Below are 144,179 nucleotides of genomic sequence, written 5' to 3'. Positions count from 1 at the left end.
ACCAAAAAGGTCCCTATACAAGCATGAAATACACATAAGTCATACAAGATAATAAGAGTAGGGAATAATAGACACGTACCAGCCACAACATCTGGTGCGGCCCGAGCCTCCTCAGTAGTCAGCTGAAATGCACGGCTCTTCACCGTCGGGGCATCCGCCTTAACAGGGCGTCCATCTTTGATCCTCAGTGTGGCAGGCGCAGGCACCGCCACTGCTCCTCCCCCTCCCTGCAACTTCGGACAATCGGCCCGCTTGTGACCGGTCTGGTTGCATTGAAAACATATCAATCCCTTCGTGGGGCAGTCCCTGCTCACGTGGCACGACTGACCACAAGTATAACACACTGTGCCATGTCCCCTACATGGTCCTCCATGTGACCTCCCACACTTGGCGCAGCGGCCCCGGCCCTGCTGGCCCCGACTAGATGAATCCGAGGTCTTAGGCTTTTTAGCCTGACCTACTTCTGTCTGGGCCTGCTCAGGCTTCCGCTTCGTGTGGAAGTCCAACTCCATCTCCCGCTCACGGGCCTTCTCCACCATCTCATTCAGGGTTTTGCACCCCGTAAAGCTCACAAACTCCCGGATATCATCCCTCAGCATGATATCGGGTCCGCCTCATCTCCTCATCGGTAGCATATTGTGGGATCAACAAAGCTCGTTCCCAAAACTTGGCGGTGATCTCCGCCACAGTCTCGGTGGTCTGCTGCAAGTCATGAAACTCCCTCACTAGCCGTTGCACCTCAATAGGTGGTGCAAACTCTGAATCAAATCGCCGAACAAACTCGGCCCATGACATCTCAGCCACCCCGGCTGGACCCACCTGGCTAGTTACCTCGCCCCACCAATCTCGGGCTCTGTCTCTCAGCATACAAGAAGCAAATCCAACCTTTGCCGTATCCGGGAAAGAACTCGTGCGTTGGGCGTTCTCGATGTCCGCCACCCAGCATCGGATGACAATGGGATCCCTGGCCCCAAAGAACTTCGGCGCCCCACATGCCTTGAACTCCCGGAACGAGGGAGTTCGGGCCCCAATCTAACCCGCCGCAATCTCAGCCCTGAATGATCTGAGCCTCTCCTCCATGATCTCCATAATTCCCTCCTTGACCATCCCAAAAATGATTGGGGTAGCGTCAAGGATGCCCCTCGTAACCTCGGCTACAATGAGATCGCGCAGCCTCTCATCAATGACCTCAGTAGTGTCGCTTGATCCTGCCCCAGATCCAGATCCCGATCCTGATCCTCCCGCTCTGAATTGTGTCATCACCATGCTGAACTGAAATATCATAAACCACAAAGATCAGGATTTCCATATAAGGGATCTTCCCACACTGGTCCTTCTTGAAGTCGTTAGATCTAACATTGGTTCAGGTGCAGGTCCTGTGCTTCCAGTAGTACGGGCCCAATACTACCTTCCACACCTACCTATACCTTTTCCCACTGCTCTACCTGATAACTCCAATTCGTCCCACAACCAACCCATATCCCATAATTATCTCGTACATCAATCTCAAGCTGTCCTAAGATTTACTCTACTCATATCAATCAAACCAATCATAGCAGGTTGCCTTTATGCATGCAAATTGTACACAGAAAAGGATCAAATAGACTTTCGAATAAAAGATTCTACCCTAGGACCACAACCAAACAAGGAACAGGAAATAAGTCCAAATCAATCATTCTGAGGCTATAAGCTCCAAACCGTATACAATTTTAAAAGCATACACATAGCAAGTTCCCATATAATCAACAAGGCTCAAATATCAGTATAACATGGCTAACATATTGGGGAACTACTTACTTGGCTCGACTGATCACGCGTGTTGCACTCTCATCTTTTATTTCCTTTAAAAAAAACCATTTTTATGTTACTTTTGAAAACAATTTTACCATTTCCTTAGTTTGAGCCCTGACACACTCGAGAGTGTGCCCGAATCCCTCAAACCAAGGCTCTGTTACCAACTTGTAACGACCCAAATTTAACAAAGAAAATTTTTTCATTTTTAATTAGTCAAACACATTTGCATAAACCATGAAATCCCAACATAATTGTTTTCAAATCCACATTCATTACAATCTTCTTAAAAGAAAACATCAGAGTGTCCCCAAAACATATCGGTGAAAGAGAGATAGAGTGCAAGCCGTACGATCTCACCTTGCCCTTGCCCTTGGGCTCAGAAGTACCCGAAACAAATCCACAAACGGTAAGCTTGAAAGCTTAGTGAGTTCCCCAGAGCATACCCACACCAATGCACATAACATATCATACTAGCTAAACAGCTATACAAAACACATAAGCCATGCATACCAACATATATAAGGAAGCCCTGGAAACCCTCCAGGGTCTTACTTCGGGTGCCATGGGAACCCTCGCATGGTCTTAGCCCAATGCCTCGGGAACCCCCGAGGTCTTTGACCTAGGATGCCAAGGAAACCCTCCAAGGTCTTACACCTAAGTGCCTCGGGAACCCCCCGAGGTCTTTGACCTAGGATGCCGTAGAAACCCTCCATGGTCTTATACCTAAGTGCCTCGGGAACCCCCCCGAGGTCTTCCATGCACGATACACAGAAACAACTAGCATATATTAAACAATCCAAATAGCATATACGTAACAATTAATGGGTCGGCCTTGGTGCCTTCGACCCATTGGTATGGTGAGAAGACTCACCTCTGACTGCTGAATACAAAAGCTGCTCTCTTAACAGTCTGTAACCTCCCGTGCTGAATAATAATATTAATCAATGTTAGGACCTTAGATTAGTCAAAGGAAACCCAAACTCCAACCCTTCCATGAGGCCCAATTATCCTTCCCTTGCTAATGGGCCCAAAATCCAAGTCTAAAATCATTAATGGGCCTCTTGGCCCAATAAGGCCCAACCAATATATCCATGGCCCATAACAAATGAAATGGCCCATAATTCACAGAATGCAACCAAGTCTAATAACCAAATGAGGCTCAAAGGCCCAAAACAGATTTGGGCCCAACTGTGATGCGTACGCTCGGCGTACCATCCTGGTACGCGCAGCGTACTGGGGTCTTGGGACTACGTGCACCGTACACTGGGTTACGCCCATCGTACTACCAGTTTAAGCACTTTCTCCATTAAGTTCTTAATACTCGATTCCTTTACGTCCAAAAGCCAGATCTAGGTTTGTTAAGACGTCCTAAGGCATAAAGTTGGCAACTTTATGCCTTTGCATGCCTCATATACACCCAACACCTCCATTAAGACCTTTCCAAGGTCTTTAACCCATACATGAGGCCAAAACTCCCACCAAGACTCCATTTTTATGATACTAAAGGACCAAGGGACCTCAGATCTGTCGTTCCCATCTCCTGGAGTTTCTTAACTCACAAATAGAGGTCCAAAATCACCCAAAGGGACCAAACTACAAAATCCTAGCTAGATCTAGAGATTTAAGTGGAAAGGTGCAAGCTTTTTACCTCCAGAAGCTTTGCAAGATGACCAAAATGCGGATTCTTGAAGCACCAACTCGTCCCAAGCTTGCTTGACCACTTCTTCTTCTTGAAATGAACACTAAAAAGGACCATAATGCACTCTTAAGGCTCAAAAAGCACTCACAAAGGCTATTAGGGCTTCCAGGAACGTTTGAAGGTGAAGAGAGCTGATGAGGGTGAGACTCAAGTGGGTTAAAGGCGTTTAAATAGGTCACAAGTCCGAAATTTAGGGTTTTCACCCTCGGCACGTACGCCCAACGTACCTCTGGTATGCCCAGCGTACGTCCAGCTCCTCCGCGACCAACCATGTAGAGTATGCTAAGCATACTCTTAAGTACGTCCAGCATAATCAAGGGACTATATTTATGAAATTGTAAATTCTTTGAGGATTCCGAGTCAAATCTGGTTTAGGGTGTTACAAAAAACGGGGTCGTTGACCGCGTACGTTAGGCGTAAACACCTAGGTACGCACGACGTAACCCCATACTTCCTTTTTTCCTCATTAAGTGCTTAATACAATGTCTTAACACGTCCAAATGTATATCCAAGGTCAAAATGTCTTTAGGAGTCATAAAGTTTCCAACTTTATGACCTTGCATGCTCAATAAGTTCTTAATCCATAAAAATCCAACATCTTAATGCCTTAAGACTCTCCATATCATGCATGGGACAAAACCCACCATCGGGAATCCATTTTTATGACTAAAGACCCCTCATAGGGTCTGAAAGGACAACTTCATGGTCAAGAACATGCCATGCTCAAGATCTAACACTTTGGGACCAAAAAGCATCATTAAAACACCCATTTATAGATCTATATGATGGAGGGATAAAGTTGCAAGCTTTATACCTTATAAAGGTTGCAAATGATGTAGAAACCCCAGATCCAAAGTGCTTCACTCTTCCAAGATGAGCTTGACCTCCTTCATTCTTCTTCTAAGCACAAAACACACACTCTTAGGCTTGGAAATAGCTTCTCAAGGTGAATTAAGGTTGCAAAACGTATCAAGAGGGACGGAGGCTGGTGAGGTGAGGGTAAATGAGGTCATAAGGGTGTTTAAATATGAGCTAAACCCTAAAAATTAGGGTTTCCAAGTCTGGCAAGTACGCCCAACGTACTAGGGCGCGCCCTAGTACGCTCAACGTACACGCATACGCATGGCGTACACCCCAAGCTTATTTACAAAAATGCCATTAGGGCTTATTTACACACTTCCTTGAACTTTAGGGACCAAAGAACAACACAAATAAATTATAGGGTTAAAATTAAAAGTACCTTATCATCAGGATGTTACACCATAATATGGTACATCTAATATTTAAGGAAATAAGATCATTCCTAATTTAGATTCTAACTTCTTAGCCTACTTCCGATATGGTTCATGTATTAATATTTAGAGAAACCGGTAGGAAAGGATGTTGATATTAAGTGTTGCATATTGTTGTTGGTAAAAAAACTAAGTTATAATTTAAAATTAAAAGTTTTTTTTTCATGGTAAGTATGTTGATATAATTTGTAAAAAAAATCACATGACTATTGATTGATAAAAAGAAACGTATGTTGATATTGCATTTTGTAGAGGTTGTTGAGAATCGAGTCCAAGTTAATAGGTTAATCATCTAATATGAAAAGTTATACATTGTTGTAATGTTTGACTTAGTTTAGACTGAACGATGTAATATGTTAAGCCAAAAAAACCTTATGTAATGTTTTATGAGATTTCAAAAATAGAAACATAATTTTGTTAGTCACAAAAAGCAATCTTTGAAAGGTTGTATTTACTGTACATAAACATATACAAATTAGAATAATTATAGTTTAACCATTTCTGGATTAAATTGTTTATAAAATCCATCCCCTTAATAATGAATAAAAGATAAATTAAAAGAGACATTTAAAGCACCAAAAAATTACAACAAGTTACTATTAAAAATGGTATAACAAGGTACTTTAAAAGTACATTCCTAAAAATGGTATAATATTAAGTAATTATATTTAACAATAAGGTTAGAAACAGTAACCAAGTTGAGATAATCAAACAAACAGAAATAGTAGCAGCAACTGATTTGATCTATTTTTAAATTAAATTACCGATTTACCCTTCTGATGAACATTATCCATACTAAATTAATGATTTATCCTTCGGATAAAAAATGAAAGTGTAACACCCCGACTCCCGGGTATAAATTTTAAATTTTTTATATTCATTATTAGAGTCCTACTCGACGAGTTGGCTGCCCCAACTCGTCGTGTAGAGACTGGTCAGGCCGTGTGGTTTATGGAATCTACTCGACGAGTTGGAGGACCCCAACTCGACGAGTAGAGGCTGTGCATGAAAACCCTAATTTTTAGGGTTTGCACCCTATTTAAAGGACCTTAAGCCCTTCCTTCCAGCCTCCTTGCCACCTATTCATGTCCAGAAGCAAACCCTAATCGATCTAACCCTATTTTGAGTGTGTGCGAGGATAAAAGTGTGTATTTGGTGCAATTCTTAAAGAGGTTTGAAGAGTTAGAAGCTTGGAACGAGAAGGGGCTTGTAGATCCATCATCTACATCGTTTTGGAATTCATTTGAAGGTAAAAAGTCATTACCTTGATCATTCTCTTACTAGATCTATTTATCCAAGAGTTTCGGGCCATTTCTAGATTATCCTTGAAGCATTTCTGATTTTGAGCACGATTTGAAGTTGTAACTTCAGATCTGAACTCCTCTAGGCCCTCATTGACATAAAGCCTCAAGCTTTATGAAGCTTTGGCCCTTCTCCTTGCCCTAAACCTATTCCTAAGGCTAGTTTTGAGTGTTTTAGCTTCTTGAAGCCTTGCATGCATGTAAAGTTAGCAACTTTACGTGGTAACTACACCCAAGAAGTTTAGATCTACAGTTTGGATCCTTGGTTTCGCTTAAAAACGTTTGAATAAGAAAATGACTGAAGTAACTCGACGAGTTGCATAGTCAACTCGACGAGTTGGATGAGGGTTTCCCGCTTTCTGGATTCTGCATGAACTCGGCAAGTTAGCGAGAATAAGTTGGTTAGGGTTTTCCCGATATTTTTGATGCTGCATGGACTCGACGAGTTACTTGGTAACTCGGCGAGTTGACTGGAGTTTTCGCGACATTCTGAGTTCTGAAGGAACTCGACGAGTCTGTAAGCTGCACTCGACGAGTTGGGTCAACATGGACTGTTTGTTGGATTTGGTGTCTAAGCCCATAACTGTAATTGGGATGTACTTGACCCGATTGTAGCATGGTCCTTTTTGGGTTGCCTTCACCAGTGCAATTTGATAGGATGGATTTTTGAGAATAAGGATATTTATGATTTATTAATATATTACAAGTATAATATATTAATATTATTTAATTAGTATTGATCAAGAATTAATTTGGAATTAATTTTGTGATCAAAAGAGACTAATTAAATAAATGGGGATTGATTATGTAAATCAATGATTCTTGTAATATGGACTAATGATCCATGACTATATAGTTGGGCTAAACCAATAAGATAATCCATGGATAGTCCATGGAGGTTAAAACCCATGGAGCATGAGAATGTGAAAGGTCATGGAGCATTAGGGTTTACAAAGTGTAACCCTAACATTTGCCACATTATAAATAGAACCCCCATGAACCAAAACCGGTTGACACACTCCTTGGAGTCAAGTATCTTATTCTCTTAGATCCTCCTCTTGCATTTTGGTGTTTGTGAGCCAATAGAGGCATCACACTTGAGGTGCTCAAGCTTTCAAAGGTCAAGAAGTCTACCCTACTCAAGAGGTAAGCATCCAACCAAAGTTTTATATTATATAGCTTCAATTGTATGCTAGCTAGGGAGAATGCTTTGGAAAAACAAAATGCATGTATAATTAGAGAAAACATAGATCAAAAGTATTTAGGGTTGCATGTGCACCATAGGAGTGTTATAGTGCTCAAAACCCAACACTGTTGACCTTGACCGTTGACTTTGACTTTGACCAAGGGTTGACCAGTTTGACTTTTGAGGGTATTTTGGTAATTTGGGAGTTTATGGAAGTGGATCATGGGTGGTTGTAGGTGTTGGTGTTTGGAGTTGTGTTTCAGGAGTTTGATATCTCAGTTCCGATCGACATTGTGAGGTGAGTTGTCCTCACTATACTAACAGGGTCGAAGGCACCAATGCCGACCCTTCTTTTTGGATTGTTATCCTGGTTATTGCCTGATCATATTCTTAGTGACCTGTTAGGTCGGTATCCTGGTATATAGGACGATGCTATGTTTAGTGACTTGTTAGGTCGGTATCCTGGTTTATAGGATGATGTTATGATTAGTGATTTGTTAGATCGGTCTGACTGTTTGTATATGCTAGCTTTGTTATCTATGTGTTGATTGTATGTTTGGGGGGTGGGTTGAGGCGGACATGCTTTGTGATGTAGGCCAACATACCCAGGGCGGCTCGGATAGACTGCAGGCCCAATGGGCATATCAGTCAGGCCGAAGGCCCGGAGAACGGTCCAGAAAGGCTGAAGCCCCGGGAGGGCGGACCAGACATGCTGAAGGTTCTGAGAGTGGGCCAGACAGACTGAGGGTCCGGTGAGGGCGGTCCAGTCGTACTGTAGACTCTATATGGATGTTGTTTGTTATGATATGGTTAAGGTTTGTATGGCGTTGGTGTTTTGGGGGAACTCACTAAGATTCAGGCTTATAATTTTGGATTTTGTTTCATGTACTTCGGATGATCGCGGGAACGCTTAAATGAACCCTTAAACGAACCTTTAAACAGTGCTAGAAGTTAACAGAAACGAGTTTAACATTGATTAAATTGACTAGATGTACAAGGTAGATGTTTCGGGTTGTCACATCATCCCCCCGTTAGAGGGAATGTCGTCTCGAAATTCAAACATAGAATACAAATTATGGGTTCAGGAAAAAAAAGATGAGGATATTTATGTTTCATAGAATCCTCGCGCTTCCAAGTGAATTTAGGTCCTCGATTGGTATCCCAGTGAACCTTCACTATCCGGATATGACGTTTGTTTCGTGCGCTAGACTTCCTGATCCATGATTTCAAATGATTCTTCCATGAAGTGTAGGCTCTCGTCTAGCTTCCCATCGTCGAGGGGAATCACAAGTGTCTCATTGGACGGACACTTCTTTAGGTTCGACACATGGAAGACGGGATGAAGGTTGCTAAGTTCTCGAGGTAAACCTTCTAACCCGGTCAGAGTTAATGGATACAGGTACTTCATGAAAACGGATTACTTCTCGAAGGTATACTCAGGTGAGTCTCTCCATTTTGTATTCGGACTCTCGCTGGATGTTTCAGTGGATTTCTGCTGATGTATCCGCTGTTCCGATTCATACTCTTCGCATGAATACTCTCGGGTTTCGAAGAGAGACGATTTCTGAAGTTAGCATCCAGTTTTTCGCAACAAGTGACGAGAGTTTTGCGATCTAGCGATTTAAGACAAAATGGTCTTCGTGGGTACAAGTGGTTTCGGTATGACGTAGACTCAGTCGTACTAAGCAGGATGACGTCGTAGAATTGTGCATTGAGTTAGTCCGGAAGGATCATTTTGTTAGCACATTGGTGCCCCTGGGTGAATGTTTCTGGTGTTTTCTGTTTTTGATTCGAAATTGGCGGGTACTACTAATATGAGGGTTCTGATACTTTGAAATTATGAACTTTTTATGAAATGGTTCTTACTAGATCTCTCTATAATCGCTTGGTGTATACAAGTCATGTATAACTACAACTGACTCTAACGTATACACTAAGCCATCATAATTTACCCATTAGGGCTTAAATTTTATAGGAATGTCGTGATTTAATGTGGACGAGAAAGTAATCATAATTATAATCGATTATTGAGGTTTCGAAAGCGTAACAAAATATAGCAGAGTTCTTTGATGCTTCGCCATTCTCTCAGGTCAGACTCCTCCTGCTTCCCCGTCGTTCTTCTCTGTTGGGCAGTCTCTTTTGAAATGTCCTACCCCACCACAAAGGTGACATGTTGGACTAGTCCCCACTTTGGTAGTCGTAGTGATGAACTCGACTGGGGTCCTACAGCTGCGGGCGGTGTGTCACTTCTTGTTGCATCTAAAGCAATGCAACACTCGACAGGCTCCATAATGATGGTAGCTGCATTTGCTGCAGTGCGGGAGGTTTCCCGAGCAGGGTGTGGTTGGTGTTGGAACAGCAGGACTGACTGGGGTATTGACTGCCCCAGTTCGCCGCCTTTCAGTAGGTTCTTGGGTTGAACAACTCCCTCTCTCATTCTCGAACTTTCGTTTCAGGATGTTAGGTTTGAAATCAAGTGTGTCCTTTCTAGTGGGCACTTGTTGTCGAAATTGGTTATCACTGAGATCCGGGTTGCCATTAACACTTCCACCCACATTTGCGTTGTTAGTGTTAAGGATAGTTAGGGCGGCTGCTACGGCTGCTGTGACAGTAGCTTGGAACGTAGCTGAATCCATCTGAAGGATTGGTGTCTTACTGGTGGGTTGGTTACGTTTCTTTGGAGGCATGATCTGCTACATGTCAAGAAAGAAGCTTGTGAGCAACAATGGTTGCCTCTGGATGTATCCTAAATGTTTATATATATGCATTAAAATTTCCCGTTTTACTATTTGGTTCTCATTGATTCGACCCACATCCCCATGATGTGGTCCTAGCAAGAATAGAAGTAACTTTCTAGAATAGTTAAAGACCGAGTGTCATCCGAACTAAGTTACCTTCTATTGGTGGATATCAATTTCCAATTTTTGAAAAGATTTGAACACAATAAAGTTCGCATACAATAAGCTTACGAACTCTTTGCTGCTCAGCTCATTGAGCTGGCTGGATAACTCTTACATTTTCGCTGGCGCTAGACGATATGGAGACTTGGCTATAAGGGTAGCTCCGGGAATCAAGTCGATACGGGACTCAACTTGGCATTCGTGAGGAATTCTGGGAATGTCTTCGGGGAAAACATCGGGAAAGTTGCAGACTTCGGAGATGCTCTCGAGGTCCTTAACTACTTGAATTTCATTAACAACGTGAGCCAGGGATGCATGGCATTCCTTCCGCAGATACTTCTGGGCTTTGACCCATGAAGTGATACGGAAGTTCGAACTAAGTTAATCAGTGTAAACAATGGGGGCTTCATCAGAGAGAAGATTGAGACGAATAGCTTTCCCGAAGCAAAAGATTTCAGCACGATTTGGAGCTTGACTATCCCATGTCGATAACGACATCGAAGCTTTTTACGGAGACTGATATGAGATCGATGGGAAAAAGGAATGATCGTCTAGGGTAAGAGTACATCCTATGATACTTGCTTTAAAGACGAAACAGTGGTACGACTTTGATAAAGTTGCTTAGTTTGCATGCTACCGGTCTAAGGTATACTTTTGACAAAGATAATCTTTAACTGAAATAGGATTGTTGTCACTATTATTGGTATTGAGATTACACAGAGTTCGGAAAATTTAACCTAGGAGTAGGTCTACAACATACCAACAGAGGAACAATTTGACAACATAAAGAACTAGTGAATCAGTACTTGCAAGACAGGAATGCTTACAGGGAAAAGAGTTACTTAGAGCATAGGTATGAAAACTATTCTTTAAACCAAAGGAAGGATGAGTAGAATATTTCCTACTGGCAACGGGCACTCCTCGGACGGATCCTTAAGTTAGCCAGCTGGCGCTCCATGTCAAGCAGGCAGCTCTCGTATACTGGCTGGCGTGCTTGGAGCTCGATGACCTCAGCTCGAGTGGTAGCTAGCTCTCGCTGCAGAGCTTCATTGTCTCTCATAGTTCTCCCATGAGCAACTTCGAGATTGCGAATGCGGTTTGTGTTGGCATCCGAGTCTGCCTCAAGCTCCACAGTTCGCTGAATGGTCGCCACGTTTAGTTCAACGTTGCGGGCCACTCGGCGGACTATGATTGGAAGGGCTCTGTCTGCGGAGCCTCCCTCGTTCACATTGTAGAAGCGGCGATCCCCATCGTACGGGCGGGGTTGGCCTTATTCGTGACTCCACCTATCCAGGCTTCCGACCCACATAGGCTTTGGGCCTTCGAACTCAAGTCGAGGGTTAGGATTTGGTATCAGGGATACTTGAGGTAGGTTCTCGACTTCAGGTTCTGAGTCGGCCTCTTCGGGGAATTGTTCTGCGAAGTCATCGTCCAAGGGAATTTCATGATTTTCTTCTGGCTCTGCCTCGAGCCATCCATCATTTCCTTGGTTGGGAAAGTACGGGTCGCCAGGGAGATGGAATCCGACCATGCTATCTACGCGAGATAGTGGTAAAGGGATAGTTAATAGGCATCGAATCTAATAATACTTCCAATGTATTATAGTTACATGATTGATTCTTGAAGAATGGATTTTTGGGTAAGTTTCCGGTTCGGTCGTTATAGCACCTTAAAATACTCCTATAGTATTCTAACCCTTATGTTTGGTTCTAGAACTCTTCTGGTATCTAAGTAAGTTTTAGGCTTGTTGCAACGCCACAGTCACTCCCAAGCACATGTTGGTCATGTCTCGAATGAATATAGTTGATCATGCTATATTGACCCTAGACATGATTACATAACTGCCCGGGTTTAACCGCGATGTCCAACATCCAAATACTTTTGTTTTGTTCTACTTATGACACTGATTCAGGTACTTAGGTATACTTGTATACTTTTTATAAAAATACTTATATTTTTGAAAGTATACGTTTAGTTTAGAGCACTTAGGCCCCTTAGTGTTTATAGTTGTATACCATGTATGGTTCGATATACTTAGTTCACTATAAACAAGAGCTCTGATACCAATCTGTCACACCCCAAAACCGGGACGGCGGAAACGTTCTGGGGCGGAGGACGTCATGTGTAGTATCACAACAATTGTATCATAGCAATCATAGTAAACACAACAAAACATTGAATACATATATGAAAAAGGTTTACATTGACTTAATACATAGTTTTGTTCATATCAAAAGTAAAATAGAAGGACGTGACTCTAACGCTCCGACTTCTCCAAACTCCTGGAAGTACCCGTCTACTAATTCCCTGAGAATACAAGCAGTTTTGAAAGAGTATCAGCATAAAGCTGGTGAGTTCATAAGCATTTAGTTTTTGGAGAAAGACGTTCTTTTGATTCTTTTGAAAAGTGTTCCGCAAGAAAATCCCATATTTTCTTATGAAAAGCATAGTTGAAACCCATTCCTTCCATGACTTCCCGATTCATACTAGATACGTACAATCCAAGGAGTCATGGAATGAACATGAATATCCGTTAGTTGATTAATAAACCATCAGTTTATAAAATACCGTGTTATCCTGGGAAAATCCTATATTTTCCCTAAAAGTGGGTTGTTGGTTATCCGTTCTAAACTGAAGAGTACAAGTATCTTCCATACTTATATTGTTAAAGCATAGTTTCTTTTGAAAAACCCTGGTTACTCCCAGTGAGGTATATTAGTCTTATTATGTAGCACCCGGTTCCTGGTACGTACTTTCATTCAAGTAATTATAACATTTTGGCGTGGGACTCGGCGAGTTAAAGGTCCAAATCGTCGAGTAGAATCGACTTTGGACATGGGAGTTTAGTGACCTACTCGACGAGTCGGCAAACCGACTCGACGAGTAGGAGCTGTTCGGACAAAACCCTAATCTAAGGGATTGCACCCTATTTAAGCATCTCATTCAGCCTCCCTTCGTCCCTATTGCTCTCAGAGCTCTCCATATCAAACCCTAATCACCTGTGTAAAGATCTAAGGTCGTTGTGGTGGTTTTTGGTGATTTTGGAACATAAGAAGGAAGAGAAAGGCTTGAGGAATCAAGAGGAGGCCAGAGGAGTTCAATTTTGTGCACCCTCTGCAGTTCTTTAGAGGTATAAAGTTGATACCTAGCTCGTTCATGTTTTAGATCCATTTTTGGGTGATTTAGGGCTTATAGGAGCCATTCTTGGTGACCAATCATGAGTGCAAGCATGATTGGGGGATAAGACTTCAGATCCAAGGTCTTTAAGGGGTTACAAGGCAGAAAGGGACTGATTTTGGAGCCTTGGAGAGCCCCATGCATCTTAAGAGTCTCATTTAGGGCCATTTGAGCTCATAGTCCCATGCATGCACGTAAAGTTTGTAACTTTACGTGCTAGATCGATCTTAGAAGCCTAGATCTATATTTTTGTCAAGTGTTGTACAACAGAAATCAAGAAATGAGACTTGGTCATTCTCGACTCGGCGAGTCGTTTTTGGGACTCGGCGAGTCGTTCTTGGGACTCGGCGAGTCCATGGCTTGACTTCCCATTTCTGTTATGGTTCGAAGGAACCCAGTGAGTGTTAGAGTGGTCTTAGAGGGGTCCGGGGGAGTGACCCAACGCATTGGACTTAGCCATAGACCTGGAAATCATAGGACTCGACGGGTGTATGAACAGACTCGGCGAGTCCAAGGCAATCTCCCAACTTTCGAAGATAAACTCGACGAGTTGTTCATACAACTCGGTGAGTCAAGGGCAGGACTTGTTCATAGGATGGAGATGAACTCGACGAGTTGTTCATACAACTCGGCGAGTCGGATGAAGGTTCATTCGGGGTTGTTTTAGAAGGAGAACTCGTCGAGTCGTTGCCAAACTCGACGAGTAGAGGCGTGAAGAAAGGCAGATGAAAGGATAGGGACTCGACGAGTTGGCGGCCCAACTCGGCGAGTCGGGTCAACTGGAAGTTGACTTTGACTTTGACTTTGACTTGGTCAGGAGTAAAATAGTCATTTTTTCCAAAGAGTAGTTATCAGTGTCTGATTAAGTGTTTTATGGACTTATAGCCGGAGGATCACCGGAGCAGCAGTCAGACATCTTCCGATCAACATTTCAGCAGTCAGCCTTACGAGGTGAGTTACCTTCCAGTAGGGGTGGGTCTAAGGCCACAATGCCGACCCACCAACAGGGATATTTAGTAGATAATTGTCTTTGTGATAATTATCTTGGTTTGGTTATGTGACTTGGTCATGAGATATGCTTGCGTAATATGAACGTTGTGTTAGTGGTAGTGACATGGAATAGTCATTCCCTGGCATAGGTCGTTAGGACCAATGGGTAGGTCAGTACCCCGATATGTCTGAGTGTATGTTTATATCTTGCTATTGTATGCTAGTGGTAGGGGGTGAAATAGTCCCCAGTTACCGGTTGAAAGATACCGATGGTAGTTACCGGTTGAAAGATACCGATGACAGTTACCGGTTGAAACATACTGATGGCGGATACCGGTTGAAAGATACCGATGATAGTTACCGGTTGAAAGATACCGATGGTAGTTACCGGTTGAAAGATATCGACGATATTATATGGTATGCGGTATGATGGGGGGAACTCACTAAGCTTTGTGCTTACAGTTTTTGGTTGTGGTTTCAGGTACCTCTTCGTCGAAGGGGAATGAGTCGGCGGTGTAGCAGAGCATCACACACATTATTTCCGCACGGAGTTTTCTGGGTTTGTACTCTGATTTTTATTACTTTCGATGTTATGGTTTTCAGAGACGCTGCTATGGTTTTTATAAAGTGATATGACATTGGCAATGTTTGGTAAACTATTTTATGAATTACTTATTTAAAAATGAAATTTTTGGCCTCGAAATTTAGGATGTTACAAGTTGGTATCAGAGCCCTGGTTTGAGGGATTCGGACACACTCTCGGGGGTGTCTGGACTCAGACCGAGGGACTAAAAGAATTTTTTTTAAGGAAAACAGTTTCTAAAATTTTAAGTTAAGAAATTTTGAGAACAGACAAGGTGTGTGATGCGTGCGACCGACCGAGCTCAAGTAAGTTTTCCCCAAGATACCCATACTTGTTATGTTATGTCTATGATTCTTGATTCTGAGAACTACATGATAGATTAGGGCTAGGGATCTAGAAGGATGCCTTGTATGCCTGATATATGATTCTGAGAACTGCATACTAGAGTAAGGCTAAGGATCTAGAGGATGCCTTGAATGCCTGTTGTATGAGCTGTATGCTAGGACTGTTTAGTCAGCAGTAGGATATCCTGATTAGGTTATGCCTGATGTGGTTACTCGATGCACGAATGTTGCTTGCTTTGTACTTAAGGGGTCCTGGCTAACTTTAACTAACTAATGAGCGGATATGTAATAGTATTCGCAAGCTAGTTAGGGAAGGGAAGTAGGGACTCTTAGTGCACCTGATGGCGGAGAGTAGGACGGGGAGTGCCCTAGGAAATCCTAGGACGAGATTAGTAGGAAAGGGTATTGGTAAAGGGACTTGGTGAAGTTGAAGCAATCCTTGAGGAAAGTACGGATAGATGTAGAAGGTAGTATGGGCCCGTACTACTGAAAGCAGAGGATCTATACTTAAGTCAAGGAGGGCCGAGATGGAACCAAGAAACTTGGAGAGTGCGTGAGACCTCTCGGGGGTATGTATGATCTTGACGTTTATGTGTTTATTTTTAGTATGGCGATTACACGACATGGAGCAGGATCTAGGTCAGGATCAGGGTCAGGCTCGGGCGCGGGATCCGAGCAGGTTGATGACGGGTTACGCGAGTTCATCGCGTCTGAGATCACTAGAGATATCCTTGAGTCGACCCCTATCATCTTCGGGTCGATCAAGGAGGGGATTATTGAGTTGATGGAGGATCGCCTCCAAGCATTCAGGAGGGATGCGGCGTCCAGTCAGTCGGGTACGTGCACGCTGTCCTTCAAGGACTTTAGAGGGAGTGGCGCGCCGGACTTTCATGGGGTGAAGGACCCCATTGCTGCCAGGAGATGGATCGCAGACATCGAGTAACGCAGTTGACGAGCTTCTGCCTGGAAGGGTCGAAGGTCCGTTTTGCTGCAGGTTGTTTGAGGGATCGAGCCAGAGATTGGTGGGAGTTGGTTGGTGATTCGTTGGAAGCCTCAGCCGTCGAGGCTATGACTTGGTCAGATTTCGTGACCAGATTCAGGGCTGAGCTTGCACCAGCTGTGGAGCTTCAGCAGCTGGCCAGATAGTTTTTGGATATGAGACAGACTACGGAGACTGTGGCGGATATCACCGCCAAGTTCCGAGAGAGAGCATTGTTGGTACCCCAGTATGCGGGGGATGAGGAGATGTGGAAGACCCGCTATCATGATATGTTGAGGGCTGATATCCGGGAGCATGTCAGCTATTCAGCCTGCCCGGCCCTGGAGTCCATGATTGCCAGGGCACGGGAGAGGGAGACTGATCTAGAGCACCTCAGGAAGAGGAAGTCAGAGACTGCGCAGGTTGCAGGGGTTTCGGGGAAGAAACTCAAGGGATTCGACGCGAGGTCGAAGGGCCAATAGGGGCGGGACCGCTGTGGAAAGTGTGGTCGGTCACATGAGGGAGTTTGCCGCACTGGGTCGGGTTCCGGCTGTTATAAGTGCGGCAAGACTGGGCATTTTGGCAGGGATTGTACTGCCCCTGCTCCTGCGGTTCAGACATCAGACCTGATTTGCTTTCATTGCAATCAGAGGGGCCATAAAAAGGCCAACTGCCCCAGATTGACGACAGCAGCAGCGGCGCCGGCAGTGGCGCCGACTCCGGCGACTACACGGGTTGCAAATGGCCGGAAGGTCAAGGCAGAGGCTCCGGTGGTGCGGAGCCGAGCATTTCAGTTGACAGCCGAGGAGGCACGCGCTGCACCCGATGTGGTGACGGGTATGATTTTTTGTTCTCTTAGCCCTTTTATGTTATGTTGCTGTGATTTTGATATGATATATGTATGCTCTGTTTAGGATCGTTCCATGTGAACGGTATCCCAGTTCAGGTGTTGTTTGATTCGGGTGCTACCCGATCGTTTGTCTCTCTTGCGCTTAGCAAGAAGTTTCTGAGTCCTCGGGCATGTTGGATTGCCCTCTAGAGGTCGAGATCGCGGACGACCGGTCAGTACGAGCATCAGAGGTCTTCAGGGACTGTGTTTTGAGATTGTTCGAGGAGCGTTACCTGGTAGACTTGGTTCCTATACCTTTGCGGGGGAACAAGGTTATTATCGGTATGGATTGGCTAATCCCCAAGGGGGCAGTGATCGACTGCGTGTAGCAGTTGGTGAGGATCAGGACCCCAAGTGGGGGAGAGCTGGTGATTCAGGGCGAGAGGCCACAGTGAGGACCAGCCTTATGTTCAGCAGCTAGAGCTAGGCGCTACCTTCAGCAGGTGATATGGGCTTATTTAGTCATAAAAATCATGCATGATCTTAATACTTTATGTTAATTTTATCTCAAATAATGAACCAAAGGTGCTTAATTAGCTTAAATATTTCATTTTCAGCAACAAAGACATGCTCGAAAGGAAAAGGGAGCGGATTTAGCAATTGGAAGCTTGGATCTTGGATTTTGAAAAAGAAGGATGTTGCTGGACAGCTTGACCCCTCGTCAGTGTTTTGGCCATATCTCATGAACTGTAACTCCGATTGATGAAATTCAAAATGTTCTGAAAACTAGACACAATTTCGGACGACTTTCATGTTTTGAGAAAATGTTGATTCCAAATGGACTCGACAAGTAGGCCATCAACTCGACGAGTTGGTCAGAAGTTTCGCAATTCTTGACTTTGCCTTGCCGTACACGGGATTTTAAGTGATGGACTCGTCGAGTAGGTCACTGGACTCGCCGAGTAGCCCCTGTTTTCAGAATATGTATATATATATATATATATATATATATATATATATATATATATATATATATATATATATATATATATATATATATATATATATATATATATATATATAGAAACACTTCTCATTCGAACCCTAATGAATGGGGGAACCCTTGGGGGTTAATTTGCGACTGGAGGTGCAGCTAGAAGCCCTGGAACTCGTGGAACAACCCTAGCTTTCAATTTTGAGAAGATAAAAGGCAATTTAGGTTTACTCTTTACTTAATATTTTGTTTGAACTATGTGTAAACTATTAGATTTCGATTTTGATAAACTTTCTGCTGTAATCATAAGCTAAAACTCATATCTTCTGTTTATGGTAGATGAATTTATGACTATGTGTTGATTTTTGTGGTTGGATTAATTGAAATTGGTGAGTTTGTTTTGTTAAGCTTGTTAAAGATCCTCATGTGTTAACAACAACTATTTTCTGTTAATTAGCTAAGTAATTAAGCTGCATGAACATCTCTTAACTGCTTATCTCATGTGATTTATGTGAACACATTGTTATGTGCCTAGGAATAATGAATGTGAAACTAGGGTTAACTAGAAAATAGGTAAATTAATGTGTGAGCCTTGTGTGACGAACCATCAACAAGAGGTTAATTGAATTAGTAATTTGATTAGCTAATTACAAGTCTTACTTAACCCGAATCAATAGTCTAGGAAACTCATTAGTTTAACCAATTGGCCAATGTTTGAATTAAATTGTTTTCTAAGGATTAGTAATAGCGAACGTGAACCTAATCACACTAATCGGTAGCCAATAACGAATAATCCATTGCACTTACCATAAAATCATCCATAGGAGTAAATGAGTCGAACCTAAAAAGAAGTCTTCTCCATTATTGAATTTAGTGATTGTTTATTTGCTTTCTCTGTTAGTTGCTTAGTTTGAGTTTTATTTCATTGTTAAGTTTCTAGTCTTGCAAAACTACAGAACCCCCCCCCCCCCTTTCTATTACTTGTTTTATTTAGATAATATTAGCATTTATTTTAATTGTTTACCGTTCCCTGTGTTCGATACCCTACTTGCTTGAACTATATTACTAATCGATAGGTACACTGCCTTTCGTGTGTTTATTTTGTGTTTAAGTTAGTAGGATTAAAACTAGTTGGTTTTACACACATCAGCAGGGTTGCGCAGGATTTGTCGCCTATGTTATGGATACCTGGGAGGCGGGTAAGGCGACGGTGGGCGATGTGCCAGTGGTGCGAGAGTTTGCGGACGTATTCCCCGAGGAGTTGCCTGGGATACCTCCGGAGAGGCAGGTAGAGTTAGGATCGACCTAGTCCCTGGTGCGGCACCGATAGCCAAGGCACCGTATCGGTTGGCTCCTCCTGAGATTCAGGAGTTGTCTACACAGCTGCAGGAGCTGTTAGACAAGGGATTCATTAGACCGAGCAGTTCACCCTGGGGTGTCACAACTAGGAATTTTGATGCTTTGTAACAACAACAATGATAACAATTGTAAACCAACAATGTGAAAGCATGCATGATGCTTATTCAATAACAACAAAACTTCCATCAAACACTTTATACAAGCACTGCAAATAGTCAACAAAGAATTGGAAGCCCTAGAAATCCCGGTTTAAGTCCATTTTGGACTAGGATTTCCTTATTGGGCCTAATGGACCAATAAGCTTCCAATTTAACTATCTTGAACATAGAACTCTCAAATGGGCCCTAATTGGACCCATATACATGAAACTTAATATTTTGGGCCTTATAAGCCTAAAATGAACTAGGTTAACTTTAATGGGCCTTATTGGGCCACAACAAATTTATATAGCCTTAATAAATCATAAAAATCATCCCTTGATTTATTTTGGGCCAAAAATCATCTAATTGAATCATAATATGGGCTTAAGTATACAAGGCCCAATTTTCTTCCTTCCTTTCTCCTCTTCTCGGCCCAACTACTCAAAATGGAAAAGAGTTGACTTCCACTTGCCACATCACATTTACCCATTGGAAACCCATGCAAAATCTCATGTTTTCATGCATGTCAACTCAAATGTCTCTCTCTTCTCTTCTCTCTTTTTCTCTCGGCCGAAGACACACACCCACATACACATTTCATCCAACTTTTTGAAACAAACTCTCTAAAGAATATCCTCACTCTTCTTCATCAAATTTTCGAGATTTAGGAGCTTTTCAAGGAGATTATTCCACAAAAATCATCATCTAAGGTAAGTTCATGCTTGGATCCATGATCTAGATTCTTTGTTATATCAAAAATCTCTTCCTAATCTATTCAAACTCATGATCACCATCTTAGAAACCTCTAAGTTCGAGATCTTCCAAGAAGGCTTGCTAGGATCGAAACTTTTTCACTTCTTCCTTCTAAATCAAAAACAACAAGCAAAGGTGAGCTTCATACCCCTCTATTTTCGGTTTTCATAAGTTTTATGGGGGAGAATACAAGTAAAATGTGTAGATCTATGTGTATGTGTATGCTATGTATGATTTTATGCATCTATGTGTGATTTTATGTGTTTTTGTGTTGAATATGTAAACAAAAAGGGAAGAAATCTCGAGATCTATGTCCTAAGAAGGAAAACAAACATGATCTAAGTTATATTACACTAAACAAGTCAAGAATATTAACTTACAAGATTGTGATAAACATATTTCAACATAAAACCCATTTTTGGGCTTAAATTGTCAAAAATACAAAAGTTGGGTTAAAAATTGCCAAATCACAGTTTCTTAAAGGTCAAAAGAGTCAAAACAGTTACAATAATTGTTTTTATGAACATTATAACCTCCAAAGGACTTAAAATGTAAATATTAGCTTAATGGGCTAAATTTTGGGCTTTTCGGCCCAACAAGCCCAAAGTTGCGAAAATATGACATTTAAAGGAGCTGAAATGGTAAATTCTTCAAAACAGGGGATAACAAGTGTAACAAAACTATTTCAAGGGTTAAAAATGCTTTTCTTTTCCAAAAAGGATAAAAAATGCAAAGTTTTTAGATTTTGGGCTAAAATTGTAAAAATTGCAAAAATTTGGGTTTTAACCGAAAAATACTATTCTGGAAGGGCTGAAACTGCCAAAGAATAAGTCTTGAGTTAAAAATATCATTTAAACAAGTCTATGATGCAAAAGTGTCAAGAAAATGTTTTAAGGGCCTAAAATGACTTTTCTTTTATATAAAGGACTAAAATTGTTATTTATAAAAAGAAAGGAGCTGAAAAGGTCAAACCACTATTTTAAACCACTTATTTTAATTATAGAATATTGAGACAAAAATACTAATCTACGGCTTACAAAATCAAAAGACAAATACACGTATAACTCCAAATACCGTTATAAACAAATTGCTCAGTCTCGAGTCGATACAAAAATAACAAATCGTTCAATCGAACCCTCCAGTAGTTACGCGATACCTAAGACAAGTAAACATTCGACACTTGGGCTTGAAAGTTTCAAATCATGCTTGTTGGATCTTGAAAATCCATTAACATGATCTTTGGGGCCCAAGGGAAAACGATTATATGTTATTGGGCCTCCTATGACCCAATTCCGTATAAAGGGACCTTCAATGGCTTTTATGTGCTATTGGGCCCTAGTGATCCATTAGTATTGCTAGTAAGGTCAAATTAATCAAATGCAAGATGGGCCAACGTGTTCTTCGCATCCCCGACAGCCTAAAGTGACTCACGAAAGTGGTAGGACTTCATACTCCTCTTCTCTCGGTTGCTAAGGCTTGTGAGTAATCAAAGTAAACAGACTCGGGTCGTTAATCAATAGTAATCAAGGTCGTTTGGATTAAGTGAGTAATAACAGACGGCACCTCTAAGGGTCGTTTGTAGTTGGTAGTTATAACCAGTCATTATCAGGCATAGTTATAACGACTCACTAGAATTGATAATCTCCGACACCACCCGAGTAATCAAGGAAGAGTAATCAAAAATCATTCGTTGTGGCGGTATAGAAATTAGTAATCAAGTATATCTTTCGTCATCGGAAAACATCGGGTTTTTCGGGGAATTCAACAACACTCGCTCGTAATCTAAATAATTGTAATACAAAACTCCCTTTTTATACACGTTATGAAATCATTCATGCATCAACTTATGGATCTTCACACTTTGATAAACTATTGTCTTTTCAGAAAATATCGGATTTTCTGGGTTTTACAAACTACACAAATCATTATTATCACAACATTGCTTATGAACTCACCAACATTTCATATGTTGACGTTTTCCAAAATAACTTGTATTCTTAGGTAACAGGTAAGCGGAAGGGTAATATCAAGTAATGTTAGGACGTTATGTTTTTGAAAACTCTCAAACAATTTATGTTATGAGTGTGTAATATTTAAAACAATGTACTAGATGTAAACAATATCAGTTGTAATGTATTGATGCATGGTGATGTTTATGTTATGATTCATGTATATTCATTGTGATGGTATTCAATTTAAGTCACGCGAGCCCCCGGACGTTTCCGCCGTCTGGTTTCGGGGGTGTGACATGGGGAGCCCCGATTCTGTTCGTGAAAAAGAAGGACGGGTCGCATCGGATGTGTATAGACTATAGGGAGCTGAATAAAGTAACGGTGAAGAACCGTTACCCACTCTCGAGGATTGATGACCTCTTTGACCAGCTACAGGGAGCGTCTTGGTTCTCCAAGATTGATCTGCGTTCAGGATATCATCAGATGAGGGTCGTTATGGTCACTATGAGTTCGTGGTGATGCCCTTCGGGCTCACCAATGCTCCTGCCGCGTTCATGGACCTCATGAACCGCGTGTGCAGACCGATGTTGGATCGGTCTGTGATAGTTTTCATCGATGACATCTTGGTTTATTCCAAAACGCGAGAGCAGCATGAGGAGCACTTGCGAGAGGTGTTGGATACGTTGAGGAGGGAGAGCTTGTATGCCAAGTTCTCCAAGTGCGAGTTCTGGTTGCGCGAGGTGCAGTTTCTTGGGCACCTTGTCAACCAGGACGAGATTTCGGTTGATCCGGCCAAAGTGGAGGCCGTGATGAGATGGGAGGTTCCGAGGTCTCCATCCGAGATTCGGAGCTTCCTGGGACTGGCAGGCTACTATCGGAGGTTCATTCAGGACTTCTCCAAGATAGTCGTGCCCTTGACCCGGTTGACGAGGAAAGTCGTGGTCTTTCGCTGGGGGGCTGAGCAGCAGGCTGCGTTTGAGACGTTGAGACAGAGATTGTGCGAGGCGCCAATATTAGCCCTGCCAGAGGGCATGGAGGACTTTGTAGTATACTGTGATGCGTCCATCTCAGGCTTGGGCGCGGTATTAATGCAGAGGGGGCATGTTATAGCTTACGCTTCGAGGCAGCTGAAGCCTCACGAGGCGAATTACCCGACGCATGATTTGGAGCTGGGGGCTGTTGTTTTCGCCCTCAAGATTTGGCGCCATTACCTCTATGGGGTTCGTTGTACCATTTACACGGACCACAAGAGCCTGAGGTATCTCATGGACCAGCCAAATCTGAATATGAGGCAGCGTCGGTGGCTTGATGTGGTAAAGGATTATGATTGCAAAATCCTCTACCACCCGGGGAAGGCCAATGTCGTGGCCGATGCGCTTAGCCGCAAGGCAGTGTCGATCAGGGATATCTGTCTGAGGATGACAGTTGTGACTCCGTTATTGGAGCAGATTCGGGAGGCCCAGCAGGAGGCCATGAAGGAGGAACATCGGAAGAGTGAGAGAATTATGGGTCAGGTTTCCTCCTTCGACTCTGATATCCGGGGATTGTTGACTCTGCACCGTAGGGTGTGGGTCCTGTATCATGGGGGTGTGTGCCGGGTACTGATGGCAGAGGCGCATAAATCCAGGTTCTCCATCCATCCCGGGGCGACGAAGATGTACATGGATCTTCGTCTCGATTATTGGTGGCCCTGTATGAAGAGGGACATAGCATGGTTTGTGGAAAGGTGCCTGACCTGCAGGAAGGTCAAGGCTGAGCACCAGAGACCTCACGGCAAGGTCCAGTCGTTGGATATCCCGCTGTGGAAGTGGGAGGATATTACTATGGACTTCATTACGAAGCTTCCTAGGACCGCGCGAGGGGTGGATTCGATCTGGGTCATCGTTGATCGATTAACCAAGAGCGCCCATTTTATTCCAATCCAGGAGAGTATTTCGGCCGAAAAGTTGGCCGACATCTACATTCGGGAAGTAGTGGCGCGACACGAGGTGCCAGTTTCGGTGATTTCAGACAGGGACGTGCGATTCACTTCCAGGTATTGGAAGAAGTTTCATGACGAGCTGGGTACTCGACTGCATTTTAGTACCGCCTTCCACCCGTAGATGGATGGTCAGAGCGAGCGGGCCATCCAGACTCTGGAGGATATGCTGCGGGCGTGTGTTTTAGACTTCGTAGGTAGTTGGGATACTTACCTCCCGTTGGCGGAGTTCTCCTATAACAATAGCTATCATGCGAGTATCGATTGTCCTCCTTTCGAGATGTTGTATGGGAAGAAGTGCAGGACCCCGATATGTTGGGGAGAGGTTGGGCAAAGAGTCATGGGGAGTACCGAAGTGGTACTCAAGACTACAAAGAAGATCCAACAGGTTAGGAGCAGGCTTCAGACTGCTCAGAGTCGGCAGAAAAGCTATGCCGACAAGCGACGGTCAGACCTGGAGTTCCAGGCCGGGGATATGGTCCTCCTGAAGGTGTCGCCATGGAAGGGCGTCATCCGATTCAGGAAGCGGGGCAAGCTGGGCCCCAGGTATATTGGACCCTTCAGGGTTATAGCCCGGGTGGGCAAGGTGGCGTATAGGTTGGATCTGCCAGCGGAACTTAGTCAGATCCATAACACTTTTCATGTCTCCCAGCTGCGGAAGTGCTTGGTGGACGACTCGGAAATGGTACCTCTGGAGGATATTCAGGTGGATGACAGCCTGAACTACATTGAGCGGCCTGTGGCGATCCTCGACCGGAAGTCGAAGGATCTGAGGAACAAGAGGGTCGAGCTGGTGAAGGTGCAATGGCAGCACCGAAAGGGCTCGGAATGTACGTGGGAGCCGGAGGACGAGATGATGGAGCATTACCCAGAGCTTTTTCAGGATCGAGCAGCAGACTTCGAGGACGAAGTCTAAAATAAGTGGGGGAGATTTGTAGCACCCGGTTCCTGGTACGTACTTTCATTCAAGTAATTATAATATTTTGGCCTGGGACTCGGTGAGTTGAAGGTCCAACTCGTCGAGTAGAATTGACTTTGGACACGGGAGTTTAATGACCTACTCGATGAGTCGGCAAACCGACTCAATGAGTAGGCGTTGTTCGGACAAAACCTTAATCTAAGGGCTTGCACCCTATTTAAGCATCTCATTCAGCCTCCCTTCGTCCCTATTGCTCTCAGAACTCTCCATATCAAACCCTAATCGTTTGTGTAAAGATCTAAGGCCTTTGTGGTGGTTTTTGGTGATTTTGGAACATAAGAAGGAAGAGAAAGGCTTGAGGAATCAAGAGGAGGCCAGAAGAGTTCAAGTTTGTGCACCCTCTGCAGTTCTTTAGAGGTATAAAGCTGATACCTTGCTCTTTCATGTTTTAGATCCCTTTTTGGGGTGATTTAGGGCTTTTAGGAGCCATTCTTGGTGACCAATCATCAGTGCAAGCGTGATTGGGGGCTAAGACTTCAGATCCAGGGTCTTTAAGGGGTTACAAGGCAGAAAGGGACTGATTTTTGGAGCCTTGGAGAGCCCCATGCATCTTAAGAGTCTCATTTAGGGCCATTTGAGCTCATAGTCCCATACATGCACGTAAAGTTTGTAACTTTACGTGCTAGATCGATCTTAGAAGCCTAGATCTATCTTTTGGTCAAGTGTTGTACAACAGAAATCGAGAAATGAGACTTGGTCATTCTCGACTCGGCGAGTCGTTCTTGGGACTCGGCGAGTCCATGGCTTGACTTCCCTTTTCTGTTATGGTTCGAAGGAACCCAGTGAATGTTAGAGTGGTCTTAGAGGGGTCCGGGGGAGTGACCCAACGCATTGGACTTAGCCATAGACCTGGAAATCATAGGACTCGACGAATGTGTGAACAGACTCGGCGAGTCCAAGGCAATCTCCCAACTTTCGAAGATGAACTCGACGAGTTGTTCATACAACTCGGTGAGTCAAGGGCAGGACTTGTTCATGGGATGGAGATGAACTCCACGAGTTGTTCATACAACTCGGCGAGTCGGATGAAGGTTCATTTGGGGTTGTTTTAGAAGGAGAACTCGTCGAGTCGTTGCCAAACTTGACGAGTAGAGGCGTGAAGAAGGACAGATGAAAGGATAGGGACTCGACGAGTTGGCGGACCAACTCGGCGAGTCGGGTCAACTGGAAGTTGACTTTGACTTTGACTTGGTCAGGAGTAAAATAGTCATTTTTCCCAAAGAGTAGTTATCAGTGTCTGATTAAGTGTTTTATGGACTTATAGACGGAGGATCACCGGAGCAGCAGTCAGACATTTGCCGATCAGCTTTTCAGCAGTCAGCCTTACGAGGTGAGTTACCTTCCAGTAGGGGTGGGTCTAAGGCCACAATGCCGACCCACCAACAGGGATATTTAGTAGATAATTGTCTTTGTGATAATTATCTTGGTTTGGTTATGTGACTTGGTCATGATATATGCTTGCGTAATATGAACGTTGTGTTAGTGGTAGTGACATGGAATAGTCATTCCCTGGCATAGGTCGTTAGGACCAATGGGTAGGTCAGTACCCCGATATCTCTGAGTGTATGTTTATATCTTGCTATTGTATGCTAGTGGTAGGGGGTGAAATAGTCCCCAGTTACCGGTTGAAAGATACCGATGGAAGTTACCCGTTGAAAGATACCGATGACAGTTACCGGTTGAAACATACTGATGGCGGATACCGGTTGAAAGATACTGATGATAGTTACCGGTTGAAAGATACCGATGGTAGTTACCGGTTGAAAGATACCGACGATATTATATGGTATGTGGTATGATGGGGGGAACTCACTAAGCTTTGTGCTTACAGTTTTTGGTTGTGGTTTCAGGTACCTCTTCGTCGAAGGGGAATGATTCGGCGGTGTAGCAGAGCATCACACACATGATTTCCGCACGGAGTTTTCTGGGTTTGTACTCTGATTTTTATTACTTTCGATGTTATGGTTTTCAGACACGCTGCTATGGTTTTTATAAAGTGATATGACATTGGCAATGTTTGGTAAACTATTTTATGAATTACTTATTTAAAAATGAAATTTTTGGCCTCGAAATTTAGGATGTTACATATTACATAAAAAAAACTAATTAAAACGTGGTGATCTAAATCCTGAAGGTATTGTTAATACCCTCCCGTAATCACTTGGTTTTTAACTCTGAAGTTAGTTCGTTTGATCTATTATTACGCAAGTAAATCGTTGTTATCTACGTTGTGAGTGATATGACCGTACTTAAACTTGATATGGCGCGAATCGGGCACCGGTATCTTTTATGACTTTGTCACCCGTAGACCTGCCGGTCCTACTGTAGCTAGCAGCAAGGTGCGGGATAGTCAGTCCTGTATAGATCTATACACAACAGTCACACTCTCCCTCGAGGAGATTCTGATCACAAGTGCTAGTCCTTCACTCAGTTAAGTTTGTGAGTGTTACCAAGGACATGTCTCCAACTAGACTAACAAATTTACAAGTAATAATGCTGAAAATGATGGGTTTTGAGCATTCTAACACTCCTATGGTGTACATGCAACCCTATAAACCTTGAATCTATGTTTTCTCTAATATACATGCAAATTTGTTTTTCAAGGTTTACTTCCTAACTAGCATGGCATGGGGAATATGTAATATAAAAACTAGTAGAAGTACATACCTTTCTTGTTGCTTGGATTCCTTGAAGACTTTGTGAGCCTAGCACCCCAAATGTTGTGCCTCAAATGCTTCACATAACACCATAAGACTTGGAATAACTTGAGAGAATGTCACTAACACTCAAAATCGGTTATGCCCTCTTAGAATCAACTAGTGACCGATTTTGCTAGCTATAGGGTTCCTTTTATAATGTTGTCACAATTAGGGTTTACACATGAATGCCCTTAATTGTCATGACTCTTGATTTCTAATGATCCGTGGGTTTGTAACTCCCATATCCATGGAGCTCCAAATCACAATAAACCATGGATGATGAATCCACCATAAAAGATTAGATGATTGTCATAATCAACCCTATGTATTTAATTAGTCTCATTTTGATCACCAAATTAATTCTAAATTAATACTTGATCAATACTAATTAAATAATACTATTATTAATATATTAGAACTTATAATATATTAATAATCACAAGTGTCCTTTCTCTCATTTAGTCTATCCAAGTATTGCAATGCCATGCAACCCAAATGGATCATGCCAGGTCGGGTCAAGTACATACCAAATAAAGTTATGGACTTAGACACTATATCCAACAGTCTCCCACTTGGATAAGTCTAATAACTATATTTGCAGATATGACTTCAGGATCGGACTAGCAATCGTAGCTCTTTCAAAGTCTCTCGGAACTGAGATAATAATGATACGCCATTTAAGATAAGTGATCATATAATCCTCTGCTCTCAAGATATCAGCCGGACAAACACATGGAACATGGTCTTACTTATTGTCCAGCATTTGTTTCTCGATCTCTGATTTGTTTCGACATAGAACTAAATTGAACACATCAATTAGGTTCTGACCGGGCCCGGTACATAAGTCAAAACCAAATCATCGAGGGGCCCAGATATCGCTTCTATTTCTAGAAGGAACAGATAAACTTCGACTCATATGCTTGTACTGACCACTTGTTAAATTATGCACAAAAGCACGTTTTATAACATCGAATTACCAATGCGTTTTCGTACAATCAATGGATAACCAACTCATAGTCAACAACTCATATCTCTAGGTTTAAAGATTTATATGATATTACCGTCTCACGATCACTCGAGATAAATTCCATGAAGTGATGCAAGTGAGCGTGGGTTGAATCCAATACTCAGAACTTATGAGCACTCATGAATGTTGCAGCAACTATTGCTATGTCTAATACCCTTTAGACATATCATACAAACCAAATTCATGACAGTCTTGATTCATATCTACTTCCGACATATGACCGACTGTGGAGAGTTCGAATAAAATAATTATTCTGGAAGTCAAAACATGCAAAATTGAAACCATAGTAGACGATTAACATAAGATAGTAACACTTTACTCATAAATAAATAACAACTTTTATTTAATCATCAAAATGTCAATTACATTTTACAAGTTTCATAAATCTAATTATTGAAACTAATATCATCCTTCAGCCCGATGCGCCTCGCATGTTGTAAATGCTTAACCCTACTCAGTCCCTTCGTGAGGGGATCTGATGGGTTCTCATCTGATGATACCCTCTTAGCCACGAGGAGTCCTTCTTCTATTCGATGTCTGATGAAATGGTATTTTCTGTCAATGTGCCTAGATCTCCCGTGATCTCTTGGTTCCTTAGCCAAAGCAACCGCACTTTCGCTGTCACAGAAAATCTCCATTGGCTCCTTTATAGCTGGTACAACACCAAGGTCTCCAATGAAGTTCTTTAACCATATCGCCTCCTTTGCTGCTTCACTCGCTGCTATGTACTCTGATTCACAAGTAGAATCAGCTACTGTCTCCTGCATGGAACTTTTCCAAGTAATTGCCCCTCCATTTAGGATAAAGACCCAGCCTGACTGAGAGCGGAAATTATCCCTATCAGTCTGAAAGCTAGCATCGCTATATCCTTCCACTCTCAAGTCATCACTGCCTCCGAGGGTAAGTACCCAGTCCTTAGTCCTCCGCAGATACTTGAGAATGTTCTTTACCGCAGTCCAGTGAGCCTTGCCAGGGTTCCCTTGATATCTACTGACCATGCTCAAAGCAAAGGCCACATCAGGGCGAGTACAAGTCCTAACATACGTAATAGAGCCCACAGCGGAAGCATATGGTATATGACTCATCTCGGCTATCTCAGCCTCTGTACTCGGACTCTGAGTCTTACTCAGCTTGGCATTACTCTGGATGGGTAATTCCCCTTTCTTGGATTCTTGCATGCTGAACCTCTTCAGCACCTTATCCAAGTAAGTACTTTGACTAAGTCCAATTAGTCTCTTACTCCTATCTCTTAATATCCTTATCCCTAGGATATAGGCAGCTTCTCCAAGGTCCTTCATAGCGAAACACTTCCCAAGCCAGGACTTCACTTCCTGCAAGGTTGGGACGTCATTTCCTATGAGTAGTATGTCATCCACATAAAACACCAAAAAACTGACTATACTCCCACTAGCCCTAACATATACACAGGACTCATCTTCGCTCCTCGAGAAACCAAACTCTTTGACTTTCTCGTCGAAGCAAAGATTCCATCTACGAGATGCTTGTTTCAATCCATAAATGGATTTCTCAAGCTTACACACTCTATTAGGGTACTTAGCATCGACAAAACCCTCTGGCTGAGCCATGTAAACATCCTCAGCCAACTTTCCATTAAGGAAAGCGGTTTTGACATCCATTTGCCATATTTCATAATCATGAAATGCAGCTATGGCCAGTAAGACCCTAATAGACTTAATTTTCGCTACTGGTGAGAAGGTCTCATCATAGTCAACTCCAGGAGTTTGAGTAAAGCCCTTCGCAACCAGTCGCGCTTTGTAAATGTGTACCTTCCCATCCATGTCGGTCTTCTTCTTAAAGATCCATTTGCACCCAACTGTCTTACGACCTGGTACATTGTCAACCAAGTTCCACACTTGATTGTCATACATGGACTGAATCTCGCTGTCCATAGCCTCCTTCCATTTAGCAGACTCGGGGCCTGCCATGGCTTCCCTGTAATTATTAGGTTCATCCAAATCTATTAGTGTACTATCACTAATAAATGTATCACCTTCAGTGGTGATGTGATAACCATAATAAAAATCAGGTGTGTTCCTCACCCTAGTGGAACGCCTCGGAGGTACAGAATCATCTATCGGATCAACAGGAGTTTCCTCCTCAGGTTGGTTGATAGTATTTGAGGTTCCTTCACCGCTTGACTCTTGAAGCTCTTCAAGGTCAATTTGCCTCCCACTGTCCCCTTGGCTTATAAATTCTCTCTCACGAAAGACTCCTCTTCTTGCTACAAAGACCACATTATCACTGGGTCTGTAGAAGAGGTAACCAAAGGATCTCTGTGGGTAGCCGATGAAAATACACTTCTCACTTCGAGGTTCAAGCTTATCATGAGTCTCACGCCTCACGAAAGCTTCACAACCCCAAATCTTAATGTGGTATAAATTGGGAACTTTCCCAGTCCACATCTCGTGAGGTGTTTTGGCAACCTTTTTAGTAGGGACTAGATTAAGGATATGGGCGGCAGTCTCTAAGGCATACCCCCAGAAAGAGATTGGTAACGAAACTCGACTCATCATGGAACGAACCATAGCCAACAAGGTTCGATTGCGCCTCTCAGCTACACCATTCAACTATGGTGTTCTGGGAGGTGTCAATTGTGAGACAATCCCACATTCCTTAAGATAGTCAAGGAACTCAATGCTAAGATACTCTCCTCCCCGATCGGATCGGAGCATCTTGATGTTCCTGCCCAATTGATTCTCAACTTCCTGCTTAAACTCTTTGAACTTTTCAAAGGTTTCTGACTTATGCTTGATTTAGTAGATATATCCATATCTGCTATAATCATCTGTAAAAGTCACATAATAGTGATTAGCATCTCTTGTAGCAACTCTGAAGGGCCCACACACATCTGTGTGTACCAGGTCCAACAAACCTTCACCCCTATCACAAGTACCTGTGAAGGGTGACTTCGTCATTTTTCCAAGTAAACAAGACTCGCAACTATCATCCGACTTTAGGTCAAATGATTCCTAGACTCCAGCCTTTTGGAGTTGGCCTATGCGCTTCTTGTTGACAAGTCCAAGACGACAATGCCACAAGGATGCTTTATCCAAGCTATTCGAAGAATCAATATACAACACATTATTTCCTAGATTGTCTACAACATTCACAGCTTCATATACACCATCACAAGGTAATGCTTTAAAGTAAAATACATCATTGTAGTAAACATTAATAGCACCATTATTATTATCAAATAAAAATGTAAACCCTTGTTTGTACAAGCCATGAAAGGAAATAATATTTCTCGCCATTTCTGGCGAGTAACAACATTTATTCAAATCTAACATTAACCCATTATTTAGCAATAAAGAATAAACTCCTATCTTGGTGACAGGTGATGCTTTCCTATTGCCCATGACTAAGTTTATCTTCCCGTGCTCCACTTGCTCACTTCTTCTTAGGCCTTGCAAATCAGTATAAATGTGAATACCACAACCTGTATCAAGCACCCAAGAATTAGCATTAGATGAGTTATTAGACAATATTGTATAAATACCTGCATGGGTGGGTTTAACTTTCCCATCCTTTACATCTTGCAAGTATTTGGGGCAGCTTCGCTTCCAGTGCCCTTTTTCTTGACAATAGAAACATTGTGCTTCCCTTGGGTTTGAGGAAGGAGTGATGGGACCTTTCTTTGTCCCACTAGAAGAGGAACCATCAAGGGGCTTACCCTTGGTACCCTTCGAAGGGGTTTTCCTCTTCTTACCCTTTCCCTGCCCAATCGCAAGAACAGGGGCTGTTGAAGGAGTAGAAGTAGAAGTAACAACCGCTTTACTCTTAAGGCCATTTTCAGTTGTCCTTAAAAGTCCTTGAAGTTTACTCAGTGTGACTTCCTCCTTGTTCATATGATAAGTTATACGAAACTGATCATAACTTGGAGGTAAGGAATGGAGAATGATGTCAATCGCCATTTCTTCAGGAAAGTCCACATTGAGCTTCAATAACCGGTCAACGAACCTTTGTATTTTATGCATGTGACCGGTGATGGGTTCACCATCTTTCATTCTGGTTGTTATCATGGAGGAGATGATTTCATACCTTTCCTGACGCGCGCTCTGATGATACCTTTCCATCAGATCCTGGTGCATCTCATAGGGGTAGAAATCTTCATAGGATTTTTGAAGTTCAGGAGTCATGGTGGCCATCATGATGCATGCTACTTTAGTAGCATCCTTTTCATGTGCAACAAACTCCGCAAACTCTTCAGGAGTAGCAGTGGCTTCATTCACAACCTTAAGCTCCCTATCGAGAACATACTCCTTGTCCTCATAGCGGGTAATCATCCTGATGTTTCTGATCCACTCATTGAAGTTGGATCCATCAAAAGTGACTTTCCCACACAAGTTCATAAGGGAAAAGGAGCCTGTTGGGTTTGAGCCAGAAGCATTGTTGGAAGACATCTGAAAGAAAAGAAAGACAAGTTTCATTAGATTAAGAGTCCTTAATAAGTCACCCAAATGAAATATTAAGGCTAGGATCCAACAAACTATTTATAGTTGGAAGAGGGATGCCGTAATCCAAGCTATAAAATATTTGAAGGTAGGTAAATGACGATTTACCAATTTCCACCATAAGAACGAAATATTTTATTATTAGGTTTTATTGGATTTGAAACTCCTAGATCTTTTGAGATACATTGAACTTTTCAATGGCATGTTTAAATCTCGATTGTGCCCTCTCAAGTTTGTGACTGCGATGCTGAGGATCACAAACAAGGTGTGAATAACCATACAAATTGACTTGGTACCCTTCACTATATTACCTAATCGATGTGCCGGTTAACCACACACGCTCCACCGATCTATAATAAAGTCAAGTTACCCTTTGCCACACTTACTAGTCCTTGTTAGTGTGCCGGTTAACCACACACGCTCCACTAACGACTTGGTAAGGTACAAAGTGTAATTTTATGGGCTAGCACCTATTTCACATTTTCCTAAAGTAACTAAGATTGGGAATTAATAATGTATAGTTACTTTATAATTCATTATACTTTTAATGAGAGTTAAAGTCTTATCCTACCCGTTCGGCTAACGACCCTCCACCAGTCAAGGAAGCGGTGGGTGAGAGTAGACACCTATTAAGCTGCCATTTTATAGGCAACAACCTTATACCCCCCCTTATAGACCGGCTTCGTGAATGAGGCCTACTTGCGGTAAGAATGACTTATTCTTATACATATCTATATAAATAAGATTATAATAATAGTATAAGTGTTGATTTTTAAACTTTTTTAAAAATCTAAGGTTTAATTTGGAATTAAAGTATTAAAGTGTAAGACTTTACAAATTCCAAAACTTGAGGGCAAGTTTTGAAACTATTTCAAGACTCTTCAAATTTGTAACTTATGAGTTTTAATGGTTCATAAAGTTGAAGACTCTTCATTTTATGAAACCTACTATTCTTTAATGACAACTTTTAAAGAAGTGACTTTTGGTTATCCATAACTTGAGGACAAGTTATGAACACCATCATAAGCATTAAGATCATGAATTAATCTAGCATGTAAGTTACACACAATTCCTATGATCTTCTAAAACTCATAAGAACAAATATTCATATCAAGCAATTTCAAGAAATCACATATAAAACTTGAAAATTGATAATAGTCATTTGAAATGGGTTAACATAATCATTACCACTTTTAAAAACAGATTTTACAAGTCCAAAACAGTTTGGGATAATGATTCTAGCCCATTTCCAGCAACAAAACTCGGAAAACTGCCCAGCACGCACCTACTCGTCGAGTGCATGATCCTACTCGACGAGTAGGATGAATTTTTTCTTGGACTCGTCGAGTTTTCCCCTTGCACTCGGCGAGTCCAGTCGAACAGTGAACAGTTTTTCGATTTTTTCAAGCAGTATGCATCAAATATACAGAAAACAATCCTATGCTCTGATACCACTGATGGGTTTTGAGCATTCTAACACTCCTATGGTGTACATGCAACCCTATAAACCTTGAATCTATGTTTTCTCTAATATACATGCAAATTTGTTTTTCAAGGTTTACTTCCTAACAAGCATGGCATGGGGAATATGTAATATAAAAACTAGTATAAGTACATACCTTTCTTGTTGCTTGGATTCCTTGAAGACTTTGTGAGCCTAGCACCCCAAATGTTGTGCCTCAAATGCTTCACACAACACCACAAGACTTGGAATAACTTGAGAGAATGTCACTAACACTCAAAATCGGTTATGCCCTCTTAGAATCAACTAGTGACCGATTTTGCTAGCTATAGGGTTCCTTTTATAGTGTTGTCACAATTAGGGTTTACACATGAATGCCCTTAATCGTCATGACTCTTGATTTCTAATGATCCATGGGTTTGTAACTCCCATATCCATGGAGCTCCAAATCACAATAAACCATGGATCATGAATCCACCATAAAAGATTAGATGATTGTCATAATCAACCCTATGTATTTAATTAGTCTCATTTTGATCACCAAATTAATTCTAAATTAATACTTGATCAATACTAATTAAATAATACTATTATTAATATATTAGAACTTATAATATATTAATAATCACAAGTGTCATTTCTCTCATTTAGTCTATCCAAGTATTGCAATGCCATGCAACCCAAATGGACCATGCCAGGTCGGGTCAAGTACATACCAAATAAAGTTATGGACTTAGACACTATATCCAACAGAAAACCCTTTTTGTAATTAACATGAATCTTTTATAAAATGATATCTTTTACTTCATGATTCATAAATTCGTTATCCTTAGTTTTGAAAACTACTTTTGCAAGTTGGTTTCTTAACCCATTTAGTAAAACTGATTTCCATATTCGAAGTATATTTAAAATATATTTATCTTAGACAGAATAATATATTTTGAGCACAAGATTGCTTGTGCTATTGCTTGTATTCCCCCTGAAAACATGAAAATCTCGGAAAAGCGTAGGGGTATGAACTCACCTCGAGTGGATGGCTTGAATGAAAGGTCGGTATGAGATGCTGAGTATCTAATGAAACCTCGAACACAACTAGATCCTATTCAACATGTAATAACACATATAGGAGTCAAATGAAGGTATTTCACTACTAGATATGATACGAAACCACTCTAGGGACTTGGAACCACTTGCACTAAGTGTTGGAACCTTATGGTATGGAGTGAGGGAGGTGTATGGCCACCCAATGTGTGTGTGCGGCCATGGGTGTGCGGCCCATGAGGTGTGCGGCCGTACACTCATGATGGTAGGTGTCTTTGAGGTGTTTTCAAGGTTCACACTAGCATCCATGAAGTGTTCTAGGTCCATGCTTAGTTGTGGTGCAAGTTTGAGGTCAATAAGGGCCATGGAAGTGGGTTTGCGGTCCTAGGGTGTGTGTGCGGCCGTACACCCTTCATGTTTATGCCCAAAAGGTCGACTTTAAGATGCAATAAGGCTAGGGTGATGTCCAACTTGAAGATGGGGGTCAAACTCTCACTTTAGAGGGTCTTTTAGGAGTGTGCGGCCATCTTATGGGGGTGTGCGGCCGCACTCTCTTCTAAACATGAAGAACATGACGAATATTGCAGTCTCAAGGCTTAGATAGAGTGGTCTTTCAAGGATATCAAGTTAGAGGATGAATTACTCACGTTCTTGAAGCTTTGGAGGGTTCACGGTTGAAGAACTTGAGAGAGAAGAAGTAGTGTGCGGCCAAGGAGTGAAAGGAATGAAAGGAAAGGGGTCTACCCTTTATATAGGGGTGTGTGGGTGTGGTACTGAGGGGTGTGTACGGTCGTACACCCATGTGTGTGGCCGCACACTCCTCCAAAAGGGGTGTATGGCCTGATTCTGTCACTATACGACTTGCTGACTCATTCCTAATCTCGACCTTGGTTGTACTCAAGCTTAGAACGCTTAAATGAACCCTTAAACAGTGCTAGAAGTTAACAGAAACGAGTTTAACATTGATTAAATTGACTAGATGTACAAGGTAGATGTTTCGGGTTGTCACACCTTCAAAAGGTAAATTCGAATCTTTCTTCTTTATTCTATCCCAAATAAAGTTACCTTTCTGCCCCTAAACCTTAAACTCATACTTAACATTAAAAAAATCATCCAACAATATCAATATCCTTTAGTTATGATTTGAATTTAAAGTTATATATTTTGTAATTCAACCATCATATTAGGATATTAATTTATATTCAAACACTAAAAAAATATTTCTTTATTCATATTATACCCTTATCCTCCATTTTTCATTCGGTATTACCATATATTTATCTTAACAAATTATTTGAGTTCTATATCAAGATTGCAATCCCTGTAATTCAGTCAACAATTTAAGATATTACATATAATCAAAAATAGTAACCAAGTTGAGATATCAAACAAACAGAAATAGTAGCAACTCACAATTTGATCCATGTTTAAATTAAATTACTGATTTAGCCGTCTGATGAACATTGTACATACTAAATTAATGATTTACCCTTCAGATAAAAAATGGAAGTATCATGTTAAACGAATACACAAAAGAATGATTACCATGAACACGAAAATGGGTAGGGGTGTATTTGTCATTCCATCAAAGTACTTTGTTATAATGTGTTTTAACCGGTTTCCATCAAAGTACATTATTATTTTTTCCAGATTAAAGGTACGTAATATATTTTCCTATTTATTTGAAGTTTTAGAAAAGTAGTTAACTGATTTCATGTAATTTGTGACAAAGAAAATCGAAATATATGAATACATATATTTGATACAGGAACAAAAAAATAATCGAAAAAAATATAAAAAGCAAAAGAAGGTACTGACCATCTAGTATACAACATCGAAGGTTTGAAGTAAAGAATGATGATGGTAGTTATAAGCAATAATAATGATGTTGTAGGAGAATGTTTGAAAAAAGACAACGATTGAAAATAAGGCCTGTTTGATATGCATCTGACCGAGTCAGGTCAGACATTTTTGTCTAACTCGGTCAGACGAAAGGTGTTTGATAAACAAAATCTTGGCATCTGACTCGGAAAGCAAGGTCTGACCGAGAAAGAAGTTGGGAGACGGCTAACTGAGAAAGAAAGCAAGGCTTTCCAATAGTACCATTGGCTTGGATAAAAATTCGCAGCTAAGGAAGGTTACGAGAATAGAACTTGGGTCTCCATTGTAGAAGCAATGGTGTTTACCAGCAAGTTGAAGGGCTTTTTGTGTTCAATCAAACAACATGATTTCTTACTCAGTCAAAATTTCTTACTCAGTCAAAATTTCTTACTTAGACAGACATTTCTCAATCAGCACTTTCTCAGTCGGCAACTATCAAACGGGGCCTAAGTGTGAGCCGTAGATTCAATGATGAATCGTATATGTATGTGATAATTTGAATCTGATTTTTTGGTATTAATGGTTTCCTAATAAAAATAGATTTTATATTAATGGTTTACTAATATAAACGAATTTATATTAATGATTGATATTTAATGTCTTAATTAAAATGATTTTTAGTAATATGGTTTTAAAATTGACCGTATTAAAACATTTATAACCGGAAATTCAATATTTAAAATATGGGAAACTTTTATTGAAATTAAATACATTCAATTTCAACGGATGTAAGTTAATTTTGTTTGACAATTGGAAAACTTTTATTGGAATTAAATACATTCCATCTGGGGACGATGATGTTAGCAATTTGATCTAAGGGTGGAAAACACAAGATCGAAATACAACTATGACCCAAATTGTTTAAGATAATGTCATAAGGGTTCTGTTTTAATATATATTAAAACCTTTATAACCGGAAATTAAAGATTTAAAATATGGGAAGTTTTTATTGAAGTTAAATACATTTAATTTTAACGGATGTAAGTTAATTTTGTCTGATAATTGGAAAGTTTTTATTGGAATTAAATACATTTCATTTGAGGAAGATGATGTCAGCAATTTGATTTAAGAGTGAAAAACATAAGATTGAAATACAACAAAAGCCCATATTGTTTAACATGATGTCACATTTCATTTGGGGAAGATGATGTCAGCAATTTAATCTAAGAGTGAAAAACATAAGATTGAAATACAACAAGAGCCCATATTGTTTAACGCGATGTCACAAAGTTTCTGTTTTAATATATACTATTAGATATTAGAGATTAGAGATAGAGATTAGAGATTAGAGATATGAATGCGTAATATAACTATGGCTAGAAGAGTAGTAGATAACGATAATATTTTGTTAAACGAAAATAAAAATTAATTATTTTTTAATAACATTGGTTTACTGTGAGGTTGATAAAACCCTAATATAAATGAATAGACAGGACGCAAAGTCCACATAGTCAAATTCCTGCAGAAACTGTTGTTCTCTATATCGCCATGGCCGATGATTCAAACGAGAACAAAACCACTATACGGATTCTATGTCGCAAACTTCTGCTGATCACAAAATCCGAATCAGGAATACAATGGCTGATTGGTTCCCCGTTTCTTCCTACGTTCACCATCGTCTCAACCTTCAGATGCATCAACACCCTTACTTCCGATCCCCTATCCCCGGATTTTTCCAAAGAATCAGGTAAAACCCTAGCTTCACCGCCAATTTGATAAATTCCAACTCTATACACGGAAATATCATTGATAGATATAATGGAACGTCAATTACTATCATAAGAATCACACACTTCTCCCTCATATCCGTAATTCAAATTGATTTTTGTTGGAATATTCGTGTGTAGATGATATGCGGGCATTGTTACCAAGGGGATTCGAGGTAATCGGATCTCTGATTGTTAGTACCAGCAACCCAAATGTGGAAGGGTCTGCCCGGGATGCTATAGATGCCTCAGGTAAAATGAGGAAGGCCCTTTCACAGTTGGAGAATCGTAGTTTAGTTGGAGCTGTAGTGGATCCAAGCTCTGGAGACATTCGGTTTTTTGTATCGAACTCTGTAGTTGAACCGGTAACTTCCATTGTGTTTGAAGATCATCCGGAGAAGTATGTTTGGGAGAGAGGTTGTATACTGCACTGTGAACTTCCAATCAAGTTGCCAGTGTATTATTCTGTAAAGGATCCAAAAGGTACGCCATTTTCTTATGCATGTTTGTTTTTAGAAAAGCAACATGAAATATTCTCAAATTTTCATTCAGATGCAGAAAACATGCTAAAGCGTGCAACTGAGGCTGTTGCAGCCAAATTTAGAGACCCTAAAACTACATACGTGCTAGAAACAGTCGATGAATCCATGACTGAAGCATTACAGCCTATAATTATTCAGAACAGGGATTATGATCTTGAGGATACCTCTCAAAAATCTAATACAAAGTCTTTATTGTGCTCACACTTTTGTTTTGAAGATAGGAAACACAAATCTCCTTCAGTGGAGGTAATTTCATATCAAATACAGTTATTTGCTTTCACATATTTTTTCAATTTAATTTCTTGATTTTCATCTTTGTGATAGTTTCTTTACTTAGAATGCAGATAAAATCCAAGTAAGCTTGTTTCTTGCTACATCAGGACCCTCTGTAAAACCTCCTGCCCCTTGTGCTGAATATATTCCAGGTATTGATTGGATTTTTTTATTATTTTTTATATCAGCCATCAGGACAGAATACAGAGTTTATTATCTTTGCTTCATTAGTAAAGTGTTAAGTTTCTTTTGGGAGTTGTAGGTGAAGCCAAGCTTCTGGTTGTTGAGTATAAAGTAAAAGTTATCTGTTATGCAACAAAGGATCTTCTTCTGATGGATGCAATTTCAAAATTAATTATTCCTGGGTTAGTTGACCAGTTACATACTATGAAGAACATGACCTTACCCAATCTATTATCTCAGCACCCAAAGGTTAAAAAATGACCTTTAAAATATTATTTTTTTTCATTTTTTAAAACTTTTCCTGCTTTCTTACTTATTGCAAACTTGATTGCTTTATATAGCTACATCCACATCACTTCATTCCTCCAGGATTCCTGCATCCAATAACTGCCATTTATGATTCACTTTATGGCGAAACAGAAATGAAGCAAGGTAGAGAAAATATTTGCTTGATGATTAATGATTTAAAAGGTTTTTGTTTTTTTTAATACATAAAATGGAGGTGGGTTTGTTTGTATAAACTTGACATATGGCCTTTTTCTCTTCAGTTGAAATCAGAAAATGTCTTCATATGAGGCTGGGATTACCTTTAGATCGTCCTCTTTTGAGAATTGCAAGTGCCATTGACTTGTTGACTGCAAAAGAAGGTGCAAGTGGCAACATCTTGCGGAAAGGTATACATATATATATATATATATATATATATATATATATATATATATATATCCTATGTGATAATATTCTTTTTTAAGTCAAAAAGAAACACTTAATGTGGAAAGCCTCATGTCCTTATTAAGTTTGTTAGGTTAAAAAGAAACAACATCTGGACCTTGCTAACATATTGTTGCTAAATCAGGAACTCCTCTGCTTAAGGATGTGCACATTGGGATCCCAAGTAGTGGAGGTAAGTAGTTTCACAAACCCTTATGGATGTGGGGTTTTGAAAGTTAGGGGTAATTAGGTAATTTTACATATAATGCTATGTTGCAGTTCATGGTGGAGTTGTATCTCTGGTTCAAGGCTCTTATGAGTACTATCATTACCTTCAAGATGGCTTTGATGACTCGGTGAATTACTTCTTTTAAACCAACCATTCAGATTTGGAGAATAATTTACAAGCTTTTGTCAGAAAAGCAAAAAAAAAAAAAAAGAATCTCTTTTTCTAATCATTTTTTTTTTAAATTAGTATACCAGGGGTGGGGTTGTGCTTATCGCTCTTTACAGACCATAGTTTCATGGTTTAAAATCCAACAATACACAGCTATTCATGTTCCTTCACACCGGTATGTATTACTTGTATCTTTTTAACCAAAGCTGAAATAATCATATTCTATTTAAGTTATTAATATAAGAAAAGCTTTGTTTTCAGTGAAATACAAGAGTCACTTGTGGAAATTGGAGATAAAGACGCTTCATTTATCGGGTCACGTGACTGGATTGGTGCCATTGAACTAAGCTTTGTTTTGGACAAATTACTCGGTGTAAGTTATAACTGATTTAGCCACTCTGCTATTTTCGGTAGTGATTAAATTATTATATTTTTAACAGGTAAGCTGCAAGGTCATAAATGTCAGATCTGGAGACGAATTACCCGAAAAATGTAGAGAACTAGCTATGCATTTTGAGACCCAAGGAACACCCATCATGATAGGTGAGTCAAGAAATACTAGCAACATACTTTGTGTATTATAACATTTCATTTGTTTCTTTGTGAAAATTACAACATGGCATTCGTATGTGCCAGGTGGCGGGGTTCTTGCGTATACCCTTTTGGGAGTGGATTATAATGAAGCAAGTGGAGATTGTGCATTTTTGATACTTGATCCTCATTACACGGGAAGTGATGATATAAAGAAAATAGTGAATGGTGGCTGGTGTGGATGGAAGAAAGCGGTTGACAGCAAGGGCAAACATTTCTTCTTGCACAATAAGTTCTACAATCTCTTGCTACCACAAAGGCCAAACATGGTATGAATTATTATTGATTAGGCCATATTCCAAAAATACCCCTCTTTTTTCTTTGCTTTGTTTCTCCAGAAAAGGCTTGTTTTAGTCATTTCCTGTTAGAAAGTGTATGTTGTTTTCAGCCCGTGGGTTATATTTGTATGGGTGTTGTTGTTTGAGTAAGAAAGACGAAAATGCCCCTCCTGAAATGAAGAATTATGAATATGTTGCATTTTTGTTTTTGTTTAATATGTATGACCCCTGTTGCAAAATGAAAAGGTTTTGATGGAAATAAAAAGAAAAAAGAGAATAAGACCAACATGGAGTTATAAAGTGGATATGCATAAGATAAAGATCAGCATCAGATGGTGTGTCTCTATCGCTTCGTAATTGATATGACTAATAAATTAAAAACCGCCTTCTAAAATCAAGGACAGGGGACGCTGAAAGTGATATAAAGATCTCTAGTCTATGCACTTTTTGTTTTGTGAGTTTCTTTCTCTTTAATTAATGTATTTATATCATATTCCTCATATAGCCCTGTTATTAAATACTTTAAAAAATGATCCTCCATTTGCTTTTTAAACCATCCAGCTTTTAGTTGTATTCAAAAAGGAAACAAATTGTTTTTGTATTTTAAATTATACCATTAGTCCCTCTTTATACTTAAATCGGTTTTTAACCTAACCTTGCTTCCATTGCGGCGACAAACTTTTAGAAGTCTTCCAACCTATTGTCACATCAATTTCATATCAGTTTTTTTCTTTTATATTTATTTCATCTTTCTAAACTTACAACACATGAAAATAATATTTTTTCCAATCTATTCAACCCGTTCAATTAAAAATATATTAAACAATATAGGGTATAAGTTCTTAAGCCTGTGGAGAGAGAGAGAGAGATGAAATTAGGTTCTTCAACCCGTTGAAGAGAGGGAATCAATGGTACCGGAGGGGCATTCATCATGCAAGTACCCCGGTACCTCCAACTCAAAAACAAAAAAAGTGCATTACTCCGTGCATCCTAAGAGTTCTCACAATGTGTAGCTTAATGGAGGAGTTAAATGATATAAAATATCTAGTTATTATTCGGTATATTAAGCTCAACTATAATAAGATGACACCATGGATTCTAAAGTGATTTTCAAGGGTTTGACAAACTAGTGTTTTGTTTTCCAACTGCATGACAATTCTTATATCGTTTATATGAATATAAAGAGCAACCTAACAAAATGGTGCAATATTCACCAACGGTATTTTCATATTTGTATATTCTCAGAGTAAATTACAAATTTTGTCTCTGTAGTTATGTAGGGTTTTTTTTTTTCATTTCATTTGTATATTTATTTGTCTCTAAAACTTTTAATTGTTACAATCATCATCATCATTCATCGCTAAGACCTTAGAAAAAAAACAAATTTACCCTTATTTCTTTATTATTATTATTATTATTGGTTTTTACATGGATACACCCACTTATAGTCATCTCCCCTTTTACCTTCTTGTTGCTCCATCCTTCCTACCGTTTCTTTGGTTTCTTCTTTATGTTGCTTCATTGTAATCTTAAATTTTTCCACATACGTCTTGATTTCTTTCTTATGTTGTGTTATTGCGTGCTTGAGTCCTCCGAGCATTATTTCTTCTTGTCGTGAGAGCATTGATTCCATCATGGTTTTGAAAACATCAAGTGCACATTCTCATCTTTTCTGTCATATTCATCATAACTACTAGCGTGTCGTTTGTAAATTGTTCCTCTGCCTAGACCTTACTACCTCATGTATTCACTACGATTATAAAACCAATGTTAATACATTCTAAATTTGTCATAAGCTAAGATTTTAGTATTAAAAGTATGCAACTAAGAATTGTTAAATCTACAAGCTTTATCCGAGATGGTTTGATTCATATCTTGTAACCGAACAAGCTCGAGTACCAGTACTAAGTCATTCGATCTAAAAGGTGTACAAATTCTTGTGATTTAAAGGCTTACTTAATAACTTATTTTCTAATACATCTCTTCGGCTTGTGATTTACCAATGTAGTGGCATTCTCTCTGTCATTCTCTCTATGTTTACTTTTCCTACTGATACGTTGTAACATCCACCTTAAGGCCTAGTACTTTTAGCCGAATTTTAGTAGAAAAATAAAATTTGGTAAAATGATAAATAAATAAAATAGTTAAATATAAATAAAATAATGGAGATAATAAATAATGTTAGTATGTTAGTTAAAAAGTTTATTTAATTAATGAAAATTGATTAAAATGGAAAGGTTGGAAAAAGGGATAAAAATGTCAACTTGATAAAAGATGAGTTTGACCAAACTAAGTACATAGGATTTAAATGTCATAAAAGTGGTGGGAAGGACCATATGTGAAATATAATGAGAATCTAGTTGATTAAATCCTTGTTAGGGTAATAATTGTTAAAACTAGAAAAGTTGAAGGGAGTAATGCAGAAATATGAAGAGAGAATAACTAGTTAGTCATTTATCTTCTTCCACAAACCATTTCAAACATGGAGAGAATGGGGAAAGAGAGATCAATGGTGTTTTTAGTGTTTAAGACCAAATATAAAGGAATTTTGAAGAAGAATCGAATTGGTGAAGCTAGAAGGTTGTTATGAAGCCATTAGAGAAGCATGAGTTCACTTCACCTTCCCCATCATCACTCTAGGGTTGGAGATTTATTCAAGTCCTGGAATGTTGGAGGATTTAAGGTGTTATGAATCATAAATAGATATCTAGTGAATATTCAAGCAATTCCCCATCAAAATATAACTTGTGAAGGTAGTTATCTTCCTCAATATATCCATCTCGTAACCTACAGTTTGATGTGTTGAACTAAATACAAAGTTTTTGGATTAAAATGAGTTTTTATCTTGGTTTCTAACAGGTTTTCTTTATTAGATCATTTTAATAGCTTCAAATTGATGGGTTTTCTAGATTACAAAACAATATATTCACACAACGAAATCATAAAACTATTTTATGGGCACATGCAACCTAGAGATCTATGACTTTTCTCATTATAGCAACATACTATGAAAACTTTGATCTAATTTGGGTATAATAAAAAATTAAAAGATTAGAACACATACCTTTGCAATAATCGGATATTACAACCCTTTTGATCTTCAAGTCTTCATTGGAAAGCAAACACCAATATTGTGGATGCCTCTAATGGTTCACACCCAATACCCTATGAACCCTAGGAACGATTTGGAGAGAGGACAGATGAGGATTTTCGGATTTCTATTTTGGAATAGTTAGATCCGAAAATTATAAGAGTTAGGGTTCTTATTTATAATTGGCATATCTCTAGGATAGACCCTAATTAGAATAACAAAATATCCAGATTCTATCTATTCAAGTCATTATCCTTATCAGCTATCAAGAGGCTTCCAAAACCCTTCTGGAACCTCTCCAAAACTATCCAAGCTAGGAAGGTTTTCGAATTGCCTTCCTTGCTCAACTATTGAATAATTTCAATTCAACCCATGTACCTTTAATTAATTCTAATTAATCGAAATTAATTTCTAATTAATTATGATTAATTCTTGTACCGTCCCAAAAATACTAATTTTTTTTTTTTTGATTTTTTAAGCCACCAATACATACATCAATTGTTCCAAAATTAATCATGATAAAGTGTATCTAAAACATCAGAATGAAATAGTAATAAAAAATACGAAAAATCATCGGGGGATGTTGTGTGTTAGATGTTGTTTTATGCATCTTATAGGGTAGTTTTCATTAGCATTTAGGATCATATTTTGTACATTTGCATGTCATTTGTTTAAATAATGTTCAGCTCAAGTAATTCGTTAGAATTCCCGTACTGCTCATATTTTTATGTCAATTTCAGATAGTTTAAGTGGAGCAGTGATTTGGGAGCAGCTGGACGCATGTTTGGAGCTTAAAATGGAGCTTGGGACTTATGAAGAATTATGAGGAATGCTTGAAAGATGATTTGGTCAAGAAACATTCGATTGAATTGATGACAAGAAGATAGAATCGGCAATCTAAAGTTAAAGGATGTTGCTGGCAGCTTTGACCCTCTGTCAGTATTTTGATCATATCTCGAGAACTGTAACTCCGATTGACGTGATTCAAAATGATATGAAAAGTAGACGAAATTTCGGATGTCTTAGGCATAACCTGCGATCGCAGGTTGCCTTCATACGATCGTGTGGGTCCCTTTTACGATCGCAGGTTAGGTCGCAAGTTGTCTTCGAGGTTCTTTTGTGCCAAAAATTCATCCGGAAGTGAAAAATGAAAACGTGCGATCGCAGGTTGTGTACATGCGATCGCAGGTTGGCCAAAAAGTGCCAAAATGGTATCCTGCTTCATTAAAAAGGCCCGAGACACGTTTTCTTCAGAACTTGCGATCGCAGGTATGCCCTTTGCGATCGCAGGTACGTCGTTTTGACAGCTAGACGTATAAATACAGCATGATAACCTTCCAGTAACCGAAGTTGGCGATTCCAGAGGTACCAGGCGACGAAAATACGATTTTGAAGGCGTTTCTTCTCTGATTTCAACAATTTCTGAAGATCTGAAGACTGTGGATCATCTCCTTCAAGTAGATTAGTAAGATTAGTTGTTTTATGTCTCTTTTCATCTGTTTTTATCAGATTTTAGCCATGTCTGGCTAAAACCTTAGTTTTCAGTTTTGCAAAGAGAAGTACTTTTCATGTGATTGATCATTAGATCTAGTTTTTGATTTGTGTTTCTATCTAGATTCTTCAGTTTTGAGCTTAATAAATGTTTGATTTTGATTCTTGTTAGTCTGATCACCTAGCTAGGGTTTTATCATTCCAGTTAATCAGTTATAGAATACGTAATTGTTCTTGTCAACTGGTAAAAGTAACAAGTATCATATTGGTTCTGTTTTGGGATTTAACTCTGGTATAAACTGAAAAATCATATATTTACGCTTCCGAGCTTGTGAGAAGTATTAGGTATTGCTGGGAATTTTACAAAGAACTTAATGCAATTTTTCTGATTTAATTAAGAGCTTGTTTAATTGAACAGTAAAAAGTTAGGGTTAATTGAAGAGCTTGTTTTGGTTAACTAAATAAGGTAAAAGAGAAATTACTAGAGCTTGTTAGTTTTTCTCAGTACCAGCTTAGATAGAACGCATCTTAAATAATCAGATCTGAATCAGTTACATGATTAGGAAAGTCGCAGCAGAACTGAAACCGTTTTTATTATTGATTTTTGTTTAATTTAATATCACTACATTTTTAGTTTTTAGTTTAATCAAAAACCCCCCTTTTATAATTTATGTTTTGACTAGATGTGCCTGATGCAAAAAGGCATTGACCATTAGGCTGTATCCCTGAGGATTCGACCCTACTTCCCTGTGCTATATTTTTAGTGCATTCCAAGCAGTGATAAATTTATTTATTTAATACGTGCGCGACAGCGTGTTAACAAATTGGCGCCGTTGTCGGGGACACGGTACTGCTAATTGTTTTGTGCCAAAATCTTTACGTACAGGTAATCTAGTTTTCGGGCATGGTCGAGCCAACGACCTTAAAAAAGGGCGGCTTTCCGGGAGGCAACCCGATGAGTAGTTTTTAGTTTTTATACTTTCAATAAAGAGATGATCGCAGTTCCAAGCAAGCTTGGGGAAATCAGAGGATCTTCAAAGTCGCTGGAATTCAGATTTTTTGCCACATTGTCGTCAAAATCAGATTTCTACCAACTTATCAGGTACATTCATTTCTAGTTGCAACCCTTCTTGCCCTTATATTATTTATTGAGCTGTTCATTCCTCTCTAAGCATTGAGGACAATGCATCATTTTAAGCTTGGGGAGGGGGTTAGTGTAAATATTTGCATTTTTGTTTAAAATTTTAATTTTTCAGTTTTTTTAGTTAAATTTTTCAAAATTTCTTTTTGCAATTTATTTTCTGCATTGCATTTGCATATAAAAAATTCAAAAAAGGTCTAAAAAATATTTTATTTTTCTGCATTCATAAATAAGAGAACAAAAAACCCAAAAATATTTTAATTTCTAGTTATTTTTTTTATTTTCTGCATAACAAAAAAAATTGAAAATTTTTACATGAGATGAGGATATCTTTTTACATTCGATAGCTCTCTTAAGATGAAATGTGATAGTTACCAAAAATAACAGTCTCATTACAATCAATTTTAAGAATTATCTTTTCAAGTGCTTTAAATGTTTTCAATATGAACCAACATAAGAGTCGGATAATTTTTACAATGAAAGTGTGGGATGGAAAAACGAACAGTGTTTTGAAAATAATTTCCTTGAATGCCTTAAAAAGAACCTAGATTGGATAACCTTTATCATTCCTTGAAGTACTGAACCCTATAGTTTCTACGCCTTTTGAGGTTAGGAGGGAACTCTCGTTATACCCATAATAGTTATCATTTTTGAAGTATTGAAGATATGGAGGGCCTCAAAGTAAAATTCGCGCCCAGTCAATATATATATGTTAGAAATGGTACATCAAGTAACTTGAAGAAATTTGCAATTCAAAGCCAAATCCATGTCAAGTTCAAGTCAAAATCAAGAAGCAAGCAAGTTAAATCTAAATAGTTGATCAAGACAAAGAAGATGTGTGGTATAATGAGATTGATTCCTCGATAGTGGAATCATAGGGGTAAGCTTGGATTTTCTGTCCATAATGGAGCTTACAGCGTTTACTGGACGAGTTCGGAAAAAAAGGAGGGGTTAGTCAAGTTAAGTTTTTATAAACGAATTTTCGTGAAACTATTTTTAAAATACACTGTTTTCACAAATTTAATTCGGCGTAAAAATTATTTGCTCAAGCTTGGTTTAACTTATTAAATATAATTATGAATCGTTAATATAAGATATTAAGACTGTTGTCTAGGTAGTGATTTCATTGGAGCTTCCTCGTTGTGAAATCTGATCATGTGAAAAAAAGAGTGAAGTGTTTTGATAAAGTTTAAATTTTTAATTTCCTTAATCTTGTTTTAGTTTTTATTCTAAGTTCCTTTTTATGTCATCTACATATGTCCATTTGTTTATAATGTTTTATCTTCTTCTTACTTGAGGACAAGTAAGGTTTAAGCTTGGGGAGATTTGTTAGATGTCGTTTTATGCATATTATAGGGTAGTTTTCATTAGCATTTAGGATCATATTGTGTACATTTGCATGTCATTTGTTTAAATAATGTTCAGCTCAAGTAATTCGTTAGAATTCCCGTACTGCTCATATTTTTATGTCAATTTCAGATAGTTTAAGTGGAGTAGTGATTTGGGAGCAGCTGGACGCATGTTTGGAGCTTAAAATGGAGCTTGGGACTTATGAAGAATTATGAGGAATGCTTGAAAGATGATTTGGTCAAGAAACATTCGATTGAATTGATGACAAGAAGATAGAATCGGCAATCTAAAGTTAAAGGATGTTGCTGGCAGCTTTGACCCCCTGTCAGTATTTTAACCATATCTCGAGAACCGTAACTCCGATTGACGCGATTCAAAATGATATGAAAAGTAGACGAAATTTCGGACGTCTTAGCCATAATTTGCGATCGCAGGTTGCCTTCATGCGATCGCGTGGGTCCCTTTTGCGATCGCAGGTTAGGTCGCAAGTTGTCTTCGAGGTTCTTTTGTGCCAAAAATTCATCCGGAAGTGAAAAATGAAAACGTGCGATCGCAGGTTGTGTACATGCGATCGCAGGTTGGCCAAAAAGTGCCAAAATGGTATCCTGCTTCATTAAAAAGGCCCGAGACACGTTTTCTTCAGAACCTGCGATCGCAGGTATGCCCTTTGCGATCGCAGGTATGTCGTTTGACAGCTAGACGTATAAATACAACATGATAACCTTCCAGTAACCGAAGTTGGCGATTCCAGAGGTACCAGGCGACGAAAATACGATTTTGAAGGCGTTTCTTCTCTGATTTCAACAATTTCTGAAGATCTGAAGACTGTGGATCATCTCCTTCAAGTAGATTAGTAAGATTAGTTGTTTTATGTCTCTTTTCATCTGTTTTTATCAGATTTTAGCCATGTCTGGCTAAAACCTTAGTTTTCAGTTTTGCAAAGAGAAGTACTTTTCATGTGATTGATCATTAGATCTAGTTTTTGATTTGTGTTTCTATCTAGATTCTTCAGTTTTGAGCTTAATGAATGTTTGATTTTGATTCTTGTTAGTCTGATCACCTAGCTAGGGTTTTATCATTCCAGTTAATCAGTTATAGAATACGTAATTGTTCTTGTCAACTGGTAAAAGTAACAAGTATCATATTGGTTCTGTTTTAGAATTTAACTCTGGTATAAACTGAAAAATCATATATTTACGCTTTCGAGCTTGTGAGAAGTATTAGGTATTGCTGGGAATTTACAAAGAACTTAATGCAATTTTTCTGATTTAATTAAGAGCTTGTTTAATTGAACAGTAAAAAGTTAGGGTTAATTGAAGAGCTTGTTTTGGTTAACTAAATAAGGTAAAAGAGAAATTACTAGAGCTTGTTAGTTTTTCTCAGTACCAGCTTAGATAGAACGCATCTTAAATAATCAGATCTGAATCAGTTACATGATTAGGAAAGTCGCAGCAGAACTGAAACCGTTTTTATTATTGATTTTTGTTTAATTTAATATCACTACATTTTTAGTTTTTAGTTTAATCAAAAACCCCCCCTTTTAAAATTTCTGTTTTGACTAGATGTACCTGATGCAAAAAGGCATTGACCATTAGGTTGTGTCCCTGAGGATTTCAACCCTGCTTCCCTGTGCTATATTTTTAGTGCATTCCAAGCAGTGATAAATTTATCTGTTTAATACGTGCGCGAGAGCGTGTTAACATTGTGCAATCAAACCGGACCCTTCCCTTTGGAACTGGAACTAACTGAAAATGTTTAAACCATAAAACCGTAACCACAAAGCTTAATAAGTTTCCCAAAATACCACATACCATACATATCAGTGCCCCCTCCCAATATCGGGCCCCGCCCCTCATACAAGTGGGCCTCGTCCAGCATACAAACGGGCCCATCCCCAACATACGAACGAGTTGAACACAATTATAAAATGGGCCCAACCCAACATACAAATGTAAGAGCCATAAAGACAACTAGCATCCTACTTAGTATAGTGAGAAAACTCACATCAATCTACAGACAAACAAATCATACACTTGAGCTGCTAATATTAGAACTCCTCACACTAAACATATATACAATAAAACCCTAATATATAATTAAGGTAATAATCCACATTCAAAGGGTTTTGGTTCATAGCTAACCCTCATTAGGAAAAAAGTCCTTTTTCCGGTTTTGCCCTTCCAATACAAAGACCCACTCTAATTGACCAAAAGTCCACTTGTCAAAAAGTCAACCTCCTGACGCTACGTCCAGCGTAATACCCTGCTCTACGCTCAACATAGAGCTTCAAATAGGAAACGGGGAAAAACCAGGTTACGTTAAACATATAGAAGATTACGTTCAATGTAACTTCGCTGATCCACCAACTTCCTATTAAGTTCTTAATACACAAATACCAACCATCCAATCCTCATATCTGAATCTAATGAACATCCTAAGGGGTAAAGTCTCTAACTTTACTCCTTTACATGGTTAAAAAGAGCACAAGGCCAAATCCTAAGTCCATAATATACTCTAATGCTCAAGAACTCATGCATGGATAGATGAAAGTGACCAAGCTCTCATTTTTATGACTCTACAAGCTCAAAAACATCTGGAAATGGCATTCTAATGGTCTGGAGTAACCTATACTCTCAAAGACCAAGGTTATGGGACAAAAGCATATAAATCCATAACCAAACTAGATCTAGCAGGAAAGAATACCAAGATGAGTACTTTATACCTTCTGAAGGTGGATTATGAGGCGCAAAGTCTGGATCAACAAAGCTTGAAACTCCCAAATGCTTCTCCTAAGAACTCCTCCTTCACATATGCACATAAGAACACACTAAGCCCTCAAATCTCCCACAAGGTGGCTAGGGTTTTGATATGTCTGAAAAAAGGGGTGGAGGCTGAGCATGTACATGCCCTCAAGGAGTTAGAGCCTTTAAATAGGGCTCACAACCCCAAAATTAGGGTTTTGGTGTTGCGCTCCTATGCTCAACGTAACTTACTCTACACTCAATGTAGGGAATTATATCCCCACATGCGATCAATCACCTACACCCAACGTAGGGTACTATCCTACGCTCAATGTAGGACACCAACATGCAAAAATGACAAATTTGGACTTTAAAGAATTATACCAGAGGATATAGGTGTTACAACTCTAAATTATTTTTTAACTATGTCTAATTAATTTATTAATCAAATAATAACTTCGCAAATCATTTTCTCACTCTCTTAAAGTTGTTCCTGACTAATTCTAGTTATTGATGGCAACCCAAAAATGACTTTGCTTTTATGCCATAAGGTTATATCAATTCAGTTGTGACCTTAGACACGTTAATCCAACAGTCTCTCACTTGGATAAGTCATCAACTACAACTGTAAATATAGACCTTGAATCACCAGCAAAATGTGCTCTCCAAAGCCACTGCCAACATCTGAATTAAATTAGATGATGGCTCAAAGATAAGTGATCAACCATTCCTTCGCTCTATAAGATATCGTATTGACACGAGACATGTATACAAATCAATCTCATAGTCTAAGATTTTGTTTCCCGATTTCCAATTTATGATGACCTTATTATACTACGAATTGAACACATCAATTAGCCTAGTGCAACGCTCTGTTTCGAATCGTTTCCCATTTCGGGGTGGTGATCAAGGATTTAGGTATTAGCAGAGTTTGGACCTTTGAAGGATCGAGATCTGGACTCATTTGGAGGTGGATGATGTAATTTGGATGATCTGAGTGTTCAGTTTGTGTTTTGGAGCCAAAGGGTATTTTGGTAATATGTCAGCTCGGGCTTCTATGGAAATTGGATGTTTGTTCGGGAAATTGTAAGGCAGGTATGAGTTGATTAAAGTGTAGAGCTTCTTGTTACCTTTTCTTGGATATAAGGATCATCGAAATCGGATTTATAACGAATAAGTTATGGCCTTCAGAGTGCTTTAGGGTTTAAGAGGAAACCCTAGTACGCGGGGCGTACTGGTGCGAAGGGTAGTACGCGATGCGTAATGTGGTATACACTTAGTGTACTGCAAAGGAAGGATCAGGAGTGTGAGGCCTCATACGTTGGGCGTACGAGGAGTACGTGGGGCATAATGAGGAGTACGCGGGGCGTACGAGGTGTAAGTGAAAACCCTAATTTAAGATGTTGTACCCTATATAAGCACTTTAAGTCTTTAGGGTTGGCCTCTTTACGAGCCTCCAAGCCCCCCAAACCCTATAAATCGTCGCTTAGCCTCCATGGTGGGGTCTTTGAGCTCATTGTGTGCATCTTGATGTGTTTTGTTTCATACTCAAGAAGATGGAGTTTGGTTCAAGGTTGTAGATCAAGGAAGAGCTTGTGGATCCTAATTCTCTACTTCATTTCCAGCTTGTTTGAGGTAAAAATCTATAACCTTGCTCATTAGAAGCTTAGATCTAGTCTATATGGATTTTGGACCCTTTTTGGCCCCATGAATGAGATCTAGTGGTTAGGCACCACTCCATGAGCTATGAGTTGCCACTCTTGGTGTTTCTGAGGTTCAAAGTTCATAAAATTGGCACCTTCAAGGTTTAGAATCAACCATGCATGATATTGTGTCCATTTAATGAAAGTCAAGTGCTATATCTTAAAGTTGGGTCCTTTTGGGGCATGCAAAGTCACCAAGTCAGTGACTTTATGGTTATAGACGTTTATTAAGAAGTAGATCTATGGTTTGGACTTTTGGTCTTAAGTATTAAGTGCTTAAGGAAGACTTTGGCTTATTGGGTGAGTACGTTGGACGTACAAGTCTGTACGCACGACATACAAGCCATTTAGCGTGTACGCTTAGCGTACAGCTAAGTACGCCCCACGTACTCAGCAGGATTAGATTTCAAGGTTTGGGCCATGAATTGGGCCTTGGATGGCTAATTTGGAAAATTGGGCCATGAATTGGGCCTTGGATGGCTAATTTAGTATTTGGGCCTTTTGGATTACTAGGTTTGTGCTTAAGTCTTGGTCCAAATGTAACACCCGGTCTCAGGTACGCATTTAAATTCAAGCCAAACTTCATATTTTACCCTTGGACTCGGCGAGTTGGAGGCTCGACTCGTCGAGTAGGATCGACTCCGGGTTGGGGGAATAAGTGACCTACTCGACGAGTCGGAAGACCGATTCGGTGAGTAGGAGCTGTCCAAGTAAAACCCTAAATTGGAGGGTTTGCACCCTATTTAAACAACTTATGAGGCTTCCACCCCAGCCTCCATCACCCCCAAGTTCTGTCCTCGAAACCCTAATCAGTTGTGAGCATCTTTGTGTAACACCCATAAAATTCAATCCAAATTTAAACTTTTAAAAACATTTCAAATCTATTAACCATTACAAAACTTGTTTTCAAAATGTATCATATCAGAGTATCCCAGAAACAAAGTCATAAAAAGTGAGGAGCTGTATGATCACGCCTTTGCCTTGCCACGATCCCCTGATGTACCTGAAACAATAAACTGAAACTGTAAGCCCGAAAGCTTAGTGAGTTCCCCCAAAATACCCGTACCCGCAACAATACACATATAATTATAAACAACATACTATGGGTCCAATCAACCATCGGGTTGGAATACCCCAGGCCCTCAACCAACAGGTTGGAATGCCAACACACTATGGGTCCAATCAACCATCAGGTTGGAATACCCCAGGCCCTCAACCAACAGGTTGGAATGACAATACACTATGGTTCCAATCAACCATCAAGTTGGAATACCCCAGACCCACAACCAACAGGTTGGAATGCCCACATACTATGAGTCCAATCATCCTCTGGATGGAATACTCACAGCCCACAACTAATAGGTTGGAATGCCCAGGTCTATTGGCTTTCGCACAAAGCAGATAAGCCTCAACCGCCAAACAAACATGTGCACATATAACAGATAATCACATAACAGTCTATAGACAACAAACTGATTTACCGGATCATACCACATAACATATAATATTATATCCAACCCTCTAGGATATCTAACTAACGGGTCATACCACATATCACATATTATCATCCTACCCTCTAGGATATCGATCTAACAGATCATACTAGCATAACATAACCAATAACAATTCAAAGGGCCGGCCTTGGTGCCTTAGACCCTTGAGTATAGTGAGGATAACTCAACTGGCACTGCTGAAGTCCTCGCAGATACAACTCCAGCTGCTGGTTGATAGATTCCTGAACTATCAACATCAAACAATACCCAATTAATAATTGGGTTCCAAGCCCAAGGTCCAACTCACACACCAAAGGCCCAAAAGTCAAGTAATGGGCCAAAGCCCAACATGTGGCCCAATTTTCCAAATTGGGCCCAGACCTCTACATGGTCTTTCCTTAAGGCCCGTTCAATTATTCTAGTCCAACTATTGGTATTCCCATGGTCCTATATCACGTAATTATAAAGGCCCAGTTATGGCCCATCTATGGCCTAATTTTCCAAATTGGGCCCAAGTCCTCACATGGGCCTTATCCTAAAACCCATTAGGTAAGTTTTTTAAAAGAGTTCTACTTATTATAACTATATAAAAACGTATCTCATTTAGCTCCTTCATGCCTATTATAATAGAACTACTTATTTCTATTTTGGTGGCTTCAGCTATAACCCCAACTCTCTTTATTGGTCTGAGGAAGACTTATTAGAAATTCATTGAATGAACAATTTTCAGAGAAGTGGTGATCTCATCTTGCTTGTTGGGAGAGAGGAAGCTTCCGGACCACCTTTTCCAGCCAGATAGCGAGCGATCACTCAGCAATGAACACTAACTGAAAGCGGCCGGGAATGAGTACGTGCCCGGAGAACCAGGCTTGCTTAGCTTACAAAGCTAGCTTACTAACGCGAATCCTTTTTTATTGATTGCACGAGCTAGCCAGCAAGCCAGCAAAGCCCCCGACGCTTAATCGCTTCATTTAGGCACCTACTGACACTAAAGCAAGTCAAACTTCTCTCTATATTCAAGGGACTCACGATTGTGCAACGAAGTCTCCTATTACTTTGGTCCATTAACTTGTTCTTGGATGGCCCACCAATAGTCCAATCGCCAAATACCAATAGGGCTTTCACGTGAAATTAGGGCTTTCACATGAAATGATGATTAGGGTTAAGTGTTTCTTACTTAACCCATTAAGGACTTAATCCATTGAGAAAAGAAAAAAAATTTAGAAAAAGTATAAAGAAAAGAACTTTGAAAAGAGAAAAGGGTGTGGTGCATGCAATCGACCGAGCTCAAGTAGGTACTCCCAAATTACCCATACAAGTTTATGCTATATTATGATTATCTGCTTTATTAGAACAGCAAGCTAGATTAGGACTAAGGATCTAGGAAGGATGCCTTATGTGCCTGATATATGTGTTCAGCTTTATGAGAACTGCATGCTAGTATAGATTAGTCAGTATGATAGCCAGAGTAGTAGATGCTTGAATATGTGTACTCAATGCCCGAATGTTGCTTGCTTTGTGCTTTTAGGAGTTCTAGTTGTCTTTCACTAACTAGTAAACGAATATGTTAAGTTACATATTGCAAGGACTAAATAATTTCAGAAGATTAGGTCTAGCTTTATTTCGCAGCTCTTGTTTGAGTCCAACTGTTGTAGGGTAGGATCTCTCATTCGAAGAATTATCTAGTCTGAGTAATATGTAATAGTATTCGCGAGCTAGTTAGGGGAAGAAACCATGGACTTTTTATGCAGCTGATGGCGGAGAGTGGGATGGTGATTACCCTAGGGAAAGCCTAGGATGAGAGTAACAGAGAGCAGTAGCAGTAGAAGGGACTTGATGGAGTCGAGACAGTTATTGAGGACAATACAGATAGATGTGGAAGGTAGTATGGGCCCGTACTACTAAAAGCAGAGGATCCGTACTCGAATCAAGGAAGGCTGAGATAAGACCAGGGAACTTGTAGTATGTGTGATCCCTCCAGTTATATTGGTATTTCGACGCTTGTTATGGTGTTTTTTCAGAATGGTGGTTTTACGCCCTAGACCAGCAGTTGGTAGTTCAGGCGAAGGAGAGGGATCGGGCTCAGGCTCTGGAGCCAGGCAGTTAGATGAGCAGACCAGGGAGTTCATCTCCTCGGATGTCACACGCAACATACTAGACCAGACTCCTGTGATTTTTGTATCGGTCAAGGAGGGTATCATCGCTTTATTCAGCTCTCTGTAATCGATGCACATTCTCATGCTCCCGTCTTTCTTCTTTACAAACAACACAGGGGCTCCCCAGGGTGATGAACTAGGTCGAATGAAACCTTTGTCCAATAACTCCTGAAGTTGTGTCATAAGTCCTTTCATCTCTGTTGGTGCTAATCGATACAGTGCTTTTGCTATCGGCGTCGTTCCTGGTAACAAGTCGATACGAAATTCTACTTGTCGATGATGGGGTAATCCGGGAAGATCTTCGGGAAAGACTTTCGGATAATCACACACCACCGGAATATTCTGCACCTCCTTCTTCTCCTTCTTAGCATCGATCACGAACGCTAGATATGATGTACATCCTTTGGCCAAACACTTTCTGGCTTTCATTAGGGAAATGATTCCAGAGTTTACTCTGCGTTTGTCTCCATACACCATAAACGACTCTCTCCCTGGCGGGTTTACTTTTACTATCTTCTTCCTCCACAATATTTCGGCATCATTGGCACTAAGCCAATCCATTCCTAAAACTATGTCGAATCCATTTAACTCGATAGGCAATAATTCCTCGTGGAACTTATTCCCATCCAAGTCAATGAGGATATTTTTCATACGATGGCTAACAGGTACAAACTTGCCACTAGCAATCTCGACTAATAAGGCATTAACTAGTCTATCTACAGGCAAAGCTAGTTTTCTACCAAATTCATGCGATATAAAGGAGTAATTGGCTCCAGAATCAAACAAAATTTTGGCAGGCAATTCGTTTACGAGAAAGGTACCTGAAGCGACATCGGTTTCTTCTTTTGCAGCTTCAAGTGTCATCTGAAAGGCTCTCGCCTTCGGCTTTGGTGGCAGATTGGGCTTTGCTGCATCCTTCTTCTTCGGGCAATCCCTCAAAATATGCCCTTCTTCATGGCACCCATGATAGACGCTATTAGTGAAGGTGCAATTATTGGCATAATGCCCTGGCTTTCCACACTTGTAACAAGTGAGTTCCACGCTGCACTTCCCAGCATGTTTCTTCTTGCACCTGTCACACCACTTGGCTTCGGCTCCTCCTCCGAATTTTCTCGAACCAGACTTCGAGAATTTGTTCTTTTTATTGGAACCTGACGTTCCTTCAAACTTTCTCTTTTCGCCAACTTCAACCTTGCTGGCGGCTCTCACTTTGATCATATCTTCAACAGACTTGGCAGCCCAAATAGCTGCCTCCAAAGTAAGTGCCTGACGTACTGGCACCGCATACTCCCATGGAAGTCCCTTTGCGTACCTGTCAATTTTCGCCAGCTCATCTGGGACAATACGCAAAGCAAACTCCATTTTGTCTGTGAAGTTATTCGTATATTCGTCAACGGTCATACTCTCCTTCTTCAACGTTAGAAATTGGTTTTCTAACTCAAGTACGTTTTGGGCCGAGCAGTACTTGCGCTTGAAGTGCACCAAGAACTCTGCCCAAGTCATTTGCAATGGCTCATTAGGGCTTATGGTTTTCCCCAATGTATTCCACCAACGAGCAGCACTACCCCTGAACTGACGCACTGCAAAGGTGGTTTGTAACTTGCCTTGGCAATCACAAGTCATGAAAGCCAACTCCATTTCCGAGATCCAGTCCATTACTCCGACAGGATCTTCTTTTCCAGTGAAGGTCGATGGCTTGCAAGTTATAAAGTCCTTATACTTGCACCCATTTCTCTCCACTCTACCCTCGTGGTTATTCCTCCCAACCACAAGCGGTTCACTATGACCAACCGATCTACTGTTGTTTCCTTCTTCAGACCGATCGTCATTTAGTTCACGTTGTTCAACAGGAACTGAAGGTTCATCCCTGTTGTTTAGCAACATTTGCCTCAACTCCTCCCTTTGTTCAGCTATCATGGTCTGAATCATAGTTCGTACTCCAGCCATGGTGATGGGTTCTGGTGCAGCTCCTACTATAGGCACCTGTTCCACCACTTGAGGTTGAGGTTGTTGGTTTCTGTTTTCATTTCCTGCTCTACTTCGAGTTCTTGCCATTACAATCTATATACCGAATAAGGCGAATTTAGGTCTTTATCCTTGTTAGACATGTCAATTCCCTTATCACTCCGAAACGTTTACATGTTAGTTCTAATCTCGTAATCATATGCTTAGAATCCTACACACATAAGGTTTCCAGATCCGGTCGGCAACAGACCATATCCGAACAAATAATGACATATATGGCAACATATAGCATTTAGCACATAAAGGCATTTTAGGCACCTTTCCTAAAATAAACTAGTGCTTGTGTCTAAAATATGGTATACACTCATCTCACAATCATCACTTAGCATTCTAAGTTTAAGTCTAGAAATTCTATAATTTCTTAGTTCGCTTAAACTAATGCTCTGATACCAACTGTGACATCCCCTAATTTCTCGGCCAAAAAAGACCGATTTAATTTATGCTTTTTAAAATAAAATCAGAGAAATCTTTTTAAAAGATGTTGCGGAATTGGTCCCCAAAACAAAACATGATAAAAGTTTATCAAAACCTTCTTTAAGAAATGTATAGTTTCATTTCATATCAAAACCTCGGGATGTCATGTTCCGATACAGATCAAAAGCATAAACAAGACATTATAAGCCTTTCAACAGTTATTTACAACTACTGGCCTATAATCCAAAAATCTCTCATCGTCCTCTGACTATGCTCGGGGTCCACTACCTGTAATATAAAAAGCTGAGTGGGTCAGGCTTGGGAGCCTGATGAGCATATAGGGTTTTCAACCCACAATAATAATAAACTTATTAAGTTCACCAATCAACAATAACCCTGATTACCCATTCCCGTTGTCCTCACTTTACGTCCCTAAACACCTAACACAAGGAACTTAGCCTAAGAAATATCATCGGGTTGGACACTACTGCTAAGGGGTTTCCTCAGCCATACATGTCCTAAAGGCAACCATGAGGGGGATTGGAGTACACCAATGAACATTTAGTTCATCAACACCTACAAGTTGCGAACCTGCTAGTGTGCCACTGGACTGTCTAGAAAGGTCTGTGGTCGTCATCTATACTCCGTTAGACGACTTCACCAATAACAACAACAACAACACCAACACCGCGGCCTCTCACCATTTTAACACACACCGACCCAACATATTTGTAGATAAAATACATATACAGTTTAAAACTTGTATAAAAACATATGTTCAACAGTCACCTCAAATAAACAATTAATATATTTACACATAACACGTATTTTAAGGTAAATACTTCATATCTATGTGTAAAGTGAAAGTAACTACACACTCACATGTTTTGATGAAAATCGGGCAGCAATTCGTTTCCTAAAACGATCGTTTCTAATAAAACCGGGAGTTTTATTGAGAAACCGGGCTCTGCAAAGGTCGGGCTTCGAAACCGAAAAGATAAATTTTTCGGGCTTCACGGGCACTTCGTGGCGTATTTCGGGGGTTATAATCGATATTAGGGCTTCGGGGGAAGTGAAAATAGCTAAAATATGAAATTTAGGGTGAAAGGTGGCAAATTTCCAAAGTTACCCGGGAAGGCTCGCAGCCTTCTATTTATAGGGAGGAGCTTCTGATCGGACGGCTGAGAAGCCTCCAGGTGGCGAAGATCCGAGGGCTCGCAGGGAAGGCTCGCACATGGGCTGCGCGTGCGTAGTTGCTGTTGGCACCTTCTTACTGGACCGAGGTCTAGGTCCGAAGTAGGGGGTGTTCGTGGCTTCATGCGAGGGCTCGGTCACGTGAAAGAGGGTACGTGTCGCCTTCTCAGTGGACCACTCCGGATCAGCTCACGAGATCGGATGACTCAGCAGCTCGGACACGTGGCTCGCATGACTCACCAATTTCGGACACGTGGCACGTTCTAAGCGAAGGTGACGTGGCTGAAGCCACCTATGCGAAATTTCTCGGTTTTCGCGCCAAAACTTCTAAAATCCATAACTTTCGCATACGAGCTCTGTTTTTGACGTTCTTTATATGCACGCGTAGGTAAAATTACGCTCTACAACTTTCGTTTAGACTTTGTCGGCTAATTTTGAGTTTAATTTTTATATTATTATTTTTAACAGACCGGGACAGGAAATCCGTTAAAAATTCATAACTTCTTCATCCGACGTCCGTTTTCATCTGTCTTTTTACCGTTGTGCTACTAATGACGAGACCTTCGATTCTCGTTTAGGTCGTGTCGGCTAAAAATCACTCGATCTAAAATTTGAGTTTTTAGCTGTCTACTACTAAGCTGAAACTTCGAAAAATCATAACTTCCTCATATGAAGTCAGATTTGGGCGTTCTTTTTATACCTACTCTCGGTTTAACGAACACTACGAGTTTCGTTTAGATCACTAAGGCTAAAAAGTAGTTTATCAAAAACTCACTTTTTATGACATTCAGCACCGTACCGGTTTTATCGTGAAACTTCGACAGGTCATAACTTCTTCGTTATAACTCGGATTTCGGTATTCTTTATATATACGTAATCCTTGTCACGACCACTACAACTTTCTTAATAGATATCGGCTTTATCTAATATTTATTTTTGACGCTCATTTTTATTTCTTAATTATTTAACTCCTAGTAATTAAGCATAAAACACATAAAACACATAATATTCACATAATTCCTTTTCATTTCTTCAAAATGAGTTACAACGGTTAACCTAGACTATCACCTTAATATTAATGCCTAGGCTAGAAACACGAGTGTTACAATTCTCTCCCCCTTAGGATGATTCCATCCCCGGAATCACACATCACCAAACAACTGCGGGTAGCGACTCATCATGTCACTCTCCGTTTCCCAGGTGAGATTTGGTACATTCGTATGTTTCCAGCGCACAAGCACTAAATCAACCATCTTGCGCCGCAACTTCATAGTCTTACGGTCAACTATTGCCTCAGGTTCTTCGATCAACCTCTTGTTTTCATCCAACCTTAACTCATAAATCGGAATTATGTCGGGCACATCTCCCGTGAACTTTCTCAAATAACACACATGAAAGGTGTTATGAATACCCTCCAGTTCTTCCGTAAATTCTAGCTTGTAAGCTTGATTCCCGATCCTCTGAAGAACTTTAAATGGTCCAATAAACCTTGGACTCAACTTTCCCCTTTTACCAAATCTTATAAGTCCCTTCCACGGCGAGACTTTAAGTAAAACCGAATCTCCAACTTCAAAGGATATCGATTGTCTTTTCTTGTCAGCATAGCTCTTTTGACGATCTTGAGCAGCTAACATCCTTTCCCTTATCACTTTCAACTTTTCAGCAGTCTGATGGACTATTTCAGGTCCCATAAACTGCTTTTCCCCAGCTTCCAGCCAACATGATGCGTTCGACACTTTTCCCCATACAAAGCATGATAAGGTGCCATCTTAATGCTTGAGTGGAAACTATTATTATAGGAGAATTCTACTAGAGGTAAGTGTTCATCTCAGTTACCTTAGAATTCTAGGGTACATGCTCTCAGCATTGTTGGATAAGGTGTCTAAGTCCATAACTATTTCTGGTATGTACTTGACCCGACCCAGCATGGTCCATTTGGGTTGCATGGCACCATGCAATTGGATAAACTAAAATGAGAGAAATAACACTTATGGTTTATTAATATATTATAAGTTCTAATATATTAATAATATTATTTGATTAGTTTGATCAAGAATTAATTTAGAATTAATTAAGTGATCAAAAGATAACTAATTAAATATATGGGTAGATTATGTAAATCTTCCATATCTTATATAGTGGGCTAAGAGGCTCCATGGATTATCAAGTTGGGTTCCACCCATAGGATGCTCCATGGGAGTTACAAACCCATGGGTCATGGAAATGAAGAGTCATGACACATTAGGGTTTACATGGCTAACCGTAGATGTGTCAACACTATATAAGAAACCCATTCTCCACCAAAATCGGCGACACTAAGAAAACAAGAGGGCTAGAGTCGATTTTGCAAGTGTAAGATTCTCTCAAAGTTTACTCCTTTGCATTTGGTGTTGTGTGAAGCATTTGAGGCATCACACTTGGGGTGCTAGGCTCACAAGGTTTCAAGGATCATAATCAACAACAAGGTAAGTTATTCTATCTTTCATTCAAGTTAAAAATGTTTCCCATGTATGCTAGATAGGAATATAACCTTGGAATTCAACTTTGCATGATTATTAGACAAACATAGATCCAAGGTTATTAGGGTTGCATGTACACTTAGGAAGTGTTAGAATGCTCAAAACTCATCAGTGGTATCAGAGCCTAGGTTTGTTTGTTGTTTTTTTTTTTTGTGCAAACACCTTGAAAAAAAATCGTTTTTCTGTTTTCTGCTCGTATGAAAGTTTGCACATTTGTTGCTGGAAATGGACTAGAAACATTACCCTAAACTGTTTTGATGTTTTAAAGCTTGTTTTAGATGGTGTAATGTTTATGCTAATCCATTTACAATGGCAATTATTAAAATTACAAGTTTTTTTAAGTGTAATTTTTGATTCTTGAAAGTGTTCATATTCATGTTCTTGAACTTATGAAGATTAGATGATCATAAGAATTGTTTGTAACCTTCATGGTAGTTTAATTCATGATCATAATGTGTTTTAATGGAGTCCATAACTTGTCCTCAAGTTATGGAAAACCAAAAGTCTCACTTTTATTAAAGCCATTAAAAGAACACAAGAGTTATAAAAATGAAGAGTCTTCATTTTTATTACTCAATTAATTCATAAGTTATAAGAAATGAAAAGTTTTGGAAGTTTACAAAACTTGCCCTCAAGTTTTGGACATGTAAAGTCTTGATTAAAACTTTAGTTCCAACCCTTAGAATTTTAAAAGTTAAAATTCAACCCTTATACTTTATAATATTATAAGTTACTAATATATATATGTATAACAACAAGTCGTCTTACCGCTAGTACGCCTCATTCACGAAGCCGGTCTATAAGGGGGTATAAGATTGTTGCCTATAAAATGACAACTTAATGGGTGTCCACTCTCACCCACCGCTTCCTTGATCGGTGGAGGGTCGTTAGCCGAACGGGTAAGACAAGGACTTATAAATTCTCATTAAAAGTATGATGAATATTATAAAGTAACTAAATGCTTTTATTAAATTCCCAATCTTAGTTACTTTAGGAAAATGTGAATAAGGTGCTAATCCATGAAATTACACTTTACACTTTGTTTAAGTCGTTGGTGGAGCGTGTGTGGTTAACCGGCACACTAACTTGGACTTAACAAGGTAGGTAAAGGGTGACTTAAGGTTTACCATAGCATCGGTGGAGCGTGTGTGGTTTACCGGCACATCGATTGAGTGATAAACCTTGAGGGTACCAAGTGATTTGCATGGTTACTTCACACCTCGTTTTGTGATCCTCGGTATCCCAGTCACAAAACTTGGAGGGCACACTCGAGATTAAAACATGCCTTTGAAAAGTTCATTGAATCTCAAAAGAATCTAGGAATTTCTAAGAACCAATTAAAAACCTAATATTTATATTTCGTTTTTCATGGTGGAAATTGGTGAATCGTCATTCACCTACCTTTCAAATATGTTATAGCTTGGATTACGGCATACCTCTTCTAAGTTATAATATATTGTGATTGGATCCTAGCCTTAATATTACATTTGGGTGTTTTATTAAGGACTCTCTTAATATGTAAACTAATCTTGTTCTCTTCTTTCAGATGTCTTCAAACAATGCTGCTCATGGCTCCTTTACCCTTATGAACTTGTGTGGGAAAGTCACTTTTGATGGATCCAACTTCAATGAATGGATCAGAAACATCAGGATGATTACCCGCTACGAGGACAAAGAATATGTCCTTGACAAGGAGCTTAAGGAGATTGATGAGACCACTGCAACTCCCCAGGAGATCGCTGACTTCCGGGCACATGAAAGGGATGCTACAAAAGTGGCATGCATCATGTTGGCCACCATGACAGCGGAACTCCAAAAGTCCTATGAGGACTTCTACCCTTTTGAAATGCACCAAGATCTGATGGAAAGATACCATCAAAGTGCACGACAAGAGAGGTATGAAATCATATGCTCTATCATAACAACCATGATGAAGGACGGGGAATCCGTCACGAGCCACATGCAGAAAATGCAAAGGTATGTGGATCGGTTGCTGAAGCTTAATGTGAACTTCCCTGAGGAGCTTGCAATAGATATCATTTTGCACTCCTTACCATCGTGCTATGATCAATTCTGCATGACATATCACATGAATAAGGAAGAGGTCACACTCAGCAAACTTCAGGGACTCCTCAAGACCGCAGAAATAGGTCTTAAGGGTAAGTCGGTTGTTAACACTCCTACTCCAAACTCCGCCCCGGTTTTGGCAATCGGGAAAGGTAGAGGGAAGAAGAGGAAGAGCTCTTCGAAGGGTACCAAGGCTAGGACCCTTGATGGCTCTTCTTCAAGTGGAACCAAGAAAGGTTTTGTCACTCCTTCTTCTGACCCTAAAGAGGCTGAATGCTTCTATTGCCATGAAAAGTCACATTGGAAGCGGAACTGCCCAAAGTACCAGCAAGATGTGAAGGATGGGAAAGTTAAACCCAACCATGCAGGTATTTACACTATCTTATCTAATAACTCACCCCATTCTAACTCTTGGGTCCTTGATACCGGTTGTGGTATTCATATCTGTTCTGATTTGCAGGGACTAAGAAGAAGTGAGAATGTGGAGCATGGAAGAATAAACTTAATCATGGGGAATAGGAAAGCTTTACCTGTCACCAAGATTGGAGTTTATACTTTATCGCTAAGTAGTGGGTTTAGTTTAGATTTGAATAAATGTTGTTATTCGCCAGAAATGGCAAGAAATATTATTTCCTTTCATGCGTTGTATAAACAAGGTTTCACCTTTTCATTTGATAATGAAGTTGGTTCGATTAATGCTTTCTTTAATAATGTTCTTTATTTTAAAGCATTACCTTGTGATGGTGTGTATGAAACTGTATCTGTGGTTGATAACTTAGGAAATAATGTATTGTGTATTGATTATGTTAATGATAATAACTTGGATAAAGCATCATTATGGCATTGTCGTCTTGGACATATAAGCAAGAAACGCATAGGCCAACTCCAAAAGGATGGAGTATTGGAGTCATTTGACCTAAAGTCAGATGATAGTTACGAATCATGCTTACTTGGAAAAATGACAAAGTCACCCTTCACAGGTTCTTGTGAGAGGGGTGAAGGTTTGTTGGATCTTATACACACGGATGTGTGTGGGCCCTTCAAACATGCCACAAGGGATGCTAATCGTTATTATTTGACTTTTACTGATGATTACAGTAGATATGGATATGTCTACTTAATCAAGCATAAGTCAGAGACTTTTGAGAGGTTTAAAGAGTTTAAACAGGAAGTCGAGAATCAATTGGGCAGGAACATTAAGATGTTTCGATCCGATCGAGGTGGTGAGTATCTTAGTTCAGAGTTCCTCGACTATCTTAGGGAATGTGGGATTGTCTCACAATTGACACCTCCCAGGACACCGCAGTTGAATGGTGTAGCTGAGAGGCGTAATCGAACCTTGTTGGATATGGTTCGTTCCATGATGAGTCGAGCTTCGCCACCAATCTCATTTTGGGGGTATGCCTTAGAGACTGCCGCCCATATCCTTAATCTAGTTCCCACAAAGAAAGTTGCCAAAACTCCTCATGAGATGTGGACTGGTAAAGTACCCAAACTAGACCACATTAAGATTTGGGGTTGCGAGGCTTTCGTGAGACGCGAGACTCATGATAAGCTCGAACCTCGAAGTGAGAGGTGTATTTTCATCGGCTACCCACAGAAATCCTTTGGTTACCTCTTCTACAGACCTAGTGAGAATGTGGTCTTTGTAGCTAGGAGGGCTTTCTTTCGAGAGAGAGAGTTCATAAGCCAAGGAGACAGTGGGAGGCAAGTTGACCTTGAAGAAATTCAAGAGTCAAGTGGTGAAGGAACTTCAAACCCTAGCACTCAACTTGAGGAGGAAACTCCTGTTGAGCCAATTGACAAGTCTGTACCTCTGAGGCGTTCCACAAGGGTTAGGAATGCACCTGAGCATTACTATGGATTCCATATTACTGCGGAAGGTGATACACTTATCAGTGATGAGACACTGATAGGTCTGGATGAACCTAACAGTTACGCGGAAGCCATGGCAGGCCCTGAGTCAGCCAAGTGGAAAGAGGCAATGGACAGCGAGATACAGTCCATGTATGACAATCAAGTTTGGAACTTGGTTGAGAATGTACCAGGTCGTAAGACTGTAGGGTGCAAATGGATCTTCAAGAAGAAGACCGACATGGATGGTAATGTACACACTTATAAGGCACGACTGGTTGCAAAGGGTTTCTCACAAACTCCGGGAGTTGATTATGATGAGACCTTTCTCCAGTGGCCAAGATTAAGTCTATTAGGGTTCTGTTAGCCATAGCCGCATTTCATGACTATGAAATATGGCAAATGGATGTCAAAACCGCTTTCCTTAATGGAAAGTTGGCTGAGGATGTTTACATGAGTCAGCCAGAGGGTTTTGTCAACACAGAGTACCCTAATAGAGTGTGTAAGCTTGAGAAATCCATTTATGGGTTAAAGCAAGCACCTCGCAGATGGAATCTTTGCTTTGATGAGAAAGTCAAGGAATTTGGCTTTTCTAGGAGTGAAGATGAATCTTGTGTATATGTCAAGGCTAGTGGGAGTATAGTTAGCTTTTTGGTATTGTATGTGGATGACATACTACTCATAGGAAATGACATCCCAACTCTGCAGGAAGTTAAGTCCTGGCTTGGGAAGTGTTTCTCTATGAAGGACCTAGGAGAAGCTGCCTATATTCTAGGGATAAGGATCTTGAGAGACCGGAGTAAAAGACTAATTGGACTTAGTCAGAGTACCTACTTGGATAAGGTGCTGAAGAGATTCGGCATGCAGGACTCCAAGAAAGGAGAGTTACCCATCCAGAGTAACGCCAGATTGAGTAAGACACAAAGCCCTAGTACTGAGGCTGAGATAGCAGAAATGAGTCGAATACCTTATGCTTCGGCTGTAGGATCGATCATGTATGCTATGACGTGTACTTGACCTGATGTAGCCTTTTCTTTGAGCATGGTTAGCAGGTATCAGGGGAACCCTGGCAAGGCACACTGGACTGCGGTAAAGAATATCCTCAAGTACCTACGGAGGACTAAGGACTGGGTCCTTACCCTCAGTGGGAGTGAAGACTTGAGAGTTGTAGGGTATAGTGATGCTAGCTTTCAGACTGATAGGGATAATTTCCGCTCTCAGTCAGGCTGGGTCTTTACGTTAAACGGGGGAGCAATTTCTTGGAAGAGTTCCAAGCAAGAGACAGTGGCTGATTCAACTTGCGAATCAGAGTATATAGCAGCTAGCGAGGCAGCAAAGGAGGCGATATGGCTGAAGAACTTCATTGGAGACCTTGGAGTTGTACCAGCTATTAAAGAGCCAATGGAAATTTTCTGTGATAGTGAAAGTGCAGTTGCCTTAGCCAAGGAACCAAGGGATCACGGGAGATCCATACACATCGACAGAAAATACCATTTCATCAGACATCGTATAGAAGAAGGACTCCTCGTGGCAAAGAGGGTATCATCGGATGAGAATCCAGCAGATCCCCTCACGAAAGGACTGACTCGGGTTAAGCATCTCCAGCATGCTCGGAGCATAGGGCTGAAGGATGATATTAGATTTAGTAGTTAGATAACCTTGAAATTTGTAAAGTGTAATTGACATTAGATGATGAATAAAAGGTGTTTTATTTATGAGTAAAGTGTTGTTATCTCTTGTCGATCGTTTACTATATTTCTTTTGCATGTTTTGGCTTCCAGAATAATTATGTTTGGTATATCATATTATTCGAACCTCCACAGTCGGTCATATGTCGGAAGTAGGTATGAATCAAGACTGTCATGATTGGTTGCAGAGGTCTAAGTTGTTGGACATGGCTACAACACTCATGAGTGCTCATAAGTTCTGAGCATTGGACTCAACCCACGCTCACTGGAATCACTTCATGGAATTTATCTCGAGTGATCGTGAGACGGTAATATCATATAAGTCTTCAAACCTAGAGATATGATTTGTTACTTATGAGTTGGTTATGCATTGATTGTACGTTAACGCATTGGTAACTCGATGTTATAAAACGTGCTTTTGTGTATAATTCAATGAGTGGTAGAACAAACATATGAGTCGAAGTTTATCTGTTCCTTCTTGGATTAGAAGCTGATATCTGGGCCCCTCGATGATTTTGTTTTGACCTATGTACCGGGCCCGGTCAGAACTAAGTTGATGTGTTCAATTAAGTTCTTTGTCAAACAAATCGGAAATCGGGAAACAAACTGCTGGACAATAAGTAAGACATTGTTCCATGTATTTGTCCGGCTGATATCTAGAACAGAGGATTATATGATCACTTATCTTAAATGGCGTATCATCATCTTCTCAGTTCCGAGAGACCTTGAAAGAGCTACGATTGCTGATCGGTTCCTGAAGTATTGCAGTTATAGGTATTAGACTTATCCAAGTGGGAGACTGTTAGATAAGGTGTATAAGTCCATAACTATTTCTGGTATGTACTTGACCCGACCCGGCATGGTCCATTTGGGTTGCATGGCACCATGCAATTGGATAAACTAAAATGAGAGAAATAACACTTATGGTTTATTAATATATTATAAGTTCTAATATATTAATAATATTATTTGATTAGTTTGATCAAGAATTAATTTAGAATTAATTAAGTGATCAAAAGATAACTAATTAAATATATGGGTAGATTATGTAAATCTTCCATATCTTATATAGTGGGCTAAGAGGCTCCATGGATTATCAAGTTGGGTTCCACCCATAGGATGCTCCATGGGAGTTACAAACCCATGGGTCATGGAAATGAAGAGTCATGACACATTAGGGTTTACATGGCTAACCGTAGATGTGTCAACACTATATAAGAAACCCATTCTCCACCAAAATCGGCGACACTAAGAAAACAAGAGGGCTAGAGTCGATTTTGCAAGTGTAAGATTCTCTCAAAGTTTACTCCTTTGCATTTGGTGTTGTGTGAAGCATTTGAGGCATCACACTTGGGGTGCTAGGCTCACAAGGTTTCAAGGATCATAATCAACAACAAGGTAAGTTATTCTATCTTTCATTCAAGTTAAAAATGTTCCCCATGTATGCTAGATAGGAATATAACCTTGGAATTCAACTTTGCATGATTATTAGACAAACATAGATCCAAGGTTATTAGGGTTGCATGTACACTTAGGAAGTGTTAGAATGCTCAAAACCCATCAAATACCCCAGTCAGCCCTGCTGTTCCAACACCAACCGCACCCTACTTCGGAAACCTCCCGCACTGCAGCAAATGCAACTACCATCATCATGGAGTCTGTCGAGTGCTGCATTGCACCAGATGCAACAGGAAAGGGCACACCTCCAGCAGATGTAGGACCCTAGTCAAGTTCGTCACTCTGAATACCAATGTTGGGGCTAGTCCATCCTGTTACCTCTGTGGTAGTGTAGGACATTTCAAAATAAATTGTCCAAGGGCTAAGGATGGCAAGGAAGCTCGCTTCGCGAAGACCCCGACTCAACACATCACTTCCACTACCGATGCTAGCATAGTTCAAGTGTGTTGTACCTGTGGTGAAATGGGACATTTCAAAAGAGACTGCCCAACAGAGAAGAACAATGAGGAAACAGGAGGAGTCTAACCTCAGGGGATGAGGAAACATCAATGAAACCCGCGGTGTTTTGGTACGTTTCCGAAAACCCCAATAATTGTGCATAATTGTGATTTCTTTCTCGTCCAAATTAAATCACAACATTCCCATAAGATTCGAAACCCGAAGGAGTAAATTATGATAGCTTGGTGAATACGTTAGAGTCAGTGGTAACTATACATGACTTGTATACACCAAGCGATTATAAAAGGATTTAGTAAGAGCCATTCCATCAAGTGTTCATAGTTTCAAAACATCAGAACCCTCGTCTTAGTAGTACCTATTAATCTCGAATCAAACACAACAAACACCAGAGACATTCACCCTGGGGCATCAATGTCCTATCAAAACGATCCTTCCAAACTAACTTAACGCGCGATTCTACGACGTCGTCCCGTTTAGTCCGACTGAGTCTATGTTATACCAAACCCTTTGTCTTAAATCGTTCGATCACAAAACTCCCGTCACTCATAACGACAAATTAAATGTGAACCTCGAAAATTCATCTCTCTTCGAAGCCCGAAAGTATTCATGCGAAGAGTATCACCCACCAAGAAATAGACGGAGTGAGAACAATCCAGGCAATTGAAGATGCGTCGTGGGACACTCATCTACCCTTAAATGAACTTTCCTGCAACGACGGTGACCTTCCCAGTATCGAGGTTGCACCGTTCGAAGCCCTCTATGGCCGTAAGTACAGGTCCCATCTGTGCTGGGCTGAGGTGGGCGACACGCAACTAGTCAAGAGTCAAGTCCCCAACAGCACTTTCACGAGTCCTGAAATCATCCGAAAGATGACTGAGAAGATCGTACAAAAGGGGCTACGCCGATGGGAGACAAAAACCATTGGAGTTCCAGATTGGTGGACATGTCCCTTGCAGGCCTCACCCTGGAAAGCTAAAATCAAGACACGTTGGACCGTCCGAGATCCTTGCTAGGATCGGTCCCGTAAGCATACAAACTCCAGTTACCCCAAGAACTCAGCAAAGTCCATCCCGCTTTCCTCGTGTCGAACCAAAATGAGTGTCCGTCCTATGAGACACTTGCGATTTCCCCTCGACAACCTCGAGTTAGACGAGAGTCTACACTTTGTGTGAGAATCATCTGAACTCACGGACCGAGAAGTCAAGCGAACGAAATAACGTCACATCCCGATAGTAAAGGTCCGCTGGAATGCCAAGCGGGAACTTGGATTCACTTGGGAGCACGAGAGTCCAATGAACCTTAAGTACCTCCATCTTTTTCCAAGTCCATGAGTTATATCCTTATTCTTGAATTTTGGGACGGAATTCCCTCTAACGGGGGGATGATGTGACAACCCGAAACTTTTATCTTGCACACTTAGCCAATTCAATCAATGTTAAACTTATTTTAGTTGACTTCTTGCACTTTTGAGGGTTCATTTAAGCATTCTAAGTTTGAGTATAGCCAAGGTTGGGGTTAGGAATGAGTCAGCAAACCATAGGGTGACAAAACCGGGCCATACACACCTTCAGGAGGAGTGTACGGCCGTACACATGGGTGTGCGGCCGCACACCCCCCATATGGCAGAACACTCACCCCTATATATATAGGGTGACCCCCTTCACTCATTCCTTTCTTTTGGCTGCACTCTACTTTCTTTCTCTAGAAACTTCATCCAAGAACACTCTAAGGGCCTAAAAAACGTGAAGTACTCCATCATTCAGCTTGTTATACTGGTAAGACACCTTGATCTAAGCCTAAAACTCTTCATGTTCTTCGTGTTCTTCATCACTTGAAGGTGTACGGCCGCACACCTTCATAGGATGGCCGTACACACCCTAAAGACTCTCCAAAGTGAGAGTTTGGCCTCCACCTTCTAGTTGGACTTGGTATTAGCCTTGAAACACCTCAAAATCGACCTTTTGGGCACAAATGAAGAGTGTACGGCCGCACACCCCTCTGTACGGCCGCACACCCCTCTGTACGACAGCACACACATTGGACCGCACACCCATGGCCGCACACACCTTTAAGGTGGCCCTACACCTCCCTCATGCAATCCTTTAAGGTTCTAACACTCAGTGCAAGTAGTCCCAAGTTCCTAGAGTGATTCTTCATCACATATAGTGGTGAAATACCTTCATTTGACCCCTTTATGTGTCATTACGTGTTAATTAGGATCAAATCGTGTTCAAGGCTTCACTTGAACATCCCGCATTCCGTAGCGATCCTTCATTCAAATCGCCCAAGGTGAGTTCATACCCCTACGCTTTTCCAAGTTTTTCATGTTTTCAGGGGGGGGGATACAAGCAAAAGCACAAGGAAACTTGTGCTCAAAATATATTATTTTGTTTAAGATAATTATATTTCTAGTATGCTTTTAACATGGAAAACAGTTTTTACCAAACGATTAAGAAATCAACTCGTAGAAACAGTTTTTAAAACTAGGGTAACGAACTTGTGAATTATGTCGTAAAATGTATCATTTTATAAAGGATTCCTGCAAATCATAAAAAGGATTTTTCCATACTATTACTTGTAATTTGTTAGTCTAGTTGGAGACACGTCCTTGGTAACACTCACCACCGAAACCGAGTGTAGGACTAGCTCTTATGACCAGAATCTCTTGTAGGGAGAGCGTGACTGTTGTGTATAGATCTATACGGGACTGACTATCCCGCACCTCGCTGCTAGCTACAGTGGGACCGACAGGTCTACGGGTGACAAAGTCATAAAGGATACTGGCCCCGATACGTGCCATATCAAGTTAATGTATGGTTATAAAACTCGCAACGTAGATAACAGAGATTTACTTTTGTAATAATGAATCAAGTGAACTAACCTCAAAGTAATAACCGATAGATTACTGGAGGGTATTTTTAATAATATCTTCAGGACTTAGTTCATCACGGCTTTCTTTTATTTAGTTTTTAAGGCTAATATACCTCTCTGGGTGTAACCAGGGTTTTTAAAAGAAAACTGCTTTATTCGACACGAGTATGGTAGATACTTGCAAACCTCAGTTTAAGATGGATAATCAACCATCAACCTTTAAGGAAAATATAGGATTTTCCCGAAATAAACCGGCTATTCAAAACGGATTGTTTTACAACCAACGGATATTCATATTCATTCCACGACTCATTGGATTGTGCATATCCTGAACGAATCTGGTAGTCATGGAAGGAATGGGTTTTCAAACACGTTTTTATAAGAAAATATAGGATTTTCTTGAGGAACACTTTTTGAAAGGATCAAGAACATTTTTCCACCAAAACTAAATACTTATGAACTCACCAGCTTTATGCTGATATTCTCTCAAAACTGCTTGTATTCTCAGGGACTTAGTAGACAGGTACTTCCAGGAGTTCGGAGAAGTTGAAGCGTTAGAGTCGCACCTTTCTATTTTACTTTTGATGTGAACAAAACTATGTATTAAACAATGTAAACCCTTTTCACATATGTATTCAATGTCTGGTTGTGTTTACTATGCTTGCTATGATATAATTGTTGTGATACTACGCATGACGTCCTCCGCCCCAGAACGTTTCCGCCGTTCCGGTTTTGGGGTGTGACAGCGTAGCTGTCGATATTATCCTTTTGTGCAGCTGCTAGGATGTTTAGAGTACATCGTAGTTTGAAATCATCTACAGGTTGTGGCGCAACTGCCAATGTTCATCTATATCATCTTTCATCCATCATCATTTATCTACCCATGTTCTACCCAACATATTTGTAGATATAAAATACATATATAGTCTAGATATGAAAACAAAGTTCAAATCTTTCATCCAACATAAATCTCAAGTATAAAAATACATATATACTGTTTAGATCTGAAAGAAAAAGTTTAGATCTGACAAAAAATACATATACAGTTTAGATCTGGAGAAAAAGTTCTAGATCTGACAAAAAAATACATATACAGTTCAGTTCTGAAGAAAAAGTCTTAGATCTAAAAAAAATAAGTTAAATCTTTCACCCAACATAGATCTTCAAGATAAACAGATAATATGCACACATAGCACGTAATTTATATAAAATACTTCATATCTATGTGTAAGATGAAAGTAACTATGCACTCACTTGATAAGGTGGTGATGCTTCGCTTCTTAAAATAATCTCCTTTGACGAAATCGGGAGGTTTGCTTGAAAACCGGACTCTGCAGGGGCAGAGTTTCTAAACCGAAAAACTCTTTTTCTCGGAGTCTGCGGGCGCTCCGGGGCTTTCTTCTAGTAAAGAAAGAAAGAAAGATTGGCTTCGGGGGTGTTTGGGAGGTTTAGAGAGAGAGTAAAGAAAGAAAGAAGATGTAAAATGGTGTGAAGAATTGGCTGCCCTCGCTGCCCTTTTATAGGCCGAAGCCTCGCAGGTACACTGAGCTTACTCTTCGGAGTACGCGGGGCGTCGTGGGTCACATGTCGCTCATCGGATGGTGCATCGTGGACGTCTCGGAACCCGCAACAGGAGACCGTTGGGCGTACGTTTGGTGTACGCGAGGCGTCCGAAGCGTACGCTGGGCGTGCGAAGAGGCAGGTGTGCGAAGCCTGCTGGTTAGACGTGGCCGATCCGGAGCCAAGTGTATCCGAACGTGGGGCGTTCTTCTTCTCTACGCGGGGCGTACTTAAGACAACATTCACATTTTACACCCTCGTCTTCTAAAATTCATAACTTCCGCATACGAGCTCCGTTTTCGACGTTCTTTATTCACGCGTAGGCGGGACCGTACTCTACAACTTTCATTTAAACTCCGTCGGCTAATTTTGACTTTATTTTTAAATTTATATTTTTAACAGGCCGGGACACGAAAAGTCCGTTAAAAATTCATTACTTCTTCATCCAACGTCCGTTTTCGCCTGTCTTTTTACCGTTAAGCTACTATTAATGAGACCTTCGATTCTCGTTTAGGTTGTGTTGGCTAAAATTCGGTCGATCTATTATTCGAACTCCGAGCTGCATAATGTTAAGCCGAAACTTGAAAAAATCATAACTTCCTCATACGAAGTCAGATTTGGACGTTCTTTTTATGCACACTCTCAGTTTAGCAAACACTACGACTTTCATTTAGATCGTTAAGGCTAAAAAGCATTGTATCGTAAATTCACTTTTTATGTCATGCAACGTCGTGCCGGTTTTGCTGCGAAACTTCGACATGCCATAACTTCTTCGTTATAACTCGGATTTTGGCGTTTTATATATGTCCGAAATCCTTGTTACAACCACTACGACTTTCTTCATAGATATCATAGTTATCTAACATTTTATTTTTGACGCTTATTTTCATTCTTAATTTATTATATCATTATAAACAAGTACAAAAACATAAATTCACATAATTCACGTAATACTCAAATAATTCTTTTCTGTTACTTCAAAATGAGTTACAATGGTTGACCTTGATTATTATATCATCGAATTAATGTTTAGCCTCGAAACACGGACGTTACATGTTTGGTATCCAATATGTCCGACGCCATATACTACAGAATGATGTTGATTCACTCACACGAACCTCCACTACAAAAAAGACTCTAAAAATTTGTTTACATGAGCCCATTTTAAATAACACAACATTATTGAGATATAGATTAATGGTTAAAACATTGAACCCTTTAAATTGCAATGTGACATATATGCGGAATGTAGGAAACGTCAAACTGATATATATATATATATATATATATATATATATATATATATATATATATATATATATATATATATATATATATATATATATATATATATATAGAGAGAGAGAGAGAGAGAGATAATTGGTTTATTTCCCATAAAACGAACCCTTCTCATTAATCAACAATATATATTACATAATACAAGTATAGGGCCGGAATACACAAACTAATATGGGCCTAATAATACAGAATAATATACACAGCATAATACACATTAACAGCCCCCTACAGTTTGAACGAGAGGTAGCTGACGAACATTCAAACTGGATCTGAAATCCAAAAATAGAGACGAAGGAAGCCCTTTGGTGAAGATGTCCTCATATTGATAGGAGGACGGAACGTGAAGAACTCGAATCTGACCCAAGGCCACTTTGTCACGAACAAAGTGAATATCTATCTCAATGTTTTTTGTTCGTTGGTGCTGAACATGATTGTTGGACAAGTAGATTGCACTAACATTATCACAATAGACAATAGTGGCTCTAGTGGTGGGGTAGTGAAGCTCCAGGAGAAGATTTCGAATCCAGGAGGTTTCAGCGACAACATTTGCAACCCCGCGATATTCTGCTTCAGCACTAGATCGAGATATAGTACCTTGGCGTTTAGACGACCAGGATAATAGATTTTGACCAAGAAACACACAGTATCCACAAGTTGATCGTCGAGTTTTGGGACAACCCGCCCAATCAGCATCAGAGTAGGCAATGAGACAGCGAGAGGGCGTGGAATATAATCGTAGACCATAATCAATTGTTCCTCGAACATACCTTAGAACGCGCTTAAGTGCGGTAAGATGCGGTTCTCTAGGATCATGCATGAATAAACATATATGTTGAACTGCATATGTGAGATCTGGCCTGGTGAATGTTAAATATTGTAGAGCACCTGCAAGATTGCGATACAAAGTCGGATCAGAGACAGGTTGTCCAGTGTCATCCATCTTGGTCAATGTGTCAGCTGGAGTGTTAACAGGTTTTCATTTAAGCATGTTTGCTCTAGTAAGGATTTCGTGAGCATATTTCTGTTGTGATAAGAACATGCCATGAGAGTCACGAGCTATAGAAACACCGAGAAAATAATTAAGATCACCTAGATCTGTCATGGTAAATTCGGATCCAAGAGTGGTGATGATCTGTTGTATCATCTCAGATGAGGACGCTGTAAGAATGATGTCATCTACATAGAGTAGAAGATAAGCTGTGTGATGACCATGGTGATAAATAAACAAAGAATCGTCACATTTACTATTGGTAAAACCAGATCGCAACAAAAATTGTGCAAATCGTTGGAACCATGCTCGTGGTGCCTGTTTAAGACCATATAAGGACCTTTTAAGGAGACACACGTGATTAGGAAACCTAGAATCTCGAAAACCAGGCGGTTGATGCATATACACGGATTCCTGAAGATGCCCATGTAAGAAGACATTTTTAACATCAAGTTGGCACATTTTTAACATCAAGTTGGCGCACATGCCAATTTTGAGAGACAGCAAGAGAAAGAACTGTGCGTATTGTAGTTGGTTTAACCACCGGACTGAAAGTCTCATCACAATCTATCCTAGGTCTTTGACTACAACCATTAGCCACAAGACGAGCATTATATCGAGCTAAAGAACCATCTGCATGCTCCTTCTTTTTAAACAGCCAAATACAATTAACAATATTCGCATCAGCAGATTTCTGAACCAAAACCCAAGTTTTATTAGAGATAAGAGCATTAAATTCATCCTTCATGGCATTTAGCCAATTTGGGTCATTAATAGCCTGTAAGTAGTTTCGAGGAGTAGATGAGACAGATTGAGTGAGGAGATTAAGTTTACGGACATGTTTGACAATACCGTGACGAGAACGGGTGATCATAGGATGAGTGGAGGAAGTAGTTTGAGTGGGAAGATAACTAGATACCCTGGGGGGAGGATTTGGAGTTGGATCGGTAGAGATAGGAGTCGAAGTGGTGGTCTCGGTGGGAGAAGTGGGAATACCGAGACTAGAGATAGAGGTGTCAAGATTATGATCAGTAGGTAGGGATGAAATTGGAGAATAGAGAAATGTGGTAGCAGTGGAATTAGGAGTGTTTAATGAATCTAAAAAGGAATAAGATGGAGCTGAGTTTGGCGTGAAGGAACCAAATGGGAAAATAGTCTCGTCAAATGTAACATGACGCGAAAGAATGATTGAATTTGTATGAAGATTAAGACACCGATACCCTTTATGTTGATCGGGATACCCAAGAAAAATGCACGGAGTGGATCGGGGAGATAGTTTGTGATCAGTAGGGATGTGAGGATAACAAAGACACCCAAAAACATGAAGGTGAGAATAGTTGGGTTTTTTTAGAAATAACTTTTGATATGGAGATATATTTTTCAGAGTGGCGGTTGGTGTGATATTGATGAGCTAGTTGGCCATGAGAAGAGCTTCTGTCCAAAAAGGTGGAGGAAGACGAGCTTGGAATAGAAGAGTACGAATGGTATTGTTGATAGTTCGTATCATTCTTTCAGATTTCCCATTTTGTTGGGAAGTATAAGGACATGAGAATCGCATTTGGATGCCATGAGAATTACATAGGTTGAGAAATTGGTGATTGTTGTACTCACCTCCATTATCACACTGAAAGTATTTAATCTCAAATTGAAAGTGATTGGTGACATGAGACCGAAAGTGGACAAATTTGTCAAAAACTTCAGATTTTGCTTTAAGAGGGTAAACCCATAAAAAATGGGTGAATTGATCAAGAAATAACACATAATACTTAAAACCAGCATTGCTAAGGACTGGAGATGTCCAAAAATCAGAATGTACAATTTCAAAAGCAAAAGTAGCATTATTATTAGATAATTGAAAAGGTAATCGAACGTGTTTTCCCAACTGACACGACTGACATAACATAGAACTCTTATTGTCTTTACAAGGAATTAACTTTTGCGAAAATAACTGATTAAAAACATCTTGATTGGGATGACCAAGACGTTGATGCTAGATGGTTGAGTTGACCGAAACAAAAGCTTGAGGAGTAGGGAAGGTAACTGGATATAGATCGCCAGAACTATCACATCGGAGGAGTATTTGCTTGGTGAGAAAATCCTTCATAGAAAAACCGTAAGCGTCAAATTCAATAGAACACGAATTGTCACGAGTAAATTTACGAACAAAAATTAGATTTTTTATGATTTGAGGAGTGATAAGCACATTTTTAAGGATAAGAGGACGATACAGGTTGTAATGAGGAAGGACAGAGTGACTGGAATTACTTACAGATATTTTAGAACCATTTCCAACTAAAACCGAAGGAGAATTAAAACTATTATTTCGAACAAAATTGAGTATACATGCATTGGAGTGGAGATGAGAAGTCGCCTCGGTGTCCATCACCCATCCGTCATTCGAAGGATCATTAAGAGACATTGTATTGAACATCTCGGGCAAAGCGGTGGGATGATTTGGACTTGTTGGTGAAGGCTGAAACCAGTGCCATGGAGGAGGGGTCTGTTGGGCCGAGAATGCTTGTTGGGTGTTTGCACTTTGGGAACCAGATGGGCGACGCTGTTGTTAAGTCCATGGCGTTAACTGGGGCTGGTTCCATTGCTGTTGAGTAGGGCTTGGTAGGAGACCTGCAACAGCAACATGATTAACAGGATACCATCCAAAATTCCATCCCGGTGGTGTATGAAAATGTTGGCTGGAGTTGTGAGACCAATGACCACCACGACTTCCGCCGCCCCTGCCTCGTCCCCGACCACCGGTTCGACCACCCCGGTGGTTGAAATTTCCCCGACTAGAAGGATTATTAATGTTTTGATGTTGCTGTTCGGAAATCAAAACAGTAGGAGAAGAAGAAGTTGCATTAGAATTGGGTGGTGCAGCAATCTGTTTGAGGCGTTGTTCTTGATCCATGAGCATTGAACGAACTTTAAGGAATGAAGGCATGGGATCACCGTGACGAATGATTGTAGCAACATTCTCGAACTTGGGATGTAATCCATTGATAGTATAAATAACAATGTTCTTTTCAGGGACAATAGAATCAATATTATCAAGCATGTCTGTAATGGATTTGATTCGAGTGCAGTAAGAAGCGATATCAGAATCACCTTGAGTAATAGTGCGTAATTCATTGTCGAGTTGAATGATCTTTGTGTCTTTGTTGGTGCAAAATAGGTTCTCTAGATCACTCCACATCTCGTGAGCAGAACTTACCTTCTTGAGAACCATTTGAAGCAATGGCTCGGAAATAGTGCAAAAATCCACATCTGCACAATGGAATCAATGCGATTCCATTCATCTGAATCTGTGATCTGTTTCCCGCTAGGAGGCTTCAGATGATCAGCCACTCCAAAACCTGTACAGTGAGTCTGAAACAGCTTTCTCCATGCATCATAATTTAGTTTTTCAAGATCAAGGACAATAGGGATGGAAGCCTTGATGTTGGAGATACCATATGGCTTTTCAGAGGTGGGAACAACAGAACTTGATGCGTCTGGCATGATTCAAGAAAAAGGGATTGACAGAAGGAGAAGAATGAGAAGGAATCGACAGAAGGAGAAGGAGTAGCAGCTAGGGTGAGAAAGAATAGGAGGGCTCTGATACCAAGATAATTGGTATATTTCCCATAAAACGAACCCTTCTCATTAATCAACAATATATATTACATAATACAAGTATAGGGCCAGAATACACAAACTAATATAGGCCTAATAATACAGAATAATATACCCAGCATAATACACATTAACATATTTAACATGAAATGTTAGATTTCATATCATTTTATGTATCATCTCAACAGTTTTATAACAGTCACACGAAATCTATCATTTCAAAATTAATGATTATTTTTGTAATTCAATTAAAAGTTAGTCATTTCACAATATTTTTCATTTGTAATATCACATGATTTAATATTGAATTCCATATATTTTTAGAATTAACTTGGATTATCTATAATATAAACTAGAAGAGGAACTCTGCTTTGCATGGGGGCAGAGGATAGTTACACATTTATAAATGTATAATCAATTAAAGATTTTAGTTAACACGTATATTGAAATAGAGATCAACTAAATATCCGCTCTTCACATGTAATAATTTGATCTAGAAAATATACAAAAAAACCCTTCATCTCATTCACAAAGCCCTAAATAGAAATAGAGATCAACTAAATATCCGCTCTTCACATGTAATAATTTGATCTAGAAAATATACAAAAAAAACCCTTCATCTCATTCACAAAGCCCTAAATACGAGGGTATGGCTGTCTTTTCACTGGAAAACGAAAACCCTAGATTGGTTGAATCTGAACTAAAGAAGGGCAAATGCGCAGACCAATGAGGGTGTACAGTACAACTCACATTAGCGCACAATCGCCACGTGTAACGTCGCTAATAGACGGTGACGTGTCCACGTAACCGTATCCTCCCTATAAAAAAACCTAGTCTCCGTTCTCATCCATTTCTAATTCGTTATCTTTTCTCTCTCATAATACACACAGTGTATGTGTGAGACTGTGTGTTTATTACTCACAATTAACACTGATCTAGGGTTTCATATTACGAATCACCATTTCCTGTCTGCAAGTCGACCTGGAACTGATTTTATTACTGTTTATTGAATAATCATCGTTTTAGTTTCTCCTGTCTTGGCTCGAGATCCGGGCCAAGAGCAGTGGAAGAAGAGAAATCTGTTCGAGAGGTCTATCGCATTTGCTGTGGAATCGAATCTATCTTCTCTGTAAGTGAAGAGAGTCAGTTGATGGATCTATTTTGTAATCAATCGATTTGATTTGATAACGTTTATTGTTTCAGTTGCTTGATTCGCTGGTTGATACTTAGATTGGGAATTTTTTGTAGGATTTGCGACTGGGAATGGCGTCGCCACGTGAGGGGTTTTTGACTGATGAACAGAGGGAAGTGTTGAAAACAGCAACTCAGAACACGGAGATTTTGTCATCGTCGCCGAAATCGCCGTCATGGTTGATGTCTGAACATCAGATTAAAGCTCCGGCTGGGGAAAGGGCGCCAAACGTTGGGATTGCTGTCAGACATGTGCGTCGCTCGCATTCGGGAAAGTTCGTTAGGGTTAAGAAAGGTGCGTGTTATATTTTTTTTCTAGTTGGAGTAATTTTTTTAGGATTGCTATTTTGCCCAACTATAAAGTTAATATTGATGGTCGATTGCATCGTTAGGAAGTGTCACTATTTCGCTTTAACTCCTATGGCTTGTCTCGTCTTTTTGAGAAGATAACTCATATAGTTGCAACATTAGGCGCTGCACCGTGAATTATTTTTTTTACCATATCCGCATCCTTTGTCGATGTACTATCATGTTTTGGTTTTCCGCATAGAGCTTGTGATAAAATTGATTTTTCCTCTGGAAATTTGTCAATAAGATCTGCAATAGGCAGGTAGATGTTTGTTTTAAATTTAAGATCTGAGTGGTAAAACCAGAAGATGATAATAAGCGATAATGGTATTTGGATGAGTGAAATAGGTAGTTACTTGTTTCCATTTGTTACAATGGTGCCTTGAAAATTTGTACCCAAACATGATATAATTCAGCTCCATGTATATTTTGTGTATTTGTTTCAAGGCTACAGCTCCAACTTTTGTATATTTTCGTATTGAGCAAATCTTGGTGTCCTGTTTTTAGTATTGAATCATGATTTATAAATTATAGCCAATTCTTGTGTGTCAAATTGTCCTGCTTTCTGTTTCTTTCGCTTGTTGTAGTTATATATGTTTGTATTCTCTTTTACTGATTAATTCTACAAACAGATGGTGGTGGTGGCAAGGGTACATGGGGGAAACTACTTGACACTGATGGTGATGCTCATATAGATCGCAACGACCCTAATTACGATAGTGGCGAGGTAGCTAATTATGAGCATATTACTTGGATTTTTCAATCCTTTTCTGTTTCTTGTATCACATTCATATTCTTAGCTTTTCATTCATTGTAGGAGCCATACCAACTTGTTGGATCATCTGTCTCTGATCCTTTAGATGAATACAAGAAGAAGGTAGCATCCATCATTAACGAATACTTCACCACTGGTGATGTGGATCTAGCAGCTTCTGAACTTAGGGAACTCGGGTCATCTGAATACCATTCCTACTTCATCAAACGACTCGTATCCATGGCCATGGACAGACACGACAAAGAGAAAGAAATGACTTCTGTTCTTCTTTCAGCTCTTTATTCAGACGTCATCAGCTCCACACAAATCAAGCAAGGTTTTTTCATGCTTCTTGAATCTGCTGATGACCTGGCAGTCGACATACTCGATGCAGTTGAAATCCTTGCTTTATTCATCGCACGTGCTGTAGTCGACGACATCCTCCCTCCAGCATTTGTCACAAGGGCAAAAAAGTCATTACCCGAGTCGTCAAAAGGGTTTCAAGTTCTTCAAACAGCTGAAAAGAGCTACCTCTCGGCCCCACATCATGCTGAGTTGGTCGAACGTAGGTGGGGTGGTAGCACTCACGTAACTGTTGAAGAAGTCAAAAAAAGAATTTCTGATCTTTTAAAAGAATACGCAGAAAATGGCGACACTTCAGAAGCATGTAGGTGCATTCGACAGCTGGGTGTCGCGTTCTTTCATCATGAAGTTGTGAAACGCGCGTTGGTTTTAGCCATGGAGATGCGCGCAGCAGATCAGCTCATTTTGAAGCTGTTAAAGGAGGCATCGGAGGAGGGCCTGATAAGTTCTAGTCAAATGGTCAAAGGTTTCGCGCGTTTACGCGAGAGCCTCGATGACCTGGCGCTCGACATCCCATCTGCAAAATCGTTGTTTGACTCGCTGGTTGACCGTGCGGTTGCCGACAGCTGGCTCGATGCATCGTTTGTGAACTCGGGTGATGTGGCGATGACGGAGCGTGATGACATTTTGAAACTGAGACGTTACAAAGAAGAAATCGTTACGATAATACATGAGTATTTTCTCTCAGACGACATTCCAGAACTTATCAGGAGTCTTGAAGATTTGGGTTTACCTGAATATAATCCGGTGTTTTTAAAGAAGTTGATAACTTTAGCCATGGATAGGAAGAATCGTGAGAAGGAAATGGCTTCTGTTTTGCTGTCAGCTCTTCACATAGAAATCTTTTCAACTCAAGATATAGTTGACGGTTTTGTCCTTCTTCTGGAATCCGCTGAAGACACGGCTCTAGACATCCTGGATGCTTCTAACGAGCTGGCGCTGTTTCTTGCACGAGCTGTCATTGATGATGTGTTGGCCCCACTGAACCTGGAGGAGATTGGTGCCAGGTTGGCGCCGAATGGGAGCGGGAGTGAAACGGTCCACGTGGCGCAGTCGTTGATAGGGGCGCGACATGCTGGGGAACGGTTGCTGAGGTGTTGGGGAGGTGGGACGGGGTGGGCGGTGGAGGATGCAAAGGACAAGATTGTAAAATTGCTGGAGGAGTATGAGAGTGGGGGTGTTGTTGGGGAGGCGTGTCAGTGTATTCGTGACCTTGGGATGCCATTTTTTAACCATGAGGTGGTGAAGAAGGCTTTGGTGATGGCGATGGAGAAGAAGAATGACAGGATGTTGGATTTGTTGCAGGAGTGTTATAGTGAAGGGCTGATTACTACTAACCAGATGACCAAAGGGTTTGGGAGGATGAAAGATGGGTTGGATGATCTGGCGCTTGATATACCCAATGCTGATGCCAAGTTCAAGGCCTACTATGAGCATGCTTTGGTTAGGGGATGGCTGATTCCCGTGCTTAGTGCTGCTAATGGCGATGATGTTGTTGCTTAAGAAGATTTATGTGGATGTGGATGTGGATGATGAGTTGTACGTTTACACACACAGCACGATGTGACATGTTTTCATTATTTGTTGGGGGTGTGATGTATAAAAAATGGTTGTTTTTCGAAAACCTTAGTTAGCTCTCAGACTACTGGATCTTTGCATATCTTCTTGATACGATGATGAATGAACCTACTACTGTTTTAGCATGGTGTTGGGGATATACATATATTTGTATCTTTCTCTTTCCATTTTCAGATTATAGCTCGTATCTCATCTCGCCTTTGCTTCTATGGAAATTTGGTTTTGTGAATTTTAATTCTCAAACTCTTGTTTTTGACAAGATAAGATGAATACATTTTATTCCTTTAGTAAATACAAGAATTGTCAATTGGTTGTGCGATGGGTGGCAGGCATATCCTTCTTAGACGTACTGTTTTTGAAGAAGGGTTGTGCAGAATTCAAAATCAAATCTTTCTTCTGGTGGGTCTCCGATACAATCAAAAACCGCATCTGCATTTGCAAAGTCCTCATCTGCTGTATAACTGTGCAACAATTAAGATATATATATATATATATATATATATATATATATATATATATATATATATATTTTTTAGAATCTTACTATGTATATATAGAGAGAGAGTCCGACTAGTGGAAAAGAGAAAAACATATTACCCACTCTTGGTGACAATACATGTCATTCCAGCAGCTTTTGCAGCTGCAAGGCCTATTCCACTGTCTTCTACAACCACACATCTGCAAAGTGCAAACACCAACAAAAAAATATCACTCCTATTTTCTAACACATTTTATTTAGTGCCATTGGCCATTGCTACTCTTTTCTTCTATTATCTAATTTGTCGTTAAATGTCTACAATACTGAATACCCTTTAATGTATTACATGAAAATACCATACCTTGATGGTTCAACTCCTAGAGTGGTGGCTGCTAAGTTGTAGATCGCCTGCGGAAAAGTATCAAGTATAATCCTTGTGAATACACACACACCAAGTAAAACTTTGAGGTAATCTTGTAGCAAATGAATATGACAAATGAGGAGGAGAATTGTACCGGATCGGGTTTTTTACGAGGAACCACATCTCCTGCAAAAATTTGGATCTTTGCAGCTCGCTCAGGCCCCAAAAGAAACGAGACAATAGCAGACACCTGGAGTCTCATTCAAAACACTATTTTTTACAAATAAACCAATAAAGAATTTGATGACACACATATACATGATTATATATGAGTGACATACCGCCTTTTCATTAGAAGTGCTGCAAACAGCAACTTTGACATCTTTGGCAAAAGCCTGATCAATCAACCTGTTACCAGTAGTTTGTAGTTTAATTAGAATTTAGAAAACATACCAACAACCGAATGAATTGTTTAAAACAAAACAAAAGCTGCTTACTTTGCAACTCCAGGACGAAGTGGCAACAACTTCTTCTCGATAAGGACCATAAACAGCTCGGTTTTTCGTTTGTGAAGTGACGCTATAAACTCTTTCCTTTCTTGTTCCCCTTTTGGCGCCTTCTCTGGCCATGCCGTTTGGTTGAAGTATGCCGTCATTCTTTCATTACATTGCAGAAAGATGTTAATATCATTAATCTCATACTGGACAAGGAGGGTAATTACGTCTTTTGAATTCCTGTCCCACCTTTTTAAATTAACAAGACAAAATTGCAACTTTTGTCTTATGGACTGTGACAGACTCAAGTTACTTCTTGTCCAATACTTGTAACAATTGCGGGATTTAGGGAGTGAAAACATGGTGTACCTTTCTTTTCCACCACCGATTTTAAGCAATTCACCATACAAATCTACATCCCATGTTACACCCAATTCTTTCTGTGCAATAAAATTTAACATCTAGTCAAATTCTTCAACAATACTTCCTATGTAAAAATTTTTTTTATCACATTTTGACTTTTACAAGTCAAAATCAGACTAATTCACAGCCTAAATCCGGATTGAATTATTGAGAAAGTGCTGCTGAAAGTGTATTATATATCATATGCCACAAACAGAACAATTTTTAACCAAATTCATGTGGATACTATACTAGCACTTTCAACCAGATTCTCACCGATTTCGAATCAGAAAAGAAAGAAGTTTACCCCAAAAGTCAAAATGTATCCGAGTAATTTAATTATGAGACAGAATCATACATACTTCCGCGAATGTGTCGTTGAAGGAGACGCGATGGCCGTCCTTCTCGGTATCAACGAGCACGCCGTCGCAATCAAAGAGGAGAGCTGAAGGAAGAACAGGTGAATCAACTGCCGAACATCTGAAACTACTCCCTCTCGATCTTCTACTACAATTGCGAACCAATGGATTCGAAAATTTCGATGTTGAAGATCGAACTGACACTTCTTTGCCGATTACAGAAGAAGGTTGCAATGAGGGTCTGACTTGATGGGTGCTACCATGGCGGGAGGATGTCTTGTTGGTGCTGAAATTGTCGGAGCAAAGAATAGAAGAAGCAGGAACGATGATTGATGCCATTTGGGGTTAGATGGTTGGTCTAATTTTAGTTGAATTTCATGCTTGTTTTTGATGAACTTGTGATGGGGAAATGGGATTTTGTGGAGGGAGAGGAAGGTATGTGCTTAAAAGTTAAAACTTTATCTTCCATGTCCATTGGATTTGCATAGCCACCACATACACCGTCCATGAGAATTGGTTGCAAAATGAGACAAAAGCACTTCCAACCTTCAAAATTATTTATTAACATTTTCATTAATTTTAAAAATATCATGTTTATATATCAATTATCTTGTGTATATATATATGTCTTAGAATTGATATAAAAGTAGCGTCTTGTCAACCCTCCTCTTTTTATTCGTATAAGAAAAAGTTATTTGGCTTAAATTCATTTTGACTTAAAGTTAAAATACTTTTTTTTTTTACTTTGACTACTTTATATATTTAATTCTTCTGTTAAGGAAAATCCTTTTTCACAATATTATTATGTTCGCCGAGTCACACGTCTAGACAACTTAGTTTACATGTTGGAAATCATTAAACACAGTCAATTTTATGTATAAGTTGATCATTTATAGAGTAATTCAAACTCGAATTAACCTTGTTCAATACGGAAATTGAGCTCGAGCTTAGTAGGGATTAACTTGAATTCTTAGTTAACATTTATAGTTCTTTATAATATGTAAGTGTTAGTGTATAAGTAATTATGACCGTAGATCCATCAAGTACAATATTACAAAAATTAGACCAAATATAAAAACTCACAAAAATCTATATTTGTCAAAAGTTATAGTTAGTAGTTCTTAAGCAAAAGGTCTAATGTAGTTTAGGTTGATCACCAACAATCTGCCACTTCCCACTTATGCAAAGGACAACGAAAAACTAATTAAATTGCAAACTCATGTTTTTTTTTTTAAATGAGATTGAAAAGTCTGATTTTATAAAACTTTTAATATACATAACTATTTTTTTCAAAAAAAAATATTATATGTATTTTTCGCCAACAAACCGTCAGAAAGTACAGTTAGAAAACGAAAAAATTACTTAAAAACGCAAATTTTGAACTAATCGCAGTCAACGATGTCATAAATTTCAGTTAAAATATAAAAAACGAAAAAGAAATCACATATAAATCCAGAGAAAATTAAAGATTAAAGATGGACTTATATAATCTACTATTTAGTGCAACAAATCTAAAACATTTATGTGTTCGATTTTATACAGTTTTTTATATGGGCCAAATCTTAGGCTAAAATCTAAGCCCATAGCAAAATCGTAGCGCAATAAAGGAAATCGTGCCACCGCAATTAATAGTATTGCTAACAACGGAGAGTGGATAACTGTTGTTAGTATTTCATCCGGCTGATTTTTTCAACATCAAATCTTGGCCGCGTAAACTCACTAATTACAGTCTCACATTGGATTTACATAAATGTTTTTTCATTTTCTTTGGTGTAACAAGGGTTATCTATAGACAAATCGCATTCGACATTTGGATTTTGGAAATTCGTACTTTGTAAGCTCTAAAGTAGGATGCACACTTGTTTTTTGATAGTTTTCCAAATATCATATTTTTTCATATGGATATCGGGATGTAGTACTTTTTCAATGTATCCTGGTTATAATAAGGGTATATAACAAGTAGCCTTACCATCAAAGTGGACATTAAACTTGGTTACATTAAAATTCTTCGGTTACAATAGGGGTAACACGGTCAATACATCGTTTGATAATTCTTGTCGAGGAGGATGCGACAAAAGATTTAGCGTATTTGTTTGTTATGCAGTTCGATACACCCACATAAGTTAAAATAAAATTAACCAGTTCGCAGACGTGTGAAACCGGTTCAAGATGTACAACTGTAGTCTACCAAAAATCACTGAAATGATCTCATCACCGTTATAGCGTGTGAAACATCCAAAAAACCATAAGGTAAAATTTTCATTTTTAATTTAACCCATAAACACCATTTATTCTTATCAACCATTCAAAAGTATATCAGAGTAAAAATATTTATCAGAGTGCAATCCCAAAATCATAAAGTGTGAAAACATAGGTGGATGTGCTGCGATCAAATCGAACCCTCCCCTTTCGAACTGGAAGTACCTAAAACCATAATCGTAAAAGTGTAAACACAAAACTTAGTGAGTTCCCCAAAATACCAGATACATACATACATACATACATACATACATACATACATACAGCGGGCACCGCCCGACATCCATTGGGCCTCGCCCGGTATTCATCAAGCCCCGCCCGACCTCCATCGGGCCCAGCCCAGTACAGATCTGTTAGTAACATGCGATGGGCCCCACCCAACACACTAATCAGGCCCCGCCCGACATACATACAAACACATACAATACATGAAACAGTCACACATACATATATCATTCTTGTAACAATAATCTATGGGCCGACATCGGTGCCTTTGACCCGCCAAAAGCAGTGAGGAGACTCACCTCAATCCGAGATCACCGAAACACACACACGTTGCCGCTACCGGGTTCCTCACGCTGAACACATCCAAATTATCCTTAATCAATAACTAAGACAATTTCCCATAAACCAAGGTCCAAATCATATTCTAACATACCAATGTGTAAAAGACTATTTTACCCTTCCTATTGTTGGCCCAAAAAAGTAAGGCCCAAACCGAAATGACTCAAGGCCCAAAAATGGCCCAAGAGCCAATCAGGTGTGTACACCCCGTGTACCATCCTGGTACGCCCAACATACCACGTTGAAGCCCAAAAATCAACTCCAATCCTCTTAATGCCTTAAAGACAACATGCATAACTTCCAGATCTGATTCTGATGGGACGTCATAAGTCATAAAGTTCCTGACTTTATGACTTTGCATGGCTTAATGGTGTCCAAACCAAAGCCCTAAATCTCTAACTTCATCAAAAGACCACCAAATCATGCATGGAAGGAATAGAAGGACCAAGATCATATTTTTATGGTTCCTAATAACTCTATAATGGATAAAGTTTCCAACTTTATTCATTAGAATGCTCCAAACAACCAAGATGTAACGCCCCGATTCTCAGGTATTGATTTTTATATAAGATTTTTCTTGATTTCAAGGTTTACTCGACGAGTTGGTTGCCCTACTCGTCGAGTAGCAGCGGGTTGGTCCACGTGTTTTAGTGACCTACTCGCCGAGTCCAAGAAGGGACTCGACGAGTAGGAGCTGGCAGATGAAACCCTAAATTTCGGGGTTTTGCACCCTATTTAAAGGATCATTGGCCTCCCCTTTACAGCCCCTTGACACTCTAAAACCCTAAATCGTGTGTGTGTGCTTCATTGGTGTGTTTAAGCTTGGAAGAAGGATCTTGGTGAGGAAAAACTTGGGGAAACAAGTGGATTGAAGCAAGGAACTCGTGGGAATCAAGATCTATTGCAGTTGGCATCTTCTGGAAGGTATTAAGCTGTTATCTTAACCCCATTTCATTATAGATCTCTTTTGGGTGGATTTTAGGGCTTTTCTAGCATAATAAGAAGCCACTCTTGGGTATAAGCTAAGATCTGAAGTTGTAACTTCAGATCTGGACTCTCCTTGGTCTCTAAGTCCATAAAGTTTTCAGCTTTGGCAAGCATGAACCTTCCCTCAAGTGTGAGACTTCTTTACAAGCTTAGTTTTGTCATGTTAAGACTTTGGAGCTTTGCATGCACGTAAAGTTTGCAACTTTACGTGATAAACATGCCTTGGGAAGTTGGATCTACAATTTGGAGCCTTAACATGGCTTAAAAAGCCTCTGTATGGATGAAGGACTGAAGGGACTCGGCGAGTCGCATGTCAACTCGGCGAGTCCGATGAAGATTTTCGTGGGCTCGGCGAGTCAGATGAGTGACTCGGCGAGTCGGCTAGGGTTTTCCCAACCTTTGGACACGTATGGGCTTGGCGATTTGCAAGAGGATCTCGACGAGCTGGCCAAAGAGGTTACAGCCACAAACCTTAAGAACTCGACGAGTCACTCCAGTGACTCGGCGAGTTATGCAATGAACTCGACGAGTGGCTGGTTGTACTCGTCGAGTTGAGGTCAACATGGACTGTTGACCTTGACCGTTGACTTTGACTTTGACCAGGGGTTGACCAGTTGACTTCTGGGGACATTTTGGAAATTGGAAATTTACAAGCATGGTCCTATGGTGGATATAGGTGGTGGAGTTTGTGCCGACGATCTGAGAGTTTGAGTTTATCTTCGAGTCGGCAGTATGAGGTGAGTTATCCTCACTATATCAACAGGGTCTAAGGCACCAAGGCCGACCCTTTATGGATTGTATCCGGATTATGGCATGATATGTTATTGATTACATCCTGGTAGTTAGGATGGTAATATGCTTATGCTTAGTGACCTGGTTAGGTCAGTGTCCTGGTTATAGGATGATGTTATGTTAGCGACCAGTTAGGTCTGTGTCCCGGTTATGGGGATGTTGCTATGATTAGTAATCTGTTAGATCGGTTTAACTGTTATATGATATGAGCTAGCGTATGATATTTATGTGCACATGTTTGTCTGGTTGGGGGTTGGGTTGAGGCGGCCCTGCTTTGTGCTGTAGGCCAACATACCCGGCGGGCGGTCCGGATAGGCTGTAGGCCCTACGAGGCGGTCCAGTCATGCCGAAGGCTCGGGAGCGGTCCAGATAGGCTGTAGGCCCTGCGAGGTGGTCCAGTCAGGCTGAAGGCTCATTATGCATGTTGTTCTGTATTTGTTGATATGATATGATTATGGTTATATGGGTTGGTATTTTGGAGGAACTCACTAAACTTTCGGGCTTACAGTTTTAGTTTATTGTTTCAGGTACATCAGGGGATCGCGGCAAGGCGAAGACATGATCATACAGATCCTCATGTTTTATATATGTTTCTGGGAAAAACTCTGATATAGACTATTTGAAAACAAATCTGTAATAACTGTTGGTTTTAAATGTTTTTGAAAAGTTTTAAATTGGCTTGAATTTTTGGGTGTTACACAAGATCTAGTCTTTAAGTCTCAAAGGGACCAAAAGTGCATCTTTTTCAACTTAATCCATTAAGTCTAAGTCTCCAACCTTTAGATTTGAATCAATATGATGTTTAGATAGATTAAGTTGGAAACTTTCCAACTTTATCCATAACAAAGTCACAAACTTTGAAAATCTAAATTTTATGCACCAAAGTGACCAAAAGCTCGTAACACCCAAGACTAGCTAGATCTATCAAACGCATCATCAAGATTCAAGCTTTATACCTCCAGAAGAAAGATCAAGGTGAACAAGATCTGGATCTACAAGCTCCAATGCAACCACCACTTCTCCAATGAGCTCATTCTTCTCCAAGATGCACCAAGAACACTCCAAAGCACCCAAAAACTCCTTATTTAGCTCACAAGGCTCAAACGAGGGTTAGGGTTTCAAGGGATGACATTGAAGAAATGGAGGCTGAGAATGAAAATGGTTTGGGGAAGTTAAGGAGATTAAATAGAGCTCAAAACCCTCAAATTAGGGTTTGCATCTGACCTGCGTACGCCCAACGTACTGGTTGATCCTCCGCAATCTCTCCTGCCCAGTACGCCCTGTACGCTCAACGTACTCGGCTTAACCTCATATCTTCATAACTTCAAAAAGTCATAACTTCTTCGTTCCAATTTCGTTTTCGGTGATCCTTATATCCACAGAAAGGTATTAAAGATATCTACAACCCTATATAATCACTTTCGACTTAAAGCACATCAAACTAAAATCCTTAATTCATAAAAGAAGTCTAAAACATCACTTTTCCCATTTTACCCTTTGACTCCAAAAGACAAACCAAGGCTTTAATCGCTTATCCAATGTTATCATCGTCATACAATAAGGTCTAAACCCTATTCTGTTGAAGCCAAAAGCCTTTTTTTGATCTGTTTATTGTCCACAATCCCAGAATAAGAAACTTCTCAAAACAAGATGTTACAACATGCCCACAAGGTACACTACTTTTTTTTCTTCCCATTTTCCATATCTACAAATCCTACGATCGAGATATACAACTATAGTCTACCAAAAATCAGCAAATTTAAAGTTGACGTTGAAGATGTGTCATATGTCCTTAAATAACGATAAATATTATATAAAAATGAATATATCTATATTGAATCGATTCCTTGTAATAATTTTAAGTTAAAATGAACTTCGTTTGAATTTAATTTTTTTTATGTTATCTGTAATAAAGGTTATTCATGAACATATTGCACTCCTAATTTGGATGTTAGAAAGTTATATATATATATATATATATATATATATATATATATATATATATATATATATATTGTAACATCCCATTTTAAATATAATAATTGAATAATAAACCCGGAACCCAGAGAAGCAATTTTTATTATTTTATATGTTGTTATAGTTCAAGATCAGATAATAATTAATGGAGTGTTGGTTGCGGGGTGCCAAATGATATACTTTTGATTTCCGAAAGTTAAAAGTGTGAGTTTCGGATTGGTTTCGTAAATAATTATGAAGGCGGGGACTATTGGGTAATTGTTGGGACGTAATATGAAGAGATGTTGGAAGCTAAGGGCTAAATGGTAAAATTCGGACTCAAATTGTAAAGAGTTTTGAAGGTCAGGGTTAAAAAGGGAAATTAAGGTTTTGTTTTGAAAGGAAATGGAGAAGGAGGGGCGAGTTGTGTCAATATGGGAAGAAGTTTCATGTGCATCGGGTATTTAACGTAACTTCTAAACCCTAACCCTAAAGGATGTAACAGCTGACACCCCACACCTTCTTCATCCTACCAGCCGCCACCCTCTCCCTTCCCCATCGTCCGACTGCCACCATCCTTCCCACCCGACTCGCTTGCTGTTCCGACCAACCAAGACTGCCATCGACGTTGCCATGGTCGGAGATAACGAAGATCGACGGGTGAACCGGGAACGATAGCCGTTGTTGTCGTTTCCGGTGGGGGGTGCGACCACCACAGTTGAAGACCAAGACCGCCGAAAGCGCCCTGCTTCGCCATCGTGACGTACGCTCCCCTTGACGCTGCTAATCTCTTCATCGCCTCTCTCTGCAGACGTCGTTCTTCTCCCTTCGTGTTCGCTCGAGCTCGCTGCTAGCCACCGCCTGCCGCCACGGAGTGACTTAGATAGGTGCGTGGTTCAGTTTAGATCGACGAGTGGGTTCGTGTTCCAGTAGCATGGTTTGTGTGGGCGTGTTTTGCTGGCCGGAAAACATGAAGAACCACCATGGCAGCCAACCATGGTGGTTGCCGCCCGTGTTGCGCTTTCTGCCGCCACCAGCCATTGTGTGTGGTGGCTGTGTGTGTGAAATGGGGTTTAAGTGTATGTATTTCAGTTTAATGTAATCTTTGGGTGTTGTTTGGCCGGAAATGTCACCACCACCACCGTGAGGTGGTGGCTGCCACCATATACCACCACCGGCCACCACAAGGGTGGCTGTGTGTGTGTTTATCAATTAGTGTGTGTGTTATTTTCTTGATTAAAGCATTGTAACATGTAATTAGAGACAAGAATAATGAAAAGAAAACTCAAACCACCACCGTAAGGTGGTGGCTGCCACCACCGGCCTCCGTGTCGGGTGGCGGTGTGCTTTGATTGCGTTTGGACCCCGTTTGGGGGATGTTTGGACAATGTGTGACCAATGAAACCCTAATGGGCCCAAAGAAACCCTAGTGGCCCAATGGAACCCTAATGGGCCAATGAGGCCCAATGTGACCTAAAAGCCCAACCAATGGACTAAAGGGCTAGTATTGGGTTGGAAAACCTTAATTAGGGTTTGGAAAACCCTAATGGCATAAGACCCAAATTTTGAGAATTTATCGGGACACACACGAGATTATTTAATAACTTGAAATATTAAATAATAATCATTGACAAAAATTAACCTAAAAGCAATATTGGACTTAATGGATTAAGTCCTTAGTAGATTAAGTCATTAGTGGGTTAAGTAGGAACACTTAACCCTAATCATCATTTCATGTGAAAGCCCTAATCTCACTTGGGCCTTGAATTGGGCCTTCCTGTTGGGCTTTGGCGATTGGACTATTGGTGGGCCATCCAAGAGCAAGTTAATGGACCAAAGTAATTAGATGGGCTTTAGGGTAAGGCCCATGTGAGGACTTGGGCCCAACTTGGAAAGTTGGGCCATAAATGGGCCATAATTGGGCCTTCATGATTATGTGATATTGGATCATGGGAATTGGATTGGAATAATGGGATGGGCCTTAAAGAAAGACCATGTAGAGGTCTGGGCCCAATTTGGAAAATTGGGCCATGTGTTGGGCTTCGGCCCATTACTTGACTATTGGGTTTTGTAGTGTGAGTTGGACTTTGGGCTTGGAACCCAATTATTAATTGGGTGTTGTTTGATGTTGGCAGTTTGGGAATCTGTCAACCAACAGTTGGAGTTTCATCCGCGGGACTTCAATAGTGCCAGGTGAGTTATCCTCACTATGTCAATAGGGTCTAAGGCACCAAGGCCGGCCCTTATGGATTGTATCTGGTTATGGCATGATATGTTTATTGATTACATCCTGGTTATAGTACGTTGTTATGAGCTGTATGATATGTGCTTGTTGTTGATTGATTATGTGTTATGAGTATGTCGGCATATGTATGTGTATGTTTGGGTTGAGGCGGTCCTGATTTATGCTGAAGGCCAGCATACCCAAGGCGGTCCAGATAGGCTGAAGGCCTGCGAGGCGGTCCAGTCAGGCTGAAGGCTCATTATGCATACTGTTTGATAGGATTAGTGATATGTTAGTTCTGCCTCCTGGTAGATAGGATGACACTATGCTTGTTGATCTGTTAGATCTGCATCCTGCTGGTTAGGATGAGGTTATGTTTATGCTTAGTGACCTGGTTAGGTCGGTGTCCTGGTTATAGGATGTTGATGTGCTATATGATTTATTAGATCGGTTTGATTGTTATATATGTAAGCTAGCGTATGATATTTATGTTCACATGTTCGTTTGATTGGGGGTTGGGTTGAGGCGGTCCTGCTTTGTGCTGTAGGCCGACATACCCGACGAGCGGTCCGGATAGACTGTAGGCCCTGCGAGGCGGTCCAGTCATGCCGAAGGTTCGGAAGCGGTCCAGATAGGTTGTAGGCCCTGCGAGGCGGTCCAGTCATGTTGAAGGCTCATGATGCATGCAGTTCTGTATTGGTTATATGATATGGTTATGTTTGTATGGTGTTGGTATTTTGGGGTAACTCACTAAGCTCTCGGGCTTACAGTTTCAGTTTATTGTTTCAGGTACATCAGATGATCGCAGGAACGCAAAGGCGTGATCGTACAGCTCCTCATATTTTATGGTTTTATGAATTGATTCTGGGGATACTCTGATGTCTAAACTATTTTGAAAACAAACTATAATAACTTGAGGGTTTTAAAAAGTTTTAATTTGACTTGAATTTTATAGGTGTTATATATATATATATATATATATATATATATATATATATATATATATATATATATATATATATATATATATATATATATATATATATATAAGTGGTACCCATTGGTATATCAGGAAATCGTATGAGTTTAAAGAAAGATGATTTGCAAACCGAATTTAATCAAAAATTGTTTATAGAAAAAGAATAGGGCATTTTGGTGAAAAATTATAATTCAAATCATAAGTAGGGTAAACGCCCTCGCTTGTTACCCGCTCTCCGCAGACCCCTTCATACTCGACGCATCTATCTTACTTGATTTTTCACCGCGTTTTCATAATTCTTCTTTGAATGGGGCAAATTTGGTGCAATCTCTTCTATGGCATTTTTCATTACATGAGTATAATCATCGTACCATTATCGTTGGTCTAACAATCAGACAATTTACTTTTTAATGATTCTTCTTTGCAATGGATATGACCTGTGTCTTTGGTCTTCCTGGCTGACGTTTGTCCATTATTGATAGTTTAACACCAATCGGTCATCAAATCATCGACCATCTGGATTCTCCCAATCACAAAAAATAACCAACAAAAATCTATAATTTTTTTTTCATGTCACCTAAATTTTTGCAGATGGTCACATGTAAAAATCTAAAAATATAAAAAAAATCATAGGCCAACTAGATTTTTGTAATTTACTCGAAAAATCTTAAAAAAATCACGATACCATCTAGATTTTAGTAGACAGTGACATACAAAATAAAATTGTGACTATTTGAATGATTTTTTTTTTTGAAAATTGTTTCCAATCTGTCTCTGTATTAAATTATACAAATATCCTAAGTTAAACACTATTGATCAAATCTCCACCCAAAAAAAAAACAATTCCACCCATCGTCTCCTACGAACTTGTCCTCACGAACTTCTGATTTTATCAATCGGTCACTCACACCAGTGAAGCACTACCGTGTCTCAATTTTTCTTAACTTATCTCTCTCAATCGCTCTCGCCACCGAAGAACTGCCGTCTCTTGATTTTTCTTATCAGGTAAATCCCCCACCTTGTTTTTCAATTTGTTCTCTACTTTTTGAGTGTTCTTTGCTCTATTACATGTAATTCTGTAATTTGAACGATTAAGAGCCTGAACTAAAGATAGTAAAATCGAATCCCAGTAAAAGAAAGCCGTACGTGAATTTTTGTATTTGATTATCTTCTTCCATTCAAAAGAAGCCCTCTCACTTCTGGTAGTGGAGAGTTCCTTTTGAAATTTCAAATATTAGTAATAATAATAATAAGATATACAAAAAACTAATTATTAAATCAATTCAATATGAATTTCTGGAAGACTGGAACTGTAATCTAAAAGCCACAATGTCAATTTGAAGAATAGAATGTTTAACTTTTCCAGATCAAGAGACGACACTAACTCTACTGTCAAATTGAACAACTTTATTAGCTCCATAAAATTGAATCCTTTAAATTCCAAAACTTCAAATTCCAGTTTATTTGTCAAAACTAAAATCATTACTACACAAACCAGTGAAACCACAAACCAAACTGCCTCTTATTTTTGTGATTATCTTTCTATTGTAGTTTTAACCATTAAACAAAATTATAATTAAGGATAGTTTGTTAAAATTTTGCCATATTGATAGAACAAGAAAAGTGAAATAAGAAAAGAAACACATAGTCATGGATTTATCGATTTTCCCAAGAGGAAAATAACGCAAATTCTGTGCTTCAGACATCTGGCAAGAAACAAGTAGTTGAACAGTAATTTGAAATAAAAAGTCTTCGCTTGATTATTGTTTTTATTGTCCAGGCTCTCTGAAGGTTTATAAATTTATTCATAAACTCAAGCGACCTGATCTCATCATCGAATTGGCATCAAGCATCTGACCATGCAACTTTGGCCTCACCCCAGTCACTCTTAGGCACCCCGAGGGCCTTCCAAACAGCTTTAGATGCATCCACGATGTTATTAGGACATGGTGGTTGGTATCCATGCTCAGCATCACACCCTACAGTGGAGTCACACTCATCGACCACCTTAGCCTTTACACTCTTATCATTATAGTGTATATTGATAAACTTAGAACACCTTTTTCTGTTGTTATACCAGCCAGTGGACAATGCAACAATTAGCGTATTATCTGAGTGATACTTATCATCACATGCGGATGGTCCTCCACCATCCCCACCTTTTTGAAAACTGTTTATCGTTAGTGTCGCCTTTGTATGTTTAGTGACAACGGGTGAGCATTTGTACGTGGTGTAAAACTTGCCTTCTTTGCAACAATCTGGATCGTTCACACATGTCCCATGAGGGGGTTTTTTACCTCTCAACTTTCCACTCGCCTTGCAAGACTGACCATCAACGCAAGATATAAACAAGGTAATGAATATTGAAAAGAGAATGAGGATGATAACTCTTGATACCTTCATTCTATATTTGTATGTTGATGACATGTTTGGTGTGAAGAAATTGTCTTCAAGGAAGCTAAATATATACAATGGAGTTTTTGTCGTGTGCTCGAATTGTTTTTAGGGATTTTATGTATGTTCGGTTGAAATTACTATGTCAATGTAACAACTAGAGCTTTGTGACTATTTGTTTGTATCCTTCAAACAAAATCTTAGTTAAAACAATGTGTGTTAAGCGGAGAAGTTATAAACTTGATTCAGGAATCTATGTTGGCTTGAGTTTATTTTTGTAAGTTTCTTGTGTTACACATTTAATAGAATACTTGACTTGCTTGAAATTTTGTTTGTATCATAGGAACAAAAGGTCTCAATCAAAGAAAATGTTTTCAAGACAGAAATTTCTGTCTTTGGATCTTATCTTATTTGAATTATTTATAAAATTCTAGAGCTACATTGTTATTTTCAATTAATTGTCGATGAACCCATGGAAAAAAATATATTAATATCATTTAGTTGGACATTTCTTTTAACTTTTGAATTGTTCAATTGTGCGATCACAACTTCTTATTACTCAGCATACAACTTTAAAATACAACTTTAGGAGTTTTGGACATCGGTTCGATTTTACCCGACGAATGTATTTATTAAAATTCAGACATCATATTTTTCCCCGACGAATGTATTTATTAAAATTCAGACATCATATTTTTCAATTAAATACGGTGTATGTTCAAATTATATTTTCTTTTAATTTTAAAGAAATGCATAAATTACATTTTTAAATAAGAGGGAAAAAACACATCAAATACCTCCATGGCACAAAAAGATTTATTCGGTACCGATGAGATTTTTGTGGGTATACCCTTACAAAGTAATTTAATTTTGAGTTCTTCATCGATGTTTAGTTGTAAGTGAAGGGTCTTGAAGAAGAAGATGTGTGGTGCCTTTTGGGTTGTGTGTTTATGAATCTAGATTGAAATATCTATGGTTCATTTTTATCTTTTTACAAATGAATCTAATTTTGAGTTCTTCATTGATAGTCATTTTAATTTTAGTAAGAGCAAAATCCACAACGAAACATGTTCAAAAAGACCTTGAATCCAATTTTTCTAAGGTTTAGATCGAAACCCCGAAAAAAATGCAAACCGCAAAAATTATTTTTACGGGTTTGTCTAAAAATTACAATGATTAAAATTTAAAACTGTAACTTACAGTAAATTAAAAATAATAGGGACTAAAAATGTAATTTATACGTTTCCTGAAGATTAAAAGGAAAACATAGGCGATTTAAAGTTACAGTGGGTCTTTTGACATCTCGTATAGTTGGATGACTTTCTAAAGTTCTCTTACAAAATTAGGGCATGAAAGCTTATTGTAAAATTTAGAAAGTTGAAACGAGTTTGAAATTTTCATTTGCTCCATATCTACCGCTTAAGTTGGGCAAATTCACTGAAGGGCTGATTAATCGGCGACGGCGGCCAACAACCGACGGCGAAGCAAGGGGATATTTTTTTGATTTGAGGTATAACTTCTCTCTTCTTCAGTTTAACACTCCATATCATGATCCACAACAAAATTGCGTTTGTTGTTTATGTTAGTTAGAGAAATAGCAATTGTCAAATTCTAACAGTGAATTCTCAATTGTCGGTGCTATTTACAAAATCTCTTCCTGCATTTTAGTTTTTGTAAGCTATCCATCCTATATAGCCTTTTCGTTGTTGTCGGTTTCTTTCCAGCCTCTCTCGCCTTATACATACACACCACCATCACCGCCCTGTACCGCGTCCTTCTTCTGCATCACCATGTCGCGCTGCCTTGTCTGTTAGCTATCGTTGTTGGTGGAAACCGGAGTTTCTCACAAACGCTAACAACTTCTTCGCTGGAAACCGCACTTCGTCAGACCACCCAATAAATTATCTGACTAACTCAGGTCTGCCTCTCTGCTTTCTCAAGCTTTTGTCTTTGCGATTTTAGATTCAGAGATGGGATTTCTACGTTTTGGGTTTGCGATTTTATGGGTTATTTTTGATTTGGGGTTTGTTTGGTGATTTATACATTAACTGGAAGTATCGATACCATAAACAGTACTGTGCCGTTTTAGGTTCTGCCTTCTAGGATTTAGGGTTTCTTTTGGTAAGTGCAATTTTAGTGCCTGCAGTCTTTCCCCGATATGTTGTTGCTTTTAATGGGACTTCATTTATCTCACCAACCATTGTCTGTGCCATTTCTTGCATTAAAGCTATAAGGAACTTAGGCAACTTATCAATGCATCTTCGTTTGGCACCTTAGAACATACACAAATCAAAACCTGAAACCGAATTGCAAAAGAGCTGTTATGCGTATGAATATTGCCACTGTCAAGCATTGAAGGTGACTGAAAGATATATCCTAAAGGAATTCATGAAAGGATAGCATCTAATGTAGCTAATGTACCTGTGATTACCTATGTTCTTGGAGATGCTGATAGTACATATAAGCATAACTCACAATAAATAAGTAAATTTTAGTTAGATTAATAGTCAAACTAAATAGAAGGAATATCAAGGTCAGCATTGCCTGCCTGTTGAGGGATTGCTTAAGTTTTTTGATTTTCTGTTGCATCTTAGAGTGTACACACTTCAAAACCTCAAACCCTTTATAGCAAATTGCAAAAAATTGTTTAGGGTTAGGTGTTATTGTTGTCACTGTTGTAGAAACTGATTGTTTTTGGACATGACGTTTGTAGAAACTGAGTGCAAATTAATGTAAAATATACTATAGATAAATTCTAATTTTTGCAATTCAATTTTCTTTTTCAAAACATTACGAGTAACCATGAAATACAAACATAGGAACACTTGATTTGTGGTGGATCACCTGATCTTTAACTTTTGCTAACTTCTTTGCTTAACATGGAACATAGATGTAATTTTAATGGTATCCTGTTGTTCAATTTCAGTCTTGAGGGGGCATCTATGGCATCTGGTGAAGGTTTAGATGCAATGCAAGTGAATAATGGTTCTAGAAGACCCCGGATTCTTCTAGCAGCAAGTGGAAGTGTAGCTGCCATAAAGTTTGGAAACCTCTGCAGCTGTTTCTCTGATTGGGCAGATGTAAAAGCTGTTGCCACACAAGCAGCTTTACATTTCATTGACACAGCATCTCTTCCAAAGGATGTCATTCTCTACACCGATGAACACGAATGGTCATCTTGGTCAAAGATTGGAGATACTGTGCTTCACATAGAGCTTCGTCGATGGGCTGATATTATGGTAATTGCTCCCCTGTCAGCCAATACGCTTGGCAAGGTAAAATTACATTTTTGCCCTTTTGTCTATACTCTTAATAATGTTGAATGAAAATAGGTAACAGTTTAAGAGTTGTATGTAGATTGCTGGTGGACTGTGTGACAACTTGCTGACAAGTATCATTCGAGCATGGGATTATGAGAAGCCAATATTTGTGGCTCCAGCAATGAACACTTTTATGTGGACAAATCCTTTTACAGAAAGGCATCTTATGACAGTGGATGAACTTGGAATTACGCTTATACCCCCCATCTCTAAAAGGCTTGCTTGTGGGGACTATGGCACTGGTGCAATGGCTGAACCTTCTCTCATCTTCTCAACTGTACGACTCTTCCTTGAGTCGCAACCAAATTCTTCAACAAATCATTAATCTTAATTTCTCTTTCTTGTATTATGAAACCGCTAAGATCATCGATAGTTATGCAAGACTCGGCATAACAGGTTGTAGTTGTACTGTGTTTGGTATGCATTCATTAACATGATAAAAACTTATATGAGGTTTTAAACACTTGTGTATATATCTTTTTCCATCCCACATATTTGATTTCTTTTCCCATCCCAAATAAAATATTCTATTAAGTAATTTAATATATTAGTTTTAAAGGAAAAAATTTGCTTACAAAATACAAAGGTAGTTGAGACTAAAGAGCCAAAGAGGAATGGAAGAGCATGTGGACTGTGGAGTCGAATTAACTCAACATGCATTCATGCCCAAACAGACAGACACATTGCAATCTTGCAATATGTGCACAAATTTCCATACAATTAAAGTCCTGACCACCTCCTTAAAAATTTAAATATATACTCCCAAGTTACACCTTACGTGGAGCTACATTACATTCAATTTTGATCAAGATTCAGTTATTTCAATCAAAGTTTTAAAATTTTATTATTTCAATATGCATTTCTTCTTAATATAAAGTGGACTCAATTTCATGATCTCAAATAAAAGTTTTGATTTTTGTTACACCCTAAAGCCCATATTGAAAATTTCATAAATATATAACATCCAAAAATCCTACTATTCACGGATTAACTATCATGTGCATATAAAGATTATGCCTACCAACATATATTGCTCAAACTAGATGTAAAACCTATGTATTACACGGATTGATTAAAAAAGAAATTAAGTATTAAAGTGTAAACAATAAATATTTTTAAAATAAAATTTTAAAATAAGAAATAAAGAAATGTATTAATTGCAATTTAATATCATATTTATGACATTTAATACTTTACATATATAAATATATAAATATTATATGACTTTTTAATTTCAAAATTTGAAAAACCTAAGAATTGACACGTGGATATTATTTATTTAAAAAATATCATAAAATGACAAGCGTCAAAACTCATGAGAGATTGACATATGACAAAATGAATCTTCATTTATAATAGTTGATTATGGTGTGGTGTAACTCAAAAAAGCTATTGAGACCATGATATCAATATGCATAATCTTTCCAAAACATCTTCCTCATACTCGATACTTATTTCTTGGTCCCGCTAAATGGTAATATATTGGACCCTTGACTTAATTGCTCTGGCCTACTAGATAATGATACATATTTGAAATCTTTTAATCAAAGATAATGATAAACAACCAAAGGCCCTTGCCCTAGCAGTATTAAGAGTTGATGGATGTGTGTCATTAGCCAAAGATTGATGGTTTAAATTATACTGTAGACAAAATATGTAGATTTAAGACTAAAATAGTGTTTGTAACAAGTTTTAAAAAAAAAAGATAATGATTAACAATTATATTTTCCTTTTTAAAATATCACTTTAGCACTTACGCGCTTCTAATTTCATTTTCTTCGAGCCTCTTTCTACCATTATTTCCATCTCATTTCATAAGGTACATGAGTGAATTAATAAGTTGTATAAAAATTATAGGTGTAAATTTGAAAAAAAAAACATATTTCAGGTAAAACCGAAAAGAATGCAAACTTAAGGGTTTTCTTGCGAGTTTCACTTTAAGGTGACCTAGAAAACATGTGATAAATAAAAATGGTAAACTAGAAAGTTGAATGTAAGTTATGTGATAAAACCAACCAAAAGAATCAAAAGAGAGAAACCATTACAATTTTACAAGGTCTAGTTGTTTGTGATTCTCATGAGAAGGTTGGTGGATATGTTATTGATTATTGAGTTGTTATATTTATCGGCTTTCAAAATTTGACTAGCTTGTCCTGCTATGAAGGGAACATATTCACATGGAGGACCATTAGGCATTAGAGACCTTTTCCTATATGGATATATTTCTCCACAATGTTGCTCTTTACAATCTTCCTTATATCTAACAAAGCCACACCCGGATCTTTGGACTCCACTATGGAACTTTTTGGGGTCCTTCAATGATGTTTTTAATGTGTTATGGACTGAATCAATGTGATTTTAGATTTTTTTAGAACAAAGTTAATGTACTCTTAAAGTACTATTTAGTTCCACCTATGTTCATGACGAGACTTAAACCCTCAAGAGGAAAAACAACACCCAATACTGTTAGATTAAAAGTCATTTGATAATGCGATTTTTGATGGGTTATAGTTTGAATCGTTGATCAAGATTGGGACAGAATGGAAAATTAAATACTACCATATTGTCATATTAAATTGATCTAATAAAGTAAAGCGTACACGTCATTAATGGGAAATAAATAACCGACTAAGGTGGTGGCTTGAGCCTTGAGGTGAGGATGGGAGGACCATAACATAACATGACAACATTTAAAGCTTTTTAGTTTGTAACAAATTTCCTCAACCAACCCCTCCATCATCGTTATAATTTATTAGTCTGTCTCAACCCCTTTGCCCCTTTCCATAATGAATGAAGGCCGCTTAACTGTAGGATTGTGCAAGTGGACCGAAGCATTCTAAATTAGAATTACAGTAGGTTCGGTCTTAAATTGAACTATAGCAAAATATGAATTTTGGGTTTTCTAATTTAAATATTATAAATTCAAATATGATAGATAGTTTTTTTAATCTGCACTAAAACTGTATTTTTAAACTTCCAAAAGAAGGGAAAAGAACTATGTATTGATTGCCTTCTAAATTTAACATTTTTTCTTTGGTAAAACTATAAACGGAACTGAAAATCAGTTTGTTAAGGAAAGTTTAAACCATAAATCTAACTGATATATTCGGTTTTGCTCCGATACTAGTTCAGTTTTTTATTGGATTGGTGATTGGTGAACATATGGTTTTTTAGTATGAATGTTGGGTTAGGTCGGCTAATGTTTTTGGGTTTGAACAAAACAATTTTATCGGTCAAGTTGTGTCTTTCATATATGATTTTGATCAGGGGCGGAACACGAAAAGTTATACCAGGGGGCCGAAACTAAATTTTTAAAAGAAGCACTAAAATATATTTATTCGATTCAACGTCATAAAATATAAAAAATCAAACACAAAAATTAATATAAAATATTCTAACATCGCTCATTAAAGTGGAATCCGTCTATCTTTAACGTCTTTAAAGTCTTGCACAATCGTCTCTAAAGTAATCTTTTCTGCAAGCTCCCTTTCGAAGTATAAAACCAACGAGTTGTTCAAAAATTCATCTTCCATTTTATTTCATAGCCTTGTTCTAACAAGACTCATTGAAAATGATAGATAATAGTATTATACAATTAAAAAACAAGACTTATTCTAAAAGGTTTTATCAAAAAACAAATGATAGATAATAGTATTATACAATTAAAAATTATAGCCTATTAATTTGACAGCTAATAGTAGTAATCAATTAAAAATTATAACCTTTTAAATTTGACAGCTAATACAGAAGATATTAGTTTCAAACATCAACATTATAGAGAGAGAAACACAAACGTCCTTATGATATTATAGAGAGAGAGAAAGAGAAAGAAAGAAGGAGACTGGAGAGAGAACCAAGAAGCTTACAAGGGGATAGCCGATCGGAGAGATTGAAGAGTCGCACCGTCTGGTCGGAGATCGATCTATCGGTGGCCGGAGACGCAGAAGTCAGAAAGGGCGTCACTTAAGCACTCCGGCGGCGGCAGTGGCGGGTACTGTAGCGATTTGTGGTCGGAAACACAGAAGATATCAAGGCAATGTTGGTCGGAGTAACAGAAATCAGCAAGGGCGGTGTCAACCGGAGACCCAATGGGTACGTTTTCCAGCAATGGGTTTTTTCCTGTGCTAACTTAGGCGGTGGATTTTTGGGCGACTCAAACGGATGAGCACTCCGGCGGTGGGTATGATTTCCGGCAGAAGCAAATTTGATGATCTCTTATCTTGTGAATAATTTGGATGTTAAATTTGTTGTTTGTTTTCTTTTATAGAGTCTAGTTTCCTAAAATCAGTTCAGTATCTTAGTTTTATTAGAATTGTTATTGATTTTTTTCATCAAATTTCTGGCTTCTGTTGGAACCGATTTATCGTGCGTAATAATCGAAGATAACCGATTTGCTGATTATTTAATATTCATAGTTAATTACTTTTTTAAATAATTTTTTCAATTACGGAGTATCCTTACTATATATAATACATCGCAGGGGCCAAGACGTTAGGAAACTGATAAATCTATTATTATATATATAACATATGTATTAGAATGCCAAAAATCAGGGGGGCCATGGCCACCCTGGCCCTCTCTTAGCTCCGCCTCTGATTTTGATCCAATCAATTTTTTTGGCCTAGTGTTTTTTTGTTCAAGTCTAAGAATAACTTATACTATTTTTTAATATTTAGCCTCTGTGTTTATAAAGATAAAAAAACAACTCGAAGATTAATTAAGATAACATGCAATATGACACGTACAAAATAAAATAAAAAACCAAAATGAAAACGTATTTGCTATATTAAAGGTGATTTCACAATAGGAGTTCAAAATTCACGTTGCTACTACTAGTAATCAAAGAGCTGTGTTTTTATGGTTTATGAAAAATGAAAAAGAAAAAAGAAAGAAAGATGGAATTGCAGAATCATCATAATCCCAGATACCAGATTGGAACTATGTGGAAACAAGTGTCACCAACATTTCTTATATAATCAAGAGATGCGCCACTTCCTAAGTTTGCCACTGAAGACCAAGTTCATCGTTTCGCAAATTGAAAATCTTGTTATTATTTTTTTTAACACTATGTATTTTTTATTTTATTTTTTAATCTTGTGGGGCAGGTGCCGCATTTCTTTGTGTGGATCAGCTCCAAATGATCAATAATGATGACGGTTAAACATTAAATATTGCTAAAAGTGAAGACATACTAATCAAATTAATAAATTTTACAACTTGAATACTAGATTTAACATATGAATGAAATTTAATACAAAATAAACCATACAAATAAAACTACCACAAAATTCTTTTTTTGGACGACAACTAAAACAAATGATATAAAAAAAAGTATCAGATTTGTAAATTACTCAATTGATTGAGTTTACATATATTAGCGTAAAAGGTTGTGGACATGTTCCCTTTTAACCATTTTCATCCCATAATGTAGATTGTATCTTTTTGTTAGTCACATCTTTTATTGTGACCGTTGACCCTAAAACATTCTCGTATGATCTACTAGAAAATAAAACTATACTTTGTAAAGAAAAAAAAATCATTAAAATAACAATAGAAAATTACAAATAATTTTAAACATTCTAAAAAAGGAAATGTCCAATACCAGAAACTCATCTAAAAGTATAATGACAGATATACAGTTAGTGCCAAATGACCAATGATAAACTCCAAATAAAAAATTTCGTGCTCCAAAGGTCTATCTCTACATCTCAAACACCTTATTTTTCATCATCATTTGAGAGACATGGCAAAATAATACATTCAGACTATAATTGTCTAATACTCTAAGTACATACACATGAGTTAAAATCTAATAATACAACTTTATATAAAGGATATATTATATATCTATACTTAAATAAGAAAAGTCAATTCTTTCCGAGAAATTAACTCTGGCTATATATATGAACTAATCTTGATAGACTAGATATATACAGAAAACATAACTTCAAAAGAAAAAAAAAAAAAAAAAAAAAAAAAAAAAAAAATATATATATATATATATATATTAGTCATTGACCATTGACCGGTTGACTTTGGAGTCAACTTTGACCAAGGTTTAGAACAGAGGGTAAAATAGTCTTTTAAATATCACTTTCAGTTATATAAACAAGGCGTACCTTATCAAAACCTGAAACCGCATTCACGTAGACATGTGGACGTTGGTAACCATGTCAGCTACCCCCATCGCCATCTTCCTCCTCCTCCTCCTTACTCCCTCTTCCGCAACACCTCCACGACCATTCAAGAAGATCTACGCCTTCGGAGACTCTTACACCGACACCGGAAACACCGCCTCCCCCACCGGCCCAAGTGCCTTCACTTACGTCTCCAACCTCCCTTACGGCCGCACATTTTTCCACCACCCAACTAACCGTTACTCCGACGGGCGTCTGGTAATCGACTTCGTGGCGGAATCACTCTCATTACCCTACCTACCACCCTACCTCAACCGCAAGGCCGACACCTCCGCCGGTATTAACTACGCCGTCGCAGGATCCACCGCTATCAGACATGCGTTTTTTGTCAAAAATAACCTCACCTTTGATGTAACACCTCAGTCTCTACAAACTCAGCTTTCTTGGTTTAACAAGACATTGCAGGGGCAAAAATGTAAAAGTGCTATGTCGACGCCTGCGGAATGTGCAGCGGTGTTCCGGGATGCGTTAGTTTGGGTGGGTGAAATCGGAGCCAATGACTACGCTTACACCGTTGGATCAACGGTGAGCGGTGAAACCATTCAACGGCGTGCCATTCGCAGTGTAACAGGGTTTATAGAGGTAATTAAATATTTAACAATTTCGTTATTTGATTAATGTTATTAAGCATTATGCATTCAAGAGAAATATCAGTTTTCAGTAATATTAAATCTTTTGATAATTTGGTGCTTTTTGATGATTCATATGCCAAATTATCTGTCGATCGAGTCATTACCATATATTCTTGTTTCTTTAATTATTCTCTTATGTTTCAAAATATTAAATTCAGTTATTGATTACGAGGATTTAAATGGTATTTTGAATTACTTTTGACGATGAATTACATCACCAGCCAAATTATATTTAGATTTTAAATGTTTATCAAAAGCATGTTTAATGCCTATAATGTTGATTTCTTTGCTTTGTTTTTCTATAATTTTCTTTTAAATTTTGATCAGCAGCCATGTTTTTTGTAAAATATCTGTCAAAAATATTCATAATGGTTGATCTTACACAAACACATTATTTTTGACACATGATGTTTCTAATAACTTATGTTTAATGAAAATCAATTATCAAAAACCTCTTTTAATTGCTTAAACTTTTTCATTTTTTTAGTTAATTAATTTATCCTTAAATAAATGTTTAAGTGCACATCTTATATCTTTCAATATGAGATACTAAAATGAAATATTAGTTGGCTTTAATATTTATATTTTTTTTGAACCCGCCAATATATATTACAATGTCATATGGGCCACACACTTATTTAGTAGGGAAATAATAAATAATTGAAAATTAAATATAATTAATAAAGTAAAATAAAATAATAAAGTATTATTAATTGAAAGGAATTATCGTAAAATGTAATTTTATTATTAAAAATGTTCATTTAAAAAAAAAACGAGTGACATAATTAAGATTTGACATTTAACTTTAATCACATGTTTCTTCTAGTATCGTTCACTTTAATCGCATGTTTCCTGTTCTCTCATCTCCATATCAGTTACCTGTAATTTGTATAATTAATAATGGAGAATACCTTATTTTTAAATATGATTCAATTTTAATCCAAATATTTTCACAAAATCAAATCTTAAATTTTTCATAATAATAGGAAAGTCGACATTTTATTTCCTTTAATTGATAAACACATTGTTCCATCTTTAGTTAATTGAGTTATATGATATAACTATAATAATAAAATAGTAATATGAATTCTATGTTGATGTAAATTTGAGATCATATATTCACATAACATGGAATTCATGTTTACTATCATATATGCGGATCACAATGTGTAACATGATGTCACATTAATTTAGAGTATATAAAGTTAATTTCACATTCAAAATATCATCGACTTTGTATACTTTGCGAAATTTAATTCAAATTATGACATTGTTATTATGTTCTAGTTCACCAATTGTTTTACAATCTACTGATTTATTTTTTTGCTTTGCTAGACATTGCTCAAAAAAGGTGCAAAATATATGGTAGTCCAAGGCCTCCCCACCACCGGTTGCTTGACCCTCACCATGTACCTCTCGCCAGAGTCAGATCGCGATGACATTGGATGTGTCGGCACCGTCAATAACCAAAGCTACATCTACAACACCATCCTCCAAACCAACATCCAAAACCTACGCAACAAATACCCAAAAGCTATAATTGTTTATGCTGATTACTGGAAAGCTTATCGCTCAATTGTCAAGAATGCACCAAAGCTTGGGTTCCACGAGGTTTACAAGGCTTGTTGTGGGTCTAGTGGTGGTCCCTACAACTTTGATTTTTCAGGTACTTGTGGGTCTGATTCTGCGAGTTCGTGTCAAAATCCATCTCAATATATCAACTGGGACGGGGTTCACCTTACTGAGGCTATGTATAAAGTAGTTTCTGAGTTGTTTCTCAATGGTGCTTTCACTTATCCGCCATTCAAGTCCTTGTTAAGAAGCAAGCAAAACTCGACTTAGATTATGATAAACATCTTTTTGTAGTTGTCTATGCGATTTTATTATTTTCCTTTATCAATCATTCTTAAATTGGTCTTCAATGATCAATGGTTACATTTTTAATTTCAGTTAATAATAAGATAAGGAACCATAAAAGTCGAAAGGGACCATTAAAGTAACAACTCACATGATCCATAACATTAGAACGCTTTAATTGCTTACACGACTCTCCCGACTTTATGTCCCTTTAACAAGTACTAATTATCATACCTCACTATGTCTAAATTGATAAACTATATGTGATAAAAGTGATAAAATGATGATTTTATGTATTTTACGGATAACAATAACAACAATATTCATTAGGGTTCATCCTAATGTATTCCAAGAACAAAAACTAATACACATCCATCTAAAATTGAATTACCTGAATAACCAGTCATGTTAACCGACTCGTGCCCTGTTGACCCAAATAACCAATTTAATTATACAGTTATGTATTAATTTAAATCATTACTTTAATTAAAATTTCGTAATTAAGATGGTATATGCCCTTAAATTCCTGGCTTAAAATGCTTCGGGCTAGCTGGACTCAAATAACCCACACCTGATCCCAAACCCACACCAACACTTGATCCAAACTCGATTAACCCAAACCTTGTTGACCCTCACGATTTATAAACACTACTTAGGCGAAAGCCGAAAGGAATCAACATTATCAATGTGTTTTCTTCATGCATCGAATTGCCAAATATGTTTTCATGATAAATAAAATTTTAAACATTTTGTACAAACAAATGCAATTATAGTACACTTTTAGAATGATCACATTACTTTTAAAGATCTCCAATAAGTTCTTCATCAAGCATCAACAATTTCTTGAAAAAAAAAACATCTTCTACAACATTTGTTCATGGATCAATAACCCCAAATGCAAGCGATATCAATTCATTAGACAAAAGAAAACCATCTGGATCACTTAACCGAATAAATCCAATCTCATTTTCCAACTTTTCATCATCTAAAACCAAAGAACTAAACTCATCTTCTTTAATCTCTCTTCTTTCATCATCCAAAAACACCACATGCCCACTCCTCATATACGGCTCATACACCTTACACAGCTCCACAACAACCTCACTCCCAAAATCGTCTCCAAAACTCTTCAAATTCAACCCTTTTGAAGTTCTTAATGAAAGCATCACAATGTCCATAGCCATTTCCCATTCATCAACATCATCACCTTCTTGTGACAAATCAACTAATCCACCCTCCAAATTCTTGACATAATCTGTGTAATCTTTTAACTTCTTTGGTCTTGAGTATCTCGTTCCATTGATATAACTAGCAGAACCTAAGCCAAACGCATAAAAAGGTTTGTTTATCCAGTATGTGTAATTGTGTTTGCACTCAAATCCACTTTTGCTATAGCTACTGACTTCATAATGTCCATAATTAGCCTCTGAAAGCTTTTTTGAGGCCATTCTGTAGAATTTTGCAGATTGGGTGTCATTAGGAAGTGGAAACTCACCTGGTATATACCTGTTGATCATGTGTACACGTTAATTTATGTAAATAATAGTATAAGAGAAAAGATTAAATGACAATCTTACAATGAACCGAATTTGGTGTCTTTCTCAACTTGAAGGTCATAAACTGAAACATGATTTGGGTTTGCTTCAACAGTGAGCTTCAAACTCTCTTCCCACATTTCTTGAGTTTGATGTGGGAGAGAAGAAATGAGATCCAAGCTCCAATTACCAACCCCACATGAATTGATAATCTCAATTGCCTCATGAACCTCGTCAATACCATGAGCTCTCCCACAAGCTTTCAACAACTCTTCTTGAAATGCTTGAACTCCTAACGATACCCTATTCACACCCAATCCCATCAACTCTTTCAGTTTCTTAGCATCAAATGTTCCGGGGTCCATTTCCATTGATATCTCGGCATCCAAACACAACCCAAATTTCGATCTCAACGTGTCAAGGACCTTAGCAACGAGTCTTGGTGGCACCAACGAAGGCGTGCCACCACCGAAGAAGACGGTTTCAAGAGGTGGGTGTTGGTTAAAATTTGTTTGTGTGGCTTCCATTTCGCGAATAAGAAGATTGATATAATTTGAGATTCTTGGATCATCATCCGCGGTTTCTGTTGAAGAAGAACCCAGAGCTAATATTGGGAAGTCACAATAATGACAACGTTTGCGACAGAAAGGGAGATGGACGTAAGCTGAAGCTGGAGGGAGTTTGTAACAGGGGGTCTCAAGAGTTGGAATGTTGGTTGAGGCATTTTGTCGAACAGTTGGCGGGCTTCGTGGTAATGCACTACAAAAAGACGCTAACTGGACGGGGAATAACTTTTGCGGGTAGAGGGTTGATAACATGGGGGCAATGGTCGACTTCAACATGGTTTGCTTTAGGCCTTTAGCATTCGCTTCAACAGAGACAGAGACAACTTATTTCCTCTTGTAACAAAATACGTCGTCAATTTTTGGCAATTTGCCATTTAGTAATGTGAAGTTGTGAAATGTATATATTTAAAACATTTAGGCGCTCGCATGACAATGACTAAAAGTAAAGGGACTGGCCATGTATATACATGAAATTTAATTCCGAAATCGATAATATAGAAACACCGGGAAGCAGAAGAGCTGCGAGAACGGAGCAGCCATGAACGGCGGCGAAGAAACAGAGAAGAAGAACGGAAGTGAACAAAACACTAATAACAAAGTACTCGAGAAGGTCGGAGAAGTCATCGCCACGATCAATGAAGCCAAAAACGTTGACCAAGTCATTTGCGCACTCCACTCTCTCGCTGTCCGCCTTTTCTCTCTCGAGTCCCGCTCATTCGCCGGTCATTTATCTTTCTCCAATTTCAGCTTTATCATACAATTAAACTGTCAAATTTTTGTTCTAAAATAACTATCAAATTACCTCGTTGTTTAATCATTCAAGTTATTGGAAATAGAAAAATTCTATGCGTTTGTTGGAATTAGGTTTAATGATTATAATTCTGCTAGGTGCTAATTAGGGTTTTACTATAAATGATCAACGGTTACTAACTGCTTCACTGTTTTAATGAATTTGTAGGTAGCATTGACAAAGAGTATAGAGATGAGATTATTGGAGCAGAACTTCCTTCAGTACATGAAAGAGATAACTGGTGGCAGGTGTTTTATCAAAGTACTGCGTTTCCAACAATGGCTAGAGTGTTGTTACTTGGTAATCATTAAATTCCATTGCTCCCTTTCACTTCCATGCCATTGATCTATGAGAAAAGCTTTCATCTGTCTTCTACATTCTGTAGAGCTTGCACCTGCTCTCACTATCTAAAAACTGAATTACATATCTGTATAAGGTTTTCATTCTTCAGGTTTCTAATATTATATATTTTGATATGCAGACGTTGCTTTGAATTGGCTAACCTGTTTCCCCATTTCTGCAAAGAAACATTTGTATGATGTATTCTTTTTAAGTGGCTGTGTCTCAGAGGTTGTACAAACTTTAGTTCCTTATCTACAACATCACTCAAATGGTCTACTTGAAACCACTGTCTGCTCAAATACTGAAAGGTATCCCCAATGCTTGTGTATCATTTGGTTAATTGCTATAAAATCAAGTGGATATAAACATATAATCCCCATATTATTGATAGATTACTTGCACTATGCTTGCTTGAAAATGATGGGGTGCTCCAGTTGGTTAGAGATTTTTCTCACCAATCCAAAGATATAATTCTTGAACAGCACAAGGCTGCAATTTCTAGAGTGGCACAACTTGTTACATCTGTCCCTGACAAAGCACGATTGGGAGCTTCCACCTTACTTTCATCACAGTATCCTTCATATTTCATCTTTCTTTTCATCCCAAACATGTTGGATTTTGTTGTATCTTGACAAAATGTGTCAGCTTATATGTCAAAAGGATTACAATTCAACTAATTCAGGGAGCAGAAGAATGGAACAAGAAGTATTATGATGAATCAGTTAACTATAATGGAAGTGATTTCAATGGTTCTATGCTATTTATTGGGGATGCTTTTGCTCGTATTTGTAGGCGTGGATCTGCAGGTATGCTTATGATATCACAAAGACAGCAACTTTGATTAATTTGCATTGATATTTTGAAACAAAATAATAATAAAACAAGAACTGCTCATCTCATGCAGATGTGCTAATAAGTGAAGTGATCCCACGAATTGTTACTCAAGTAAAAAGCCTTTTACAAGAAAAGACTGATTTGTCCATTGTGGAAGTTTATAAATCAAAACCTGGTCTACAGTTTTGGTCAAAGATAATGGAGGCAATTAAAGATTCATATGCTGTAGAAAGAATATCTGAGCAGCTTTTGCAAAAACTAGCAACTCAAGACATAAATGATGTTGAAGGTTACTGGATTCTTTGGTTATTGTTTCACCAGATTTTTGAACTCCAAACATCCATCAGGTCCATGTTTACAGAGAGATTTTTACTCTGGAAAGTGTTCCCGGTTTGTTGTCTGAGATGGATCCTTCAGTTTTCTGTTCTTCAATCCCCTCCTGATACCAGAGTCAAGGGCAAAACTGGAAATCATCGCAATTTATTGGATGCCACTCAGCGTGTTCTTGCAGTATGGTCAAAGCGAGAGTTTGTACAGTCAGCACCAGTAGAGCAACAAGCATGTATCTTTTTTTTTTCTTTAAAAAAAAGTTCATTTTTTTCTATTTTACACTTACACCCCCTGTGATTCCTTAATTTGAGATTCAGATTTAACAGCAGCAGTTGGGCTTTCCTTAGAAAAGCTAACAAAAGAAGATTTAGATGGTACTAAGGATGTAATGCACTTGATTCTTGAAGGGGTTAGCTGTAAATATCTTTCCCTCTACTGTAATTAATAATTACGGTTTTTTTATCCCTTATTTATTTCATCTTTTTTTAATGATGCCAGGTAGGCTGGAAAGCCCTTCTCATTTTGTACGCAAGATGGCTAGCAGTGTTGCTTTAGTCTTTTCAAAAGTGATTGACCCTAGCAATCCTCTGTATCTTGATGATACCTGCAAAGAGGAGACTGTTGACTGGGAGTTCACATCAACAAATGCTGACGTGGCAATATCTAATGACAAAGAAACAGATAAAGACCAAGATAAGGTTCATGGTCGTATTGCATCGGTATCAGAAAAAGCTTATAAAGACACAAAGAAGAACAAATTGATGGGATTGGAATTAATTGATCCAGATGAAGTTATTGATCCTGCGACATTGAACAATGAGGATGCTTCTGATGATGATAATGATTCTGAGATTTCTGAAACTTCCAGTGAATCCTCTTTACAACCGTATGATTTGTCTGATGATGATACTGACTTGAAAAAGAACTTCTCACAGTTGATTGATGTGGTTGGAGCTCTAAGAAAGTCTGATGATGCTGATGGTGTAAGTTATCAGTGTCAGTGTTTACAAGTGTTGGTTAGTAATAGTATATCCTTGGAGTTTTTTCTTAAAATATTTTATAAAAATTTGCAGGTTGAAAGAGCACTTGATGTTGCTGAAAGCCTTATTAGAGCAGCTCCAGATGAACTTTCATTCATAGCAGGTGATCTAGTCAGGGCGCTTGTCCAGGTTCGTTGCTCAGACTCAACTTTGGAAGGGGAAGAAGAATCAGCTGAAGAAAAGAGACAAAAAGCATTGGTTGCCCTAATTGTAAATTGTCCATTAGGAAGTCTAGATCCGATACATAAACTCCTATATTCACCGAATGTAGACACCAGTCAACGGATAATGATTCTTGATGTCATGACAGATGCAGCACTTGAGCTTTCTCATGCAAAAACCAGTAGACAAAAGCACCGGTCAACCCCCCAAATCTTGACCACTTCAGAGAGTCAACCATGGTTCTTGCCAAGTAGCATAGGGTCTCAGGGTGCAACCCCATGGAAAGAGATCTCAGCATCTCAATCTCCATTGAGTTTCACTTATTCCTACGAGAGAGATCTCCCGGTCAAACCCGGTCAACACAGGAGAGGGAAGTCGCGGAGGTGGGCCCACAAAAATGTAGTACAAGATGATGACGTGGAGTGGTCGCAGAATAAGTTTCCTCCGTTTGCAGCTGCGTTTATGCTTCCAGCTATGCAGGGGTTTGACAAGAAAAGTCATGGAGTTGACTTTTTAGGTAGGGACTTTATTGTCCTTGGAAAACTTATTCACATGTTGGGTACTTGTATGAAATGTTCAGCTATGCATCCAGAAGCATCCGCTTTAGCACTTCCGTTACTTGATATGTTGAGTTCCAGGTATTTTTATTTATTTATTTATTTATGGAAGGGCATATTTGTCATATTCTTAAAACTACTGGTATGAAATTGCAGGGACATAAGTCGTCATGTTGAAGCATATGTTCGTAAATCTGTACTTTTTGCAGCATCATGTATATTGGTGGCTGTTAATCCTACTTATGTGGCATCTTCACTGGTTGAAGGAAGTAGTGAAATGTCCAGAGGGCTTGAGTGGGTACGCATGTGGGCCATCTCTGTAGCTGAGTCAGACACCGATAAAGAATGCTACATGGTGAGGAGAATAAAATAAAGGAATTTTAATTTTGTTTCAATGTTATATGTATATTATTGGCATTGCTTATAACATAATATCTGGTATTGATTTATATTATCAGATGGCAATGGCATGTCTTCAACTCCATTCAGAAATGGCTCTCCAAACATCCAGAGCATTAGAGTCATCAGATACCAATACCATGCTCCATGCAAGAGGCATAAGTCTTCCATCTTCAAAGGGGACAATCAAAATCTCATTCTGATATGTAAGAAAATAACTAAATTAACGCGATATAATATTTGCAGTATGTTGCTATTTGACCCTAAAATGTATGACTGATTCATGCTGCCGTGATTCAGTTTGTTACCATTATATGCAACCAATTTGATAAAATAATATGCATAAATTGGTGTGAAAAAATGTAATGCTTTGCTTTTGAAATTTGTTTTAGGTGTATGAATTTTGCTACCATTGTAAATATGAAGTTGCTCATGGGTTTGGGAGATGAATGAAGATTATCGGGTACCCCATTGGAAAGAGAAAATTTGCATTTGTTTCATTCATGTTTGTTTATTATTTTAGTTTATCCTTTTGAAATTTGTATAATGATAGATTGTTATATTAAAGGAGTTTTGACTTAAACGACCATGCAACTCTCAATTTCGACTAGATTTAGCGATTAAACATCATTAGACCATGAACTCATCTTTGCTAGTTTTGCTATTGCCACATCCTGCACCCAAATTAAAATCTATCCTTAAATTACTACTTCTTATTAATATGAAGATAATCATTTATTGGGGTAAATACCACCACAATCACATTGTTTCTATCTACAAAGTTAATAACTATCTATATTTTACATACACGAATGTCCATTATTTTATGCTATTATTTTTCTTCTTTTTTATGATAATAATGTAACCAAATAAATGTTCTATATTTTACATTGAATCTATTAAATTTTGACAAAAGTTGGACACCTAATTGACATTTAATGGTCATTGTAGACGTCTATTAACTATTAAGATTTATAAAGTGACGGGTAATGGTCATTGTAGATGTTACAAGGGATGAATTACATTTTGAAAACCAAAAGTTACATATGAATTAGTTTTTTTTTTTTTTTTTTTTTTTTTGCAAAAATTATAGTCAATGATGTGTTATTCTTTTAAATTTGCTAAGCTGTAAAAAAATATTTTGGAATTTGTAAAAATTATAAAGAAAGTGGTGAGTTATTATTTGACATTTGCAAGTTACAAAAAAAATGATCAAACTTTTTTGAAAAATCGTGAAGTTGTAGATTATGTGATTGCTATCTACTATAATAAATGAAAGTTTTTTTTTTTTTTCATTTGTCACACTATCATTCAGTTTGTCAAATGTCTTTTTATGGTTATTTTGAATTAAATTTTTTTCCACATGTCATTTTATGAGTTTTTATATTTTATTAAATTCCACATAATATTTTAATGTAAAATTGCAATAAATGTAGTAATAAATGAATATCAATTTCATTAATCAACTTACATTTTAATTTTAAAATTCCCAAAATTAAAGCTCATTAGTTTTTTTGTTTATTTATTCAAATTATTTGTTTAAATTTAAAAGATTAAAAACATTTCCATTATAATAATTCATTATTTTTCTTATTTTTTTATAAATTCAAAGTTCTCAAATATTTTGACCTTTATATTTAACTTTTTTTTTTAAATTAACTCATGTAATATACGAGTCTCACAACTAGTTTTTTTCAATATTTGCAAGTTAGAGAAAAAATGACTGAATTATTTATTTTTGAAATTCCTAAAGTTGAAATGATGTGTTATTATTTCATATATGTGAGGTGAAAAAGGAGATAATGAATTATTTTTTGAAATTTATAAAAGTTATAGAAAATGTAATAATTAGCGAGTTGTAACAAAAATACTAGCTAATCCTTTGAAATTTATAGAAGTTGGAATTAAAGAAAATAAATGTAGTGTCTATTTTATAGAAGTTAGATGTAAAAAAAATAACGATACAATTATTTGAAATTTATAAGCAACAAGTATTTGAGCTCGCATTTTGTCGCGGGTTCTTACATGTTTTTCTTGCGTATTATGTGAGAATTGATTAAATCAGTATAACATATCACTGCTACCAAAATCACTAAAACTTTAAAAGAAATGAGCATTGAGTGATTTTTATCAAAAGTTGAGAAGAGATTAGGGAGTATTTTTGAAAGTTGAATGGTTTTTGAATAATCCATAAGAATGCATGAGCCACTACATAGACCAAAATTTACATTAATGACAATGGTATAAAAGCAAAGACTAAAAATGACAGCAAGCAAAACGCAAGGACTAAAGTTGGACAAAAAGAAGTACGCTACCCATTCAATTTAGATAAAAAACAACGAAAACATATACAAAATTTATACTGAAAGATAAATAAACTTGAATTTATACCGATGCATACCAAAAAATATGTAAATAATTTTTTTTGTTAATTAACGAACGAAAGTTCAAATAATAAAAAATATATTATATATGACCCGACTCATATATTGGAAATGTACAGAAAATAAACACGAAAACATAAAAAAACATTAAAGTTGAAACATAGACAAACTCGAATTTGAATAGGTCGAAATGTTGACCATGTTTAATTTATACCGACATATACATAAAAAAACAAATAAAAAAATTAGTTTTTTTTAAGTTAACGAACGAAAATTATTAAAGAAAATCAGATTATATAATACTACGGGGGATAATGTAGCACTTCAAGTTTTCAAATAAAGTTTTCATTTTTAAATTCATACAAAACACAGTTTAACATTTCTCAAACCCAATTTATAATTTGTTTCAAACACAAGACATAAAATTATTGGTCAAATATCCCAGAATCCTCAAAACACAAATCAATTAGTTGGTGTGTACAAGCATGCTGACGCCTTCTCGCGATCCTGAGATGTACCTGAAACACATTTCACACAACACTATAAGCACAAGCTTAGTGAGTTCTCCAAAATACCACACACAAATAATTAGACTCTCATGGCTAAATCTCGATAAGGACCATCCGGTCATGTGTCTCATTGAGGACCCTTCGGTCTCACAACTCGGGTTGGATCCTTCAATCCTGTATTTCAGTGAAGACCCTCCGGTCTCACAACTCGGTTTGGACCCTCTGGTCCTAACTCAATAAGGCACATAGTAATATACAACATAAATCACAAGGACAGAATGCCTAATATCACATAACTCAGTATAAGCGCATAAGACCCTCCGATCAATAACTCAGATAAGACCCTCCGGTCACATAGTAATTACCACTCAGGTAAGTATTGTGGGAAGACTCACCTCGTAAGTAAAGCAAGTATGTCTCGTACTCAACGATCGGTCTAGACTCCGCCTACATATATCATAATCATCTCTAATTAACAATTATAATAAGGGCTATTGGTATAAAAGCCCTTAAGTTTTTAAACAATTGTTGGTTTTACCATTTGATGTGTTTTGGACTCATTAAATCCGGATATTTAGAGTAATTGTGTCAAAATCGCCATTTAACAGGTAACCAACAGGTTACCCGGTTACACTCTCACGTTGGCTTCAATCCTCACCCACCGTCATCTTCATCCCCAAACCTCCTTCGTCCTCTTCTTCTCTTCGCTTTTATCTTCTGAATCTAACCTCATGTGCAATGAATCGATCCATGATGGTCTCCTTTCTTCTTCTCTTCTGAATCGAACCCCAACATGAAACCCGATTTAGACCTTGAAGATTAGGGCATGTGACTGATCAGACTTTTCTTCTTCCATCAAATTCGATTCAGACATTGGGTGATGAACAGATCGATCTCCTCCACCATCTTTCCCTTTCGATTTTCCATATTGATATGAGGAGCTACCTTACTGCCGTCATCCTCACATACATCAGATTACATCATTGGAACATGAATCAGAGTAAAGGGGTTCATCACGTGTTCATCACCTTCATCACCCAATTCAGACCTTGGTGTCAAGATGGCACCTGTTCATCAACCGATTCAGACCTCTTCGTCTTCGATTTTAAGGAAAACACACCCATTTTGGGGTTCATCAATATCTGCTTTGTGATTAAAATTTGCACACAACACACAGTGTATGATTTGCTACTAATTTGTGTGTTATGTGTGTATTTTTGTGTTCCTTTGTATTTCCAAGATGACCATGGTGAATAGGGTGAATGAAGAGGAGAGTGTTACCGGAGCTAAGTTTAGATATGGGCAAGAATGGGAGGTGGTAGTGGACGATATCAATGTAGATATGGTAGCGGTAGTGGATTTCAATGATGGTAACAGTGGTGGATTTCAGGTTTGATGTTTTTGGAAAACGTGATGACCAGAGAGAATAGGGAATGAAGAAGACAATGAAACGGTGGTGAAGGGCTACTGTGTGCACCTTTAGTTATGGAGATAGAGATGGTGATGGTTGAGATGAGGAGAGGTTGAATATTTATAGACACAAAATTCGATTTGCAGGTGCGAAGGTAATGGAAATGGGGATGGTTTTAGGCATCTATAGATCAGTGACTTAGATGGGTTGTATATTACCGACAGATGACTGGGAAACCCCCTAGAAGGGTATAAGTGCAAAAATTAAATCAAATATCCGGTTTTAATGAGCCCAAAACACATCAAAGGGTAAAACCAACAATTATTTGAAAACTTAAGGATTTTTATGACATTAGCCCTTATAATAACAAATCCAAAGATGTTAAGCTGACTCCTTTACTAACTCTCGAAAAGGATGAAAGACCATTTTACCCCTCCATGGTCTCCAAAATCCACAACTTGACCAAACCCTAAAAGTCAACGCTCAAGTCAACAATCAATGTTGACCCAACTCGTTGAGTGCATCTATGCGACTCGTCGAGTTCCTTCTGTTCTCGGAAAAATCGGGAAAATTCAACTCAACTCGCCGAGTTGTCTCACCAACTCGTCGAGTTTGTACAACGTCCAGAATATCGGGGAAAACCCTAACCAACTCGTCAAGTTCCTTCAGTCTTTTCTCTCATTTAGACGCTTTTAAGCGAGACTAAGGCCCCAAACTCTAGATCTAGCCTTTTAAGCATGGGATACCATGTAAAGCTATAAGCTTTACGTCCATGCGTGGCATTTAGGGGCTAAGTTTGCCAAAACAAAGCTCAACAAGGGGTTCAAGGCATGGAAGTTGGCCAAAGCTTGATAAAGCTTGAGTCTTTAGGCCTAAAGGGCCTAATAACGTCCATATCTGAAGTCTGAGCTCAAGGTAAGTTCAAAACCAACAATGACTCAAGAAAATGATAAAAATGGCCATAAACTCTCTAATGGAGAGATCTAACAAGTGATCAAGATAATGGCTTTTACCTCCAAATGGTCGTTAACACTGAATGGATGTCGGATCCAAAGACTCCTTGTTCCGAGCTTTTTACTCCTCAAGTTCCTTCAAGAAATGCACCAAAACACACACTCTTAGCCTCACTCTCTCTCACAGTGGAAGATAGCTCGATTAGGGTTTGTCTCAGGGTGATAAGGTGATGAGGGAGGAGGAATAGAGGGCTTAAGGTCCTTTTAAATAGGGTGCAAACCCTGAAAATTAGGGTTTTCACACTCATCCCTAACTCGCCGAGTTGGGTCCTCCAACTCGTCGATTTGATTTTAAGATCCACGCGGCTATCTCAATCTCTACTCGACGAGTTGGGGCCTCCAACTCGTCGAGTTGCCCTGTCAATACGAATATAAACAATTTAAATTTATACTTGGGAGTCGGGATGTTACAGATAAACACGAAAGTTAGAACATGAAGATGGTAAAAGTGACATTTATAAAGTTCAAAGTTGAGGAAGTCAAAATAACAATTAAAAAAATAGAGGAGTAGAAAATGCATTTTAAAAAGTAGAGGGAGGAAAATCATATTATATATATACTACAGGGGGATAAACACGGAAGTTTAGAACATGAATGTGGTAAGAGTGGCATTTTATAAAGTTCAAAAGTTGAGGAGGGTCAAAGTAACATTTTAAAAAATATAGTGTAATGTCCTAAAAATTCATAGTACAATTTTCATTTTTAACAATAAACCCATACAATGAGTTGTTCCAAACCAATCAAAGTTAGTACATCAGTTAAACATCCGAGTAAAAATCATAAATAGTCAATGCGAAAAACTATGGGGGATGTTGTGCAGTCACACCGAGTCCTTTCCTTTGGAACCGGAAGTACCTGAAACCATAAACATAATCGGTAGCACAAAGCTTAGTTAGTTCCCAAAAATACCACATACCATACATGGGATAAAGAATACTATGTGCTAACCATAGTCTTACAATTACTATCATGCCATAAGCTGTATCATGGTCTTTCCTTACCAAGCTGGGGGCCAAAACCCAGGTCTTACAAACATGTGCCAAGAGCCACCTCATACTCTTTCATGCAAGTATCACAAAGACAACTAGCATCCTACATATAACTGTCAGGGTCCAGACCCTGGTCTTGCATACAAAGTGTCACACCCCCAAACCGGAACGGCGGAAACGTTCGGGGGCGGAGGACGTCATGCTCAGTATCATAACCATAGTGAAGAAAGTAAACACAACCATCATAAATATAATTTAAAAGGTTACATCGTTGCAAAAATACATATTTCCAAATAAATTACATATGATGCCAAAATAGTTCAAAAGAAATCTGCGCCTTAGCGTCTTGCCTTCTAAAAATCTTGTGGTTACCTGTATTACTGAATACCTGAGAATACAAGTTGTTTTTGAAAGAGTATCAACATTAAAGCTGGTGCGTTCATAAGCAGTTTATGAATGAAAAATGGATGTTGTTCCTTACAGTTTGTTACAAGTTTGTCTCCAGAAAATCCAATATTTTCTAAAAGGTTTATTGTAGTCTTAACTGAACCGAGACTTAATATATGTAAGTAAATCTTCATACTTATGTGTGGTTTTATATTTAAATAAAACTCTTTTTTGTGAAATCCTCAAATTCCCGTGAACTGTGTGTTTTGTTAATTCCCCATGTGAGATGTTATACCCATGCTAAAACTCGAAGACCTCGTACTCGACGTTCTTCAGGCGTCGGAATGTTATGACACTTGTCACCCCAGACCTGCCGGTCTAGCTGTTGCAAGCAGCTTAGGTGCGGGTTTGTCAGACCCAATATAGATCTATACACAACTATCACGCTCTCCCTCCAAGAGATTCTGATTATAACTACAAGACTTTTCTGTGGCACTTAAGAGTACCCCGAAGGTGAATGTCTCACAAATTTATTCATTAACAAGTTCACATTGTTTGTAATTACACACTCGTTTTGTAAATCGACAGTGTTACCATTACTTTGTTAAATGAGGTGTTCAAACTATACCTATTATAGTTTATCAGTTGTGTGTTATGTTTTAATGAAAACTTGATATGCGTGACCTTGTATTTCAACGAAAAAGGACATTGAAACTACTAAGTGTAAATCTTATACACCTTGCTCAGCATGTTACAAGGTGTGAATAACCCTTTAACTTGTGTTTGACAGTTTTACCCTTAACTGTCACTGTTTTAGAGTATTTCTAGAAAAATCGTATGGAGATGTGCAAATAGTCATGTTAAAGGTAAAACCTGAACTATTTGCATAATAAATAGTTTTGAAACGTATCGAGTTTAAGTCGGGTAAAACAGTTCGTGAACAGGTCACAACTTTTCCGTTGTAAGCTGTCGAGTTAAGTTTTCAAATATGTTTTGGTGTTTTAACTTGTATTCCCCCCCTTAAACTAAAGAAAACTGGAAAATGTAGGGGTATGAACTCACCTGGAAAGTGTGGTGATTTGAAGAAAAACGGGATTTTCCTCGGGCAGCACTTCGACCGGGAAGTGGTGAGTTTTTCGGGAATCTCGGAGCTTCGGACCTTCGTCGGAACTTGGATACGGACTCGGGGCGTCGGGATAGTTTCGGGAGGCTCGAGAGTGAAAAAGGGGAAGAGATAATTGTAAATTAGCAAGCCAAAGTCGGAAGCCTCACATCCTATTTATAGGAGGGAAACCTGGCCTCGTACGCTGGGCGTACTCCGAAGTACGCGGGGCGTACTTCGTCCGCAGCCTGTACGCTGGGCGTACCCTCGTACGCGGGGCGTACGTCAGCGATGACGTTATCGGTCGCCGGTCTTCGGATGGGACGGGGGTAGAGGGCATAGGGGTGACGTGGTCGATCCGAAGCCCTTCATCTGCGTACGCGGGGCGTACCCTCGTACGCGGGGCGTAACCCTTCGGATAAGCCTCGAAGTGTGTGCCCAAATCTTCTAAAATGCGTAACTTTCGCATATGAGCTCTGTTTTTGACGTTCTTTATATCCACGCGTAGGTGAGAATATACTCTACAACTTTCATTTAGACTTCGTCGGCAAATTTTGATTTATTTTTAATTATATATTTTTAACAGGCAGGGACAGGATAAATCCGTAAAAATTCATAACTTCTTCATCCGATGTCCGTTTTCGTCCGTCTTTTTACCGTTGTACTACTATTGTCGAGATCTTTAATTATCGTTTAGGTTGCATCGGCTAAAAATCGTTCGATCTTTATTTCGAGTTTTTAGCTGTCTACTGTTGTTCTGAAACTTATAAAAATCATAACTTCCTCATACGAAGTCAGATTTGGACGTTCTTTTTATGTACGCTCACGGTTTGTTATTATCTACGACTTTCGTTTAGATACTTAAGGCTAAAAAGTCTTTTATTGAAATTTCACTTTTACGCTCAACAGTGTTTTACCGGTTTTGTCGCGGATCTTTGATCGGTCATAACTACTTTGTTATAACTCGGATTTGAGTGTTCTTTATATTTCTAAAAACCTTGACACGATATCTAAGATTTTATGTATCCCAATTGAGACTTTTGAACATTTCATTTTTGACGCTATTTTTATTGATTCCAAAATAGATTATAATATTTGACTTTTTGAACATTACATTGACTTGGAATATCGGGTTGTCACACAAAGTTTCGGGAGCCACATCCATATATTTCATATAATTTCCAGGGGCCACCACCTGCTCTTCCTACATAACATAATCCAGTGGACCGATATTGGTGCCTTCGACCCACAAGTACAGTGAGGAGACTCACATTTGAGTCGATATTTAGTTGCTACTGCTCTCATGGCTAGAAATATCGATACTATGCACCACCTATACCGTTCCACAAGGTAAGCCCTTAACCTTCTTCCAAAACTAGGTGTAACGCCCGCAGATTCGGGCTAGTCAATTTAGAGATAATAAGCGTTAAAAATGACTTTTTGATAGAAGATTACTTAGCATAAATAATCTTAACCAAAGTTATAGTATATGTCACAAGGATTCCGTACATATAAAGAACGCTGGAATCCGACTTATAACGAAGAAGTTATGACCCGTCGAAGTTTTACGACTAAACCAGCACGGCGCCGCATATCGTAAAAAGTAAATTTTTAATAAAATACCTTTTAGCCTTAGCAATCTAAACGAAAGTCGTGGTATATGTTAAACCGAGAGTGTGCATATAGAGAACGTTCAAATCTGACTTCGTTTGAGGAAATTATGATTTTTCTAAGATTCAGCGTAGCAGTAAACAACTTGGAAATCGAATTTTTATACCGATCAATTTTTAGCCGACACAACCTAAACGAGAATTGAAGATCTCGTTAATAGGAGCTCAACGATATAAATACAGCCGAAAACAGACGTCGGATGACAAAGTTATGAATTTTTAACGGACTTTAACTGTCTAAGTCTGTTAAAATATAACTTTAAAAATAAATTCAAAATTAGCCAACAGAGTCTAAATGAAAGTTGTATATCACGTTTCTACCTACGCGTGGATATAAAGAACGTCAAAAACGGAGCTCGTATGCGAAAGTTACGAATTTTAGAAGATAATTAATTTTTGGACTAAACCAACGAGTGCCACGTGACAAGATCTGAGCCACTACTTCTTCCCCGCGGCTTTGCATGAGATCGAGACACGTGGCACATTACACCCAGCGTAATTTTGAGTACACTCAGCATAACCCTTAAAAACCCATTATGCTCAGCGTAATTCTTGAGTACGCTCAGCGTACTCGGTGCTGGCAGCCTATAAATAGAAGACATTTTTTACTCTTTTTCTCACATCTCTTCATCCATCTCTCCCAAACACCCCAAACCCTCTAAGCCTTTCCCTAGCACCTCCTAGGTGTTAGTAGTGAGTCCCGGAGCGCCAGAAGGCCCCGAGAAGAAGATCTTTCGGCTCAGAAGTTACGCTCGCGTAGAGCCCGATTCCTCGCTAAACTCCCTTGTAAGTGAGTTATGCTTACCATACTTTAAGTATAACTTATGTTTAAGTTCATTATCATTACTATGAACCTATAAACAAGATTTATCAGTGATTCCAAGTCGTTATACTGATTGATCTACTTACGAGGATGATGTCTAGGCTGTGATTTAGTGAGGTGTTTAAAGTGGGATTTCCAAACAGTATACTTCGTATACCAAACGGACCCTACCTCCAATATGATCCTACCTGATTGTTCCTTACTTGATAGATCTTGAAGTAGAATTTGATTTAATGATGAATCTAGACTAATAATTAGTCACAATAAATATCAGACTAAAACTTAGCAATAATAATGCTAGGTTACGTCAAAGGAAAAGACAGTTGCTAGAAGCAAAGCGCTGCCCAAATTTCAAGTCGTCACTTTAACAAGTGACTTCATAGTCCCTTTCATGAACATGATTTTAATACAAGTATTAATAAAGGTATTAAATATATGTTGAAAGTTTATATATGTGAGTTATATGCTTATTATCTGGAAATATGTGTTATATGTATATTTGATGATATACGCTATGTGAACCAGACATGGTTCTATATGTGTTAAGATGTATTTACATGATAATAATAATAGAAGTATTATAAATGAGAAGATAAATGTATGTTAATACTTAATACTTTGTATAAAATATTACACTAAATTAGGATAGTGTTTCCGAAACAGAGTTAGTATTGAAAGTTGATTATAAGCATTGTAGGCTTGCTTAGGGATGAAATAAGACTTTAAAAGAGATGCTTAGTTCAATTAAGTTTGGATATTGGGTAGTATCTTGTTAAGGGTATGTGTGTGATCAGAATAGAGAGTAAAAACTCTGTTCGAGGAGATTGATGATCGATGGAGTATGTCCTACGTACAAAAAGTACTTTCTATGTACCATGTATTTTTCAAAGCTCTGTATCTTAGGTGTTGCTTGTGTCAGGGTATTATTATGTTCTAGGGTGCGACTCCTACTCATACCAGGGTACTATAATGTGACATAAGTACTATCATGTACAAAGTTCTTTTTGACACTATTGTGTGTCGGGGTACGACAGCGTACGAGAGTACTTTATTAGTATTTCCCCATACTTTTTCTTTTGATGAGCTTTGTGTGTCAGCGTTTCCTTTCACGAAGTAATTGAGGGAACTTCGTAGACTGCCTAATAGAGTGTGTCAGTAATAGACCACTACTAGGTATATCTGATGTTGTATTGCCGGATAGGGTGAGTCTGGGGGTAAAATACCTCACGGTGTCAGACCACTGCTAGGCACAGTTATCTAGATAACCACCCCTGACTTAATTGTCTTGTTGTTTTTACGAACGAAGGTTCGTGGTGAAACTTATTCCATTCCCCTCATTTGATGTATTTATTGATCCTTATTTGCTGCCCGGGAATTTTCGAAGGAGTGTCATCAGTTTGTTGTTCATATTGATCCTTTAGGCTAGATCTTGTAAGATCGTTGTATAGGATCTATACGTGGGAATCGACGGGATGATATAAATTGTTTTAGAGATATGATATATCGGTGTTAATGATAATAATTGGAATTACAGGTTTGAGATATACATTATTATCACATTATGGGATTGAAATCCCTATGTACTCACCAAGTTTCCCAACCTGACCCACTCAGTTTATTGTATCACAGGTAGCTATACGAAAGGTACATTCTGCTGAGAGATTCAAGGAGTATTAAGCCACTAGTGTAATTACTATAAGGCTTGTAATATTTCGTTATGCTTATTTTTATGTATTGACGATGACATCCCAATGTTTTAATATAAATAAAATACATTTCTTCGGAAATGCTTTGATAATACATTTATCATATTTTCGAGAACAAATTCCGCAACTTTATTCTTCAAAAAGGATACTCTGATTTTTTAAATAAGCATAAACAAATTAGTCTTTTCTGGCCGTGAAAATGGGGATGTCACACTAGGAGTTTAACCAAAAATCAACTCAAGTCTTGACTTTAGTCAACTTCCACGTTGTGGCCATTCATGACCACGTCGTGGCCGTTATACAATAATACAATCGGCATTTCACAGTCGTCACGCTGTGACGACCTAAGGTGTCACATCCCCAAATTTCCCGTCCAGAAAAGACCAATGTGTTCATGCTTTATTCGAAAATCAGAGTATATTTTAAAGAAATATGTTGCGGAATTTGTTCCAAAAAATATGATAAAGAAATTTATCAAAGCATTTCGAAAGAAATGTATTTTCATTAAATTACAAATCTCGGGATGTCATTGTCAATACAGATCAAAAGTATAAACAAAAACAACATAGGCCTCACAAATATTTCATTTATTTTTACTGGCCTATAATCCATAATCTCTCATCAGATCTTCACATCTATGCTCTTGTGTCACTACCTGTAATACAAGAAACTGAGTGGGTCAGACTTGGGAGCCTGGTGAGCACATAGGGTTTTCAACCCACATTAAATAAATTTAATTATTTTCATCAAATCATTCAACCTGATTATTCGTTCCCGGTATCCTCACTTTACGTCCCTAAAGCATCTATTATAAGGGACCTAGCCTAAGGATTTTTCATCGAGGTGGATAACATTGTTTTGGGGATTCCTCAGCAATACATGTCAAATAAGGCAACCATGAGGGGATGGAATACACCTGGTGAACACGTAGTTTAAATAAACACCTACAGGTTGCGAGCCTGCTAGCGTTCCACTAGACTATCTAGAAAAGTCCTGGTCGTCATCCATACTCCGCTAGATGACTGAATCATCGTCAACATTGAAGCCTCTCATCATTTTATTTCATCACTCATCAACTAATTCATCTACTCATGTTTTACCCAACATATTTGTAGATATAAAATACATATACAGTCTAGATCTAAGAAAAACAGTTCAAATCTTTCATCAATCATAGATCTCAAGATATAAAATACATATACAGTTCAGATCTACAAAAAAGAGTTTAGATCTAAAAAAAAGGTTTAGATAAAAAAAGGTTTAAATCTTTCATCCATCATAGATCTCAAGATATACAGATAGTATGCGCACATATCACGTAATTTATATAAAATACTTCATATATATGTGTAAGATGAAAGTAACTATGCACTCACCTGATAAAGTGGTGATTCTAACTTGGACAACGCTTTGCTTCTTAAAAATATGATTTTCTTTGACGAAACCGGGAGGTTTGCTGATAACCGGGCTCTGCGGGGGCAGAACTTTCCAAACCGAAAAACTCTTTTTCTCCGAGCCTTCGGGCGCTCCGAGGCTTTCTTCTAGTGCTAGGGAGGTTTACTAGGCTTGGGGGTGTTTGGGAGGTTGAGAGAGAGAGAGAGAGAGAGAGAGAGAGAGAGAGTTGAGAGAGAAAGAGATGGCTAATGGTGTGAGAAAACGGTTGCCTTCACATGCTATTTATAGGGGAGCTGGCCTTGGTTGCGTACGGCGCTCCTTGGATGGGCGCAGCGTACCGGGTGCGCAGCGCATTCATGTGAATGCAAGGTGTAGGAGCGGGGCAGGTGTACGAAGCTGGCTGGGGCGACGTGGCTTCTCCGAGACTGAGTATCCGAACGTGGGGCGTTCCCTTTCTCTGCGCGGGGCGTTCCTTGAGCAGCTCGCAATTTCCATTCCCGACTTCTAAAATTCGTAACTTTCGTATACAAACTCCGTTTTCGACGTTCTTTATATCCATGCGTAGGTAGAGACGTACTCTACAACTTTCGTTTTGACTCTGTCGTCTAATTTTGACTTTATTTTTAAAGTTATATTTTAACAGACCGGGACAGGAAAAGTCCTTTAAAAATTCATAACTTTGTCATCCGACGTCCGTTTCTCTCTGTATTTTTATCATTGAGCTCCTATTGATGAGATATTTGATTCTTGTTTAGGTTATTTCGGCTAAAAATATCTCGATCTAAAATTCGAACTTCGGACTGCACAGTGCTATGCCAATCTTAGAAAATTCATAACTTCCTCATACGAAGTCAGATTTTGACGTTCTTTTTATGCACACTCTCGGTTTAACGTATACTACGAATTTCATTTAGATTGATAAGGCTAAAAACACTTTATTGTAATGTCACACAGCGTCGTGCCGGTTTTGTCGCGAAACTTCGACATGTCATAACTTCTTCGTTATAACTTGGATTTCGGCATTCTTTATATCTTCGGAATTCTTGTGACGACCACTACAACTTTCTTCATAGATATCGAGTTTATCTAACATTTTATTTTTGACGCTTATTTTCATTCCTAATTTATTATATCATTATAAACAAGTATAAAGCGCATAAATTCACATAATTCACATAATACTCAAATAATTCCTTTTTATTACTTCAAAATGAGTTACAATGGTTGACCATAACTATTACATCATCACATCAATGCTTAGCCTAGAAACACGGGCGTTACAATTCTCCCCTCCTTAGGATGATTCCGCCCCGGAATCATGCATCAGCAAACAGATGCAGATAGCGACTAATCATGTCACTCTCCGTTTCCCAGGTGAGGTTTGGCCCATTCGTATGTTTTCATCGCACAAGCACTAAGTCGACCATCTTGCATCGCAACTTCTTCGTCTTACGGTCAACAATCGCCTCTGGCTCTTCAATTAGCCTCTTATTTTCATCTATCCTTAACTCTGAAATTGGAATTATGTCAGGAACTTCTCCCGTGAACTTCCTCAAATAACACACATGGAAAGTGTTATGAATACCATATAGTTCTTATGGTAGTTCTAGTTTGTAAACTTGGTTCCCAATCCTCTGAAGAACTTTGAACGGTCCAATAAACCTTGGACTTAACTTTTCTCTCTTCCCAAATATTATAAGTCCCTTCCACGGTGAGACTTTAAGCAAAACCGAATCTCCAACTTCAAATGTCATCAGTCATCGTTTTTTGTCAGCATAACTCTTTTGACGATCCTGAGCTGCTAGCATCCTTTCCCTAATTATTTCCAGCTTTTCAGCAGTCTGATGGACTATCTCGAGGACCATAAACTGCTTCTCTCCAGCCTCAAGCCAACAAGACATCGTACGCCACTTCTGTCCGTACGAGGCTTGATAAGGTGCCATCTTGATGCTCGAGTGGAAACTATTATTGTAGGAAATTCTACTAGAGGTAAGTGCTCATCCCGATTACCTTGAAAATTTAGGGTACATGCTCTTAGCATATCTTCCAGCGTTTGAATTGTTCTTTCGCTCTGACCATCAGTCTGCGGATGGTAATCTGTACTTAAACACAACTTCGTACCCATTTACTCTTGTAAACTTCTCCAATACCTCGATGTAAAACGACTATCATGATCTGATATAATCGTTAAAGGAACACCGTGAAGTCTTACTACTTCCTTCACTAAGCATTTGCAAGCTTATCCATAGACCATCTCTCATTGGCTGCTATGAAGTGTGCACTCTTAGTGAACCGATCCATGACCACCAAATCATGTCGTGACCGTTCTTCGTTTTGGCCAATTTAGTCACAAAATCCATGGTGATGTCTTCCCATTTACCCATGGGTACAAGTAAAGGTTCTAAACTCCCATACGGTTTCTAATGTTGTGCTTTAACTCTTGCACACGTGACACAATCAGCCACATACTTTGCAACATTGATCTTCATCGTCGGCCACCAGTAGTAGGGTTTCAGATCCCTATAGATCTTAGTGCTGCCGGGATGAATCGAGTACTTGGTCTTGTGAGCTTCTTCCATCAGAAGATCTCTTATTCCTCCCGTCTTAGGTACCCAAATCCTATCCTGTAGTACCTTCAATCCATGATTGTTTGTACCGAACACCAACATTTTGCCTAAACGTTCTTCCTTTCGGTCATTCTTCTCTGAAGCTTTTTCCTGAGCTTTCTTAATGCTTTCTATAATCGTCAAGAAAACTTCTATTCTCAGCGCTCTTGGCCTCTTCCTTTCCAAGTTTATGTCACAACTGGCATTTTTAGCCAGGAAATTCTGTGATCATGTAAACATCATCTATGATAATACTTGTAACCTTAACTTGACACCATGCACTATGTTCATTCAATAACACCAAGTAAAGATCAAAACTCTATACAAAACACTTCAAATAGTCAATTAAGGATTGGAAACCCTAAGAATCCTGGTTTAAGTCTAATATGGTCTAGAATTTTCTTGTTGGGCCCAATGGACCAATAAGTATCCAAGTGGACTATTGTGGGCCTAGAAACCCTAATTGGGCTCTAAATGGCCCCACATTCATAAAACTTAACATTTTGGGGCATAATGGGCCTAAAATGGATTGGTTTACCACTAATGGGTCTTGTTGGGCCATAAGTAATTCCAATAGCCTTAATGGACCTTAAACCTCTTTAATTGGACTTCATTGGGCCGTAAGCACCAATGAGGACCCAATGGGCCGAAACATATTGGTTGGGCTTCACAAAATCGAGCAAAACCAAGAGTGGGCCAAGCTAATTCAATTTCATCCATCTTAAGCCCAATTCTCGGCCCATGATAAAAAAAACAAGGGAAGATATTATGGTGCCACCTCACTAATACATGGAGGTAATCCATGCAAATTACCCCCTAAACAAATAACAAATCCTATACATCTATGCACCTATCACATCTTCATCTCTCTTCTCTCTCTCTTTTGTTCCTCTCGGCCGAAGATAAGCCCACAACACACACACACACACATTTTCAAATTCTCTCCAAAACACTTTAAAGATCATCCTCCTTCTTCCATCAAGAATCTCGAAATTTTGCTTGTGTTTCAAGAGGGTTTTCACAAGAAAATCATCAATCCTTGGTAATTTTTTACATATCCAAGTTTCATAACTTCATTTTTATATTAGAACACTCCTTTTAAACAATTGTTCACGATCTAACTCCCTAGAAATCATCTAAGTCTGAAAACTACTTCAAGGTGTTGCTAGGACCAAAAATCTCTTCATTTCTTCTTCAAAACCGAAACATCAAACCAAAGGTGAGCTCATACCCCCTTGTTTTCGGTTTTTACATGATTTTTGGGGGACAATACAAGTAAAATATGTAGATCTATGTGTTTTATGCATGTCATGTGCGATTTCTTAGTTTATTTTGTAAAAATGTGTTAGATCTTAACACATCTCGACATCTTAAGCAACATTGAGTAAAAATCCATGAACTAAGACACCTTATACATCATATTATCAAGTTAAAAGTGTTTATATGTTTAAGATATAAAGATTTAAAGCAAAAATCTTGTTAGGGGTCATAATTGTCAAGAAAACAAAAGATAAGGGCAAAAAGTGACATTTACGGTTTCATAAAGATCAAACAGGTCATACTTACATAAAAATGGGTTTTTATGATAACCCTACTTTTCAAAGGGCCAAAAGTGTAAATTTTAGCCTAATGGGCTTAATATTTGGGCCTCACGGTTTTGGGCCCAAATTTGCGAAAAATAAGAGTTTTGGAGTTGAAAATGTCATTTGATCAAAGTTTGAGCCATAAATGTAAATAAACCGAATTTAGGGGTGAAAATAATATTTATTTCTAAATTGGGCTAAAAATGCAAAGTTTTTGGAATTTGGGCCGAAAATGTAAAATTCACGGAAAATGGGTCAAAAATGTAATTTTCTGCAAAAATGGGCCGAAAACGCCAATACATGTATTTTTGGATCAAATCTGTCAATTATTAAACATTTGGGCCGAAAATATAGAACTTTTATAAATTAATGGGCTAAAATGTTATTTTTAACTAAAATAGACCAAAAATGACATTTTTGCGAAATAAACCTTTAAATGTCTCAAATTAGTTCTTAAGAGGTTTAAAGCGCAAGTTTTATTAAAAATAAGTTCAAATTATAGAATTACGACATAACAAACTATACTATAACGAACAAACGAAATACAACAATGGTGCGATTATTGGGCCTAGTAATTTCTATACATGTTTATTGGGCCTTCGTGGTCCAATTACATGTTTATTGGGCCCGATGTATTCATCACATGTCTATCGGGCCTAAGTGACCCAATTGCATGCTAAATGGGCCTAATTTAGCATTTACATGTTATTGGGCCTTAGTTGTCCATTTACATGCTAATCTAGCCCGGAAATAACTTACACGTCTAATGGGCCATTGTTGCCTTTTCTTCATGATTGTTGGGCCTTATCTTTTCATTTCATACATCATCTAGTATTCGAACTTCTAAATACATATAACATTATACAAATTCATGTGAAGACAAATGGGATCTTGTGAGACGTGTCGGTTGACACCACCGAGTGTATGGCTGTAGCTTGTAGTTATAATCAGAGTCTCATGGAGAGAGAGCGAGAGTTTGTGTATAGATCTATATGGGGGTGACTCCCCCACACCTGATCTGTTCGCTACAGTTAGACTAGGCCAGTCTAGGGTGACAAAACCTTGAACGAAAATCCGGAATTTGGAAAAATGCCAAGACAGGCAAATCAGTCACTATCATGTATGGTTATAACGACTCATATAGAGATCCATTCACATTAAGACATTACGGAAAATTAAAAACTCGTAAGTCATAATGATACAAAACATTTCTACAGTGCAAGGATCGCGACATTTTTATAAATCAGAAAATATCGGATTTTCTGGGGAAATACTATTGTTCAATTACCACTTACTTACAGCAGAAAGAATACAAAGAAATTTAACTGCATTCCTATATGTTACTACTATGAAATTCACACATGCATTTATACTCGATTTTCACATCATTTTTCAAACATTTTACAGAAAATATCAGATTTTTTGGGTTTACAAAAGATACTAAGACTTTTACTCAAACATACTTATGAACTCACCAACATTATATACGTTGACCGTTTTCAAAATAACTTGTATTCTTAGGTAATCGTTAAGCAGGAGGATTTTCAAGTGTGTATGGATTTATTTTGTGTAACCTCACTCATCATACTATTAATACTTTGAATTTATGTAATCTATGACAATGTACTTGATGTGAACAATATCAGCTGTAATATGTAATGTTTGGTGATGAATGTGTTATGTTTCATGTATATTCATTGTGATGATATTTCAATTGATAGTCACACGAGCCCTCAGACGTTTCCGCCGTCTGGTTCGGGGGTGTGACAGGTTGGTATCAGAGCTTTGTTTATAGTGAACTAGCATATCTAACCATACATGATATGCTACTATAAATACAAGGGGACTAAAACACTCTGAATAAAGTACGTACATTAAAACTTTAACATTAAAAGTCTCTAAGGGAAACGGAACACTGTGATTAAACCCGGACAATTATGTAGTCATATTGGGGGTAAGTATAGCCTGATCAACTATATTTATTCAAAATATGACCGACATGTGTTTGGGGGTAATTATGGCGGGAAGTTAACCTAGAAACTCACCACCTATTCAAAACTTATCAGGAATTCAAACATAAATAAATAAAATACTATAGGAGTATTTTTGGAAATACTATATGCATACGTGATTAAAATTTTTACAAACGTCTTACACCCCTTTTCACCCTTCTCACTCCCGGTTTCTCGCACAGCTGCCATGGATGGAGCGCATCAGGGCATTCAATTCTACCAAAACCTAGTGGCTCAGGGAGAGATTGAAGAAGACCCCGTGGTAGGACCCGAGGCAGCCTCTGACCATGAGGAAGAGGAGTATACAGACATGGACTACGAGTTTGATGAGACCGAGGATGACGACGAGGACGATAAGGACACCGATGAAGTGCTCGACGAGCCCCCTACCACAGAAGTGCATCAGGACCACCCTATACCGCCAAGGGCCTCCATTAATGAAACCTGCTCTTCGAAAGAAGAAATCGTCATACTTCGACAGCAGCTACTGGCAATGGAGGCGCGAGCTGTGCAAGCGGAACAGGAAAGAGATGAGGTCATTAGAAAAATGACCGAGATGGCTACCTTAGTAGCACAACATTTTGGAATATGATATCGCTATTGCTGTTAGGCACATCTCGTTATGATTAGGGTTCACTCCCTCACTTACTAGTATCATTATGTTTCCCTTATATGCATGCTACTTTATGTACTATCGACCTTATGTTTAAGTGATCACACTACTCATAGGGTCGTCATGCTGCCAGATTTTATATTTCCCCATGTACTGTATGCCTTCTGGCAAATTTTCATGTATCAAAACAATTAGTATTAATTAAAATGCTTTATGTTTTTATCATGATGTTGTTATCTGTTATGTGTTTTATTTCCTTGTTTTATGTTAATGCATGAAATTACTTAAATACACACTCGATACGCCTAGTCTATGGAATATTAAACTCGCAAAACAATAAGCACTCAACATCTTTCCGTTCTATGACAGAAAGATGCCTCAAAGACCCAACCGTGGAAAAAACGCAACACCAACCCCGCCGGAAATAAACTCAGTTGCATTCCAAGTAGCAGTGTCCACTGCGGTCACTGCAGCACTTGCACAGATTCGTAATGGAAACAACGGAGAAGGCAATGGACAGGGAACCGGGAGCACAAATCAAGGAACAAACCACGGAGCCACACAAACATGCACCTACAAGGATTTCACCAATGCCAAACCTCGAACCTTTAATGGAACAGGAGGCGTAATAGCCCTGAAGCGATGGATTGAGAAAGTGGAATCTGTTTTTGAAATCTGCGGGTGTCCAGATGGGTGCAAGGTTAAGTTCGCAGCCTGCACATTCACTGATCAAGCTCTCTCCTGGTGGAATGGCCACATAGAGGTCATGACACTCCCGGTGGCGAACACGTTGCCATGGGAAGAGCTTAAAGAAATGATGCTGGCTGAATACTGTCCAAGAGGCGAAATCCAGAAGATGGAACAAGAACTGTGGAACCTCACGGTTCAAAACTCCGATATCGACGCATACATATCCAGGTTTAGTGAGCTATCTCTTCTGTGTCCCGGAATGATTACCTCAGAAGGGAAAAAGATTGAGAGATTTATCTGGGGATTGACTACGCCTATCCAAGGGAATGTCATTGCGGCAAACCCTGAGACATTTGATAGCGCCAAGAGACTAGCCAAGAAATTATATGATCATGGCAACAAGAAGGGTGCCAAAACAGCGGAAGCGGAGGTTAAGAAAGAAGGTGAGAGCAAGAAAGGGAAAAACAACAAGCAAAAGGGAAAACAAAACTCGGAATCATCTAAGAAACAACAAACAGTGACTGTTCATGCTGCAACTCAAGCTACCACCACACCACATGCTCCAGCCTCATCCACGCCAAATGCCCCAAACCAGTATTCAGGAAATCTCCCCAAATGTAACAAATGCAACTTCCACCATCATGGGGAATGCAGAGAGATGATTTGCACAAGGTGCAACCGGAAGGGCCATACAACATAGTATTGTAGGGCTCAACTTCAACAAAACCAGATGCCAAACAACAAAAACAACAACAACAACAACAATAACAACAACACCAATGTTGGGGCCAGTCATACCTGTTACGGATGTGGGAGAACCGGGTATCTCAGGCGTAATTGCCCCAATGCAGGGACAGAAGCAGCAGGGAGAGTGCTGACAATGGGTCAGGGTGAAGCAGTGCAGGACCCAGTCGTTGTCACCGGTACGTTCCTACTTAACGACTCATACGCATGCATTCTGTTTGATAGTGGGGCAGAACAGAGTTTTGTGAGTAATAAGTTCAAACATTTTCTAAAACAACAACCCCAAAAGCTCAATGAAACCTTCACGGTGGAAATGGCTAATGGGAAAACAGAATCAACAAAGGAAATCTCTGTAGGGTGCACGATAACATTAAACATGTTGGGTTTTGAGCATTCTAACACTCCTAAGTGTACATGCAACCCTAAATACCTTGGATCTATGTTTTCTCTATTATACATACAATTATGAACATCCAAGGTATTATCCTAATCTAGCATACAAAATAATAAATATAACAAGATAGAATACATACCTCTTTGATGTAGAATGTCTTCATAAAGCTTGAGTGCCTAGTGCCCCAAGTGTGACACCTCAAATGGTTCACACAACACCAAATACACTTGGAATAACTTGAGAGAAACTTGAACACTCCTTGAAATCGTCTAGCCCTCACACTCACACATTAGTGCATGATTTCTTGAGCCATGGGATTCTTTTATATGGTGGCTATTAGGGTTACACCATGTAACTCATAACTTTACCCATTCCTTATGCTCCATGGATTTTAACCTCCATGGAGTATCCATGGGTCACCCCATGGACTTAGTCCAACATAAGGAATCTTGGATCACAAGCCCACATATATAAGAATGAATGATTTACACAATCAACCCATATATTTAATTAGTCTCCTTTTGATCACTTAATTAATTCCAAATTAATTCTTGATCAATACTAATTAAATAACCTTATTAATATATTAGAACTTATAATATATTAACCAACCTTAAGTGTTATTTCTCTCATTATAGTCTATCCAAATGCATGATGCCATGCAACCTAAATGGACCATGCCGGGTCGGGTCAAGTCTTACCAATTATAGTTATGGACTTAGACATTAATCCAACAAAACAATCACACTTTCCAAATAAATTTGATGCCGGTAAATATTAGGAGTTTTGATGTGATCATCGGCATGGATTGGTTAAGCCCCCATCATGCCGATATTATGTGTCACGAGAAGGCTGTTCGCCTTCATCTTCCCAACCACGAAACCCTAATAATCTACGGAGATAAACCCGACACAAACTTTCGCCTTATCTCGTGTATCAAGGAACAATAGTGTCTACATAAGAAGAAATACGCATTCCTTGCTCATGTGGTGGATAAAACCAAAGAGGAAGCGAACATTCAAAACATTCCAGTGGCATGTGACTTCCCGGATGTGTTTCCAGAAGATCTTCCGGGAATACCCCCAGAAAGACAAGTCGAATTCCAAATCAACCTAGTGGCTGGAGCCACTCCAATCGCCAAATCACCCTATAGGTTGGCTCCTGCCGAAATGCAATAATTGTCAAGACAACTAAGTGAACTCTTGGATAAAGGATTCATAAGACCAAGCTTCTCTCCATTGGGATCTCCGTTTCTTTTCGTTAAAAAGAAAGACGGATCCTTCAGGATGTGCATTGACTATAGAGAATTAAATAAGCTCACCATTAAAAACCGGTATCCACTTCCCCGAATCGATGATCTATTTGACTAGCTTCAAGGGGCTAGTTACTTTTCAAAGCTAGATCTGAGATCCGGTTATCATCAACTCAAAGTCCGAGATGAGGACATTCCTAAGACTGCTTTCCGAACTCGTTACGGTCATTACGAATTCGTCGTGATGCCCTTCGGTCTAACAAATGCCCCCGCTGCATTTATGGACCTCATGAATCGAGTCTGCCGCCCACTCCTTGACAATTTCGTGATCGTTTTCATCGATGATATTCTCGTATACTCTCGAAGCAAAGAAGAGCATAGCCACCACCTCTGACAGATCTTAGAGACCCTGCGAGCTGAAAAGTTGTATGCGAAACTCTCCAAGTGTGAGTTTTGGCTCCGCAGTGTAAATTTCTTGGGACATGTTGTCAGCAAGGAAGCAATCCATGTAGATCCCTCCAAGGTCAAGGCCATCGAAGGCTGGGCAATTCCGACAACGCCAACAGAAATTCGCCAATTCTTGGGTCTTGCAGGCTACTACCGAAGGTTCATTCAAAATTTTTCCAAGATAGCCAAACCCCTCACCACATTGACACAAAAAGGCATACCCTTCAAATGGACCGAGAAGAAAGAGATTTCCTTCCAAACCTTGAAGCAAGCCCTCTGTAGTGCTCCAGTGCTATCCTTACCGGAGGGAACCGAAGACTTCGTAGTCTACTGTGATGCTTCGAATCAAGGTTTAGGTTGTGTCCTTATGCAACACGGGAAGGTAATTGCATATGCATCCAGACAACTGAAGACACATGAAGTAAATTATACCATGCATGATCTCGAACTGGGGGCGGTGGTCTTCGCCTTGAAAATTTGGAGGCACTACCTATATGGTACCAAGTGCACCATCTTTACAGACCACAAAAGCCTCCAGCACATTCTAAATCAAAAGGAACTAAACATGAGGCAGCGAAGATGGGCCGAGCTTCTAAATGATTACGAGTGTGAGATCAAATACCATCCAGGCAAGGCTAACATGGTAGTCGATGCCCTGATCCGAAAGGAGTATTCAAGTCGTCGCGTGAAGACTCTATCAATCACCATCCAATCTCATCTAGCCTCACAGATCAAGGAAGCCCAATTGGACGCATTGAAGCCAGAGAATGTCGTTAGTGAATCACTGCGTGGAATGGATAAGGAACTTGAAGTTAAAGATGACGAAACTCACTACTTTATGAGTAGAATATGGGTTCCCAAAATTGGGGGATTCAGAGAAGTAGTCATGCATGAAGCACACAAAGATGCGATATTCTATTAATCCGGGGTCAGATAAGATGTATCTGGATATCAAGCAACATTATTGGTGGCCTAATATGAAGGCAGAGATAGCCACTTTCGTGGGCAAGTGTCTTACTTGCGCCAAAGTGAAAGTGGAATACCAAAAGCCCTCAGGATTATTGCAACAACCAGTGATACCCGAGTGGAAATGGAAAAGGATTACTATGGACTTCGTGACCAAATTGCCAAAGACAGCAGACGGATTGGATGCTATCTGGTTAATCGTCGATAGATTAACAAAATCCGCTCATTTCCTACTAACAAAAGAATCTTACAAGATGGAAAAGCTGACCCGAATCTACATCAAGGAGGTCATGAGACTCCATGAAGTGCCAGTGTCTATTGTATCGGATCGAGATAACAGATTCACTTCAAGATTCTGGCAATCTCTTCAAAAGGCAATGGGAACACAGCTAGATATGAGCACTGCCTATCACCCACAGACGGATGGTCATAGTGAGCGTACCATCCAGATACTCGAGGATATGCTCCGAGCTTGCATGATTGACTTCGGAAAATCATGGGATGCCCACTTGCCTCTGATCGAATTTTCCTATAACAACAGTTATCACACGAGCATCAAGGTTGCTCCCTTCGAGGCTCTCTATGGTCGTAAATGCAGATCGCCTCTGTGATGGGCCGAGGTGGGTGACACCCAGCTAGCAAAAGGGCAATCGCCAGCCAATACTCTTACAGGACCCGAAATCATCCGTGAAACGACCGAGAAGATAATCCAAATCAAAGCTCGACTTCAAGCATCGCGAGACCGACAGAAAAGCTATGCTGACAAGCGG

General features: G+C 38.8%; 9 protein-coding genes and 1 long non-coding RNA gene across 12 annotated transcripts; 5 read left to right on the top strand and 5 right to left on the bottom strand.

The window, feature by feature from the left end:
* Positions 1–39,244: 39,244 nt before the first annotated feature.
* Positions 39,245–42,711, top strand: LOC145115910 (Peptidase C78, ubiquitin fold modifier-specific peptidase 1/ 2). 2 transcript variants are annotated; one of them, XM_079052267.1, is made up of 13 exons: positions 39,245–39,501; positions 39,662–40,003; positions 40,079–40,308; positions 40,400–40,487; positions 40,598–40,767; positions 40,860–40,950; positions 41,067–41,192; positions 41,375–41,422; positions 41,509–41,585; positions 41,713–41,801; positions 41,888–41,999; positions 42,067–42,169; positions 42,263–42,711. In XM_079052267.1, exons 1-13 carry the CDS (start codon positions 39,303–39,305, stop codon positions 42,490–42,492), a joined length of 1,905 nt encoding a protein of 634 aa, XP_078908393.1. In that variant the 5' UTR covers positions 39,245–39,302; the 3' UTR covers positions 42,493–42,711. The 2 variants fall into 2 exon arrangements, with proteins under 2 accessions (XP_078908393.1, XP_078908392.1); XM_079052266.1 differs by having other exon boundaries at positions 40,073–40,308.
* A 37,909-nt stretch (positions 42,712–80,620) lies between these two features.
* LOC145111194 (uncharacterized) lies at positions 80,621–81,555 on the bottom strand. The gene is made up of 2 exons (XM_079047489.1): positions 81,411–81,555; positions 80,621–81,321 (listed from the first exon to the last, which is right to left on the bottom strand). The coding sequence occupies exons 1-2, from the start codon at positions 81,553–81,555 to the stop codon at positions 80,621–80,623; spliced, it is 846 nt and encodes a 281-aa protein (XP_078903615.1).
* A 966-nt stretch (positions 81,556–82,521) lies between these two features.
* Positions 82,522–86,028, top strand: LOC145114976 (MA3 domain-containing protein). Its single transcript, XM_079051105.1, has 4 exons — positions 82,522–82,798; positions 82,918–83,155; positions 83,841–83,935; positions 84,026–86,028. Exons 2-4 carry the CDS (start codon positions 82,933–82,935, stop codon positions 85,826–85,828), a joined length of 2,121 nt encoding a protein of 706 aa, XP_078907231.1. The 5' UTR covers positions 82,522–82,798; positions 82,918–82,932; the 3' UTR covers positions 85,829–86,028.
* Positions 86,029–86,118: 90 nt separating this feature from the next.
* LOC145114977 (Haloacid dehalogenase-like hydrolase (HAD) superfamily protein) lies at positions 86,119–88,476 on the bottom strand. The gene is made up of 8 exons (XM_079051106.1): positions 88,001–88,476; positions 87,606–87,676; positions 87,240–87,398; positions 87,084–87,150; positions 86,897–86,992; positions 86,743–86,789; positions 86,501–86,581; positions 86,119–86,364 (listed from the first exon to the last, which is right to left on the bottom strand). Exons 1-8 carry the CDS (start codon positions 88,334–88,336, stop codon positions 86,244–86,246), a joined length of 978 nt encoding a protein of 325 aa, XP_078907232.1. The 5' UTR covers positions 88,337–88,476; the 3' UTR covers positions 86,119–86,243.
* Positions 88,477–99,535: 11,059 nt separating this feature from the next.
* LOC145117684 (putative ripening-related protein 1) lies at positions 99,536–100,242 on the bottom strand. Its single transcript, XM_079053988.1, has one exon. The coding sequence runs from the start codon at positions 100,183–100,185 to the stop codon at positions 99,604–99,606; it is 582 nt and encodes a 193-aa protein (XP_078910114.1). The 5' UTR covers positions 100,186–100,242; the 3' UTR covers positions 99,536–99,603.
* Positions 100,243–101,453: 1,211 nt separating this feature from the next.
* On the top strand, positions 101,454–103,933 carry LOC145117400 (phosphopantothenoylcysteine decarboxylase HAL3a-like). 2 transcript variants are annotated; one of them, XM_079053697.1, is made up of 4 exons: positions 101,454–101,662; positions 101,877–102,070; positions 103,079–103,427; positions 103,510–103,933. In XM_079053697.1, exons 3-4 carry the CDS (start codon positions 103,095–103,097, stop codon positions 103,795–103,797), a joined length of 621 nt encoding a protein of 206 aa, XP_078909823.1. In that variant the 5' UTR covers positions 101,454–101,662; positions 101,877–102,070; positions 103,079–103,094; the 3' UTR covers positions 103,798–103,933. The 2 variants fall into 2 exon arrangements, with proteins under 2 accessions (XP_078909823.1, XP_078909824.1); XM_079053698.1 differs by lacking the exon at positions 101,877–102,070.
* Positions 103,934–109,588: 5,655 nt separating this feature from the next.
* Positions 109,589–112,204, top strand: LOC145116496 (GDSL-like Lipase/Acylhydrolase superfamily protein). The gene is made up of 2 exons (XM_079052837.1): positions 109,589–110,251; positions 111,637–112,204. The coding sequence occupies exons 1-2, from the start codon at positions 109,625–109,627 to the stop codon at positions 112,141–112,143; spliced, it is 1,134 nt and encodes a 377-aa protein (XP_078908963.1). The 5' UTR covers positions 109,589–109,624; the 3' UTR covers positions 112,144–112,204.
* Positions 112,205–112,936: 732 nt separating this feature from the next.
* Positions 112,937–114,625, bottom strand: LOC145111414 (Radical SAM superfamily protein). Its single transcript, XM_079047693.1, has 2 exons — positions 113,736–114,625; positions 112,937–113,664 (listed from the first exon to the last, which is right to left on the bottom strand). Exons 1-2 carry the CDS (start codon positions 114,533–114,535, stop codon positions 113,034–113,036), a joined length of 1,431 nt encoding a protein of 476 aa, XP_078903819.1. The 5' UTR covers positions 114,536–114,625; the 3' UTR covers positions 112,937–113,033.
* A 132-nt stretch (positions 114,626–114,757) lies between these two features.
* Positions 114,758–119,300, top strand: EMB2423 (telomere length regulation TEL2 family protein). Its single transcript, XM_079051630.1, has 12 exons — positions 114,758–114,981; positions 115,218–115,349; positions 115,531–115,699; positions 115,783–115,962; positions 116,037–116,197; positions 116,296–116,787; positions 116,873–116,971; positions 117,054–117,538; positions 117,629–118,395; positions 118,471–118,669; positions 118,773–118,919; positions 119,106–119,300. The coding sequence occupies exons 1-11, from the start codon at positions 114,798–114,800 to the stop codon at positions 118,914–118,916; spliced, it is 3,012 nt and encodes a 1,003-aa protein (XP_078907756.1). The 5' UTR covers positions 114,758–114,797; the 3' UTR covers positions 118,917–118,919; positions 119,106–119,300.
* A 2,126-nt stretch (positions 119,301–121,426) lies between these two features.
* Positions 121,427–123,244, bottom strand: LOC145112524 (uncharacterized). Its single transcript, XR_013710537.1, has 2 exons — positions 122,002–123,244; positions 121,427–121,615 (listed from the first exon to the last, which is right to left on the bottom strand). It is a non-coding gene; the product is annotated as an uncharacterized LOC145112524 (long non-coding RNA).
* Between the last annotated feature and the right edge of the window lie 20,935 nt (positions 123,245–144,179).

Source organism: Lactuca virosa, chromosome 5 (assembly GCF_052849685.1).
Source record: "Lactuca virosa cultivar CGN04683 chromosome 5, Lactuca_virosa_CGN04683_v6, whole genome shotgun sequence".
Taxonomy (NCBI): domain Eukaryota; kingdom Viridiplantae; phylum Streptophyta; class Magnoliopsida; order Asterales; family Asteraceae; genus Lactuca; species Lactuca virosa.
The sequence above is the reverse complement of the archived record's forward strand: the minus strand, read 5'-3'. Positions and strand labels throughout refer to the sequence as shown.

Excerpts from the sequence above, each read along its gene's own strand:
- LOC145115910 (XM_079052266.1), top strand. The coding sequence starts at position 39,303 with ATGGCCGATGATTCAAACGAGAACAAAACCACTATACGGATTCTATGT. Across the intron at positions 40,004-40,072 it reads TTCTGTAAAGGATCCAAAAG|ATGCAGAAAACATGCTAAAG; the intron begins GTACGCCATTTT and ends ATTTTCATTCAG. Across the intron at positions 41,193-41,374 it reads TGGCAACATCTTGCGGAAAG|GAACTCCTCTGCTTAAGGAT; the intron begins GTATACATATAT and ends TTGCTAAATCAG.
- LOC145111194 (XM_079047489.1), bottom strand. The coding sequence starts at position 81,555 with ATGCCAGACGCATCAAGTTCTGTTGTTCCCACCTCTGAAAAGCCATAT. Across the intron at positions 81,322-81,410 it reads GTTTCAGACTCACTGTACAG|ATGTGGATTTTTGCACTATT; the intron begins GTTTTGGAGTGG and ends TCCATTGTGCAG.
- LOC145114976 (XM_079051105.1), top strand. The coding sequence starts at position 82,933 with ATGGCGTCGCCACGTGAGGGGTTTTTGACTGATGAACAGAGGGAAGTG. Across the intron at positions 83,156-83,840 it reads GTTCGTTAGGGTTAAGAAAG|ATGGTGGTGGTGGCAAGGGT; the intron begins GTGCGTGTTATA and ends TTCTACAAACAG. Across the intron at positions 83,936-84,025 it reads CTAATTACGATAGTGGCGAG|GAGCCATACCAACTTGTTGG; the intron begins GTAGCTAATTAT and ends CATTCATTGTAG.
- LOC145114977 (XM_079051106.1), bottom strand. The coding sequence starts at position 88,336 with ATGGCATCAATCATCGTTCCTGCTTCTTCTATTCTTTGCTCCGACAAT. Across the intron at positions 87,677-88,000 it reads TCAACGACACATTCGCGGAA|AAAGAATTGGGTGTAACATG; the intron begins GTATGTATGATT and ends TTTATTGCACAG. Across the intron at positions 86,582-86,742 it reads CTAGGAGTTGAACCATCAAG|ATGTGTGGTTGTAGAAGACA; the intron begins GTATGGTATTTT and ends TGCACTTTGCAG.
- LOC145117684 (XM_079053988.1), bottom strand. The coding sequence starts at position 100,185 with ATGTCATCAACATACAAATATAGAATGAAGGTATCAAGAGTTATCATC.
- LOC145117400 (XM_079053698.1), top strand. The coding sequence starts at position 103,095 with ATGGCATCTGGTGAAGGTTTAGATGCAATGCAAGTGAATAATGGTTCT. Across the intron at positions 103,428-103,509 it reads CAGCCAATACGCTTGGCAAG|ATTGCTGGTGGACTGTGTGA; the intron begins GTAAAATTACAT and ends AGTTGTATGTAG.
- LOC145116496 (XM_079052837.1), top strand. The coding sequence starts at position 109,625 with ATGTGGACGTTGGTAACCATGTCAGCTACCCCCATCGCCATCTTCCTC. Across the intron at positions 110,252-111,636 it reads GTGTAACAGGGTTTATAGAG|ACATTGCTCAAAAAAGGTGC; the intron begins GTAATTAAATAT and ends TTGCTTTGCTAG.
- LOC145111414 (XM_079047693.1), bottom strand. The coding sequence starts at position 114,535 with ATGTTGAAGTCGACCATTGCCCCCATGTTATCAACCCTCTACCCGCAA. Across the intron at positions 113,665-113,735 it reads GACACCAAATTCGGTTCATT|GTATATACCAGGTGAGTTTC; the intron begins GTAAGATTGTCA and ends CATGATCAACAG.
- EMB2423 (XM_079051630.1), top strand. The coding sequence starts at position 114,798 with ATGAACGGCGGCGAAGAAACAGAGAAGAAGAACGGAAGTGAACAAAAC. Across the intron at positions 114,982-115,217 it reads CGAGTCCCGCTCATTCGCCG|GTAGCATTGACAAAGAGTAT; the intron begins GTCATTTATCTT and ends ATGAATTTGTAG. Across the intron at positions 116,198-116,295 it reads TTGTAGGCGTGGATCTGCAG|ATGTGCTAATAAGTGAAGTG; the intron begins GTATGCTTATGA and ends CATCTCATGCAG.